The sequence below is a fragment of the Nycticebus coucang genome, chromosome 2 (genome assembly GCF_027406575.1).
Source record: "Nycticebus coucang isolate mNycCou1 chromosome 2, mNycCou1.pri, whole genome shotgun sequence".
NCBI classification, from domain to species: domain Eukaryota; kingdom Metazoa; phylum Chordata; class Mammalia; order Primates; family Lorisidae; genus Nycticebus; species Nycticebus coucang.
The window spans coordinates 184,605,005-184,708,992 of record NC_069781.1 but is presented as its reverse complement, the minus strand read 5'-3'; the positions used below and the strand labels follow the sequence as shown (position 1 = coordinate 184,708,992).

At 50.8% G+C, this 103,988-nt stretch overlaps 4 protein-coding genes across 21 annotated transcripts; all 4 read right to left on the bottom strand.

Annotated features, from left to right (window-relative positions):
• Positions 1–8,233: 8,233 nt before the first annotated feature.
• TUBB3 (tubulin beta 3 class III) lies at positions 8,234–21,079 on the bottom strand. Its single transcript, XM_053556162.1, has 4 exons — positions 20,917–21,079; positions 12,384–12,492; positions 10,280–10,390; positions 8,234–9,621 (listed from the first exon to the last, which is right to left on the bottom strand). The coding sequence occupies exons 1-4, from the start codon at positions 20,971–20,973 to the stop codon at positions 8,546–8,548; spliced, it is 1,353 nt and encodes a 450-aa protein (XP_053412137.1). The 5' UTR covers positions 20,974–21,079; the 3' UTR covers positions 8,234–8,545.
• Positions 21,080–24,168: 3,089 nt separating this feature from the next.
• Positions 24,169–25,122, bottom strand: MC1R (melanocortin 1 receptor). The gene has a single exon (XM_053556174.1). It carries the CDS (start codon positions 25,120–25,122, stop codon positions 24,169–24,171), a length of 954 nt encoding a protein of 317 aa, XP_053412149.1.
• An 8,561-nt stretch (positions 25,123–33,683) lies between these two features.
• On the bottom strand, positions 33,684–68,674 carry TCF25 (transcription factor 25). 3 transcript variants are annotated; one of them, XR_008373287.1, is made up of 20 exons: positions 68,480–68,674; positions 65,155–65,226; positions 56,310–56,471; positions 55,438–55,512; positions 54,294–54,412; positions 53,314–53,379; positions 50,234–50,316; positions 48,790–48,920; positions 47,912–48,011; positions 46,681–46,774; positions 45,629–45,721; positions 45,407–45,512; positions 42,309–42,468; positions 40,549–40,636; positions 39,397–39,555; positions 38,297–38,387; positions 37,343–37,422; positions 34,518–34,648; positions 34,355–34,427; positions 33,963–33,981 (listed from the first exon to the last, which is right to left on the bottom strand). XR_008373287.1 is itself a non-coding variant. In XM_053555931.1 (19 exons), the coding sequence occupies exons 1-19, from the start codon at positions 68,657–68,659 to the stop codon at positions 33,841–33,843; spliced, it is 2,073 nt and encodes a 690-aa protein (XP_053411906.1). In that variant the 5' UTR covers positions 68,660–68,674; the 3' UTR covers positions 33,684–33,840. The 3 variants fall into 3 exon arrangements, 2 of the variants coding, with proteins under 2 accessions (XP_053411906.1, XP_053411916.1); XM_053555931.1 differs by lacking the exon at positions 34,518–34,648 and having other exon boundaries at positions 33,684–33,981; XM_053555941.1 differs by lacking the exons at positions 34,518–34,648; positions 65,155–65,226 and having other exon boundaries at positions 33,684–33,981.
• A 1,908-nt stretch (positions 68,675–70,582) lies between these two features.
• SPIRE2 (spire type actin nucleation factor 2) lies at positions 70,583–103,653 on the bottom strand. Of its 16 annotated transcripts, none has more exons than XM_053555817.1 (16): positions 103,306–103,436; positions 90,107–90,248; positions 89,486–89,526; positions 86,390–86,746; positions 84,137–84,217; positions 83,874–84,038; positions 83,303–83,389; positions 82,979–83,102; positions 82,218–82,387; positions 81,741–81,927; positions 80,078–80,199; positions 77,622–77,756; positions 77,445–77,524; positions 74,173–74,200; positions 72,663–72,775; positions 70,583–71,016 (listed from the first exon to the last, which is right to left on the bottom strand). In XM_053555817.1, exons 2-16 carry the CDS (start codon positions 90,243–90,245, stop codon positions 70,602–70,604), a joined length of 2,244 nt encoding a protein of 747 aa, XP_053411792.1. In that variant the 5' UTR covers positions 90,246–90,248; positions 103,306–103,436; the 3' UTR covers positions 70,583–70,601. The 16 variants fall into 16 exon arrangements, with proteins under 16 accessions (XP_053411792.1, XP_053411825.1, XP_053411775.1 ...); XM_053555850.1 differs by lacking the exon at positions 90,107–90,248 and adding an exon at positions 90,471–90,529 and having other exon boundaries at positions 103,306–103,430; XM_053555800.1 differs by lacking the exon at positions 90,107–90,248 and having other exon boundaries at positions 103,306–103,653.
• Between the last annotated feature and the right edge of the window lie 335 nt (positions 103,654–103,988).

Genomic DNA, 103,988 nt, shown 5'->3' with positions numbered 1-103,988 from the left:
TTGGCTTTCTTCACTGCTTCAAGCCTCAGACAGACCAGTGCCTGAGCACAGGGGATACTCAGTAAATGGACTGAGCAAGCAGAGGCCCCGGGTGAGGCTAGCCCTGAGAAGAGGAAAGTTCCATCCATCCAGCAGCTGACTTCACAAGTGTGTCATTGCCAGTCATAGATCTGAGCCAGTCTTTATGAAAGGATTGAGAACTATCCCTACCTGCAAGGAGAAACCAAGATGACCCATACCCTATGTGTAGTTTAAAGTTGAGATGTGGTCTTTCTCTGCCACCCAGAAGTGCAGTGGTACAGTCACGCTCACTGCAGCTTTAGACCCCTAAGCTCAAGATTTCCTCCTGCTGCACCCTCCCAAGAAGCTGGGGCTATAGTCAGTCATATGCCACTATGCTTAGCTAATTTTTTTTTTTTTTTGAGACAGAGTCTCAAGATGTTGCCCTGAGTAGAGTGCCATAGCATCATAGCTCACAGCAGCCTCCAACTCTTGGGCTCAAAAATCCTCTTGCCTTAGTTTTTCTATTTTTAGTAGAGACAGGGTCTCGCTTTTTGCTCAAGCTGGTCTCTAACTTGTGAGCTCAAGCAATCCACCTGCCTTGGCCTCCAAGAGTGCTAGGATTACAGTCATGAGCCACTGCACCCAGGCTTTTTTTTTTTTTTTGTAGAGACAGAGTCTTGCTATGTTGCCCAGGCAGGTCTCAAACTTCTCACCTCTAGGTGCAGTGGCTCACATCTATAATTCTAGCACTTTGGGAGGTCAAGGTGTGAGGATTGCTTGAGGCCAGGAGTTCAAGTCCAGCCTGGGCAACATATTAAGCCACTGTCTCTATAAAAAATTAGAAATTAACCAGTCATGGTGGTGCACACCTGTAGTCCCAGCTACTTAGGAAGCCAGGACCAGAGGATCACTTAAGCCCAGGAGTCTGAAGTTACAGTGAACATGATGATGCCACTGCACTCTAGTCTGGGCAACAGAGCAAGAACCTGTTTCAAAAGAAAAAAACAAAACATAGCTGGGCGCTGTGGCAGGCGCCTGTAGTCCTAGCTACTTGGGAGACTGAGGTAAGAGAATTGCTTGTGCCCAAGAGTTTGAGGTTGCTGTGAGCTGTGATGCCATGGCACTCTACCAAGGGTGACAGCTTGAGGCTCTGTCTCAAAAAAACTCTGGAAACTTCTCAAGTGATATTCTTGCTTTATTCTTCCCAAATGCTGGGATTCCAGGTGTTAGGCACTGTGCCCAGCCTACTTCTTACTTAAATAGAAGGCATTATGACCTTTTCTCCATTCCTCTGTAGACCATCCAACAACACATTTATTGAGCACTAACTGTATGCCATGCTATAGCCACAGCACCAGAACACAGAGGTGAGAAGACAAACAAGGTCCCAGCATTCAAAGAGCCAGAGACATTGACAATAAATGAAGATGTGAATTAACCAGAGATGTGAGAACACCAAGAAGGAAGTGCACCAGTGGACAAAGTAGTGCCTGAGACCAGGAGAGGAAGGCTGGATGCTTGAGCCAAAACCCAAAGGGCTGGGACAAGGGAACCAGCAGAGAGCTGGGAAAGAGCATCGTAGGGAAACAAGAAGTGTGGGGGCCCAGAGGAACAAAAAGCAGGTCTGTGTGAGTAGAGTTTGGTACTAGGTGAGGAGAGAGGGGAAGACTAGAGATGGAGGGGCTGTGGCCATCTGTAAGCACACTGGCTTTGACTCAGGGTGAGATGGGAACCACTGGAAATTTCTTTCTTAACAGCTTTATTGAGATATAATTGACATACAATAAGCTGCACATTTAAAAGTAGATTTTGACAAATGCAAAAATAGATTTTGACATATACATACACTTGAGAAACGATAACCATAATTAAGGCAGTAAACCCATCCACCTTCCTCAAATGCTTCTTTATGCTTTATTGCAACCTTCCCTCCACTCCATCCATACCACTCTCAGATACCACTGACCTGCTTCCTGTCATCAGGGTTCATCTTCTAGAATTTTACAGAAATGAACAGGGCACAGTGGAGGCTCACACCTGTAATTCCACCAATTTAGGAGGCTAAGGTGGGAGGATTATTTAAGATCAGGAGTTAGAGAACAGCAAGACCCCATCCCCACAAAATTTTTTTTTTTTTTTTTTTTTTTCAGTTTTTGGCCAGGGCTGGGTTTGAAGCCGCCACCTCCGGTATATGGGGCCGGCGCCCCACTCCTTTGAGCCGCAGGCGCTGCCCCCACAAAATATTTTTTTAAAATAGTCAGTTATGGTGGCACATAGGTTGAGGTGGCCAGGAGGTTGAGGTGGGAGGATTGCTTGAGTCCAGACATTCAAGGTCGAAGTGAGCTATGATTGGACCTCTGCACTCCAGCCAGGGTGACAGAGTGAGACTCTGACTCCATGAGAAAGAGAGACAGACAGACAGACAGAGAGGGGGGAGGGGAGAGAAGGAAAGAACAAAGAAAGGAGGGAGGGAGAGAGGGAGGAAGGGGGGAGAGATGAAGGAAGCAGAGAAGGAAATCATGTGCTAGGTAGTACTCCTTTTTTAGTCTAGCTATTCTCACTCAATGTAATTATTTTGAAACACATTCATGTTGTTCCTTGTGTTGCTAAGTAGGGTTCCAAGATATGTATGTGCCACGTTTTGTTTACCCCTTCACCTATTGATTAACATCTAGGCTGTTTTCAGGGTTTGCTGTTATAAATAAAGCAGCCATGAACACTGGTGAACAAATTGTTTTGTGGAGATATGCTTTCATTTCTCCTCAGCAAACATTTAGCAGCAGATGGCTGGGTTATACAGTAACCCAGTATGTATTTAAGTTTGTGGGAACTATCAAAATTTTTCCCATGGTGGTTATGCCATCTCACAGTCCTACTGGCAAAATGTGAGCATTCTGGTGGACCCTCTGTGTCCCGACAACATTTGGTGTGGTCAGTCTTTCTAATGGAGATTTTTTTTTTTTTGAGACAGAGTCTCACTTCGTCACCCTCAGTAGAGTGCCATGGCCTTATAGTTCACAGCAACCTCAAACTCTTGGACTCAAGCGATTCTCTTGCCTTACCCTCCCAAGTAGGTAGGACTATAGGCACCTCCCACAATGCCTGGCTATTTTTAGAGATGGGGTCTCCCTCTTGCTCAGGCTGGTCTTCAATTCCTGAGCTCAAATGATCCACCCACCTTGGCCTAGTAGAGTGTTAGGATTACAGGCATGAGCCAACTACCTCTACTCCTCCTCACACAACCCAGCCTCCAATGTAGATTAAGCTACTGATGTGATAATTAGCCTTAGGCTATTCTAGGTCACCTTTAAGACCCTACTGTAGCTATTGTTAGGCTCATGGGTTAGAGAGTCTTTTACATCCTTTTTTAGTTGGCAGCTAAGTTCTGATTGGCAGATTGGTAGTGGGACAGGAATAGAGTGGGCAGCACCAAGATTGGGCCTGGGGACCTGGCCCTTGTCCTTTTTCCCCAGGAGGGCTGGATTCCTATCTATCTAATATATCTGCTGACTCTTTCCCATCCCCTCACCCATACTAAAAAACAGCTTCTACGGTGAAAGCCACCTCTGAAGTCAAGGGCAGGGCAGCAGGGCAGGCCAGGGCAGGGATGCAAGAAGGGCCTGGACATTTCCCCTTCTGCTTTTGGGGACATGCTGGCCAGTTTCTAGTGTTAGCTCTAAGTATAAACATGGGTCAATCTAGTGTTTTCTTTTCATTAATCTTTGTTTTCTGATTTTTCTGTGATAAAAAAGGGAGGAGAGGATTTCTATGGGCAAGAGTCAGTGACAATTGGGTGAAGGAGACAGAAGGGCTGGTACAAAGAGGCAGGCAGTCCCCCCCACAGGGAAGAAGCTCTCCAGAGGAGCCAAGATGTCCAAGGGGACTTGAAGGTGCAGCTCTTTGAAATTTCACATCCCATCAGCACCGCCTGCACTGAACCTGGGGTAGGGAAGAGAAGGAATGAGGCAGTTGGCCTCAAAGCTAGTTACTAAGAGTACAGGGAGCCAAGGGGGCCGGCTATCTGAGCAGCAGGAGCAGAGACAGAGGTACTCAGGAGGGAAGCCTTACACATGAGCAGGCAGCTGGCGAACGTAAGACTGGCTGGGCCGTGTTCCAGAGTCTTCCCTCAACTCAGCTGAGATTCCACAGTGCAAAAGATGTTGCTCCTCACCAAGGCTGATGGTGGACTCCAAATTCCAGGTCAAACCCAAGCCAGAGCTTCTAGGAGAAGGCAGGAGCCATGTGCTGGGTACAGCCCCAGGGAGTCTCTCAGGTTATCTGTTGCTACCAACAAACCACTTTAAAACATGGTGGCATCTGGCTCGGCGCCTGTGGCTCAAGTGGCTAAGGCGCCAGCCACATACACCTGAGCTGGCAGATTTGAATCCAGCCCGGGCCCGCCAAACAACAATGACGGCTGCAACCAAAAAATAGCCGGGCATTGTGGCGGGCGCCTGTAGTCCCAGCCACTTGGGAGGCGGAGACAGGAGACTCGCTTGAGCCCAGGAGTTGGAGGTTGCTGTGAGCTGTGATGCCATAGCCCTCTACCCAGGGCAACAGCTTGAGGCTCTGTCTCAAAAAAAAAACATGGTGACATCAAATAAGAACCATTGTATTATGTTCATGAATGGCAGTGATAGCTTGTTTTTGCACTATAACATCTGGGGTTTGCACTACAAGCCCTGGGGCTGTCTACACAGTCTTACTCCTGCCTACATTAACTGAGGTGCCGCAGGTTGAACTTGCCTGGAATTCCCAGACTGCCCATGTGGGGCCTCTCCATGTAGCTTGTACTTCTCACAAAGAGGAAGCCTCCTGGCAGCCAAGTAGGAGTTGTGTGACCTTTCATGACTTAACATTGAAAGTCACACATCACTTCCAGGAAGGTTTTTCTTATAAAAGATAAGGCCATTCCAGGTAACCCCAGCACGCTGAGAGGCTGAGGTGGGTGAATTGCTTGAGTTTAGGAGTTAGAGAGTAGCCTGAGCAAAAGAAAGACCTCATCTCTACTAAAAATAGAAAAACCAGGGCGGCGCCGGTGGCTCAGTGAGTAGGGTGCCGGCCCCATATGCCGAGGGTGGTGGGTTCAAACCCAGCCCCGGCCAAACTGCAACAACAAAAAAAATAGCCGGGGGTGGCGCCTGTGGCTCAGTGAGTAAGGCGCCGGCCCCATATGCGGAGGGTGGCGGGTTCGGACCCAGCCCCGGCCAAACTGCAACAGAAAAATAGCCAGGCGTTGTGGCGGGCGCCTGTAGTCCCAGCTGCTCGGGAGGCTGAGAATCGCGTAAGCCCAAGAGTTAGAGTTGCTGTGAGCCGTGTGACGCCACGGCACTCTATCCGAGGGCGGTACAGTGAGACTCTGTCTCTACAAAAAAAAAAAAAAAAAAATAGCCGGGCGTTGTGGTGGGCGCCTGTAGTCCCAGCTGCTCCGGAAGCTGAGGCAAGAGAATCACATAAGCCCAAGAGCTGGAGGTTGCTGTGAGCCGTGTGACGCCACGGCACTCTACCGAGGGCAGTAAAGTGAGACTCTGTCTCTACAAAAAAAAAAAAAAAATAGAAAAACCAGCCAGGTATGGTGACAGGCACCTGTAGTCCCAGCTATTTGGGAGGCTGAAACAAGAGGATCACTTAGCCCAGGAGTTTGAGGTTGCTGTGAGCTATGACACCATAGCACTCCAGGGTGGCAAAGTGAGACTCTGTCTCAAAAAAATAAAAAAATTTAAAAAAGGCTCAGCACTTAGCCGGGCGTTGTGGCGGGCGCCTGTAGTCCCAGCTGCTCGGGAGGCTGAGGCAAGAGAATCGCTTAAGCCCAGGAGTTGGAGGTTGCTGTGAGCTGTGTGAGGCCACGGCACTCTACAGAGGGCCATAAAGTGAGACTCTGTCTCTACCAAAAAAAAAAAAAAAAAAAAAAAAAAAAAAAAGGCTCAGCACCTGTAGCTCAAGTGGCTAAGGTGCCAGCCACATACACCTGAGCTGGTGCGTTTGAATCCAGCTCAGGCCCGCCAAACAACAATAATGGCTGCAACCAAAAAATAGCCAGCGTTGTGGTGGGTGCCTGTAGTCCCAGCTACTTGGGAGGCTGAGGCAGGAGAATCGCTTAAGCCCAGGAGTCGGAGGTTGCTGTGAGCTGTGATGCCATGGCACTCTACCCAGGGGGACAACTTGAGGCTCTGTCTCAAAAAAAAAGGCCATTCTAGGTTCAAGAAGAGAATTAATATCTTGATGGAAGAGTGCAAAGATCACAGCACCAGACAGCCTATGGGATAGAAGTCACTTGATGGCCATCTCTAGAGAAATGCAAACTGTCAGGAACAGCACTTTGAGAATGGTCCTCAGAAGAGCTCCTGGCACTTCAGTTCTGGGAGATTTACAAGAAAGAGGGCAAGTTTCCCTTCAGGCAGGACATCAACCTCAGTCTGCCAGCCATGGTCACCCAGTCTGTGCTGGTGCCTGCTCAGCGCATGGTGTCTCCACCCCCTGGGTTGTCTGTCCTGTTAGAGCTTCTTGGATCATTTGCAGGATGCCTTCATTCCCTTAGAGGGCTGCCTTACCAAAGGTCAGTGGGGATTTGGAGTCTCTGCTAGGGCACTTGGAGTCTCTCCTTGCAGCCCAGCCCCCCCAGTCTTCCTCAGAGGACTGGCTTTTACAGCTCCACCCCAACCACAGTCCTGTCCTCGGAGACTGCCCAGCTTTGTCTGCAGATGCCCTCTTGAGTGCCTCCCCAACACCACCTCTGTACTGTTTGTTCATATAGTTCTTTCTCCACCGCAGTCAGTGACCCCGATTGATGAAAACCACGAGAATAATTCTATTCCGCTTGCCAGATATCTGTTTAAAGACAGGTATACAAGTCAAGTCAAGCCAAACAGATGTGATGAGGCGCTTGCTGGCAGGGTTTAGATTTTCATCCCTGGGAGTCGCAAGATAAGAAGCTCCCCTTTTTGGCCTTTGGTCTAGATGTGATGACCAGAGCAGTGGCAGTGATCTTGGGACAATGGGGCTCATACAGGACAAGCCACTAAGAGGGAAAGAACCTGCATCCTTAGAGAGACTGATAAGCCAACAAATAGATCAACCCTGAACTGCTCCATCTCCAGATTCCTTGTTACAGGACAGACTGTACTTAAAGCCATTTATTCAATAAATACTTATTCAGTATCTACTATGAGTCAGACATCCTTCCAGGTATAAGAGGAACAGCAGGGAACAGCACAGAAACCCCTTCGTGGGGCTGAAGGGGGGCAGTTGGGTTAGAGGCTAGAAGTGGGGACCATGCCTCACACCAAACCCATTCTCACTCTTCCTGACCCTTCTCTCTGACTTGAGGCTGAACTGAATGGAAGTCCCTGCTGGGTCTTCTGTCCCTAACTTCCCATCATGGAGTTCAGCCAATGGGGAACCTCAGCTAGAGAGCAGAGGATGGAGAAAGTAGAATGTTTATTCCCAGCTGGGGTTTGGCAGTGGATCCCTCCTATCAAAAGTCACATCTCTCGGCACCACCTATGGCTCAAAGGAATAGGGTACTGGCCCCATATGCTGGAGGTAGCAGGTTCAAACCCGGCCCTGGCCAAAAACTGCAAATAAATAAATAAATAAAAGCCACATCTCTTGTCCAGATTGTCCCTTCTGCGGCTCCAGCTTTGCCCCTTAATCCTGCCCGCATCCCATACCTGGGACCTTTCCCTACGGAACATGGGGCCCTGTGAGCGCCTGTCTTGCATCTATAGGAAATGACCTCCAGGGGCACACGAGCCCTCATAATGTCCTCATGAGCCTGGCCCTGGGTCTTGCGACCATGGCTCATGGATTCCAACCAGCCCCGTCCCAGAACTCAGGCCCTGAGACCCCCAACATACATTTTTTCCCCCCTGGGGATGCTCAGGGTTCCCTTCCTTACTTCTCCGGGTCAGGTCTCAAGCTTCAGAACTTATGTCAGTTTCTGCCCTGGCGGGGGCTGACTACCCAAACTTTCAGACACCGATTAGCCAGAAGACAGGTTTGGGAAGTGAATCACCCTGACGGAGACCAGTTTCTAAGTCACAGGCTTCGTCCAAGCACATTCCTTCTCCTGAATCCCTACCCCCAAGAGCCCCCTTCAGGCTCCAAGCCTAGGGCTCACATAGCAACCAAGTGAGAGGACAAGTGACCTGCACCCCTGGGCCCCCGTCTGCCCTGACTCACACTCCAGACCCAACTTCCAAAATAAAAAAATCTCCACACCAGACAGGGGTATCTGACAGCAGATTTATTAAGTATCTCCCAAAATATAAACACAAGCCAGTAAAAAACAAAACAGACCATAAGCCATCATGCCTGGAGCCACAATAAGTCAGCGACAAATGGTGGCACACAGCAGAGATGGCCTGTGGTGGGAGATGGAGCCAGGTGGACTCAGGGGTGTGGGTGGCTGTCAGTGGTGAAGGGCAAGGACTTGGGGGCCCTCCAAGAGTGTTGAGCTGGAGGGGAGCAAAGCAGGGAGTGTTGGCAGCAAGATGACACTAGGGACAGAGCACCTGGCCCCACACCCCAGCTGTGAGTGGCTTCACTTGGGACCCTGGGCCTCCGACTCTTCCTCCTCATCTTCATACATCTCGCCCTCCTCCTCAGCGGTGGCGTCCTGGTACTGCTGGTACTCGGACACCAGGTCATTCATGTTGCTCTCGGCCTCGGTGAACTCCATCTCGTCCATGCCCTCGCCTGTGTACCAGTGCAGGAAGGCCTTGCGCCGGAACATGGCAGTGAACTGCTCAGAGATGCGCTTGAACAGCTCCTGGATGGCCGTGCTGTTGCCGATGAAGGTGGAGGACATCTTGAGGCCACGGGGTGGGATGTCACACACGGCCACCTTGACGTTGTTGGGGATCCACTCCACGAAGTAGCTGCTGTTCTTACTCTGAATGGCCAGCATCTGCTCGTCCACCTCCTTCATGGACATGCGTCCACGGAAGACGGTGGCCACCGTCAGGTAGCGGCCGTGGCGCGGGTCGCAGGCAGCCATCATGTTCTTGGCGTCGAACATCTGCTGGGTGAGCTCAGGCACTGTGAGCGCACGGTACTGCTGGCTGCCCCGGGCTGTGAGCGGCGCAAAGCCCGGCATGAAGAAGTGCAGGCGCGGGAAGGGCACCATGTTCACCGCCAGCTTGCGCAGGTCAGCGTTGAGCTGGCCCGGGAAGCGCAGGGAGGTGGTGACCCCGCTCATGGTGGCGGACACCAGGTGGTTGAGGTCCCCGTAGGTGGGCGTGGCCAGCTTGAGCGTGCGGAAGCAGATGTCGTAGAGCGCCTCGTTGTCGATGCAGTAGGTCTCGTCCGTGTTCTCCACCAGCTGGTGGATGGACAGGGTGGCGTTGTAGGGCTCCACCACCGTGTCCGACACCTTGGGCGAGGGCACCACGCTGAAGGTGTTCATGATGCGGTCGGGGTACTCCTCGCGCACCTTGCTGATGAGCAGCGTGCCCATGCCCGAGCCCGTGCCGCCGCCCAGCGAGTGCGTCAGCTGGAAGCCCTGCAGGCAGTCGCAGTTCTCACACTCCTTCCGCACGACGTCCAGGACAGAGTCCACCAGCTCCGCACCCTCCGTGTAGTGCCCTTTGGCCCAATTGTTGCCAGCCCCACTCTGACCTGTGGGGAGAGGAGAGGAGGAGAACAGAGAGGGGCCAAGAGCTCTCCTGACCTCCAGCCCCACCCCTGCTTGGACATCCAAGAAGGCAGTTGTAGAAGCCCAGGGCCACTGCTTTCTCCGCCATTAAGTGGCCCCTGAACCTACCTCACACCTGCCAGCCTTCCCTTGCCCCAGCTGCATGGGGCCCAGTGTTGAGGGCTCTGGACTGGGAGGTGAGACCTGGAGTCCTGCCGTACCCTGCCTGTGTCCTCTGGGGAGATAATCTCTCTGACTGGCTGGGGTAGGTGTGAGTCAGCAACTATCAGGGGAACATTCTGGGGTCTGGAAGGCAGAGGGAGTGTGAGGCCTCTTCCCATTTCTGTGAGAGAATCACAGCATGGCCCTGTCTCATGAATTCCAGAGTCCTCCATAGGCCCCACTTTGCTGAGGATTCTGTGATCTCATTTTGTTACACAACTCATTGTACTTCAAATGCACCAGTGGTCTGTTTCCTGTGCGGAATCCATACTCTGGACCTCCAATGCCCAACTATAAAATGAAGGCTCAGTCACCACCCTGCAAGATCACGGTGAGAAAATGACTTTGTTCTTTGATTCCAGCATTCTGGGCTTGCCTGCCTTGAGGTCTGCCTTCAGAGCTAAAGAAAGGGTAACTTACCAAAGATGAAGTTGTCAGGCCTGAATAGATGCCCAAAGGCCCCAGACCGGACACTATCCATGGTCCCAGGTTCCAGGTCCACCAGAATGGCCCGAGGTACATACTTATGAGCTGAGGGGACAGAGGGCTCAGTGATTAGGGCTCCTCCCTCCTAGATCCCACCATGCCTGCCACACCCCTGCTCTAACCCTAAAAGATCCATCTCTATAGTCAGAGAGGCCTAGAACCAAAGACCTTATAGGGGAAATTAAGTCATTCAAGCCTCTGGTTTGAGACAAGCCTGAGCAAGAGGAAGAGTCTATCTCTACTAAAAAAAAAAAAAAAGAAAGAAAAATTAGCCAGGTGTTATGGCATGGGCCTATAGTCCCAGGTACTCGGGAAGCTGAGGCAAGAGGATTGCTCAAGTTTGAGGTTGTAGTAAGTTAAGATGATGATTCCACTGCAGTATACCAAAGGCAAAAAATCAAGACTTTGTCTAAAAAAAAGAGAGAGAGAGAGGGTTTCACTCTGTCACCCAGGCTGGAGTGCAGTAGCTCAATCACAGGTCACTGCAGCCTGGAACTCCTAGATTCAAGCAACTGTCCTGCCTCAGCCTTCTGAGTAGCTGGGGCTACTGGTACCCCCACACCAGGCTGATTTTTTTTTTTTTTTTTTTTTTTTTGAGACTGAGTTTCACTACGTCGCCCTCAGTAGAGTGCCATGGCAGCACAACTCACAGCAACCTCAGTCTCTTGGGCTTAAGTGATTCCCTCGCCTCAGCCTCCCAAGTAGCTGGGACTATAGGCGCCTGCTAAAAACCCCGGCTATTTTTGTTGTTGTTGCAGTTATTTAGCTGGCCCAGGCTGGGTTTAAACCCACCACCCTCGGGGTATGTTACTACTGTGCTACAGGCCCAGTAGCCACCGGGCTGATTTATTTATTTATTTATTTATTTTTATTTATTTATTTATTTTGAGACAGAGTCTCACTCTGTTGCCCTGGGTAGAGTGCCATGGTATCATAGCTCACAGCAACCTCAGACACTTGGGCTTGAGCAATCCTCTTGCCTCAGCCTCCCAAATAGCTGGGACTACAGGTACCCGCCACAACATTTGGCTAAATTTTCTATTCCTAGTGGAGATGGGATCTCATTCTTGCTTAGGCTGGTCTTGAACTCCTGAGCTCAGGCTCTCCACCTGCCTCGGCCTCTCAGAGTGCTAGGATTACAGGTATAAGCCACTACACTCAGCCAAGTTAATTTTTTTTTTTTGAGATAAAGTCTCACTATGTTGCCCTTGGTACAGGGCCGTGGTATCACAGCTCACAACAACCTCAAACTCTTGGGCCTCCCAAGTAGCTGGACTGCAGGCGCCTGCCACAATGCCAAGCTATTTTTTTATTGTAGTTGTCACTGTTGTTTGGCAGGCCCAGGCTGGATTCGAACCCGCCAGCTCTGGTGTCTGTGGCTGGCACCCTAGTCACTGAGCTACAGACACTGAGCCAGCCAGGTTGATTTTTTAAATTTTGTAGACATGGGGTCTCACTATTGCCCAGTCATCCTCCTATCTCAACCTTCCAAAGTGCTGGTATTACAGACATGAACCACTGTACCTGGCCACTAAATATGTTTGACTCTCACTTTATAGTGACTGTCACATTTCTTTCTTTCTTTCTTTCTTTTTGAGTCAGAGTCTCACTTTGTCACCCTTGGTAGAGTGCCATGTCTTCATAGCTCACAGCAACCTCAAACTCTTGGGCTCAAGTGATTCTCTTGCTTCAGCCTCCCAAGTAGCTGGGGACTACAGGCGCCTGCCACAACACCCAGCTATTTTTAGAGACGAGGTCTCGCTGTAGCTCAGGCTGGTCTCAAACCTGTGAGCTCAAGCAATCCACCCTCCTTGGCCTCCCAGAGTCCTAGGATTACAGGCATGAGCTACCACACCCAGCTAACATTTCTTGTTTTTGTTTTTTTCCCCCCACATTCCTTGTTTTTATTCTGTGAGTCCATAACTGGATATCCAATATCCAGTTATGCCTGCAGCCCTCTTGATCATGCTGTTGGGGGGCACAGAAGCTAGAACCCAGGCAATCCCAGGGTGGAGGGTGGGGCTGGGCAGGTGCTCACAGGAGGCCTCATTGTAGTAGACACTTATCCTCTCCAGCTGCAGGTCTGAGTCCCCCACATAGTTGCCGCTGGGGTCTATTCCATGTTCATCACTGATGACTTCCCAGAACTGCAGAGAGGGAGAGGAGGGGTCAGTGGGGGCTAGATCCTTTCCTTCTTGAACACTTACAGCCCTAGGTATTAAATTACAGCTTTGTCCCCTGGGCCTCCACTAGCCCTGGTGATAGGCTTGAGAAACGATGATATGCTTTGTCATCTGTCAGAAAGTTGTCACAGTGACTATGCACATCCACTGTCTGCTGTCCAGAGCCCCAGCTGGTTCAGGGCTTGTTGATAGACCTCCACTTCTAGACTCAGCTGTGCACTTGCTGGCAAGGAGCCTTGGCCATGTTACTGCTCCATGAAGGGGACTTGGTAACAAACAGCTCAAAGGGTAGGGTGTTTTTTTGTTGTTTGTTTGTTTTTTTGAGGCAGAGTCTCAAGCTGTTGCCCTGGGTAGAATGCTGTGGCCTTATAGCTCACAGCAACCTCAAACTCTTGGCCTCAAGTGATCCTCTTGCCTCAGTTGTTTTTTTTTTTTTCTATTTTTAGTAGAGATGGGGGTCTCACTCCTGCTCAGGCTGGTCTCAAACTGGTGAGCTCAAGCTATCCACCCGCCTCAGCCTCCCAGAGTGCTAGGATTATAGGCATGAGCCACCAAGCCTGGCCTCAAGGGGTAATTTTTTTTTTTTTTCAGACAGACTCTCAAGGTGTTGCCCTGGGTAGACTGCTGTGACATCACAGCTCACGACAACCTCAAACTGTTGGGCTTAAGTGATTCTCTTGCCTCAGCCTCCTAAGTAGCTGGGACTACAAGTGCCCTCCACAACGTCGGCTATTTTTAAAGACAAGGTCTCGCTGTGGCTCAAACTGGTCTTGAACCTGTGAGCTCAGGCAATCCACCTGCCTCGGCCTCAAAGGGTAGTTTTTATTATTCCTTCCTTCCAGATAAGGAAAGAAAAGCACAGATAAGATAGAAAGGAGCTCATTGCGAGTGGTAGAGCAGGGTCCAGAGGCCTAGAGTTCATGACCATATTTCTGGCTACAACATCTGCCCCTCAGTGTCAGAGCAAATAATGTCCACAACAGGTCTGGTAGCATCACAGACATCACTAGCCTTAGCCACAGAAGCCATAGGAACCCTGACAGCCAAACTCATCAAGCATCCCCAGGTGGGTCTACAGAGGGACCAATGGGGTCCCAAGTAGGAAATGTCTTGCCTGAGGTCACCCAAACTTCCATGTGGTACAGGCACTGTCCCAATCCCAGGACTCTTCTCTCCCTACCTGGGCAAGGACTTAAACTGCTCCTCAAACTCTGCTCCCATGACTGCCACAGAGCAGGGGACGGATGTCCTAGGTCCACAGCCCAGCCTCACCCCTTCCCACCTATGTGACCTTGGGCAGGTCATAAGGATTTTCTGTGCTTCAGTGTCCTCATCTGTACAATGGGCCTGATGATAACAGGCCTTTGTGGGAATAAAGTGAGCCAGTCTGTGCAAAGTGTATGAATGGCACATGGCAGATAGAAAGGCACATTCCCAGGATGAAAAAGGAAGACCTGGACAGCGTCAGTGGCTCAGTGAGTAGGGTGCCAACCCCATATACCGAGGGCGGTGGGTTCAAACCTGGCCCCAGCCAAACTGCAAAAAAAAATAGCTGGGCATTCTGGCAGGCGCCTGTAGTCCCAGCTACTTGGGAGGCTAATGCAAGAAAATTGCCTAAATCCAAGAGCTGGAGTTTGCTGTAAGCTGGGATGCCACAATACTCTACCCAGGGTGACAAAGTGAGACTCTGTCTCAAAAAGGAAAAAAAAGAAAAAGGAAGACCTACGAGAAGTCCTCTGCATCCCAGGAACACTACCCAGGCCACATCTTGGAGCTCAGTGTCTATATATGCCAGGCTAGGAAGCCCCAGATCACTTCTTGGGGCTGTCTGGCCTCAGCTTGCCTTCCCCAAGGCTCTTCCTCTACTCAGGGCTGGAATGACTTTCAGATGTGTTAATGGGTATGCAGACCTTGGAAAATAAAGGGCCCCTATTGTGAGTCAAGTCCTGGAAAAAAGATTGCTCCATGAAAAAAGGAGGTTAGAAAATACTTTGCAGGGCAGCACCTGTGGCTTAGTCGGTAGGGCGCTGGCCCCATATACCGAGGGCCGGCCTTCAAACCGGCCCCGGCCAAACTGCAAAAAAAACAAAAAATAGCTGGGCGTTGTGGCGGGCGCCTGTAGTCCCAGCTGCTTGGGAGGCTGAGGCAAGAGAATCGCTTAAGCCCATGAGTTGGAGGTTGCTGTGAGCTGTGTGAGGCCACGGCACTCTACCGAGGGCCATAAAGTGAGACTCTGTCTCTACAAAAAAAAAAAAGAAAAGAAAATACTTTGCAGGTATGGTGATTCACTCCTGTAATCCTAGCACTCTGGTAAGCCAAAGCGGGTGAATTGCTTGAGCTCACGAATTCAAGACCAGACTGAGCAAAAAAGCAAGATCCCCCATCTCTACTAAAAATAGAAAAACTGAGGCCAGAGGATCACTTGAGCCAGAGTTGGAGGTTGCTGTGAGCTATGACACAACAGCACTTTACCCAGGACAACAGCTTGAGACTCTGGCTCAAAAAAAACAAACAACAACAACAACAACAACAAAAAAAAAAAACAGTTTGTACATGTTTATCTGTATCTGCATGTATCTTTTTTTTTTTTTTATAGAGACAGAGTCTCACTTTACTGCCCTTGGTAGAGTGCCCTGGCGTCACACGGCTCACAGCAACCTCCAGCTCTTGGGCTTATGCGATTCTCTTGCCTCAGCCTCCCGAGCAGCTGGGACTACAGCACCCGCTACAACGCCCGGCTATTTTTTTGTTGTTGCAGTTTGGCTGGGGCTGGGTTTGAACTCACCACCCTTGGCATATGGGGCCGGCACCCTACTCACTGAGCCACAGGCGCCGCCCATCTGCATGTATCTTGATGGATACACAGAACACTGCCTGGGTGTGTACCCTAGGCTGGAGGACAGACTTCTGTGTACTGCATGCCCTTTCGTACTGCTAGAATTTTGTCATGCACGTGTTAGTTTTTAAAAAAAGATTACGTAAAAGTAAATTTTTTGGTATCTTTTTTTTCTTTTTGAGACAAAGCCTCAAGCTGTCACCCTGGGTAGAGTGCTGTGGCATCACAGCTCGGAGCAACCTCCAACTCCTGGGCTTCAGCGATTCTCTTGTCTCAGCCTCCCAAGTAGCTGGGACCACAGGCGCCCACCACAACGCCAGGCTATTCTTTTGGTTGCAGCCTTCATTGTTGTTTGGCGGGCCCAGGCTGGATTCGAACCCACCAGCTCAGGTGTATGTGGCTGGTGTCTTAGCCGCTTGAGCCACAGGCACCGAGCCAAAAGTAAATTTTTTAAAAAGCTCAGGAGTATCAACAGGATGCCCGGCCCTGAACAGAGTAATTCTCATAAAATATATAGGTGTCTGCCAGCTCATTGAAAGAGACTGTTTTTTTGTGTTTTTTTTTTTTTGAGACAGAGTCTCACTCTGGGTAGAGTGCTGTGGCATCCTAAGTCACAGCAACCTCAAACTCTTGAGCTTAAGTGATCCTTCTGCCTCAGCCTATACCTGAGACTACAGGTGCCCACCACAATGCTCAGTTAGTTTTTCTATTTTTTTTTTTTTTTTGAGACAGAGCCTCAAGCTATCACCCTGGGTAGAGTGCTGTAGCATCACAGCTCACAGCAACCTCCAACTCTTGGGCTTAAGTGATTCTCTTGCCTCAGCCTCCCAAGTAGCTGGGACTACAGGCACCCACCACAATGCCTGGCTATTTTTTTTTAATTTATTTATTTTTATTGTTAAATCATAGCTGTGTACATTAGTGCAATCAAGGGGTACAATGTGCTGGTTTCATATACAATCTGAAATATTCTCATCAAACTGTTCAACATAGCCTTCATGGCATTTTCTTAGTTACTGTATGTAGGCATTTGTATTCTGCATTTAGTAAGTTTCTCCTGTACCCATTCTAAGATGCACCGTAGGTGTGGCCCCATCCATTACCCTCCCTCCACCATAACCTGGCTAGTTTTTGGTTGTAGTTGTCATTGTTGTTTGGCAGGCCCAGGTTGGACTTGAACCCACCAGTTCTGGTGTATGTGGCTGGCGCCTTAGCTAATTGAGCCACAGGTGCCGAGCTGGAACTGAATTCCAGAGCCTGGGGCCTTGGTCTTCACAGCCTTGGGGCACCCCAAATTTCTGGCTTCAGGGAATCCACAGCCACCAGCCCATGTACAGGAAGACTGAGCCCAGCCAGATATATAGGGGGCAGGAGAGAATGGTTTAGTTGCTGTGCCATAAACACAGCTGTGGGCAGCACTTTACAGAGTGTGAAGCCCAGTCCACCAGGAAGGGATGAACCAGGATGTTTCTGGGCTGCTTCTGGTCAGGTCCTAGGTTTTCTCATCTGCGAGATGAACATGTTCATAATACCCACATCAAGTGGGCAGTGCCTGTGGCTCAGTGAGTAGGGCGCCGGCCCCATATACTGAGAGTGGAGGGTTCAAACCTAGCCCCGGCTAAACTGCAACAAAAATATAGCCGGGTATTGTGGCCGGTGCCTGTAGTCCCAGCTACTCGAGAGGCTGAGGCTAGAGAATCGCCTAAGCCCAAGAGCTGCAGGTTGCTATGAGCTGTGACACCATGACACTCTACCCAGGGCAACAAAGTGAGACTCTGTCTCTAAAAAAATACCCACATCAAGTGACTACACAAGGCTTGACATAATAACATTCAGCAAATGTTGACTTCCTTTTCTTAAAAGATTTTAGACATTGGCTCGGCACCTGTAGCACAGTGGTTATGGTGCCAGTCACATACACCGAGGGTGGCAGGTTTGAACCTGGCCTGAGCCAGCTAAACAATGACAACTGCAACAAAAAATAGCCAGACATTGTGGCAGGTGCCGATAGTCCCAGCTACTTGGGAGGCTGAGGCAAGAGAATCGCTTGAGTCCAAGAGTTTGAGGTTGCTGTGAGGTATGACGCCATGGCACTCTACCAAGGGTAACAAAGTGAGACTCTGTCTCAAAAAAAATAAAAGATTTTAGATGCTATTTAAAGTTTGAAAGCCATATGTACAGATAACTTAAATAAAATGAACCTTGTCCCCACTTGGAGAGAGGACCTAGAGAGGGAGTGGGCCTTATCTGCACTTGGGCCTTATCTGCAGTGTTTCACTTTTCTTTTTTCTTTTCTTTTTCTTTTTTCTTTCTTTCTTTTCTTTTCTTTTTTTTTTTTTTTTTTTTGAGACAGTCTCACTATGTCGCCCCCGGTAGAGTGCCAAGGCATCACAGCTCACAGCAACCTCAAATTCTTGGGCTTAACCAATTCTTTTGCCTCAGCCTCCCAAGTAGCTGAGACTACAGGCGCCTGTCACAAAGCCCAGCTATTTTTTTGTTGCAGTTGTCATTGTTGTTTAGCTGGCCCTGAACGGGCTCGAACCCCCCAGCCTCGGTGTATGTGGCTGGCGCCATAACCACTGTGCTATGAACGTCAAGCCAATGTTTCACTTTTTCTTAGCAAGGAGAATAAATTAATAATTGCTTTTGTAGGTAAAATTAATTTAAAATATCATTTAAAATAACATATAAGTAAAATATAGTATATTATGTGGCACATTTAATAAATAATAAAATATAATTCTGTGAATTGAGTTTTTAGCATCACCACAGAAAAGAAAACTGCCCAATGATGTGCAGCTCCCCAGGTCCAGGGTTTATCCCATGGGTGGGGCGGCGGGAGGGCGCTGTCCGCTGTCTGCGGTGCTGACGCGCGTGCTGACGGGCTCCTCGGAAATCAGCCCAGCTACGAGATCGAGCCGCAGGGACGTTCAAGACCCCCGAGACCCCAAACAACAAACCCCAACCGCCCCCCACCACCACCTACAGCATCACTGTGACCAGGAGGCGGCGCTGGTGGGACCGGGACAGCTCTCACTTGCTGCCAGGGTCGAGCCCGCCCCTCACCCAGGCTCCGCCCAGCAGCTGAGAGGCGGGGGCACCCCGGGAGTCTTGACAGCTGGCGGGGGCGCAGACAAAGGCTCCTTCCAGACGGCTCAGGCTGCCCTGCCCCTCTAGGGGAGAAGAATGGGGCCGGGGCCCACGAAAAGAACCCAGGATGGGGGTCCAGACTCATCGGCTCCCGTTGGGGGGTCGTGAGTGAGTCCCCTGTCACCTTGCCCCTCCCTGTCTGTTATTGCGGACAAGTGACTCAGCTTCCCAGAGCTTCCAGTTTTCTTATCCTTGGCAGGGAGTGGGGAGGTCAGACCCTCCTCACCACACCCTTGTGTTAAAAGCACAGGGCACAGTACACAACTCAACACATGGTGGCGACTGTGATTGCCAGAGGAATATGTTTGCTCCCTGACCATTGTCACCTCCCTCCTCCACCCCACCCTAACCCCTAGCCAGTCCCCTTCCCAGCATAGATGGGCCCTTGTGCTAAGCCAGACACCACCCTGGGGGGGCAAGAACAGGAAAGCAGCCCTTTTGGCCACCCGGTCAGTTTCTGCTGGTGACTGTCAGGGAAAATCTGTCACCTACCCACAGTCTGCAGCACACACTAGCTATGGGAGTGGGAAACAAGAACGGATGAGAAATGTCCTGTCTGTGGTGTGGACGCTGAGCAGGCCAATCCCCTGCACGGGGCTTGGCCCAGTGGGGCTTGGAACTTGATCTCTGGAGGCTTCCAGGGCAGGAAGGCTAGACAAACCACTAAGCTGCACTACACTGGTTACCACAAAGGGAAGCAGTGGGAAAGAGAGACTGTCTTTCATCCCTCAAGAAAATTTACTTCTCTGTTGTTTGCACTGTTAAAAAAAAGAATCAAATATTAATTGTTCAAACAAACATAAGAAAAACAACTCAGAAGAAGTAAAAAGTAATGGGAAGACCTAAGGGCCACTATGCTGAGGAGCAGAACCAATCTCAGCCCAGAACACTGCCCAGCATTCAGGTGGCTGCCTTTGCCCACAGAGCCTCAGGAGGAGTCTGTGGTGTGGACTGGACCTCTAGGCCTGGCCCAGCCACACACGAGGAGGATCACCAGGCAGGCCTGAGGACTGCCTACCTCCCCCTCTCCTTGTGACCCCTGACCCTCCCAGGAGCAGATGGTCAGGGCAGGCCTGGGCCCAGTGACCGCATCATTGAGCCCTCGGCCCCTACCGTCAGACCCAGCAGCTGTCAGACTACCCTGGGGACCCTCACTTGATTTGCAGCCACTATCCCCCACTATCTCCCTCCTCCAGCCCTCTCCTTGGCAGGCACAGCTGTCTCATGGGATGATTAGGAATCTTCCAGCTACTGGGCCTCTCCCCTCCCACCCTTCAGGAGGCACCTCACCCTAGAGCCAAAGTTGCAATTTACAAGTCAGCCACGTGGCCGCCAAACCCAGTAGTAATTAGCTTTTTGTTCCCGCATGGTTTCTATGGCAACAGCCTCCAGCGGAACCCTTTCCCCAGCCCCTTCCCCTCCATGACCTGTCTCCACCCCTGCCTCCTCAAGAGTCCCAGCTCAGCACCATCCTAAGCTGGGTCCCTGGCCGTGGTCCTGACAAAGCCACTCCCCCGCCCCCATGTGGTTTTGAGGGAGACCAGCCCAACCTGAGGTCCAGCGCAACCCCTGCAGGAGACCGGCGGAAGGGCAGACCCGCTCTCAGCCCCACAGTCTGTGTGACCTTGGGCAAGGGACACCATCCCAGGACATGACAGGTCCTCACGAGGTCAGTAGCGATTAGGTCACCTCTGGAGGCTCCCTTCACGGCCACTGCGAATATCTGTGAGGTGGGCTAACAATGGAGGAGCCCTCCACACCCCAGAATTTTTTTCCCAAACCTAGTCTCCAGAATGGTAGGCCCTGGCGGAGGGTGCAGTCCCGAACGAAGGGAATTTGCTCAGGCAGAGCGGTGCTGAGGGAGAGCCCGGTCCTAGACCAAGGTCACCCTGAGACCAGGCCCAACCCCTCCAACAAAGGAACAGGGTGGGGCTAGGAAGCTCAGGGCTGTCAGACCGAGGTTAGGGACAGCAGAGCAGCTCTGGCCTTTAGGGATACATTCTGTTCCTCGAGGAGGGGATTTGGGAAAAGGAAATCGTTGGGGCTTGGAGGATAGCCCCACCCAAACCTACCCACTCCATCCATCTCACCGCCTCAAAGAGGGACACGCCCAAACAGCTCCCCGGAGGCACCTGCAGAGGCACAGGTGTGGATGGACCCGGGTGTTAGCTGCTGCCCTGGGCTGCGCCCGACAGCCCGAGGTCACCTGGGCACGGCCAGAGGAAAGGGAGGACTCTTGCGTCCTGGCAGCGCCGCGCAGGGCTGGGCACGTCCCTTTGTTCCCAGCGTCGGAGTGGCGAGTGCGGCTCCGGTGCAGCCCGGGTGCACGCGCCTCCCTCCCCAGGGCTTGCTGCGGTGGGGACTCGGGACAGGCAGGAGGTGCGGGCGGCGCGCAGCCTCACCTTGGCCCCGATCTGGTTGCCGCACTGGCCGGCCTGGATATGCACGATCTCCCTCATGCTGGGCGCGTCTGCGGGTGGCTGCGGGACCGGAGCAGGTGGGCCGGGCTGGCTGCGGAGGGTCTGCAGCCCCCGCTGCCGGCTCTTATAGCCCCGCGCGCCCGCCGCGCCCCGTGACGTCACCGCAGGCGACCAATGGGAGGCGCCGCCGCAGCGGGCGGCTCCGGCTCGCAGCCTCAGCACCGCGCCCGCCCCCGCCCCCACCCCCCCTCAGCCCACCCGCCGCCCCGAGCTCCGAGGGAGGGACTGGCTCCCTAGGAGCTGCGATGGGGGAACGGTGCCTCCGGGGAGGACAATAGAAGCCCCCTTGGCACCCCGCTCCCGGCTGCCCTCTCGGGATCCGCCCCGGCCGCTCCCCATCCCGCGGCTTTGTGAAGGGGGCCCTTCTTCCCACACGCCTCGAGGGACCCGCTCCCTGTCTGTGGCAGGAAAGCACTTTGAGCTTTGCCAGATCTTTTGAGGTTCGAGAGGCATAAAGTGGCTGGTGCAGACCCTGAACCCGCTGAGAAGAAAGCATCCGGGCAGGGCTCAGAAGGGCTGTGAGCACAGAAGGGTGGGGCGGATTAGACGTCGAGCTCCCAGCGTCTCCATCCTCTGCAGTGGAGGATGCTGCTGCCCCTCCTCCTCCGCGGGGGCTGCCGTGAGGATCCGGACAAACCTCCGCTATGGGGATGCTCTGTGCACCTGGCAGGCAGCCGCTGCTCAACAAATATCGGTGTCAGGAATCGGCTTTAGAACACGCAAGCCAGGCGAGTGACAGACCTGGCTGGGGGTGCTGGGCAGTGGTTTCTGACTCACTCGCTGATGTCCGTGTCCTGTGTATGCATGGAGACTGTGTGTACATAGGGGAGAGGGTCCACTGTCAGAGAAGAGAGGTGGCAGAGAATGAAATGGATGTGCAACAGAGGCCTTATACTAACACACACACTCCACTGCCCTAATCTGCTGGGCTAAGATGTTATAGTGATACCACCGTGTAATGTCCTTCTGAAATTTCAATAACTACAATGCCACAATGTATGCACAAACACAATCAGCATTCATTTCATAAAGTGAGCAGAGAGCAGGCCTGCAACTCCTGTGTCCAGTCTGTGCGGCCAGGCTCTGTACATCTCTCTTCTCTCAAGAGAAGCTCCCCAGTTCAGGGAGTCTAGAAATGGGTCTTTTGTTCTCAAGAGATGCCCCTCCCCCACAATTTGTCATGATGTGGCTTTCTGTGGTTGGTTTCCAGCTGCCTAGGGCCCCTCCCTGTCCTTGTCCAAGGGGTCCTGGATGAGCCTTTAGCTGTGTCTCCTTGAGTAGGCAAGGGAAAAATCTTTTCAGCATCCTGTAGGCCAGCACCACCTCCCTACAGGGAGGGCATCAGGCCAACCAGCTCCTCCCCTATCCCCAGAGGTTTCTGGTGCCAGGCTCCAGGCTGACTCACCGTCTTGTCTCCCAGCAAAGGCTGGCCCTGCCGGGAACCAGTTCCCTGCTCTGAGGCCAGCACTTAATTAAGCCTGTCCTAGGAAGGGGCAAACCCAGCGCTCAGTGCCTGTGGAGGAAACCAAGGTGGGCTCTTCAGCAAGAAGGGAGAGCCTAGGGGTTCCACTATTCCTCAGCACCAGGCAGCATCAATATTCACCACCCAGTATGCCTCCCCTGGACCTGTCCACTCCTGAACCCCTGGGCAGACTCACCACATCCTCAGAGGCTATGCTGCAGATATTCCCAAGCTGAGCACTGACACCCGTACTCCCAGAAGGGCAGTGCTGGGCAGACCCAGTCCTAGCTCCCCCCTTACCATGGACCTCTTTGGGAAACTCAGATGGAAAAGGACGGGCTCCTTCACAGTGTGTCCTGGGTGGAAGGGCTACTGGGGCAGGGCTAAAAAAGGTCACACACGGTCACATGAAGGACTGGGATATGGGATCCTGCCTCAGCTTTAGCTGGGTGGCCTGAATATTGCAGAGCCTTGTCTCCATAGGGTAACTGGGGTGAGGAGGCACTGAAGCTGCTTCTCCTTGATCTGGGTTGTAGTTTGTAACCATAGAGAGAAATCCAAGAATGATTGCGGTGGGGCTGACTGGGTTCTCTGGGTGGTCACCTCATCTGAGTAGGCCAGTCATGGTCTCTGGGACTTCCTACTCTCCCCCAGACCCCTCAGACTTGCCACCTTCTTCTCCCCCATGCCTCCACCCTCAAACTTCAAGCAATTTCTGGAAGGGACCAAGATGGAGGTCATGAGTCTGCATCTGAGCACATTTATTACCAGACTTTCCTGCTCTGAGCTCCCAAGCATTGGTCACTGATTGAGGACAACAGCCTCTACTGCAGATATGGAAGGCATCTGCCAGGGCTGTCTGCTGGGGCTGGATTGGTGCAGGCAGACAGGTCAGACTGCAGCTCACTGGTCACACTGAGCCTTAGACCTGGCTCTAGAAAGGGTCAGCCCCTGCCTCTTGTGGGGCAGGGAGTTACTTCCTCCTGAAATAGCCACTTCATGGTTGTGGCTGAATATTTCTGGTCATAAAGCCATTTCTTCTGAGGCGATCTCAGGAGCAGCACTCCTTCTCAGTGGCCTTGTCGTTCTTCCATCCCAGAGACTTCACCTCCTGGCTGGCGAGTTGGCAGCAAAGATGGGGTGGAGGCCAGGCATGGTGGCTGGTGCCTATAATCCCAGCACATTGGGAGGACTTCTTGGGGCCAGGAGTTTGAGATCAGCAATATAGTAAGACTCCATTTCTACCAAACATTTTAAAAAATCAACCAGCATGGTGGTGCATGCCTGTAAGTCCCCACTACTCAGGTGGTTGAGGCAGGAGGATTGCTTGAGCCTAGGAGTTTGAGGCTGCAGTGGGCTGTGATGATGCCACTGCACTGCAGCCTAGGTGACAGGAGACCCTGTCTCAAAAACAAAAAAAACAAAGAAACAAAGAGCAAACAGTAGTGGTGGGGACTTTTCCAGGAGTGGGGAGAGCATAGGTCCTACCTCTACCATGTGGAGCTTCAGTCTCCACAACCTCCACAGCTCCTCCTCCCCATACCTGCTGTTGAAGTATCCTTCCTGGAGATTCACATTCATCCCTCCCCCTGGTCCCAGGTCTGTGCTTCAACAACTTCACAGGTCATTTAGTTCATCCAGGATCAGGCCACATAATGTCACCACCTCCCTCTGCCCAGCCACTGGTCTGGAGGCCAGAAGCTGACCCCTGCTCACCAGGAGAACAGCAGCACCTCCTTGAGTGTCTTGCGGAGCTCCTGGCTTCGGAAGGCATAGATAAGAGGGTCAACAATGGCATTGCAGATGATGAGGGCCAGGAAGAGTTTGAAGTTCTTGAAGACACAGCTGCAGGTTGGGTGCTGGGGGCAGACAGCGATGAGTGTGAGGTGCAGGAAGAAGGGGCCCCAGCACAGCAGGAAGACTCCCAGCAGGATGGTGAGGGTGGCAGCACCCTTAAGGCCAAAGCCCTGCTGGACCAGGCGCTGCCTCTTGTGGAGCCGGGTGATGCCCTGGACATGCTGGCATGCTTGCGTGAGCATGTGGGCATACAGCACGGCCATGAGGACTAGCATGGCAAGGAAGAAGACCACGAGGCAGAGCAGGACAGCCGTGTGGTCATAGTAGGCAATGAAGAGGGTGCTGGAGAGGATGCTGGCTGCCCAGACAGCTGCAGTGGCCCACTGTGCCCGTGACAGAGTCACAATGCTGTGATATCGCAGCGCATAGAAGATAGAGATGTAGCGATCCATGGCGATGGCGCCCAGAAAGCAGAGGCTGGACACCATGGAGCTGCAGATGAGCACATCGATGATGTTGTCCAGCTGCTGCACCACGGTGGCCTGCGCAGCCAGGGCACCTGCCTCCAGCAGCAGCATGACAGCTGTCTCCAGCACGTTGCTCACGCTCACTAGCAAGTCAGACAGGGCCAGGCAGCAGATGAAGCAGTACATGGGTGAGTGCAGGTTGCGATTCTTGGCAATAGCAGCCACCACCAGCATGTTTTCCACCAAGCTCACCAGCCCCAGGCAGAGGAAGAGTCCATCAGGGACAGACACCTCCAGGCACTGGGGTCCTGACTGGTTGGCAGCCAACCCGAGGCTAGAGGTGGCCATGAGGGTGGAGTTCAGAGAGCCCAGCAGGCTCCTCTGGGACCCCTGTGCAGGCATAGTCCCGTCCAGGGAGCAGAAAGGGGCCGATGAAGGACCCCAAATTCAAACTGGTGACCACCCTCCAGGCATCCTACTCAGCTCATGGTGCCTGCCTCATTCCTTCTGGGCACCCCCAGATCTGCCCTCACACTCACCCTCTCCCTGGCTGGACACTTCCTGGCCAGAACCTTGAGCTCTATGGCATTGGCCTTCTGGGCTCAGAGACTCTCATTCCTGATGCGAACAAACCCAGTCCTCCCCTCCCCTCCCTGCCTCTTCTCTGGAAACTGCTCAGGTTGGGGCATTTCTATACCTCTCACCTCCTCCTGTCTTCTCTGTCACTTGCCTCTAATAGTTCTGCCACCTCCTGCCTCCTTGGGCCAGGGATGGGCTGAGGTCCTGGGAAGAATGGAGCCTTTCTCTGTATCTCTAAAGTCATCCTCAGAGCCCCTCCTCTCAAGGGCAGCCACATGATGGGCGTGTGCCCTGGGTACAAAAGCACCCCAATGCACCCAGTCTGCCGGTAGGTGGCGTGCCCGACACCCAGGGAGGCTATGAGAGCCACCTTCTGGGTTCCTGTGCACAGTTTGGCTGTCTCCCCTTTGCATTCAAAGCCAATGCAGTCTGGCTCAATGTCCCTGGCCTGGTCACCAGTGTCCAGGCACCTCGGACCTGCCCATGCATGCCCATCTTCAAAGCTCCTCTCTTCCAGAACCATCTCCAACATCTTCTTGAAGCTGTCCTTACCCCCGACTCCTCCAATCAGTCACTCCAGTCAGCACCCCCAGCCCCCATCTTCACCCCATATCAGAAGCTTCCTGAGGACAGAGGCACCCTCCACCTCCAGCAACTGAGTGTGCTTTGCTGCAACTGCAAGACACTGGGGGTGTGAAGTTGGGCAAAGGGTGCTAGGGCCCCAATGCCTCCTCTTAGGTATTAATGCCTTAAGGTACCTCTCATGCTGTCTGGTTCCAGCTGCAATGCTGGGTGGGGGATTTGCTCTTGGGAGCTGGCTGGAGGGAGAGTGTTCTGTGGCATCTTCAGGACCCTTCAGTCACCTCTCGCTTTTGCTCATCCCCACTGGAGCACCCGATGCAGCTGCCCCCCCCACAGGGGTGCCCCCATTTCTGCTGTAGAAAGGTTTCAGGCCAGGATCCCCATCAAAGCAGACCTATTGCCTCCAGCCTTGGTGGGCTGACAGCCACAGGGTGAGGACATGGCTCCAGAAGCCCACAGGGATTAGGGGGGGCTGCACCCCCACCTTGGGCACCCCCAGCACCTCCTCACTGAAGACCACACTTATGCTGACAGAAAACTTCTGAAGGAAGTTGGAGGAGAAATGAAAAGTTTGGTCCATTTATAGATGGAGAAAGTGAGGCTCTGAGAAAGACAGGTGGCTTGTCCAGTTGGCCAAGAGTAGGCTTGAGGACAGTGCTAGTGTTTTCAAAGTATCTGTGATATTCATGTTAAAATCTGTTCTTTTGGGCAGCGCCTGTAGCTCAGTGGGTAGGGCACGGGCCACATACACCAAGACTGACGGGTTTGAACCCGGCCTGGGCCAGCTAAACAATTGACAACTGCAACAAAAAATAGCTGGGCATTGTGGAAGGTGCCTGTAGTCCCAGCTACTTGGGAAGAGAATCGCTTAAGCCCAAGAGTTTGAGGTTGCTGTGAGCTGTAATGCCATGGCACTCTACCCAGGGAGACAGCTTGAGATTCTGTCTCAAATAAAAAATCTGTTCTTTCTCTAGCTTACCTGTCCAACTGCCAGACAGCCTCTGACCCTGCAATGCCCACACCATCTCCATGTAAGGACACATTATGGCCACTGATGCAGCAGATATTAATCATGTCTTACATCTACATTTTACAACTTACAGATTTCCCCCCTTGTTTTTATTTTTTTGAGTTAGAGTCTCACTATGTTGCCCTTGGTAGAGTGGCGTCACAGCTCACAGCAACCTCCAACTCTTGGGCTTAAGCGATTCTCTTGCCTCAGTCTCCCAAGTAGCTGAGACTATAGGCTCCCACCACAACGCCCAGCTATTTTTTGTTGCCGTTGTCATTGTTGTTTAGCTGGCCCGGGCCGGGTTCAAAACCACAAGATTCAGTTTATGTGGCTGGCGCCGTAACCACTGTGCTACGGGCACTGAGCCAATTGCCTCAGTTTTTCTATTTTTAGTAGAGATGGGGTCTCACTTTTGCTCAGGCTGGTCTCAAACTCATGAGTTCAAAGCAATCCACCTGTCTTGGCCTCCCAGAATGCTAGGATTACAGGTGTGAGCCACGATGCCCGACCCCCACTTGTCTTGTTTTTATTTTTAAACACTTTTTTATTGAAGCACAACATACATTAGAAGTGCACAAATGATAAATGTACAAATGATCAGATGCCCCAACCTGAACATAGCTGTGAAAAGCAGCACCTAGATCAATGACATATTACCCACACTAGAGCACCTTTGGGCCCCTTTCTAGCTGCCCTAGTAAGCAAATATTCTGGGCTCTAACACCAAAAATCAGTGATTTAAACCGGTGTGCCGTGAAAAATTTTGAAGATCATTAATGAAATAATTTATTTATTTGAGAGAGTCTCACTATGTCACCCTAGGTAGAGTGCCACGTCGTCATAGCTCACAGCAACCTCAGAAAATCCTGGGTTCAAAAGATCCTCCTGCTTCAGCCTCCCGAGTAGCTGGGATTACAGATGTCCACCATGACACCAGACTAGTTTTTTTATTTTTAGCAGAAACAAGGTCTTGCTCTTGCTCAGGCTGCTCTCAAAACTCCTGAGCTCAAGCAATCCACCTGCTTTGGCCTTCCAAAGGGATTACAGGTGTAAGCCACTGTGCCCGGCCCATTGATTAAATTGTTTTTGAAAGAAATTCAAAGCACTGTAAGCTTTTCTTTTTTTTATTAACATAAAGTGTGCTGTGGAAGTTTAACAACAGGTTCAAGTGTACCGTGAGATAAAAAAGATTGAAAACACTGCCATAGATTAATTTTGCCTGTTTTGGAACATCATATAAATGGCATCATGTAGTTGTGATCTTTTCTTGCTGAGATGCAGCCTTGTTGCTACAGGCAAATGAAATCTTCTCACTCTCAAGACTGTGTAGTGTCCACTATGTGGTAGAGCTGCAGACATGTTCACTTGCATCTTCTGGTGGACGCAGGTTGTATTTCTGCTGGACAACACCTAAGTGCAATTGCATGGGCAGAGGTTCATCTTCAGCTTAGCAGACTTGGTAAAACCACAGTCCTGCATGGCTGCTCACTGAGGGAAGTGCCTCTGCCCCAGCCTCCACAGCACCCATATGAGGACCCATCTATGCAAGGCCTCACTCAGTGCAGCTTTTCACCCTCTACAAACTTAGTCTCTCTCACACTCAACTCTTGGTTGAGAACTGCCCAAGAGGAGCACAGGGTCCTCTGGTGTGATCAGGAAGCAGAGCCAAGGCTGGGGAAGGTGGATGCCAACCACGATGTGAGGGGCTGTGTCCCTGCCACAGGGAGCCCAGGAGGCTCACAGGACCCAGCAGCCACAGACCACTTGTTACCTCTGGCCCCAGCTCGCTGTGTTATGGCATTTTGGGGATGTCAGTATTTCTAATTCCATAAATAAGGCCTTTGAGATGGAAACAGTTAAACCCAGCCCTCCCTTTCCTACCCACCCAGCCTGAGACTTCAAAGGGCGTGAGAATTGGGTAGCCTTTGGCAGAAGCAACCACAGCCTTCTTCCTGGCAAGATCCAGCTGCAGGGCATCGGAAGTGGGTGACCTGCTTCAGGACTGCTATCTCGGTTCTCATGGACGTGCCTGTTGGGGGCTTCTTGGGAAGGAGACATCTGAGCTGAGAAAAGTCAACGTTTTGATTCATTATTGTCCTGGAGGAGATAAATTAGCCTTGGGGTTATCTGTGGTTAGATGAAACTGGATAACCCTAAAGCCCATTGTGCTCTACTGCCCTTTTTCTTTTTTTTCGAGACAGAGCCTCAAGCTGTCGCCCTGGGTAGAGTGCCATGGCATCACAGCTCACAGCAACCTCCAACTTCTGGGCTCAAGTGATTCTCCTGCCTCCGCCTCCCAAATAGCTGGGACCACAGGTGCCCACCACAATGCCCGGCTATTTTTTTTGGTAGTAGCCATCATTATCGTTTGGCGGGCCGGGGCTGGATTCGAACCCGCCAGCTCAAGTGTATGTGGCTGGCGTCTTAACTGCTTGAGCCATAGGCACCAAGCCCCTACTCCCTTTTTTTTTTAAGAGACAGGGTCTCACTCTATTGTCCAGGCTGGAGTGCAGTGGCACAAAGACAGCTCACTGCAGCCTCACACTCCTAGGTTCAGCAATGCTCCTGCCTCAGCTTCCTTAGTAGCTGGGACCACAGGCACAGGCCACTATACCAGCTAATCCTGTCTCAATTTTCATCTCTGGTGTCCCTGAAGAAACTGCATGATGTGAAGACACACAGGGGATGACTTGCCTCTTCTGTGTCCAGCACTAAGGGCCTCCAGTACATGTCTAATTCACACAGATCTGTGGGGAAGAGCCTCTCTGTTATCTAGGGAGCTGCTTACTTCTATAGCCAAGGCCACAGTGAGGGTGGTGGGGGTCCTTTCCTGACCAAAGGGGCCCAGCTGGCTCTGCTTCCTTCACAGAGGCCCCCAAAGCCCAGTGAGCAGCCAATAACCCGCCCTTGGGCTCTCATCACTGTAGCCCGAGCACAGCTCTTTGAAAAGACCTGGCCCAGGACACGTCTTGGTTCAAGGGCCATGTTTCCTTTGAACTTGGGAGGCAAGGGCATGGGCGGGGGCAAACTGGCGTTTTTTTGTGTGCCTACCCATAGTGCCTGACCAAAGACTCTGAGATGGAGTATGGCTCGAGGGAAGGATGCACCTGGTTAGCAATCCCACATATCAGCACCCAGGAGGCCCCAGGATTCACCATACATCCTGACACTGGTGGCAGGTTAAGTCTGTAAGACAGTAGTTTAGATGTGAGACACCTGGTTGTCTTCTCTCATTGTCATTAAAAATAGGTTCAGCTGCAAATAATTACATAAACCCAATGGTACTGCTGAAGCACTGATGATTTATGATTTTTCAAGACAGGAGGCCTGGCTCAGCCTCTTTCTGCTGCACTGTCCCTGGAACACTTCATTTTAAAGTTTAACTCTGGGTGCAGGGTGGCTGCTGCAGATCCAAACAATACATCACATTCCTGCTTGGATGAATTTAAGACTGCTAGAGGGAAAAGACATTGCGGATTGTCATTTTCAGAGAACAAACCCTTCTCAGAAGACACCCAGCATACTCCCCCTCTAGTTGGCTGAAGTTCATCAGAGGCCACCCTAGCTGCCTAGCTGTGGAGGGTGGGGACAGGTGGACCTAGGACAGCCTAGGCTTACCCCAATCCTCCTCTCTAGTGCTGGGTACAGATCCCCCACCAAATCCAGTTATCATGGCTAGAAACATGGGCAGGTGAGCCAACTGACAGGTACCCACCTCTGCTCAGGCCTGTCCTTGTCAGAGGCTCCTGCTAACCTACAAATGGCCCCATTGGACAGCTCTGTTGGCTCACTGCTGAAAAGGGAAGCCAGGCCATGGGTCTCGCTGGAGTGCCCAGGGAAGAGCACAGCAGGCTTAGGTTGGGTAGCAGCTCTGACCTCATTGCTCCCCTCCCAGAAACGGCCAGCCGTGCAGGGGCTGCAACTGTCAGGCCCAGACCTGCCATAGACACCTGTGCTCACCTGCCACAGTACTACTGCCTGGTCACCCTGAAGAGGTCACTAATACCCTGGGTTCCTGTTCAGAACATGCTAAGAGCTCCCCCTCTCCAGGAGGTGACTCCGGGACCTCCCCAGCCCACAATGGCAACTACTGAAAGGATAGCTCAGTGAGTAGGGCACCAGCCACATACACCAAGGCTGGCAGGTTCAAGCCCGGCCCAGGACTGTTAAACGACGACAGCTGCAACCAAAAAAAAACGCTGGGCATTGGGGCAGGCGCCTGTAATCCCAGCTACTTGGGAGGCTAAGGCAAGAGAATTGCCTAAGTCCAAGAGTTTGAGGTTGCTGTGGCCTGTGATGCCACAGCACTCTGCCAGGGGTGACATAGTGAGACTCTGTCTCAAAAAAAAAAAAAAAAAAAAAGAAAGAAAAGATAACCTCAAAGATTTCAAAGTCTCAACGAGCTCCAAACTTGGTGATTCCACATGAATGATGAACACCACAAGGGGGTTCCTGAAGTCAGGCCAGTGGACCAGGACTTGGATTGGTGGAGAGCATTTCTCCTCACTGGCCACCTCTAGGCCTAGGGCCCAAACACACAGGCAACCCCTCTTCCCAGCCCATCTCATCTGCTGCCTCCTCTGGGCGGTGGAAATTCATGGGTGAGGGTTCTCCAGGGGTACAGACACCTGGTGTAGCCATAAACAGTGTTCGCAGGGTGAATAGGCTTCTGAACCATGGGCCAGAAGCAACTACTCCTGCACTGTCTGCAAACTGCCCCTCCTGACTGCAGCACTGTGGGACACTGAGACCTTGTGTATACCAGCTCTGTAAGCATCTACCAAGTACACCAGGACCACCTCAGCAGACGAGCCCTCCCCTGGGCTGGGGATCAAGTGCCCCTAATTTCTGCTATGTGCACCCTCAGAGCTGCCAAGGACAACTTTCTTTTTTTTTTTTTTTAGGGCACTGGCCACATACACTGGAGCTGGTGGGTTCAAACCTGGCCCAGGCCTGCCAAACGACACTTTGTTGCCCTCCGTAGTGCTGTGGTGTCATAGCTCACAGCAACCTCCAGCTCTTGGGCTTAGGTGATTCTCTTGCCTCAGCCTCCCAAGTAGCTGGGACTACAGGTGCCTACCACAACAACCGGCTATTTTTTTTGTTGTTGCAGTTTGGCTGGGGCCGGGTTTGAACCCGCCACAGGTGCTGCCGAAGGACTTTATTTTTTTCTTTGAGACAGAGTCTGACTGTTGCCCTGGGAGAGTGTCATGGCATCATCATAGCTCACAGCAACTTCAAACTCCTGGGCTCAAGTAATCCTCTTGCCTTAGCCTCTGAGTAGCTGGGACTACAGGTGCCCACCACGCCTGGCTTGTTCTTGGTTGGGCTGGTCTTAAACTTCTAAGCTCAAGCAATCCACTCACCTGGGCCTTCCAGAGTGCTGGGATCATAGGTGTGAGCCACTACGTCCAGCCCCAGGACAGTTTTCATTCCAAAACTTGCTTAGGCTTCCCCTTCAACTCTGAGCACTGCCCTGAAATTTTCTAATAAAATTATTTGGTCAGGGCGGTGCCTGTGGCTCAGCGGGTAGGGCGCCGGTCCCATATGCCAGAGGTGGCGGGTTCAAACCCAGCCCCAGCCAAAAAAAAAAAAAAAAAAAAAAATTATTTGGTCAGTTTGGACAGACTAAGAAGCCCAAAGCATCAGTCCCCAGCTGTTCCTCAGAACCAATTGTGACATAGGGGTCTGGTTGTGATCTGGGTGTCACTCTGCTCTGGCCTTGCCTCACATTCCACAGCAGTGAGGACCACACAAGGGCTCTGGCACTCATAGGCACTCTGCCCTAGAAACCCTGGGGGATCCCTTCTCTATACCGCAGCTTTTTTTTTTTTTTTTTGAGACAGAGCCTCAAGCTATTGCCCTGGGTAGAGTGCTGTGGCATCACAGCTCACAGCAACCTCCAACTCTCAGGCCCAAGTGATTCTCCTGCCTCAGCCTCCCAAGCAGCTGGGATCACAGGTGCCCACCACAACACCTGGCTATTCTTTGGTTGTAGTTGTCATTGGTTGGCAGGCATGGGTTGGATTCAAACCCTCTAGCTCTGGTGTATATGGCTGGTGCCCCATCCACTTGAGCCACAGGCGTGGAGATTTTTTTTTGTGACATGGAGTCTTATTTTTTTTATTTTTTGGAGACAGAGCCTCAAGCTGTCACCCTGGGTAGAGAGCCGTGCCATCCCAGCTCACACACAGCAACCTCCAACTCCTGGGCTCAAGAGATTATCCTGCCTCCACCTCCCAAGTAGCTGGGACTATAGGCGTTTGCCACAACGCCCGGCTTGTTTTTTTTTTTTTTGGTTGCAGCTGTCATTGCTGTTTGGTGGGCCTGGGCTGGATTCAAACCCATCAGCTGACGTGTTATGTAGCTGGGGCCTTAGCCGCTTGAGCCACAGGCACTGAGCCGAGACAGAGTCTTAGGTCACCCTCAGTAGAGTGCCATGGCATCACAGCATCATAGTTCACAGCAACCTCAAACTCTTGGGCTTAAGTGATTCTCTTGCCTCAGCCTCCTGGGAAGCTGGCAGCCTCCCGAGTAGCTGGGACTACAGGCTCCCGCCACAAATGCCCAGCTATTTTTTTGTTGTTGTTGTAGTTGTCATTGTTGTTTGGCAGGCCCGGGCCAGGTTTGAACCTGCCAGCACCCTAGCCACTGAGCTACAGGTGCCAAGCCCACACTCCAGCTTGTGTCCCAAATTTGGGAGCACATGGTGTGAATCACCAGGGAAAAGACTGAATGTAATGCTTATGTGGAATTCGAGGGCCTGATGCCTGAGAAAGAAGCACTCACGGACGGCATTTCAAAGCCCGCTGTTTATGGGAGAAACACATTTATGGAGAAACACAAGAGCAGGTCAACGACAGTATCTCTACTTTGGGGAACTGGCCAGTTCTGACCAGGGCAGAAATCAGGAACATAATTGCACAGCGTGGGGTGTCTGGGGACGCTCAGTCCCACTCCCCCTCCTCCTCTGCATCCTCCTCCCGTGGTGCTTCCAGGTCGTTGAGATGGAAGTTGGCCATCATGTCCCGCACGGCCAGCATTAGCCTGTTCAGATTCCCAGGCACTCCGTCCTCAGGTCTCTCCCCCTGCAGCAACAGGAGGTGTCTCAGCAGGGGCCACCTGGGCTGGGACATGGGGCCCATGCAGGAGGGTATATTGCCAAGCCTGAGGCAGCCCCCACCCACACTGCGTCCTGAACCCTCCCCAGTTCCTTGTGGAGAAACGAAGCTCTCAGGACCAAAAGACCCATTCAACCCAAGCCAGGCCCAGAGACAGGTCAAGAGGCTGCTGACTCCCGGGCACTGTGTCCCGTCTTGGCTATAACAGTTTCAGACGGGGCTCCCCACCAGCACGTCTCAGCTACTCCTCGCCCCTGTACTGCCTGTACTCCAGATGCTCACTCTGAAAGGAACCTGCCCACACCCACTGAGCAGGGAGAGGCTGTGCGTGCTCGCCTACCTCCATAGCATAATTCGGCAGTAATGATCGGAAGAAGAGAGCAATTGTGTTTCCACGGCTGACAGGACTTAGCCTGAAAGGGAAAGTAAAGCTGAATCGACACTTGGGGTACTAGCCGGCTCACGAGGATACCTATTGGCTGCCTCCACCCTCTCTGACACACCTACTGGGGCAGGAGCAGCCCCAGCAGCAGTTGGGGCAGGTGCTGAACCTGAGCCAGGCCCTGGGTTCCCACGGAGTGGCAGCTCAGGGCCCTGGGCAGGTCTGACCCACTTGGGGAGGGGCTGTGCATACCTGGAGGGGGACGAGGGAAAGACCAGCTCAGACCCTAACAGCAAAGGGAGTCCAAGGCTGGGGGCTGGCCCTTTAGAGCCTGGCCTCCTCAGCCACATGGACAGTGAAGACTGTCAGAACCAATCTGGCCATCTGCCCCTACACAGGTAGCCTGCTTTTTTTATTGTTTTTTTTTTTTTTTGAGACAGAGCCTCAAGCTGTCCCCCTGGGTTAGAGTGCTTTGGCAACACATCTCACAGCAACTTCCAACTCATGGGCTCAAGCGAGTCTTCTGCCTCTACCTCCCAAGTAGCTGGGACCACAGGTACCTGCCACAAAGCCTGGCTATTTTTTTTGGTTGCAGCCATCATTGTTGTTTGGTGAGCCTGGGCTGGATTTGAACCCTCCAGCTCAGGTGTATGTGGCTGGCGCCTTAGCCACTTGAGCCACAGGCGCTGAGCTGGTAGCCTGCTTTTACGACAACTAATTTCAATGTTTCCTTCTGCACTTGAAAATCTGAGAGAGTAGAAACTATGTTTAGGACATGTGTTAAGTGGAAACCCTGATTTTTTTTTTTTTTTGAGATAGAGGCTCACTTTGTTGCCCTCCTACCTTTCTGCTCTATTCTTTTCTTTTTTTGGTTTTTGGCCGGGGCTAGGTTTGAACCTGCCACCTCCGGCATGTGGGACCAGTGCCCTACTTTGTGGCATCATAGCTCACAGCAACCTCCAGCTCTTGGGCTTAGGTGATTCTCTTGCCTCAGCCTCCTAAGTAGCTGGGACTACAGGCACCTGCCACAACGCCCAGCTTTTTTTTGTTGCAGTTTGGCCAGGGCTGGGTTCGAACCTGCCACCCTTAGTATATGGGGCTGGCGCCCTACTCACTGAGCCATAGACACAGCCTTTTTTTTTTTTTTTTTTTTTTGAGACAGAGTTTCACTCTGTCACCTGGGTAAACTGCTGTAGTGTCACAGTTCACAGCAACATCAAACTCTTGGGCTCAAGCGATCCTCCTGCCTCAGCCTTCTAAGTAGCTAGGACCATAGGCGCCCACCATCACACCTGGTTAGTTTTTCTACTTCTTTTACTAGAGACAGGGTCTCATACTTGCTCAGACTGGTCTGAACTGAGCTCAAGAGATCCTTCTGCCTCGGCTTCCAGAGTGCTGGATCACAGGTGTGAGCCACTGTGCCCAGCCAAAGTTGCTACTGATGAAATGTACTATTGTGGCTCTATTGGGCACTGCCCTGACCTTCACTTAAGGGCCTCTAGGCATTGAAAGCCTGTGGTCTGCAGGGAAGTGGGGAGAACAAAACAATTCCTCAATGCTATAACATGTGGCATATTAAGACATGGGTTTTTTGGAACCCATGACATTAACCCACTGACATTAACAAAAAATAATTTTCATATTTATTGGAGAATGTAAATTGGAACTATTTTTCCATGAACATGCAGTCCATTTGCAGTCCGTTTCACAATAGAATTCAGTAGAAAAACAGGACTTCTTTCCACCAAATGAGTCCTACCAAGGTCTGGGAAGCACCTGCTTCCAGTAGAGGGGAGGCCTGTGACTCTCTGGGATCTGCTACTCTGTGGACAAAGGGCCCTGGATAAGGCAAATGTACAACTTTAAAGGGTCCAGTGGGTGGGTATCTCCCTTCTCTGGGAGGCCATGACATTCTCTCTGACTCCTTTTCTCCCTCTTCTCATCTTCCCCTCTCTCCCTCCCAGCTTTCTGCTCTATTCTTTTCTTTTTTTTTTTTTTTGGTTTTTCACCGGGGCTAGGTTTGAACCTGCCACCTCCGGCATGTGGGACCGGTGCCCTACTCCTTGAGCCACAGGCGCCATCCTCTCTGCTCTTTTCTTTTTTCCTATTTTCTCATCTCTTCTCCTACTCTTTCCTTTCTCTAATATTAAATAAACCTGTATTTTTATATCCTAAAAAAATAAAATAAAGGCTTTCAACGACCCGGAATCTGAAAGCCCCCTCCCCACACACTGGCAGCCTGTGGACAGGCTCTGAGGGGCTCCGTATCATCTGGGGCTCCTGGCTTAAGCTTCAGCCTTGTTCAGTTCTCTCGACTGCCACACTTGATCCCTTGCACACGGGCCTCTTCTGCTGGGCACTGGCGACCTTCCCCCCCTCTCTCCTAGCAGGTTCTTGTTGTCTTCATTTTGTATTTGTTCATTTATTCATAACACAGAGTCTCAAGCTGTCACCCTTGGTAGAGTGCTGTGGCATCACAGCTCACAACAACCTCCAACTCTTGGGTTCAAGCGATCCTCTTGCCTCAGTTTTTCTATTTTTAGTAGAGACAGGAATTTACTTTTTGCTCAGGCTGGTCTCAAACTCGTAAGCTCAGGCAATCCACCTGCCTCAGCCTCCCAGAGTGCTAGGATTATAGGCACGAGTCACTGTGCCCAGGCTTCTTTTTGTATTTATTTCCAGAAAATGTGATCGTTTCTTATTTTGCTTCCTACTATATTTCTAGCACCTGCTCACACAACTTGACAGAGTAGTGCTCGTGTATGGGATGGAAAAGCACATCTGTGACCCAAGTCACGCTGTCACTCTCACTCTTCACGACTCAGAACGCTTGTGCCTGACCTCTTAGCTTGTGGGTCCAAAGGAGGCGGCAAGTCCCAGTGAGCCCCAAAGCACTGACCTCAGAGCTGCATAAGCCACAGAGCACAGTGTGGGGTGGAGAGGTACCTCTCTGGTCTGACGTAGGAGTAGATGGTGTCCAGGGGAGGCAGAGGGTCAAACCCCATCACAGACTGCGTGGTAACATCCTTTAGAAGGGACACAAGAATGGAGATGCCGCAAATGCTGCAGGGCCTCTGCCCTCCCAGCAGAGCCCTCCCTGGATTCTCATCTGGACTGGACGCACCTACCAAGAGGCAGCCCCGGGGCTGGACAGAAATGGCTGTGTTTTCTGTACTAAGAACCTTAGGCTGTCCCACCCTTCTTTCCACCAGCATACCCTGGACACTTCCCTGGTCATAGGCTGTGAGGGAAGGAGCGGTGCCCCATGGCTGCTGCTCCTCACACGTGTCAGAAACTTATAGCGGCTGCCAGCTGTGGGGACCTCAATGCGAGCCCACATGGAGCCCTCCACACAGAGTGCTCCATGCTTAGGGTGAAAATTCAGTCTGAGACAAGGCTGGCTGGACCACTCGCAAGGACCAGCAGAGCAGTCCTGTCAAACAACAAGCCCAGGGTCTGACCACTGACTCACTGTTCTTCTCACCCCTTCTATCTTATCCCTTAATGATAGGATAAAGTTTCTTTCTGAGTTTTCAGGTAGCAGCAGCTAGTATCCCACGGCACATCTAGCACATGAGATCTGTGACAGAGCAGGACTGTGCCCCACTATACAGAAGCCCCCACCGCCACATCACAATGTCACAAGACTGTGGGTGCCACAGCTTGCCAAGGCCACAGAATGTGGTGAGGTGACCTCAGGGAAGGCCCAGGAACCAGGCTCAAATTCCGAGCCCATAAGGACCTGCCACGCCACATGGCCAGCACCAAGAAGAAGCCCCAAGCCCTCCACACCCCTGCCACAGCAGAGCTGGGCTGGTAAGGATGCCTAGCCTCTCACGCCTGCTGGGGTGCATGTGACCAGCTCACACAAAGCTCCCATTTTCAGACCCTCTCCCTCACCGGGGGCAGGGCAGCAACAGCTTCCTTGATCTCAGAGAGGATCACATGGCGGTGGATATTTCTGGGCGCGCGTTGGTAGAGCATCTTCCGCCTAAGGCCGGGGAAACATAAGCAAAAGCAAATGAAATGGCAACCACCAGGCAGGACACCAAGGGCCCTGCCCCAGCAGGTTCTGGGGGCAAATCCAGCCCAGTGGCCTGAGACTCAGCCTTTGTGGTCACAAAATGGGAATGATGAGTCACAGCCAATGGCTTGTTGTGCGGACCCACTGAGCTGGTCTGCACAGAAGGACACCAGGGCATGCCACTGTTACTGTGCTCAGGCACAGGGAACCTGCTGCTCACTAGAAACCACTCTAGGAGGGCAGGGCAGGGGACAAAACATGCTCCTTCCCATGAGAAATGTCCACTCCAGAGAGAAGGGCAGATGAGTGGACAGCGTCCCCAAGTGTGGAAGGTACACACTTCCTCCTCCCCAACTTCTCCTTTCAGACTGCCAGGGCACAGTCTCACAGCTGCCTGCCTCCAGGCTGCCACCCAGCACATGGTCCTCACTGGGCCAGGCTGGTTCCAGTCAGTGCTCAGAGCCTTGATGCTGATGACAGCCAGAGTTAGTGAAGGATCAAGAGCACAGGTGAACCACATGGGAGTAGGGAGGAAGGCCCCGATAGACACTTGCCCAGGACCCCCATCTGCTCCCATCTCTGCCAGGAGAGAGAGGGTACCAAAGAGAGACAATGGTGTGCATGAGACTGACCATTACTACAGCAAACGTGGACACACAAAATCATGACCACAACAAAAAAAACCACTGTCACAAGTAACAACACATGTCAATTCTGTAGTTGTGTGGTAATAGCCAACAGTGACCACGCTCCAGGAAGCCTGAGGACAGGACGGGCTATGCACATAGGTGACACGCTCACTCCCTTAACCTTTAACAGGCTTGGTGGCTTGTTGTCCATAGCAATTCAGGCAGGTGCAGCCCCCACTGTGTCTGGAGTCAGAGGCTCCCATGCCTGTAATGAGGGTCTCTGAGGAGAGGGGGTGGCAGGGCTGGTGCCTGCATCTGACACGTCCTCACATACATCTAGGGCTCACCTGCTCTCACAGGCTTCCACAGCAGGGTCTCCGGCATCCACTGCCTGCAGAACCTCGCGGACGTTGTCCTCCAGCCAGCTCATGGTGGTGGGCTCCTTCCAGAGGAAGTGCGACCTCCCAAGGTAGAGACTCACCAGCTGGCTCAGAGCAGGAGGTTGGCTGGGGGAGAGCAGGGCCTATCAGGAGACCCCACACTGGCCAGAGCCCACCCTCAAGGACTACAGAGCCCTACTGATGGGCAGAGGCACCCCTATGCACCTATTGGCTGGGAAGGAGACAGCCTCCTTTGCTGCTACACCTGGGGACACCTGACCTCCAGGAAGGCTCACAGGGTCTGTTCTGCAGACTTCCTATATGTTGTATGTATATATATATTTTTATAATAAACTCCTGCCTCAGCCTCCCAAGTAGCTGGGACTACAGGCAACCACCAAAAACCACCTGGCTAGTTTTTCTATTTCTAGTAAAGACGGAGTCTTGTTCTTGCTCTTGGTCTTGCTCAGGCTCATCTCAAACTCCTGAGCTCAAGGGATCCTCCTGCCTTGACCTCCCAGAGTGCTGGCATCACTGCACCCAGCCTATTTATTTTTTTTAAAGACTGGGTCTTGCCCTGTAACCCAGGGTAGAGTGCCATGGTGCAATCATAGCTCACTGTAGCCTCAAACTAAGGCATGCACCACCATGTAGGGACAGGGTCTTACTATGTTGCACAGGCTGGTCTTACACTCTTGGCCTCAAGGAATCCTGCCCCACCCTCCCAAAGTGCTGAATTATGGGCATGAGCCAATGTACCCGGACTGTTTCCTCTTTTATTTTCAATGAGAAATCTGGAGAAGGCCCTGTGTCACGTGTGCAGTACAGGAGTCTTGATGTGCTAGCGACTGACATCACAGTTGCCCTGTCCTACTCTCATTGGGAAGCAACTTTGTGAACCTTATTTTTAAGCTGGGGGCTGCTCACTGGTCCCAGCAGTGTTTTTCTCCACGAAAGTGAAGGTGCCCACATGGCCGGGGGCTCCAGGGCCTTCCCTGGTTGGAGGAAAGCTCCAGCTCCTCAGGAGCTCTGCGTCCCTGAGGACACTGTCAGCCAGTTTGCCCTCCCAGCAGGCCCTGCCCCAGGGCCTCCTGCATTCTCAGACCCTTTTGTTCTTACCTGATCTCGGCGTTGGGTCCAAAGAAGCAGTGACCAGAGACAGCGGCATCAGGCCGCACGCTGCAGTACTCCAGCAGAGGCATCAGCACTGAGGACGTAGAGGCTCCGTGTGGGCCCTACAGGCACCTTGCCTGGCCACTCCCAGTCCTGGGGCGGGGTCCTTGTCTCAGGACCTTGTCTCAGCTTGGTGTGTGTGAGGTGGGAGTGAGGGTCTGGGGGTGCAGGGGTCCTTGTTTCAAACAAGCATTCTGAGCTGCCATCGCCAGAGACACCAAGGTCCAAGGCTGGTATAACCTCCCATAGGCCTGAAGGAGCTGTGACCTTGGAGGTGGATGTGTGACCTTTAAGGTAGATAGTCCCTCCCAGTATCCACATCTGCCTCCTAGGGAGGGCCACCAAAGACCCTCCAAACATATGTGGGTGGACAATTCAACCATAAAGACCAGGTCCCACGTCAGACCGGTGAAAAGTGGATGCACTGGGGTGTCGCTCCTGGTTGTCCTATCCCCCCAGGGCAGAGCCTGTCTCTGCCCATCTTGTTTATAGTGCTCTGTGGCTGAGGGGCCGTGGCTGCCCTGGACAGCCTGCCTGCTGGGCTGTGCTGCTAAGAGAACGCAGCACTCCAAGTGACCTGGAGGGGATATGCTGCCACGGCCACTCCTACCACCGTGTGAGCAATGATGGTAGCTCTGCTGTATGTAGGCTCCAACAAGCCCTATGTGTGACATGCCTGCTCTTGTGGGACAGAAGACACTGCCAGCTACCTCTGACCTCAACTGAAACCTGACAAGGCTCTGCTGGAGCACAGCCTGCCTATTTTAGGAGAGACCCAACCCTACACTGAGGGCTCCAAGGCAGAAAAGCTGATTCCAGGACTTTCTAACAGAAGACACCTGGCCACTTAAGGGTGCACACCAGTTATGCACAGACAACTCCCCCCACATATACCCAGTGCCCATCAGGATAACTCTGCCTTTTTTTTTTTTCTTTGAGACAGAGTCTCGCTCTGTCCACTTGGATAGAATGCTGTGGTATCATCATAGCTCACTGCACCGTCGACCTCCTGGGCTCAAGTGATCCTCTTGCCTTAGCCTCCCAAGAAGTTGTGACTACATGAAACTGCCACTACACCCAGCTAATTTTTCTATTTTTAGTAGAGATGGGGGCTTGCCCTTGCTCAGGCTGGTCACAAATTTCTGAGCTCAAGGGATGTAACTATCTCGGTTTCTCAGAGTGCTGGGATTAGAGGTGTGAGCCACTGCGCCTGGCTGGGAGCTGTCTTAAAAGAGAGGTTTTACCTATGCTTTTATGGAAAGGCCAACCCCCTTACACTCTGATCAGGCAGCAGCCTTGCCATGCCAATCCTGTGTGTCTAGACAGAGGCACATGGAGGGTAGAGCTCAGGGGCTGCTGAGGATGCTGAACTATAGGGGCCCCTCTGCTTCCCTGTGGGCCTGAGCATGACCCTCTGCTGGATGTGCCCCAGTACCCTGCAGATACTCGCCTGTGCCCACTCCTCCCTTGAAGAGGCCATCTAACACCGCACCTGCCAGCCAACCCTGCCTCCTGGCCCTAGAATGTTTGTCTCTCCTCTGGGCCCCTCAGTCTACCCTAGCTCATAGAGGCTCACTGAGATGGACGAAATGGCTTCCAAAGAGTTTGACATAATTTTAGGGCGTATCAGAGAATGCATCTTTCTATTTGTGTAGGGAAGGCTGGGACCTGGCCTCCACCAAGACAAGCTGCCAGGGGCTGCCTACCTCCAGGGAACATGATGAGAGCCTGTTGGATCAAGAGAGAGGCCTTTTCTCTGGCAGAGCTGAGCTCCTGCTCTGGGAGGTCTGTTTGCTGACTCAGCAGAAAATACGCCAGTGGAACAGAGAAGGCGAAATTTGGGAGCTGAGACAGGTTCCGATGACTCTACAAAGAATGAAGAAATAGACTTTGGGGCCTCAAGGTCATAAAGACAAATACATGAAGTTCATAGATGCTCTGGCACCACGAGCTGAACTCTCCCATGAGCAAATACAAGGTAACTTCAGCTTCCATCTGGGGATTTTCCACATGCAGAAAAGGCAGAAGGATACCAGGAAGGTATGAGGACATCATGGGGGTAGGGGACAAACGAAGCAGCAGGAGGACCCGCAGTTGCCTAGAGCTGTAGTGGCAGTGTTGCGGGAAGCACGGTCTCTGCTCCACTGCTAGGGAATCTGCTCCCATTTCCCAGTATTCTGCCTTTTCCTACTTTTGTACAACTAGACATGTGATTTACTGTATTTTTCCTATTAAAACGAAATCACAGTCTTCATAGAGCTTTGAAACCTTACCCACATTCTGTAGCCCCAGCTTGGTGGCCTCCTTGAGTGAGGGTTCCCTTCAACTGTGCTGTCAGGAGCTGCAGGTATATTTTTCTTTTCTGTTTGTTTTTTTTAACTGTTGCAAGGTTCCTCTTTTATGTGTAAAGTAAGATGACATTACTTGAGTTATACTATAGTAAATTGAAAATGCTAGTTGTAACCATAGGGGGAAAAAATCTCTAAGAAGAAATTATCTGTGTGCTCATGTCCACTGCAGCACTATTCTCAGTGGCCCAGAGGTGCAAGCAATACAAGTGTCCTCCTGCAGAGGAAGAGCAAGAAAAAATGGTGTATCCATATAGCAGAGCCCAGGCATGCCTGAGAACGTGAGGATTCAGTTCTAGATCCCTCAATTTAAAAAATACTTTATTGCAACTTGGTGCCTGTAGCACAGTGGTTACAGTGCCAGCCACGTACACTGAAGTTGGTGGGTTCAAACCCAGCCTGGGCCAGCTAAAACAACAATGACAACTGCAACAAAATACAGCCAGGTATTGTGGCGGGCGCCTGTAGTCTGAGTTACTTGGGAGGCCGAGGCAAAAGAATCACTTGAGCCCAGGATTTTGAGGTTGCTGTGAGCTGTGAGCCACAGCATTCTACTGAGGATCCCAGCTACTTGGGAGGCTGAGGCAAGAGAATTGCTTAAACCCAAGAGTTAGAGGTTGCTGTGAGCTGTGATGCCACAGCACTCTACTGAGGGCAACATAGTGAGACTCTGTCTCAAAAAAAAAAAAGTGATAAAACACAACAACAACAACAACAAAAAAACAGAAAAGGGGGGAAAAGTATAAAATGAGATACAGTCAGGCGCAATGGCTCACAACTGTAACCCCAGCACCCTGGGAGGCCAAGGCCGGTGGATTGCTTGAGCTCAGGAGTTTGAGACCAGCCTGAGCAACAGTGAGGTTCTGTCTCTACTGAAGATAGAAAATCTAGCCAGGTGTTGTGGTGGAAACCTTTAGTCCCAGCTACTCGGGAGGCTGAGGCAGGAGGATCATTTGGGCCCAGGAGTTTGAGGTTGCTGTGAGCTATGATGACACCACACACTCTACCCAGGGCAACAGAGTGAGACTCTGTCTCAAAAAAAAAAAAAAAAAAGTGGTAAGTGATACAGTCCTATGGGTCAAAAGTCTGTCAGGATGTAGCTATGTTTTTTATTCTGGCTTAAGTCAAGTTCTCAGCTGCCTGCATTTTCTTTTTTTTTTTTTTTTTTAAGACAGACTCTCACTCTGTCTCCCTAGGTAGAGTGTTGTGGCATCATAGCTCACAGCAACCTCAAACTCTTGGGTTCAAGTCATCCTCTTGCCTCAGCCTCCTGAGTAGCTGAAGACTATAGCTCTCCACAATGTTCAGGCTAGTTTTTCTATCTTTAGCAGATGGGGACTCACTCTTGCTCAGGCTGCTCTCCAACTCCTGAGCTCAAGGGACCCTCCCACCTCGGCCTCCCAGAGTGCTGGGATCACAGGCATGAGCCACCGTGGCACCCAATCAGCTTCCTGCATTCTTATCTCCAGACAATTGGGTCCCTGTCCAGACGTTTTTCTGTTGTTGGCAAAATTCAGTTCCTTGTGGTTTTAGGACTGAAGTCCCCATTTCTTGTTCTCTGCTAGGGCTACCCTCACATTCTGGCCTGACTCCCTCCGCCTCACGTGAATTTCAACCTTGACTATTCTTCAGGAGTTTCTGTAAACTAGGTCCCTGGAGGAGGTATGGCTTCTTGCCAGCTGGTTATGCTAAGTGCTACACAATTCAAATGATTTACTTCACTTTCTTTACATGTGAACATGTACAGGCACAGAAAGAGTATCAGATGCTGTTGTCCTCTGTAGTCCCGGCCCTGCTTGAGGTCAAGGTCAGAGCCTGTGGCATCCTTTCAGAAAAATGCTCCTGTAGGAACCTGTATTAGTTTAAACTTTCTAGTAGCTGCATTGAAGACAGATCGGGTGAAACTGATTTTAATACATTCCAAAATGTATCAACATAAAGTTATCCCTGAGGCAGCTTACATTCTCTTCTTTGGCTCAGTCCAAACCATGAATACACCTGGACCATGTGTCTGGAACCCAGAACAGGAAGAGGGGCTCTAGGCAGCTGACCTGGCATATGTGACTGGTCATGAATACATGGGCATCTGTCTGGTCAGCACACCTAGGACCCCAGTGTCAGCCCTATGACCTTTCCTGCCTCCTGGCTATATCTAACTGTACTGACCACAGTGAACTCTGTGGTCTTGCTGATTTTTCATTATCACTAGCACACAATTCTGTGTGTGAATGCAAAGAATTCTCAGATGAGGCCACTGTGCCACCCTCTAGGGAGGCTGAACCCTGCTCAGCATAGGCAAAAAGGGAGACACAAAGGCCAGAGAACCTGGGTCTACATGGTCTGCCCCCGACCTTCACTGGTTCATCACAAAACTGTTCCCTGAGAACACAGGATACCAGAGAAAGGTGAGGAGGGACAGCCATCCCTCTGAGTGGCCGTGTGTAACTTGCACCAACCTCCCACTCCTGGAAGAGGCGGATCAGGTACTCGTAGTTCCGGGCCCGCAAGGCCAGGTGGTCCACAAGCAGCAGCATGCAGAGGGGGTCCTCATCTGGCTCGAGGCTTCCGGAGGCACCGCAGTGAGCAGAGAGCAAAGGGGAGCAGAGGAGACGCCGTCACGGTCCGGAGTGGGCAGCACAGATGTCCGTGGATCTGCGGCCACTGCAGCGAGGACTCACCTCAGAATGAGCTTGCAGTACTCCAGCGCTGTGCGTGGGCAGCCTCGCTTCTCCAGGAAGCTCATCTGCTTGTAGAGGGCCAGGTAGAAACTCCTGGATCCAAGAGAGTTCCATGTGGTAAGCATGATGCTGATAGTCACACTGACTGGGCACTGTGCCCAGTACCCTCCCTACCCCATCCTCTGACTCTGGGTTTTGTTGGGATTTCCAGCATGGCCTGATATAGGGAAATGTTTATGAACATTCCCAATGTGTCTCAAGAGAAGGTGTGTGCTCCACTTACAGCGTTACATGCATATCTGTATAGGAAATTGCCAAGTTACAAACTTCCAACTTACATACAACTCGCACTTACAAATGGAGGCAACAAGTAATATAAATTACCTGTTCCAACTTATAAACAAATTCAAATTAAGAACAAACCTACAGAACCTATCTTATTTATAACCTAGGGACTCCCTCTACATTGAAAGTCAAGTTTATTTGAAATCTTTTTTGAGACAGAGTCTCAAGCTGTCGCCATGGGTAGAGTGCTATGGCACCACAGCACTGCAGAGCAGGCTGAGACCAGAGCCCAGGGGAGACAGGAGGGACCAGGGACGGCTGATGCCACAGTGCTGGATGCAGGGACAGAAGCATCTAGAAGAGCTGCACCTGTGATCACTCAACCCAGAGGACAAGTCTCAGGTAGATGCTGAACTGCTCACTGATGTAACAGGATACACCTGCAAAGCACTTCAAAATATTCTGAACTCACCAGGGATAGACTTTCATCCAAATACACAAAAAAATGCAGTTACATACCCCACCAGGGTGGTGGGCCTTGTCAGGCTCATCTTAACACCGACAAATTCAATCACAGGCCAATCCCATCTTTAACCTTTGTGCAAAGCAGAGGCTCGCAAAACCTCAGGGCCTTGTCTACTTACGGATGTCACATGTCACCCACTGCACCAAGGCGTCATTGGTGTGGTCTCACTCACAGGAGGGAGGGAGGTGAGCCCAAGTGGCACAAGCTCCCCCAGTGTTACTCCCAGTGGGGCCCTGCTCACCTGTTCTCAGGTCGGCGATAATCCAGCCGGCACGTTCCACTGGTGAGACTGAACAAGGGGTGGAATGCACACTCCATGCTGTACAGGGCTCTCTCTGTAGACACAGAGACGCAAGAGCAGTGGGATGGGGTTGAGGGGGTCACAGCTGTGTGTAACAACTGCCACCTTTCTCTGATGACTAGCAGCAAGGAAAGGTCTGAAAGGCAGTCACAGACCCACTGGCCTAGACACCAAGATGGCACAAATTACCCTAATGCCCCTTTGAGTTTATTTCAACCACAGAACCTGTAAGCTTGAGACAGAAACAACTTGATCACCACGAGGTATGGATGGCGCCATGTCCTGGAGCATAGGGTACCTACCCACACATGTCATGCAGACACATGTCCACGTAAAACCTACACACACGTTTATGACAGCCAGGAAGCAGAAACAGCCCAGTCCGTGGTGAGGACTGTCACACGGGCACAACCTGCCCCGAGGACACTCCACCAATTGGTGATGACACATGAAATGTGGTCTGTCGGCACAGTGAGCGTCACTCAGCTGCAGAAAGAAGTGCTGGTCTGACACATGCTACTCAGAAACACAGTGCGTGAAGGGGGCCTTGAGAGGCCCAACCATGTGACTGTATCTACAGGCACATATGCAGAGACAGACTGGCGGTGGCTCCAGGGGCTGGGGAGATAGCTAATGGGTCGGGGTTCCTTTCACAGGTATAAAAATAATCTAACATTGACTGTGGTGATGGTGGTACAACTCTGGCATAAACTAAAAACCAAAGGATTGTATACTTTATTTTTATTTTATTTTTTTGAGACAGTCTCTCACTATGTCGCTCTCGGTAGAGTACCATGGGATCATAACTCACAGCAACCTCAAACTCTTGGGCTTAAGTGATTCTTTTGCCTCAGCCTCCTAAGTAGCTGGGACTACAGATGCCCGCCACAACGCCCAGCTATTTTTTTGTTGCAGTTGTTTAGCTGGCCTGGGCCAGATTTGAACCCGCCATACTCGGTGTATGTGGCTAGCGCTATAACCACTGTGCTTACGGGTGCCGAGTCAGGATGCATACTGTAAATGGGTGAGTTTTATGGTGTATGAATTATACCTCAATAAAGCTATTATTTTTAAAGTATCCTGGCAAATTCACCTGTATCCTCTATCACCTTACAAAACAGCATCTATGCCTGTCAGTTTGAGCTGCCCCTAAGGATGGGTTCTGTCTCACCTATGAGGTCTCGGGCCATCTCCTGGTCCTCCTGAAAGCGGCAGGCATCACTGAGCTGCAGCAGCGAATCCACATGATAGGGGCTCGTCTGCAACAGGACCTACCAGAGAGGCAGACAGCCCTGGAGGAAGCTGTAGGCAGAGGCTTCTCTGGGAAAGATACCCAGAAAGGCCTCAGGCCTCCAGGCATACTTTTCATTCTGGCATTACCACAGTAATAGTTATAATACCCCACCTCAAAATACGGCTAGTTACTGGTGCTGAGCTGAACCCCAATTTCACTTAACATGGGCATCCAGACTAGGCCTGCCCAGGTAGCACCCTCTGAGCTCTCCCCACGAGGAACAGAAATAAGCAGCCTCTTTTCCCAAGTCAGAAGATAATAGCACTGTCAAAATTGCCTGCCCTAGGCCTGAGAGCAGGGCACTCTGGTGTCAGGGCAGCCAGAGGGAAAAGATGAGTTCCTTCTGGTCCTCACAGGACATGTGACCACAGATCCCAGAATGGCCTGAGGACAGGCTGGTTGGGTCTCAGGAAGCTTGGGCAGCCTGGCTACCACGCCTAAGAGAGCTCTCCTCTTGGTACAGGCCTCAGTGCATGGAGTGGCAGGGGCTCCCCTAGCTGTGCCCTGACGCTCTGGGCACAGTACACTAAGGAAGGTGTGAGATGTGTTCCAGGCTCTCCCAGAGCCTGGATGAACCTCACATTGCTGGAAGCCTATAAACACGCCTCCTTCTTTGCACTGTCTGCCCACACAGGCTCCCTTCCGTCTGCCTGGACCCTCAAGCACCTCCCCATATCACTGGGGACATGAAACCCAGGGCAGTGCTGGTAACACTGCCTGTCCCTGCTGGGCTACAGGGACCATGGACCACGCACCACAATGTTATTTGGCTCCATGGACTCCACAGCTGCCAGGAACTTATGCTGAGCTTGCTGGTATTCTTCACTGTGCTCAAACGTGAAGAAGGAAAGGCCCTTCTTGGATTCCAGCAGCCGCATGGACAGACCTAGAGGGTGAGAGTGCTCAGGGTACAGCACATAGCACCTTTGCAGGGCACAGCCGCTCCAAGCAGGCACACGCTCTGTGGTGTCCATGATAAGGACTGTCACACAGTCACAACCTGCCTCAAGGACACTCAGGCCAGTTATCCAGACCCTGGCTGGGCCACCCTAAACACAGCTGAAGCACTTTTCCCAGACTACTGGGGAACTGCCTCCCCCACAGAGTGGAGTCCTGCCTGCCTTGCTTTCCTATCAAAACTAGTTTCAACACAGAACTCAGATCCAGCTTGGACCTCAGGGTAGAGTGTGAGACTTGCCAGGACACCAAGCCTTGTCAGCCTGGGGGAAACACCAGGGATGGGGCACACGGAGCCCCCACCCCAGTTGTCAGATGTACTGGGCCAAACACTGCACCCAGGTCTAGTCTAGTCAGGATGACACCCAAAGATGCAGGAGTGGGAGCCTGTGAGGTGGTTGCAGCACCAGGCCCACAGCTGAACACCCTTCTCTCTGCTTCCCAGGTCTGACTTTTGGTGTATGGGGCCAAGTTTCTGTTCATAAACCTGAAAAACTCAGTCTCCCAAGACTTCCATGAAAAAGGTCAGGGGCTCTTGGTCCCCTCAGCCACATTTTCTCAGTCCTACCCAAGCCCCATACACCTTGGACTGTGCAGGTGTTTCTGCTGTCAGGTATGGGATCTATGGGACAAAGACAAAGGCACATGCCTGGGCCCCATTAGGTCCTTGGGGGTCTCCAGCATCTCTGGGGATGAGGATAGGAGTAAAAAGGGCTGTGGCAGCACGGTCATCACTAATATACCCACACAGCTCCCTTCCCGTGTGGATGCCCTTTCCCTGCTCGCTGAGGGCTCCACTGGCCCCCACAGTCCAACCCTGCAGAGAGAAAGCCAGGCAGAGGCTCCCAGATGATCCTCTACACCGGTAGCCAAGCACCCTGATGGGGCCTTCCGTGCCATGGCTTTCCGTACTGCTGCTATTTTTCTTTCTTTCTCTAAATTACGTGTATTTATTAGTTTACAATAATACATAAAATATCGACTTTTAGATGACCACCCATAGGAAAACACCCATAGGAAAAAGGTCAGTAGTAGAAAGGCAGGAATCACGGCACTGAGCCAGGTGGAGGAGACGTGTAGATAGCGCTGGGCACTCTGCGACAGAGCTATGGGTCCGTCCTCCAGCAGAAGCACATGATTAGCACAGGCTTCCTACAAGTGAAGGAGAGGCTGGGCCCAAGCCAGCAGCATGTGCCAGGCTGGCTGCTGCACAGATCCCCTGCAGACTCTGTGTATCCTCACCTGGTTTGCTATACCGGGGCCAGGTGCTCTTAGGGGTCGTGAGCCATGTGCATTTGGGATATACGCGCTGTCTCTGCCGTGGTCTGGGGAGAACAAAACACAGAGCTTTATCTTCTGTGGCATATGGGGACCTGGGCTCAGCTGTCTAATCTCCATAAGAACTGTGGATTCAAAACTGAGCAGGGAAAACAAGTGGGGCAGGGTGGGCAACTCCAGCAGTGCAGTCAGGATAGGATGCAAACAGGTGTCAGCAGTGGAGAGACAGGAGTATTTGCTTACCAAGTAACCAAGAATTAGAAAAAGAAAATTCAACTAGTCCAGCAAAAAGGCAGGAAAAGTAAGAAAGGAAACCAAAATGAAAACCTAAAATAAAGGACAAGAACAAGACCCAGTCTGCTGTTACTCTACAAATGCAGGAGCTAGCCTCCTGGGGGTGATCTGTTGTACCCAAAGGGGTGCCTGCCTGTGGCTGTGGGGAGGGCACAGGCAAACCTTGGCAGGAACGCATTCACCTCTCCTGAGAGCCTATCAGCCCAGCCACAAGGGAAAGGCAGCAACAGCGGGGAAAACTGGAGGAGGACATGAGTGCACAGGGTGCCAGCACCTTCTGACACTCACTGCTTCAGTCAAGAGGGACATCCTAGGGTTGCCCACCTCCCACTCCCAGTTGCTCAGAGCTCTGCTATTCCAGGGCCTCTGTGGTGGATGCCAGGCCCAGTCCTAATCACATAAGAGAATCACATAAGCCCAAGAGCTGGAGATTGCTGTGAGCCGTGTGACGCCACGGCACTCTACCGGGGGCAGTAAAGTGAGACTCTGTCTCTAAAAAAAACAAAAAACAGGATACTTTGTCAGAGACAGAGTCTCACTTTGTCACCCTTGGTAGAGTGCCGTAGCATCATAGCTCACAGCAACCTCTAACTCCTGGGCTTAGGCGATTTTCTTGCCTCAGCCTCCCGAGTAGCTGGGACTACATACGTCTGCCACAATGCCCGGCTATTTTTTCGTTGCAGTTTGGCCGGGGCCGGGTTTGAACCCACCACCCTTGGTATAAGGGGCCAGCGCCCTACTCACTGAGCCACAGGTGCCACCCTAGTGTCCTTGTTTTATTTATTTATTTTTTAATAAATTTTATTTACTTTGTTGCCCTCACAGCAACCTCAAACTCTTGGGCTCAAGCAATTCTCTTGTCTCAACCTCCCAAGTAGCTGGGACTACAGGTGCCTGCCACAATGCCCGGCTATTTTTAGAGATGAGGTCTCCCTCTAGCTCAGACTAGTCTCAAACCTGTGAGCTCAGGCCATCCACTGGCCTTGGCCTCCCAGAGTGCTCAGGTTATAGGTGTGAGCCACCACGCCTGGCCCCTCTCCTTGTTATTTATTTGGAGATTTTGAGATAACTACCAGGAGAGGAGAAACACAAATATAACAAATCTTTGTCTCAGAGGAAAAGATGAGAGTGAGGCGGGGAGTGAGGCAGCAACTGTGGCTTCTCAATGGAAGACTTTTGGTAAGACTTAAATTTTTAAGGAAATCAATATAACAATACCTTAAAAATAACAAATGCAATTATTACCAACAATTTGCTAATAATATAATGAAATGGCAAAGACAGACAAGGGAGATGCCAGCAAATGAAGCCAGGCTGGGAGGAGGTAGAGTGCTCAACACGGGCAGTGAGGACATATAAAGCACAAACGTTTTTCATTAGTATTTTTTAAAAAAGACATAAAAGTCAGAAACCCCTGTGGCCTGAATAACTTAACACAAAAAACGTAAAGTAAAATGTGAAGCAAAAACTGTTAGAGACACAAGACTGTGAACAACAGCACATGAAAAAGTCCTCAACCTTATTCACAATCAAAGAAATAAAGTTAGACTGGGCATGGTGGCTCATTCCTATAATCTGGGAGGCTGAGGTGGGTGGATTGCTTGAGCTCACAAGTTCGAGACCAGCCTGACTAAAAAAAGAAAATAACTAGCTGGGCATTGTGGTGGGCACCTGTAGTCCTAGCTACTCGGTATGCTGAGGCAAGAGGACCACTTAAGCCCATGAGTTTGAGGTTGCTCTGAGCTATGATGACACCACGGCACTCTACCAAGGGTGACAGAGTAGATGCTGTCTCCAAAACAAAAAACAAACAAACAAAAAAGTCAAAACATGAAGTCTGGGGCAGTGCCTGTAGCTCAGTGAGTAGGGCGCCAGCCTCATATATCGAGGGTAGCGGATTCAAACCTGGCCCTGGTCAAACTGCAATAAAAAACAGCCAAGTGTTGTGGCAGGTGCCTGTAGTCTCATATACTCAGGAGGCTGAGGCAAGAGAATCGCCTAAGCCCAAGAGCTGGAGGTTGCTGTGAACTATGATACCACCGTACTCTACCGAGGGCAACACAATGAGACTGTCTAAAAGAAAAAGAAGTCTATGTTTGTCTACAAATTATAACAATTTTTTTCTTTTGTTTTGAGACAGAGTCTCACTTTGTCACCCTGGGTAAAGTGCTGTGGTGTCATTATAGCTCATAGCAACCTCAGACTCCTGGGTTTAAGTGATCCTTTTGCCTCAGCTTCCTGAATAGCTGGGACTACAGGCACCTACCACCATGCACAGCTAGTTTTTCTATTTTTTTTTTTTTTTTGTAGAGACAGGGTCTCACTATACGGCCCTCAGGTAGACTGCCATGACATCACACGGCTCACAGCAACCTCTAACTCTTGGGCTTACAAGATTCTCTTGCCTCAGCCTCCCGAGCAGCTGGGACTACAGGCACCCGCCACAATGCCCGGCTATTTTTTTGTTGCAGTTTGGCCGGGGCTGGGTTTGAACCCGCCACCCTCAGCATACGGGGCTGGCGCCCTACTCACTGAGCCACAGGCGCCGCCCTAGTTTTTCTATTTTTAGTAGAGATGGAGTCTTGCTCTTGCTCAGGCTGGTCTCGAACTCCTGAGCTCAAGGGAACCACCCACCTCGGCCTCCCAGAGTGCTGGGATTACAGGTGTGAGTAACTGCCCCCAGCCTCCTACAAGAATACTACCCTCCCTCAAGAGACTAAAAAGGAATGGAAGCTCTGTGAGGATCTTACCTTTGCTCCCCCAGGACTGCTCGAGCACCAAAATACCTTTTCAGTTCTGTGTCTGGATTCAAGTGTCTAGAGAATTGAAAATTTTAGAAAGGAAAGTGAAATTATGTTTTATGATGATTCTGGAAATTTTAGAAAGCCATATGAGAACCCGGGGGGAGAAGCGTAACTGTGGCCTGGGAGGCAATGCCAGGCCCACTTTCCTGGAAACAACCACCCATCTGTGGCAAGGACTAACCAAGACTGTCCTACAGGGCACCAGAGGGAGGCAGCGGGTTGGTGCCTGGTGAGTTGTGCACTCCAGCACATCTCTACCTGTGGGCTGAGTCAGGGCTGTGCACACACTATGAGACTGTATCAGTGTGTCCCAACTCACTCTAGGTGGCTCTTCTGGGGGAAAAAAAACTGACAACAAAAACTGACAACAATCTCTGAATAGACCAAGAGGTAGATTATCATCCAAGGATGACATGGTACTTTTACACAATTCCAGAAAGAACTTTCTAAGATACAAAAGTAAAGCTAAAAGTCTTCTGAAACATGGATCAATTTTCCTTCCCTTCTTTCTCCTTGTTCCTATTTCCTAAATATTTAATAAAACTCATTTCATTTTTTTACAACTCATGTTACTGGCTGGGCGTGGTGGCTCATGTGCTATAATCCTACCACACTGGAAGCCAAGGCCGATGGACTGCTTGAGCTCATAGGTTCAAGACCAGCCTGAGCAAGAGTGAGATCCCATCTCTACTAAAAATAGAAAAACTGAAGCAAGAAGATTGCTTCAGCCCAAGAGTTAAAGGTTGTTGTGAGCTATAATGCCACAGCACTCTACCCAGGGCAACAGCTGGAGACTCTGTCTCAAAAAACAAAACAAAACAAAAAACTCATGTTACTTTAAATTTTCAAGTAAATTTTCTTGTTCATTTTAAAGTAATTCTTTCCTTCCATGGGTCCCTGTCCTAACAGCCGCAGGGGGCTCATACCTGTGCTGCACGTACAGAACGTGTTTCTTGGTGCTCAGGGGGGCAGGGCCTGGGTGGCTGAGCCCACTGCTGTCCTCAATCCTCTCTAAGATGCGATCAATATCTTCCAGTCCATTTTCCTGAAAGCCCCCAAAAGACCTATTAATCACGCGAACTTTATAACAAAATGATTTAAGAGAAAACTATTAAATACTATTTACTTCCTAAATGAATTTAAATACTATGTACAACATGTATATTTAGAAAAAAAAAAAGAGACGTTTCATAAGCAACAGTTCAGAATAGATAAAAACCACAAAACCAGAAGACTATAGAAATCAGGGTGTCAGGGTCCCACAATTGCTGTCTGTGGGACAGCAAGCTCACTGCAGGGGAGCAGACATGGGAGAAGAGACTCCAGGTGAAGAGCAACAAAGTAAAGCCCTCTATAGGACAAACAAGATCTGGCGGAGACCAAGGGCAATAACGAAAATATTGCTCAACCCACTGTTCCTGTGGGTGGTTTCTATGCTCACAACCCAACGAGCCCATCAGCACTAGCCAGACGCAGACACAGAGCAAGCAGCTCACAGTTTAGAGGAGAGCACCATTTCCTCCATGAGGAGAGCACCATTTCCTCCATGAGGAGAACACCATTTCCGATACATGTCAGGAAATGCGAAGAGTGGGCTCTAACCACCCAGGGAATGAAGGGAACAAAACAAGCAAAATAAGGGAAAGTTTTCCTTGACTAATAGTTGTACTCCTAATGAGAAGTAATCAAAATATCAAATAAAAAAACTTTCACAGTGGCTCCTATAGCTCAAGCAGCTAAGGCATCAGCCACATACACCAGAGCTGGTGGGTTCGAATCCAGCCTGGGCCTGCCAAACAATGACAACTACAACCAAAAAATAGCTGGGCGTTGTAGCGGGCGCCTGTAGTCCCAGCTACTTGGGAGGCTGAGGCAAGAGAATTGCTTAAGTCCAGGAGCTGGAGGTTGCTGTGAGCTGTGATGCTACAGCACCCTACCCAGAGCGATAGCGTGAGGCTCTGTCTCAAAAAAAAAAAAAAAACTTTCACCACCATCTTGAGAAACACAGCCAGAAAGACACAGAGGGAATGAGACAGAGGGAGAAACTGAAGCCAGTTCTGACTCACATACCGAAGTCTCTCCTGTACTGTTTTTCTTATTTTTCTGTTTCTTTTTCTTCTTTCGAAGTTTGCCACTTGCATTAGACTAACAAAAGAGGAACATTTTAATCAATGGAAAGAAAAGTAAAATCTTGAAAATTGAGACCTAAAGAAGCAACCCTGACTCCACCCTCACTAGAGCAGTCCCCACACCTGCACCTGTGACCCTCACCCCTGAACCTATGGTCCCCCTGCTCCTCTGACCCCCACATACCTGCAACTGCACCTGTGAACCCCCACCCCTGCACCTGTGGTCCCCCGATCCTATGACCCCTAACCTCTGCACTGTGGTCCCCCTGTCCCATGACCCCCCACCTGCACCTGTAGTCCCCCTGTTCCTACGACCCCCCACCCCTGCACCTGTGACCCCTCCCCACCTACACCTGTGGTATCCCTGTTCCTGAGACCCCCCTCACCTGCACCTGTGACCCCCACCCTTGCACATGCACCCGCGGTCCCCCTGCACCCGTGACCACATGACGACCTGCACACTCCTTCAAGCGTGCTTACTTAGGTAGCACCCAGACCCACTGCCTACCCGAGCCAAGTCTCGGAAGTGCAGTATGGAAGAAAACAGCAGACAGGCTGACACGCTCCAGGAGTGGGCATGGATCTCATGAACATGCGAGGCAGGTTTGGGACTGAGTGTGTAGCATCTGTGATGCCACTGCTTAAGATTTCATGAAAATCTCTTCAGGGTTCCCAAGGGAATTTTTTGGCAATCAGGCAATTAACAAAATTGAATTCAGAAAACAATATCTCCAAGAAAATGATATGAGTATGTATGACTGGGAGTCCTGGGGCCTCCCAGCTGCTGCCCCTCCTCATTACTCTCAGCCCTACCTGCTCTGCAGATATGGCCATGGCTGTATCTCCATCCATCTTGGTTTCTGTGTGTCCACATGGAGCCCGCTCTCTGATCCCTGGTGCCACAGTATCTGTGTGTGCACAGTCAGGCCTCTCCCCGTTCACCACAGGGTCATCTTCGAGATCCTCAATGTCTATCTGGAAGCATGTTGGACAGAAGGACATCACTCGCTCAGCAGAGCTGCAGTGTCAGTGGGGATGGTAACAGAGAGAGCCCCATGCTGGGAGGGGGCACCCAAGAACCCACCTACACACCACTATTTTTAATAGTAAAAATAATAACTCTGGGCCAGGCATGGTGGCTCATGTTTATAATCTTTAACACTCTAGGAGGCCAAGGCAGGCGGATTTCCTGAGCTCACGGGTTTGAGACTAGCCTGAGCAAGAGTGAGACCCTGCCTCTAAAAATAGCTGGACACTGTGGTAGGTGCCTCTAGTCCAAACTATTGGGGAGGCTGAGGCAAGAGAACTGCTTGAGCTCAGGAGTTTGAGGTTGCTGTGAGATATGACGCCCCGGCACTCTACCCAGGGTGACAAAGTGAGACTTTGAAAAAAAAAAAATAACTCTGAGCTGAGTTCAATGGCTCATGCCTATAATCCCAGTGACTTGAGAGGCTGAGGCAGAAGGATCACTTGAGGCTAACAGTTTGACACTAGCTTGGGTAACACAGTGAGACCCCGTGTCAAAAAAATTTAGCTAAAAATAGCACTCTGGGAGGCTGAGGTGGGCAGACGGTTTGAGCTCGGGAGTCCAAGACCAGCCTAAGCCAGAGCAAGACCCCATCTCTAAAAAAATAGCCAGGTGTTGTGGTGGGCTCCTGTAGTCCCAGCTACTCGGGAGGCTGAGGCAAGAGAATCACTTGAGCCCAGGAGTTTGAAGTTGCTGTGAGCTATGATGCCTTCGCACTCTACGCAAGGTGACAAAATGAGACTCTGTCTCAAAAAAAAAAAAAAATTAGCTAAATAATAATAATTTGCAGAATAGAACCTTATATACGCATAATTCACACAATAGAATCTTTTTCTTTCCTTTTTTTTTTTTGCAGTTTTTGGCCGGGGCTGGGTTTGAACACTCCACCTCCGGCATATGGGGCCGGTGCCCTACTCCTTTGAGCCACAGGCACTGCCCCCAAACCCAATAAACACACAACAGAATCTTAAATGAACCATAGCTACATAAAGAATGAATGAATTTCAGGGCACAATTCTCAATGGAAGGTAGTCCCAGAGAACCGACACAATAAACTCTCCAGTTCTCTTTCTGGAGAGGAGAGCAGAAGGGGTTGTGAGTTACCAGAAAGAAACATTCTGGCCCTTTAGCTAGAGTCCCAGCTACTTGGGAGGCTGAGGCAGGAGAATCGCTTGAGCCCAAGAGTTGGAGGTTGCTGTGAGCTATGATCCCACAACACCCTACAGAGGACAATAAAGTGAGACTCTGTCTCAAAAAAAAAAAAAAAGTCCAGGCTTGGTGGTCACACCTGTAATCCTAGCACTCTGGGAGGTCAAGGCCAGTAGATGGCCCTGAGCTTATAGGTTTGAGACCAGCCTGAGCAAGAGCGAGACCCCACCTGTAAAAATAGCTGAGTGTTTTGGTGGGTGCCCATAGTCCCAGCTACTCAGGAGGCTGAAGCAAGAGAATCATTTGAGCCCAAGAGTTTGAGGTTGCTGTGAGCTATGATGCCACAGCACTCTACCGAGGGTAACAAAGTGAAACTCTGTCTCAAAAAAAAAAATAAAAATAACAATAAAAAATAAATAAAATAATAAAGTAAATAAAACTGGGGCCACACCATACTTGGTGACTTTTCAGTGATGTGAATGTATGGCAAATGTCATTTGCATTGTTCCTCCTGGGCCCTACTGCCTCAGTCAGTAAAATATCAAAGAAAAGAAAGCACAAAAAAGCAGGTTTTGGGCTCAGTGCCTATAGCACAGTGGTTACGGCACCAGCCACATACACCAAGGCTGGTGGGTTCAAACCCAGCCCTGGCCAGCTAAACAACAATGACAACTGCAACAAAAAATAGCTGGGCGTTGTGGCGGGAGCCTGTAGTCCCAGCTACTTGGGAGGCTGAGGCAAGAGAATTGCTTAAGCCCAAGAGTTTGAGGTTGCTGTGAGCTGTGATGCCACAGCTCTCTACCGAGGGCAACATAATCACTCTGTCTCAAAAAAAAAAGAAAAGCAGCTTTTGTATTCTTTGATTTTGCTTTCTTCAGCAATAGAGATTCCCACATGACAAGGATAAAATTAGGGAGTATATTAAGCCAGTCTGCCCATTCTCGTACCTCAGCCTCACAAGTAGCTGTGATTACAGGTGTATGCCGCACTGCAACCAGCTTACATTTATTGCCATGCTAAGCTCCTAAGAAGAAATCTTATTTTGTGAGTCCCTTCTGGAAACTTGAGGTGTTTTCAGAAATTCAACTTTATAAAAATCTCTATGTGGGAAGTTCTGACTGTGCATCCTCACAGAGCACCTGTTACACCCTCAGTTTTGTTTCCTTAGTGAAGATTTCTGCTGATGGCATGTGACGCACTGCTATTCACACTGCAAGCACCAGCACCAAAACACAGGATCACCTTTAGAGAAATCTTACTACCTATCCAAAAGCTGTCCCTCTCATCAATTTTAGGGTCTCAAATAGGGAACATCTCAAGAAGACATTGTCTACCACATCTGGTGCTTGCCAATATTCCATAGGACAAGGCTTGACAGACACTTCACTGAATACTGGGCAGTGAAGGAAAACTGAGTTTTATCCTTTTTTAGGGGAAGTGGGAACCTGATTTTTTAAAAAACTGGGATACAAGCTGGGTATGATGGCTCACACCTATAATCCTACACTCTGGGAGGCCAAGGTAGGTAGATTGCCTGAGCTCAGGAGTTTGAGACCAGCCTGAGGAAGAGCAAGACCTCATCTCTAGGGCAGCACCTCTAGCTCAGTGGGTAGGGCACCAGCCCCATACACTGAAGGTGGTGGGTTCCAAACCGGCCCTGGCCAAACTGTAACAAAAAAAAAAGAAAAAAAGAAAAAGACCTCATCTCTAAAAATAGCTGGGCGTGGTAGTGGGCGCCTGTAGTCCCAGCTACCCAGGAGGCTGAGGCAAGAGGATCGCTTGAGCCCAAGTGTTTGAAGTTGCTGTGAGCTGTGAGGCCACAGCACTCTACCAATGGCGACAAAGTGAAACTCTCAAACAAACAAACAAAACAACTAGGGTATAACGTATCATGAAGAGAATATACAGTATGAATTCTGGCAATTTCATACATGGACAAGGTTTGACAATTAAGTTTGCAAACTTGCCACCATGTGCTTATGTTGGCAGCACCGTACATTAGCTCAATAAGTTTCAGGCTCAGTAGATAACCATTTCACAGCTGTGCTAGCATCAACCTGTGGTGGTCTTGCTGAGTGGTATTCATTACTGCTGTTGTGTGTTTTGTGTGCCATCATGAGAATGCTAGAGCTTAAATTAAAGCAATGAACAAACATTTGTAAATTTCTTGTTAACTTGACCAGAGTGACCAGGGACATGTTAGTCCAAATTTATGATAATGCCATGAAGAAAACAGCAGTGTAGAAATGGATTAAATGTCCTTCTGAGGGGAGACAAAGTCTCACTGAAGAAGAGAGATCAGGGTGGCCAATAATAAGCAGATCGGAGAAAAAGTTGTGCATTGAAATCATCAGCTGATCATGAGAAGCATAACAGACCAAGTACACAAGGACAGAGAAAGTTAAGAAAATTTTAGCTGAAAATCTTGGCCAACAACTCATGGCTCTTGCATCACAACAATGCAGGAGCTAACACAGCACTAACGGTGAGGAGTATTTAGCCAGGAAACAAATAACTGTATTAAAACACCTACCCTTCTCATCTGATTTGACCCCCAATGACTTTTTCTTTACCTAAAGATAAAGGAAGTATTGAAAGGAAGACATTCTGATGACTTTGAAGGCATCAAGGGTAATACGACCACAGCTCTGATGGCCACTCCAGAAAAAGTTCCAAAATTGTTTCAAGGTGGACTAGGTGCTGGTGTGAGTACACAGTTCCTGAGGGGAAAACTTTGAAGGTGATCGTAGTGATGTTCAGCAGTGAGGTAGGTAGCACTTTTTCTAGGATGAGTTTGCCAACTTAATTGTCAGACCTCCATATAACCCATAGTCTTATCAAGATATAACATTCCTATCACCCCAGAAATAAACCTTTGTACCAACCACAACTAATACCCCTATAAGCCCCTACGAGCTTTTCACTGTAAACTTAACTCTGCCTGTTCTAGACCGCCAATTGGACAGAGTCTGTGCTGCTGTGCCCTTCCTTGTCTGTGCTGGCTTCACATACTCATGTTTCTGAGGGCATCAGTCGTTAGCCCCTCGTATTACTTAGTATTACTTTGTATGGATACCACAACTAGTTTGTCCATTCACCTGTTGAAGTCATTTGTTTCCCCTTTGAGGTTATAATGAATAAAGATGCTGTGAATATCTGCATGCAAGTATTTTTTGGTAAATATCTATAAGTGTAATTATTGGGTTATAAAGTACAAGACTAATACACGTTGGTAGACCTAATCCCAAAGTGGTTGCATAATTTCGCACTCCTAGAATTCTGATTACTAAACATTTTAACCAGGATTTGACAGAGTGGGCATTTCCTTCTTTTTATTTTATTTATTTTTTTATTTGTGAGACAGAGTTTCGCTCTGTCACCTGACTAGAGTGCAGTGCCATCATCATAGCTCACTGCAACCTCAAACTCCTGGACCAAACTGATCCTCCTGCCTCAGCCTCCTCAGTAGCTGGGACTATAGATGCCTGCTATAGCACTTGGCTAGTTTTTCTATTTTTAGTAGAGAAGGGGTCTTGCTCTTGCTCAGGCTGGTCTTGAACTCCTGAGCCCAAGTGGTCTTCCTGCCTCAGCCTCCCAGAGTGCTGGGAGTACAAGCATGAGCCATCGTACCCGGCTTCAGTTTCCTTTTAAAAATGCCAACTCCCTTCCCCTCAAGAAACACAATCTGGGGTGGCGCCTGTGGCTCAAGGAGTAGGGCACCGGCCCCATGTGCCAGAGGGGGAAGGTTCAAACCCAGCCACGGCCAAAAACTGAAAAAAAAAAAAAAAAAAAAAAGAAACACAATCTGGGGCTCAGCACCTATGGCTCAAGCAGCTAAGGCGCCAGCCACATACACCAGAGCTGGTGGGTTCAAATCCAGCCAGGGCCTGCCAAACGACAACAAAAAAAAGTGGCTAATTGTTGTGGCGGGTGCCTGTAGTCCCAGCTACTTGGGAAGCTGAGGCCAGAGAATCGCTTAAGTCCAGGAGTTGGAGGTTGCTGTGAGCTGTGATACCACAGCACTCTACCCAGGGCAACAGCTTGAGGCTCTGTCTCAAAAAAAAAAAGAAAGAAAGAAACACAATTTGGCTTCTAGCAGAATCTGTGTCTCTCAAATTGAAATCTTCAGATCCCAATAAATGTTTTTTCTTACTGACTGCAGTACGGTATTTTAGCTTCTTTTTGGTTGACACATGCATGGATCTATTCCTGAATGTGCCGTCTGTTGTGTTGTCCATATATATTTTTGCTAATGGCACACTATTTTGATTATTGCAGCTTTACAGTGAGTCTAGATGTAAGATGGAGCAGCTCTTCAACTTTATCACTCTTTTTAGAGATAGTTTCAGCTATTACAGTCAGCCTATCAGTAAAGCCTGCATAATCTGTAGGCTAAGGCACCTGATGCACACATCAGCTTGGAGAGAACTGTCATCATAATAAGTCTTCTGATCCTTAAGCATGGACTATCTCTCTGCTTATTTAAATATTGTTTAATTTCTTTGAGCAATGTTTTAAACTCTCAGTACAGACATCTTACGCTTCTTTCACAAAATTTATCCCTAGTTATTACGTTTTAATGTTACTGTAAAATGAAATTTTTTTTACATTTATTTATTTTATTTTTATTGTTTTTGCAGTTTTTGGCCGAGGCTTGGTTTGAACCCGCCACCTCTGGCATAGGGGTTGGTGCCCTATTCCTTTGAGCGACAGGTATCACCCTGTAAAATGAAATTTTTAGAGTTTTTTTTTTTTTTTGGAGATAGAGTCTTACTATGTCGCCCTCAGTTGCTCACAGCAACCTCAAACTCACAGGCTTATGTGATTCTCTTGCCTCAGCCTACCAAGTAACTGGGACTATAGGTGCCCACCACAATGCCCGGCTGTTTTTTTTGTTGTTGTTACAGTAGTCATTGTTGCTTTAGCTGGCCTGGGACAGGTTCAAACCCACCAGCCTTGGTGTATGTGGCTGGTGCCGTGACCACTGTGCTATGGGCGCTGAGCCTAGAGTTCATTTTTCAACTGTCCATTATCCTCAAACTTTTGAACTCAAATTCCCAGCCTTAAGGACGGAGATTTTTATATATTGACCTTGTCCTTGTATCTTCCAACCTGTTAAAAGCACTGATTAGTGGTTTTTATTTTCCTTGTATGTAAGATTTTCCATGTATTTGATCACTACATTTCTATCTCTTGGTTTCAAGGCAGCTGCCTGTCTCCTAAAATGTCAGGGTTCCAGGCAACTGCTTGTGTCCTCAGTTCTTAGAGCTCTATTGGTTGAAAAATGACTAGCCACCTCAAAGTAAGGCAAGCATGAAACAAAGTTTATTGAGGAAGAGAAAGATAGTCTACAGCAGCGATTCTCAACCTGTGGGTCACGACCCACAGGAACTATATTAGAGGGCTGTGGCATCAGGAAGGTTGAGAACCACTGGTCTACAGAGTAAGAAAGCTTACAAAGCAGGGTATGTTCACCACAGACAGCGAACGGGCCACCATTGCCAGGGCAAGTAGGTAAAGAGACCAAGGTTATGGCTGGTGATTCTCTTCTTTTATACCTCCTGGGTCAGAGGTCACCTAGGAACCAGAGTCTTACTGTGCACGTGGACCTCCCATGAGCCTCTCTGCCAGTCCACTGAGGGATATGGACCAAAATATACATTTAAGCTATGGACGTGATAATTAGTCTTAAGGCTAATTATTGTTCTAGGTCATCTTCAAGACCCAACAGTACCTGCTGTGAGGCCACAGAGACTTCCACACCCTTTTGCAGTGGGTAGCTAAGTTCTGACTGGTAGGTTGGTAGGGTAGTCCCTCTTCCCTAGGTGTGAGCAATCACTAAGGACAAAATTAAGGTGGGCAGAAAAAAAAAAATTAAGGTGGGCAGGCCCCCAAGATGGGCCTCCCCAAAACCATGTCCTTCTTCCCAGGTAGAGCTATTCCTAACATATCTATGTCAGCAGAAAATTTTAGAGTGGCCATCTTTGCCCCTGACGTCACCACAAAGCGCTGAGTTTTCCATAATTTATGTATGAACATTAGCTTCGGTTTTTCACAGATACCTTTCCTCAAGTTGGGAAGATTCCTTTCTATTCCTAGTTCCCTGATTTTTTAAAAATTATGACTGGGCACTGAATTCCATCAAATGCATCTGTATCTATTGGGATAATCATATGGTTTTCCTGGAATTCTATAAATTAGGTGAATTTTCATTTAAATGACAGGATCTCAGCTGGACATGGAGGCTCAGACCTGTAATCCTAATACTCTGGGAAGCTGAGGAGGGTGGATTGCTTGAGCCCAAGAGTTTGAGGTTGCTGTCAGCTGTGACACCATAGCACTCTACCCAGAGTGACATAGCATAGTGAGACTCTGTCTCAAAAAAAAAATCCAAAAAAAAAAAAAAATAGAAAATAATAATAATAATAAATGACAGGGTATCCCTCTGTCACTAGACTGGAGTAATCTGCTCACAGCAGTCTCAAACTCTTGGTATCAAGTGATCCTCCTGCCTCAGCCTCCTATGCAGCAATAACTACAGATGCATGCATGGCTAATTTAAGAAAATTTTTTGGAGAGACAGGATCTCTCTCTGTTGCCTAGACTGGTCTTGAACTCCTTACCTCAAGTGATCCTTCCACTTCAGCTTTCCAAAGCACTGGGGTTACAGGTGGAAGCCACCACACCCAGTCCCTGCTATACTATTCTTATGATTAGTAATTGCATGGTATATTTACCTCTTGCAAACAATATATAGTTGGACCTTACTTGTTATCCAAACACACTCTACCTTTAAATTGCAAAGTCAAAAACAAAAAAAATTGCTAGGTCACTCGATTTACACACAATGTGTACTGACTCAGTGGGTTTGCATTTACCACCCTGCTGTTACCTTTCACCCATCTGTTCCTTGTTATCTCATCCCCCTTTTCCTGCTTTCTTCTGGATAACTTTTTCATATTCCATTTTATCTCTTCTACTGGTCTGTTTTATAGTTTTAATAACTGCTCTAGGGTTGACAGCAAGTTATCTTTTTCTTTTTTTTTTTTTTTTTTTTAAATTTGGCCGGGGCTGGGTGTGAACCTGCCACCTCCGGCATATGGGACCGGCGCCCTACCCGCTGAGCCACAGGCACCACCCCTTTTTCTTTTTTTTGAGACCGAGTCTCATTATGTTGCTCTCGGTAGAGTGCCGAGATGTCACAGCTCACAGTAACCTCAAACTCTTGGGCTCAAGTGATTTTCTTGCCTCAGCCTCCCAAGTAGCTGGGACTACAGGCGCCCACCACAACACCCGGCTTTTTTTGTTGTTGTTGCAATTGTCACTGTTGTTTTAGCAGGCCTGGGCCACGTTCAAACCTGCCAGTCCTGGTGTGTGTGGCCAGCGCCCTAACCACTGAGATACAGGCATTGAACCTATAGCAAGATTTTTAATTAGCACAGTGTTCACTGGAACATAACTTCACACACATGAGAAACTCACAGAAGTGTGTCTTCGCTTCTTCTCCCTCCTTAGGGCTATAGTCATGTGGTTCACTTCCGTACATTTTAAAGCCTACAACACATGATTATTTTTGCTTTAACAATCAATTATTCTTTAAAGAAATTAAAATCTTTTAATTTTAGGAAACACATTTTATATTAATCCTAATTCTACTTCTCCATTATCTTCCTATAAATTCATCTTTGAATCTGGCATAATTTTCCTTCACACTTAAGAATTTCCTTTAACACTTCTTTTAGGGTAGGTCTTCTGGCAATTAGTTTTCTAGGTTTTTCCATATGAAAATGCCTATTTCATGTACATTAAAAATATTTTCATGAAAAGAGAATTCAGGTTAATTATTTTTTGGCATGCTCAATGGCTCACACCTGTAATCCTAGCACTTTGGGAGGCCAAGGCAGGAGGATTGCTTGAGACTGGGAATTTGAGACCAGTGTGGGCAACACAAGACATCATTTCTCTGGGAGGCCAAGGCAGGTGGATAGCCTGAGCTCATGAGTTTGAGACCAGCCTGAACGAAAAGCGAGACCCTGCCTCTACTAAAAATAAAAAAAATTGAGGCAGAAGGCTTGCTTGAGCCCAGGAGTTGGAGGTTGCTGTGAGCTATGATGCCATGGCACTCTACCCAGGGTGACTGCTTGAGACTCTGTCTCAAAAAAAAAAAGATACCATTTTTACAAAAAAATAGAAAAATTAACAGGTGGTGGGTGCCTATAGTTCTAGTTATTTGGGAGGCTGAGGCAGGAGGATCACTTAAGCCCAGCATCTGGAGGCTGCTGTGAGCTATGATGATGCTACTACACTCCAGCCAGGAGAGCAAGACTTTTGTCTCAAACAAAAAAATTGTCTTTTAAAAAATATATATATTTTTAGAGACAGTCTCTCACTTTATCACCCTCGGTAGAGTGCCATGGCATCACAGCTCACAGCAACCTCCAGCTCTTGGGCTTAGGTGAGTCTCTTCTCTCAGCATTCCAAGTAGCTGGGACCACAGGCGCACACCACAACGCCTGGCTAGTTTCTGTTGCAGTTCGGATGGGGTCGGGTTTCAACCCGCCACCCTCAATACACGGGGCCTGAGCCCTATTCACTGAGCCACAAGCGCCGCCCCTGTCTTTTAATATTTTAAAGATGTTCCACTGGGGCGGCACCTATGGCTCAAAGGAGTAGGGCGCAGACCCCATATGCCAGAGGTGGCAGGTTCAAACCCAGTCCCAGCCAAAAACTGCAAAAAAAAAAAAGATGTTCCACTGCTCTGGCTTGCTTTATATTTTTAAAAAAGTAAGTGATTATTATCATTATTCCCTGTAGATAATGTGGGTTTTTCTCTAGCTGCCTCTTTGTCTGATTTTTGTTGCTGTATCAGAATGCCTGAGACCAGGTAATTTATAAAGAAAAAGAGTTTTAATAAGGTGTTGTTGCTCATGCTTATAATCCTAGAACTCTGGGAGGCTGAGGTGGGTGGATTGCTTCACCTCACAGGTTTGAGACCAGCCTGAACAAGAGCAAGACCTTGTCTCAAAATAACTGGGCATTGTGGCAGGTGCCTGTAGTCCCAGCTATTTGGGAGGCTGAGACAAGAGGATCGTTTGAGTTCAAGGGCCTGAGGTTGCTGTGATCTATGATGCCATAGCACTCTACCTAGGGCAACAAAGTGGGACTGTTTCACAAAAAAAAAAAATGAAGAAGAAGAGAAAAGAGAAAAAAAGAAAAGATAAGTAAAGAGGCCTATTTAGTTTATGGTTTTGCAGGTTGAGAAATTCAAATCAGAATGCACGTCTGACAAGGGCTTCATGTTGCTTTGCCAAGTGAAGGCAAGTGGGAAGAGAAAGGGAGTGTGTTAAGAGACCAAATAGAGCAGCCTTGCTTTAAAACCACCTGCTCTCCAGGACAAGCGCAGTGGCTCATACCTGTAATCCCAGCACTCTGAAAGGCTGAGAGAGAGGATTAAGCTCAGGAGTTCAAACCCAGCCTGAGCAAGAGTAAGACCTTACTCTATTAAAAATAAGAAAAATTAGCCAAGCATTGTGATAGGCGCTGTAGTCCCAGCTACTGGGGGGGAGGAGGATCACCTGAGTTCAAGAGTTTGAGTCTTAAAAAAAAAAGAAAAAAGAACAATGAAAAAGGAACTTTAGGCCTGGCATGGTGGCTGTAATCCTAGCACTCTGGAATGCCGAGGCAGGTAGACTGCTTGAGCTCAAGACAAGACCAGCCTGAGCAGGAGGGAGACCCCTGTCTCCACTAAAAATGAAAAACTGAGGCAAGAGGATTGCTTTAGCCCAAGAGTTGGAGGTTGCTGTGAGTTATGGCCATGGCATTCTACAAGGGCAACAAAGTGAGACGCTGTCTCAAAAAAATAAATAACAAAGAAAAAGAGACTTTAGTACCACCACCTCTTCCAAAGATTTCAGTGAGACTATCTCTCTTCCTAAGTGGAAAGGTCACTAATACAAACCAAACTCCCAAGTTGTCTTAGGACAATTCTTGCACTCTCCGCTGACTCAGTATAGGCCCCTTTGCTTGCAAACTTTATATAAATTGGTGGCAATTGCAAGATCAAGAGAGCTTATAAAGAAAAGCTGCTTTCTCCACAAATAGCCCACTGCTACTCATTGGTAACAATGGGCTATCAGGTGCCAGGCAGGCTTTGCTAGAGACACAAAGTGGGCAAGGCACACATGTTATCTGCCCACAGGGTGGCCAGAGAAGCCAGAAGCCGGTAATTCACACACAGGTAAAGTTACAGAGTAAGCACAGCGATAGAGAGAAAATGTCACAGGAACCGGGTGGGCAAATCTAATTTACTGTGTTACTCTCTTGTACCATACACCTGCTGCAGGGGATGCAGCCAGGAGCAAGATGCCATGTCCTGGGTTAGGCAGGGGTATTGTGAGAATTAAATCAAAATATGGGCTGAGGCCCTGTAGCCCCGCCCACTGCCAGAGCCCATACCTCAAATAACCCCGCCCACTGCTGGGCCCTGCCCCTTGAAGTCAAGTCCCGTCCTCCCCACCGCGACACAGGCCTTATTAGGCCCCGCTCTACATGACGTCATGACTCCGGCCCGCCCCAACCTTTATTTAGCCCCACCCATCCTGCGGTCCTCGTCTCGGACGCATAGCCCCGCCCATCCCACTGCAGGCAGCTCCACGTCGCACTGCCCCATCCCTGACATCACGGCCCCGCCTACCCCGCCCGAATTCAGACTCAACTCGACGCTCGCTCCGCCCTCATGACGTCACGTCCCACCCGCGCAGACCCGTCTCACACCCAGCCCCCCACCCGCGGCCGCGGAGTTTCTCACCAGCTCGAACCGGTTGTTAACTTGGACGCCCTCCTTTCCTGTGCAGCCACCAGGCCCGCGTTTTGGCCCTTCTTCTTCCGTGTCATCGTCATCACGGAGGTCAAAATGCAGGGCGCCAGGCCCGAGGGGCTCCTGGCCGCGCTGTTCCCCCCTCAGCCTCCGAAGGGCCCGGCGCGACATAGGACCCAACGGCCGCTGACGCCTGAAGAAAGGGAGAAGAGCAGAAAAAGCGAGCGGCTGGCGCGCCTGCGCACTTACGGCGCGCTGGCGCGAGGCTGCGTATCGCACCTGCGCGCTGTGGCTCTCCAGCACTTCCTCTCCTCACCCGCAGCTTCAGGGAAGGTTTGGGCGGGTCCGGTCGAGTTCTCGTGAGAGTTGGGCGCCTCCGTGCGGTGAGACCGCGCCAGCACCTGGGTGTGGGGATGCGCGGGGTCTCGCGAGGTGTGGGACAGAAGGCGGGCTTGGGCGGTGCGGGGGTCGTGAGCCCAGAACGAATGCGGCCTTGGAGAGGCCCTGTCCTTCCTAGTGCGTGCCAGCAGGAACGCCGGGGCAGGTATAGGAGGCTACGCTCCGGCGTGGAGCACCTGTGGAGAAGCGGAGCAGGACTCCGAGGGCCCGGGCCTGTGCGGAGAGGCTGCGGTATCTCGCTCAGGCTGCTTCTGCGGCAGCCAAGGATAATGAAGTAAGCGCGCCAAGCCGGGGGGCCTCTTGCTCCCCCGGACAGAAGAAGCTGAATCTCAGGACCGGGCCCTGGGTGTTCGCTCTTCGTTGTCAGCTGCAGCGGGAACCCAGCCTGTCCCGGTGCGGGGTCAGCGAAGCCCTCCACCCGGGCTGGGCACCGGCGTCTTGGGGGGGATTTTCACAGTAAAGGCGTAGGGCCTCGGCCCAGAGATTCTGAGAGGTCTAGCATGGGTGGTTTTTAGAATTCTAAAGAGGCAGCCAGGACTGGGAACTGGCAGGGGTCCGAGGGCAAGGTCCGGGTGAACCGGCAGTAGGTAGGGGTCCGTCCTCGCCATGACAGCAGAGAGAGGGCAGCCCTGAGTCTGCTCCACGCCGCCGGGAGCCAGGCCCAGTGCTCAGTTCTTACCTCATCTTGCCTTTTTGCAGGGGGAGAAACTGGGACTCAGAATAAGGAACTGATCCAGAGAGAAACTGGTTTGCATTGGGGCATTGAGTCCTGAGTCTGAGGAAGAGGCTGCAAGGACAGAAGGTGTGTTTGGGCCAGGGCCCACCCGCCTTCCCAGAGCCCAGTGTTGTTCACTTGGATTAGGAGTTGAGATGCACATACTTTCTGGTCAGCTGTCCTGCTTCCCAGTGGCTGGCACATGGCTGCTGCCTCAAAGCCCTCCACCTGCCTGGGCTGTGCTCCCAGTCCAGAGGACAAGCAGAGGACCCTGAAGCTCAGGACCAGCCCAGTTGTTTTCATGTCACCCTTGATCAAGTGGTGTGACCAGTCTGTGCAGGCCTTTTGCCCTGTTTGCAGGTCAGGTGGAAGCTTGGGGCTCTCAGCTTGGAAGCACCTCCACAAAACAGGTTGTATACGGGTGAGAATGCAGCATCAGCTCAACTTGGTGTCTTCGCTGGACAGGAACTTTAAATGGGAGTTTCTCCCTGTACTGTTGAAGGCCTGTTCCTCAGCAAGGGAAGTTTAGAATAAGTGACCTCTACTTGTCAGGTCTGAAGTTGATGAAGGTGAGGCAGTGCTTCCTTCAGTGGGCTGATTGCATGGCTGCCTGTACCTGGGGTTGGGGAGAGGGGGATCCAGCAACTCTAAAAGCAGCACAGGGAAGGAGGGCAGCAAAGAGGTGGAAATGCAGCAGCTCTCCCCTGACTGTGCCATGACTTGAAGAGCAGCTCTGCCTGGGCTGGGCAGCCGTGAGGCACAGTCCCTCTGTGCTCAGGTCCCCTGGTGCCAGGATATGCTCATTCTTTGTTTTCACTTCTAAGAGTTCCATGTGGATTAGAATCCAGTCTCCCTATGATTGGGAATGTGAGCATCAAGGGTAGACTCAGTAAGGACAGTAGCACTGACCCACAAGACCCTCTGCCCACAAATTAGCTTCCTTATTGCTGGCTGTGTGACCAGGGGCAGTACCTGACCCGCTGTGTGCCCATTTTATTTTTAAACAAATAAAAATAGAGACAGGGAGAGTGATGTGCTCAAACAAGTGCTGGGAGTTGGCTGGGTTTTTTTCTTTTCTTTTTTTGGCTGGGCCAAGTTTGAACTTGCCACCTCTGGTATATGGGGCTGGCGCCCTACTCCTTGAGCCACAGACGCTGTTTTTATTGACTGCTCTAGTTTTGTGTATAGTTTTCCTGGATCCCAGCTGATAATTCTCTCCTGTAGGTCTGTCTGCCATAAGTCCTGCCCCTTCGAGTCCTCCTGTGGCTTATGGCAGGCATTGGAGCCTGGAGTGAAAAGGCCTCGATTAGGTGCCATCATGTTCCTGGTGTGCTGTGCATCCTTGGTGCAGTTCTTCACCTTTCCAAGCCTCAGTTTCCTCATCTGTGAGGCAGGATAATGATAGAGCCTACCTCTAGGTGCACACAAGCAGCAGAGTGGTAAGCACAGCCTTCCTAGAGCTGCTGAGATGGTACCTCCAGCCTCTGTGAACCCCGAGTGAATCACCTCCCTGGAGAACAGGAGTAGGGATCTGGGAAACAAGACCAAAGGTCTCCCAGGCCAGCAAGTGTGGCCTGAGCTATTGTTTCACATGCAACCTGATTAAGATGGCCAGGACTGTGAATTTGGCAAAGAGCTGACCAGGGCTTCATTGCCAGGAGTGGGCCTGGGTGCCCTTGTCCCCCAGAGCCCAGCTTCAGCCTTGGGAGAACATGCCCCTGCTATAGCTGGGTGAGTCCTCAGTGCACATTCAGAAGACTATGACACCACCTTTATTAGAGCAAAAGTGGACAGGAGTACAGATTTACAGAGCTGTTTGTCCTGTATGGGACCACCACCACCACTGGGGACCTCTGAGATGCCAATGCAAGAAAAAGTGGAGCCCAGAGCTGCAGGGTGGCTTGTGATGGAGGCACAGGGTCTTCCTGGGGCCTCTGTGGCCCAGGTCACCACCAAGGGAGGGTAGTCAGGCAGGGAGCATGGTCCACCTGGGAACAAAGTGCCGTCCCCACTGAGACATATACCTGGGTAGGGGAAGCTTCTATGTACGTTCCTACAATGGAGGAAAGAACTGGAACACGGGAGGGGGACCTATGCCGGGAGCCCCAGGATCTAGAGCCCTTTGTTCTCCCTCTGTGAGAAAGCCCATTCCCATTCCCTTCCTTCTCCTCCCTATACTCCCACACCCCTGAAATACTGAGAAGAAACAGCTTCCCCCAAGGAGGGTCCTGCAGAGAACCCAAGCCCAAATGAACTCTGGGGCCAAGGAACAATTTGTATAAATATATAGGCTGTGCGTATTATATAAATGTATCTATATATGTATATATATACATGCACAGCTTAGGAGTGAGTGGCCGCTGTACCCCAGCATCTCAGCCTTAGGTGGCATCCCTCTTCCTCTGTTCTGAGGCACCCTGTGGGTTTCTCTAAAAAGCACAGCTGGCCACCTGTGCCTTCACTTGAAATCAAGAGTCCTAGTGTTAGGGATATAGAGGGACTGGGTCTGACGGCCACGTTGTGGTGTGGTGTTGAGGACATCCACGCTTTTGCGGCTGGAGCACACCACATCAGCCACAAAGCTGGTGCAGTCGCTGCAGACATCTTTGAGGACAGAGCCGTGGGTATAAATATGGGGGAACTCCTCCTCCACGCTTCGCCACTGTGGCCCCTGCAGGGATCTGGGATGGAGTGGAGGACCAATGTGGGAAACCTAGCCAGGGTGCCAGATCTCCCTTGTACTCCCACCCAAATCCACCCTTTCCTCCATGCCAGCCAGCCCTATGCCTCCTGTGTTGTCAGGCACCCTGTGGGTTTCTCTTAAAAAGTAGAGCTGGCAGAACTCATCCCAGCAGACTCTGCCTTGACTACTCACATCCAATCTCCATCTCACACCACTGAGTCCCTCCAAAATTATTTCATCTCAAAATAGCTACCTTGGATTCCCTTTTCCTTGGAGGTGTCCCAGCAAACAGACAAAGCCAGATCCCTGCAACCCAGCTTCCAAGTCATGGTTAATGCCCGACCACAGCAACATTGGCAACAAGGCAAAGAACTCACTGAAAGGCGTCTTTTCTTGGGGTTGGTGTGGTTTTGGCAGATGTCCCCTGAGGACTCTCAAAGCCCAATGTGTAGACAGGGATGTGTGCGAACTTCTTAGCAGGCATTTTCATCTGCAGCACAGAGGGAGGTGTGTTCAGGCACCCCAGGGGACAGTTTAGGACACAGTGCTGGGAGCACCCTCTCCCTGGGGACCAAATGGCAGCCAGAGCTGTCCGTGCTCTGCCATGCCTCCTGTCTGCCATTGTCTGAAGACTTGGTGTGTATCTCCTTGGTAGTTACACACACCCTATTGATTTTCTGCTCATCTAGACAGGAACTTACTCGGGGGCAGGAGCTTTGCCTTTTTATATCACAGGATCTACCACCATTTCCTGCACACAAAATTTAACATTGAGCTGGGTGTGGTGGCTCATGCCTGTAACCCAGCACCTTGGGAGGTCAAAGCAAAGGCAGGAGGATCGCTTGAGACCAGGAGTTCAAGACCAGCCTGAGCAACATGGTGAGACCCTATCTCTAATAAAAATTAAAATTAGCTGGGTGCGGTAAAGCATGTGTCTATAATCTCAGCCAGTAGTGCTGGCTGAGACAGGAAGATTGCTTGAGCCCAGGCATTTGAGATTGCTGTGAGCTATGACGCTACCACTGTAGCCTAGACCAGACACCAGAGCAAGATCCTGTCTCAAAAATAAGGGTGGCGCCTGTGGCTCAAGGAGTAGGGCGCCGGTCCCATATGCCAGAGGTGGCGGGTTCAAACCCAGCCCCGGCCAAAAACCACAAAAAAAATAAATAAATAAATAAAATAAAAATTAAAAAAATTGATGAGGCGGAAGTTTCTGTGTTGCCAAGTATTAGGGTATAAAGTAAGAGTTTTAAAATGGTAGGGCTGTGCCTGTGGCTCAATGAGTAGGGTGCCAGCCCCATATACTGAGGGTGGCAGGTTCGAACACAGCCCCGGCCAAACTGCAACAAAAAAAAAATAGCTGGGTGTTGTGGAGGCCCCAGCTACTTGGGAGGCTGAGGCAAGAGGATTGCCTAAGCCCAAGAGTTGGAGGTTGCTATGAGCTATGACACCACAGCACTCTACTGAGGGTGACAAAATGTAAAAGTCCCTCTCAGATTCTGAGCTAAGGCATTACAAGGTAATATACTTGTAAATGTTCTTACCCATTTACCTCTGTGCACACCCACACATGATCGTAGAGCTGAACTGCAATAAAACACTCAAGAGAATGACTTAAGCCCAGGAGTTTGAGATTGCTGTGAGCTGTGACACCACGGCAGTCTACCAAGGGCAACATAGTGAGACTGTGTCTCAAAAAAAAAAAAAAAAAAGACCACCTACAAGGGTTTTTAGAAACTGCACACAGTCTTGGAAAATGTAGGAATGGATTCTGGCTGGAAGAAGGGGATGGATGAGGTTCCTGGTGAGGATAGGATCACCCAATATAAAACAGCAGATCCCCTGTCCTACCTCAGCCAAACCCCAAAGATCCCAAATGATCCTCACCTTTATGCTACAGGACGTGCAGACGGCTCTGGAAGGGAATGGAGGGGAGGTAGTGTCAGCAGGGAAGAGGCGCACAAAGCAGCAACTGCAGGCCAGCCTCCGTGTCCCACCCCCAGTGACCCCACTGACTCCATCCTGGCTCAAACCATCCTTGCCTTCTGCTTGATCCCTGGGTATTTCAGTACTGTACTTTCATTTTACTCTAAAACCTTGCTTTTCTCCCATCCAAGTACTAACCAGGCCCAACCCTGCTTAGCTTCTGAGATCAGACGAGATCGGGCACATTCAGGATGGTATGGCCGTAGACAACCTTGCTTTTCTTTGTATTTAGCTGTCTACCCAAAACACTTGCAGCCTCAGTGCTCTCTCTGGTCCAGCTTTCTCATACCCCACACTGCTGTGTACCCAGCACTTCTCACTGTAGGAGAGCCGTCTTCAGCCAGAAGCGCCTCAACTCATATGCTCAGTTTTTTTGTTTGTTTTTTTCTTTTTTTGGATTTTTGGCTGGGGCTAGGTTTGAACCCGCCACCTCTGGCATATGGGACCGGCGCCCTACTCCTTGAGCCACAGGTGCCGCCCCATATGCTCAGTTTTAAGCAGTGATTTTTTTTTTTTTTTTGAGACACAGTCTCACTATGTCACCCTAGGTAGAGTGCTGTAGCATCACAGCTCACAGCAACCTCAAACTCTTGGGCTTAAGTGATTCTCTTGCCTCAGCTTCCCAAGTAGCTGGGACTACGGGCGCTCACCACAACGCCCAGCTAAGCAATGATTAATAGTTTTTTATTCTCATACCTGGTTTCAAAAGTAAGTACCTTCTTGTAATAATTCAAACATTAGAATTACAATTTAGACAGCCCATCCTCAGAGTTAGCCCCTGCTAGTAATAAAGTTTCTATCTTCCAGAATTTTCTAAACATACTTTCAAATAAAGGTACTTTGTATACTGTTTTGTAAGACTATGTCAGGGGGGGCGCCGGCCCCATATGCCGAGGGTGGCGGGTTCAAACCCGGCCCCGGCCAAGCTGCAACAAAAAAATAGCCAGGCGTTGTGGCGGGCGCCTGTGGTCCCAGCTACTTGGGAGGCTGAGGCAGGAGAATCGCCTGGGCCTAGGAGTTGGAGGTTGCTGTGAGCTGTGTGAGGCCACGGCACTCTACCAAGGGCAATAAAGTGAGACTCTGTCTCTACAAAAAAAAAAAAAGAATATGTCAGGGGCTCTTCTCCACATTAGTACAAGTTGTTCAAACGTTCTAAAACAAGGGACTGTATTCTTCTGGATGGATATTTTACAATTCTGTATCAATAAACCTGAGTTTATTTCTTTTGTTTCAGAGAACATAACTGGTATGACTTGAATCCTTTTCAATTAACTTGAGACTTGTTTTGTGACCCAGAATATGGTCTATTTTGGTAAATGTTCCACGTGCACTTCAGAGCGTGTATTCTGCTGTTGTGTGGTGCCCATGAATGCTAGTCAGACCCACTCAGACCCCAGTAGTTGTGGTGGTCACATACATCTTCTGTACCCTTTCTTTTTTGTTTTTGAGGCAGTCTCACTATGTTGTCCTCAGTAGAGTACCGTGGCGTCACAGCTCACAGCAACCTCAAACTCTTGGGCTCAAGCTATCCTCTTGCCTCAGCCTCCCAAGTAGCTAGAACTACAGACACCTGCCACAACACCTGGCTATTTTTAGAGGCGAGCTCTTGCTGTAGCTCAGGCTGGTCTCAAACCTGTGAGGTAAGGCAATCCACCAACCTCAGCCTCCCAAGTGCTAGGATTACAGGTGTGAGCCACCGCACCCAGCTCTGTACCCTTAACTTTTAACTTGCTGTCTATTATTTTATCAAGTATTGAGAGAAAAGTATTGAAATATAATTGCAGATTTAACTATTTTTCCTTATAGTTCTGTAACTCTGCCATTTTTGCTTGAGGTATTTTATCTCTGCTACTAACTACCTTAGCTCTGGTAATATTTTTTGCTCTGAAATCACCTTTGTATGATATGGATGTATCAACTCTGGCTTTCTTTGGACCAATGTCAGTGTAGCATATCTCTCTTCATCCCTCTCCTGGCCCATTTGTGCCTTTATATTTAAAGCATGTCTTGTGGTTGGCAGATAGCCGAATCTTGCATTTTTAAAATTCAGTCTGGAAAACTGTCTTTTAATTGAGTTGTTCAGATAGTTTACAGTGAATGTGATGAATGATAGGGTTGTGTTCAAGTCTGTCATCTGGCTACTTGTTTTATTTTTGACCCATTTATTCTTTGTCCCCTCTCTTTTCTACTGTCTTTTGGATTGAGTATTTTTTATGATTTTATCTTACTTCCTTTGTTGGTTTATCAGCTGTAACTCTTCTTTACCCCCCAGTAGATACGGAGTACAAGTGGTTTTTTGATACATGGGTGAATTGGATGGTGGTGAAGTCGAGGTTCAAGTGTAGCCTCTTGTTTTATTTAGTAGCTGCTTCAGGGCTTTAACTTACCACAGTCTACCTCCAAGTAATATCACACCTCTGCATGTACAGTATAGGAACCTTCAGTAGTAATGTCCTCCCTCCCCTCCCCCTGGCCTTAATGCTGTTGTTATAGCATACTTGCTTATACAGATGTTACAGACTCCATGACACATTGTCATTCATTTTTTCTTGTTTTTTTTGTAGAGACAGAGTCTCACTTTATGGCCCTCGGTAGAGTGCCGTGGCCTCATACAGCTCACAGCAACCTCCAACTCCTGGGCTTAAGCGACTCTCTTGCCTCAGCCTCCCGAGTAGCTGGGACTACAGGCACCCGCCACAACGCCCGGCTATTTTTTGATTGCAGTTTGGCCGGGGCCGGGTTTGAACCCGCCACCCTCGGTATATGGGGCCAGCGCCCTACCAACTGAGCCACAGGCACCGCCCTCTTGTTTTGTTTTTTGCATCCCTAGTCATCTTTGACTGGATGCAAGACATATTATATTGCTGAATACTGTGTACTTCTTAAATTCCTGCTCTTGAGCTTTATTCAGGGAAGCAGTTAAGAGAGTTGGGAGTAGTTTGGTCCCTTCAGATCTTGCTTCTGTGATGACAGTAGGGCCTGAAGCAAGCTCAGCAACTTATTCCATACCAGTGGGATAAGCCCTTGCTAAGCTGCACTGACCTTGAGGACTTAACACACATGGTACACACTAGAACATGCTGTAATCACGAGAATTCAGTCAGCAGCAGCTAAGGGGCTTCCTACCTCCTCCCCCTTGTGGGTTCACAGCCAAGCATTTGCAGAATACTCACCTTTTGCAAAAGAGACAAGTAGGTGGCCACGAGAACAGTGGGAACCTGGCCCGGCAGCAGCAGCAAATCTGTGGGAAGGCCTGGTTAGAGCCCAGAGTCATCTAGAATTCACTGGGGTCTGGCCTTGTCCTTGCCCCCTCAGGCCTCCTGAGCAAACCAGGGCCCAACCCACCTCACCTTCCCCTTCTTCAGACCACTGAAGAGCTCCTTGTTCTGAAGAAATTTCTCCATCTCAGCCTTCACCAGCACACGGCGCACGTCCATTACCTCCTCCACGGTCAGGGCTAGGCTCTCCACAGGATGGCTGAACTCCTGGGGGCAGGGCCAAGGGGTTGTACCCACTGGGCCTCAGGGATAAGACCTTCCAAGCAGGATTCTCTCCACAATATTTCTCCTTCCCTAAGGACCTTTCTTCTTCCTGGTCTCTGTCCAAACAAGCCTGGCCCAATCCCTAAAACAGGCATGTCTCAGCCTGCCACCCAGTCCTGGAAGACGCACATGAGCCCAGCTCTGTGATGAGGCCCTGCCACCCTCACAGCACATTACCCTGCTCCCCTTAGCACCCCATGCTTGTCCAAGGTGCCCCCAGCTGCAGACACACCACAGCTGACCCAAGCCAGCCACAGCATCTCATGTCCACACTGCCCCCAGTAGCCCCACAACCCTTCGACATGCTGCCTCTCTGTGTACTTGGTGCAGCTGTGTCCTGACCACCTGCTCTGGGGCTGCTTGATGTCGAGTTGACCTGTTTTTGCCCCCTGGAGTTTAGCCTAGCACTTGACGCTTGACCATCCCAAGCTGCAGTTTTCTCTTTTGCAAAATGGGTCTCTACTTCAGCTCCACTGAGATGACACATGGAAAGCCCTGACACAGGGACTCACACTCAGATCTCAAACATCAGATGTCACCACAGATGCAGGTGGGAGCACAGCCTGTGAGGACGAATCTGTTTCAGAGTCACCATGCTGATCCTGTTTTGGATACAGGCTACTTCCTGGCACTTGGGGGATCTCTGGCCCTGCACTCTGCACTCTGACCTGAGGCACCAGGGATCCTGGCTTCTGTCTTCAGCTGCTGGATAGTGTGGTTTGTGTTTGAACAGTCCCCTCCATACCTCACACCTGTTGCCTTGTGCTATGGCCAGGAGAGTTCATGCTGGGTGACACAGATCAGCAGCTGCTCCTCAGATGAGGCTGAGCTCGGGCTGGACTGAAGGGGACTGGGTCCTCTGATGTGTGACAGTGGAAGCTTCCAGATACCACTTATGATATCTTGGAGCTGACAAGTCATTTATGTGACTTGTGGTCATTTAAAACCAGGTCCTCTTAGTCCTGAGTAAGAAGAGGACCAGACTCCCCTCTGTCCTAGAGAACAGACTGGATTTGTTGAGTCCCTCAATGGGGAAAGTGTGCCACTCCTGAGGCTCAGTTATAAGATGCACTGGGACTTCCACCCTGCACCCTCCTGAACCACGTGCCCTGGGAGGTGCCAGTGCTGTGCTGTGAGGACTCAACAAGTCCAACAAAGAGGCCACATAGGTGAGGGCACCTGGGCAACAAATTCACCAGCCCCAGTCAAGCCTTCAGCTGAGAATGCAGGTTCTGCTGCCATCATGATGGCATCCTCACAGATCCCGAGCCACAGCCACCCAGTGCAGATGCCTCTGGGTCCCTGCCCCAGGAACTTGAGGTAGTGTTGTTATAAGATCCAAATTGTGAGATAGGGCAGTGCCTGTGGCTCAGTGAGTAGGGCGCCGGCCCCATATAACGAGGGTGGCGGGTTTGAACCTAGCCCCGGCCAAACTGCAACAAAAAAATAGCCAGGCATTGTGGCAGGCACCTGTAGTCCCATCTACTCAGAGGCTGAGGCAAGAGAATCGCCTAAGCCCAAGAACTGGAGGTTGCTGTGAGCTGTGATGTCACTGCACTCTACCAAGGGCGATAAAGTGAGACTCTGTCTCTAAAAAATAAATAAAAAGAAAAAAACAAATTGTGAGATAAATTCTTATGCAGCAATAGGGAACTGACCCCCGACTGACAGGGACAAGTGTTAACCTTTGGGTTGGAGAATATTAATAGTGCCTTACTTTTATATAGCACTTGTTCTCATCTGAGCCTCTCAATGGGTGATTGCAACCACACTATCAACATCACACACCTGCAGGATGCACTGTAAGGATGTAGTCCTGTGATCTTTCATTTGATAAAATCATACACCAAAACTTGGGGCAGCTCTCCACCGTCAAAGGTCAGACAAAATTCATAGCTAATCGAACTCAGGTCCCAGGCCACGTAGCAGCAGAGTCACAACCAGAGTCAGTCTTGACACAGTAAAACTGTCCTTAAGGCAGAGGGTGTGCAGATTTGCCACCTGCCTTAACCCCACAGGGACCACACCAACCAACCTCAACTGTCTGTCCCTGGCTTTGGGGGCCACAGTGCTGATGTGCCCAGCAGGTGGCAGCGAAGACCCAGCTCCCAGACGGGCACAGCCTCTTGCCAAACACAGGGTCAAGCCACACCCACCAGACGGAGGCCCCTTACTCCTGGACCCCAGGCTGATGTCTCAACCAGTGAAGGGAAGGGGGACACACAAGAGGCCCCTGGCCACCCAAATGGCAACGCTTCTCTCACCAGCCACAGGTGTTTGGTTTCTGGGACCACAGAGGTTTCTGCTCTGTCCTCCATAGAGCCCAGGTTGCTGAGTGGAGGGCAGCTTGGACCAGGCCCGGACTGGACACTCCCAGGACAAGAACCTGGAGGCAGAGCAGAGGCCCCGTCAGTAATACCTGGCAGTTCAGGTGGGGTAAGTCCACGTGGAGGGGACAGAGAGATGGGTAGAAGACACACTACCCTCATCAGAACCTTTGCCAGGGCCATCAGACCCCTGAAGGGTCACTGCATCTGAAGTGCACAGATGTGCTGAAATTGGGAGTCCAGTGGTGCCAGCAGCAGCCAGGGCCCCCCAGCCTGCCGCACATGCTGCCACTGGAGACCAGGGCCAGCTGGGTGGGGGAGCATAACGTTTGGGGATAAGATAAGGTTTGGAGTTGGCCTGACCTGGCCCTTTTAACAACGGTATGTGAGTCTTAAGTACCAAATTGGGTCATCCTGTGTGTGGCCAGCAAGCTACAGGGCTGCTCCAGGTGACCTGATTGGCAGGACGCCTGGCCATGCCTGGTGGGATAAGGTTGGTAGGGTGACCAGGACTCCATGTCCCAAAAGTGCTCTGCAGAGATTAGTCCTTACAAAGGCAGGACTAGCTCTATGTGGCCAGGGAAACTTGTTCTTGCTTAAACTGGTGAGGAAAGAACACGTCCCTAATGCTGAACCAGGTCCCCGGTGCTGAGTGGCACCAGCCCACTCGTGCTTCTGGTGGACACACATTTCCATGCACAGAGAAAAGGACAAGAAAGCTTGATTGTCAGCTAGTGAGTCCCTTTCTATCTCTTAATATGTTAAGTTATCTCTAAGTATTAGAATCATGGAAAAGTTTTAAAAGTTTTCCCCAAAATGTATTACAATGAAGCTAGGTGCCTGTCGCTCAAACGGCTAAGGCGCCAGCCACATACACCTGAGCTGGCAGGTTAGAATCCAGTCCAGGCCCGCCAAACAACAATGACAGCTGCAACCAAAAAAAAAAAAAAGCCGGGCATTGTGGCGGGCACCTGTAGTCCCAGCTACTTGGGAGGTGGAGGCAGGAGAATCGCTTGAGCCCAGGACTTGGAGGTTACTATGAGCTGTGATGCCATGGCACTCTACCCAGGGCAACAGCTTGAGGCTCTGTCTCAAAAAAAAAAAAAATGTATTACAATGAATATGGGTTACTTATTTAATAAGAAGGCTTTCCATGGGCACAGTGGCTCATGCCTGCAGTTCCAGCAGCTCAGGGAGCCAAGAGAGGAGAGTCACTTAAGGCCAGAGTTCAAGACCACCCTGGGCAAGACTCCATCTCTACAATTTTTTTTTTCATTAGCCAGGCATGGTGGTGTGTGCTGGCACACACATGTAGTTCCAGTAAGTTGGGGGGCTGAGGTAGGAGGATGACTCGCGCCCAGGAGTTCCAGGCAGCAGTGAGCTATGATGATACCACTGCACTCCAGACTGGGTTACAGAAGACCCTGACTCTAAAAAAATTAAGTTTTCAGAAAAAAGGTGGATTCATGTCTATGGTGGTAAGCAAAGATCATCAGTACCTCTTGCAGGTATGAGCTCCCCAACCCCCTGGGGCTGCCTGCTGAGGAAGACTCCGGCCATGGAGCCGAGGGAGAAAGGCGTTGAGAGAGGAAATACTTGCTTTGGTCTTGGGTGCTCGGCCTCCATGCATGCACACTGTCTGCTCGGAGCTGTGGCTCTGTCTCTCTTAGGGGCTGGGTGGCTGGCTGCAGACCAGAGGCCACCTCACTCCAAAGCTGGGCCAGGTCATGCTCTGAGAAAGAGCGATCTCGCTTCAGTGTTACCTCTCCACACGGAGACTCTTCTTCCTGGGGACACACCAGACCTGCCTTGCCCACTTGGCCCATTGCAGGACGGAGGCACAGGACCTGGGGGTGCTGCTGAGTCCATGGAGGCCACGAGGCCTCAATTCACTGCCCAGCCCTGCTGTATTCTATGCAGTTTGTAGCAAGCATCTAAAGAGTGACATCCTCCCCTGAGGCTTTCCAGAAAGCTCTGACAAGGCATACTGTCAGACAGAGATTGAGCCCACAGAGACAGCACCACCACACGGCCACATCTGCTGCTGTCCCCACCCACCTTCTCCCAGGGCTCTGACCTCGGATGTGTTCATTTCTTCCATCTCGGCCAAGGTGGGCGCCTTGAGCAGCACCCGTGCCCGTGGGCGCTGGGTGCCGCTTCCAGCGTCTGGGACAGACAGGTTGATGCAGGAGGTGGACCTGGCATCTCCAGAGCAAGCATCAAGTATGCAGGGCAGGGAGCCAAACCCTAGGGAGGACAGGCCAGCAGGTGGGGGACAGTGAAGTGACCAGGGAGGAGCTCATGTGCACCTCTGCCTACTTCCCCCACTGTACAGAGGGGAAACTGAGGGCTGCTCAGCCACTTGATACATGAGAAATGCCAGCCTCGGGAGCCCCTGGCCTCACACATTCATGGCACAAGTACGAGTGGAGTTTGCTGTCTCAGATAAACAGGCTTTCAGTACTGAAACCTGTGCAGGGTGTTGCAAAGGAGGGTTAGGTCTCAGACATTTGAATAAATGCCTACTTTTCCCCCCACCTAAAAACAATGCTTTTATTTTTGTTCGGACTGTTGAAATTTGTCAAACTATTGTAAAATGTGTGGCATGGCAAATCCGAGTCCCAGCCTACGTGGAGGGCACAGATCACGTTATTTTTCATACTTTTTACTGAAGCTGCACAAGGCCACCAGACCTCAAGTCTACATCTCAAAGATAAAAATGTCCTATGTCTCCCAAACATGAAGGTGTTGTCAGGCACAGCCTGACCAAGGGAAGTGGGGGAACCCAGGCCAGGGCCACGGGAAGTCCCTCTCCTCCCCTCCCACTGCCAGGCTCACCGCGAACAGCCCAGCCCTCGCCGCCCACTGGCCGCAGCCTCCGCTGCTGCCTAATTTCCTCTAGGATCTTCTCATGCAGGGTCCTCTGCTTCTGCGGTAATGGGCGAAGTTGTCTCTCTGAGACCTGCAGGGGGTGGCCCATCCTAGAGTCAGGGGACCAGCCAGGCCCACAGGAGGGATGCCACCCAGGGGCTGTGTGCACTGTGCCCAGGAGCAGGTACAGGGCTGCCCAGGATGGAGGGGCCAAGCTAGCCACACTAAGAGCCGGTGGGCCAGCCACAGGACAGTCCAGGCCCTAGCTGGCCTTCAAGGAGACACAGGTACCTGCTTCAGTGGAGGTCGAGAGCGGATGAAGTCCAGGATGAGCTCATGTGCATCCTTCTTCACCCTAGGGGGGATGTCCCCATCCACCTGCCAGTGAGGACAGTAGGCAGCCCACACTGAGGATGGGGCTCTCTGCTGGAGCCTGTGTGGCCTGAAGGGGTTTGTCCAGCCTGGACACAGCCTGGCCCTCCCCGTCCTCTGCCCAAGGACCCAACTGCCTCCCAGACACTCCAAGCCACTCTCTGGGTGGCTGCAGCATCTGGCTTGGCACTCACTAACCCCGCTGTGAGCTTCCTGCTGCTTGGGTTCATCTGGAAACAGTCCAGTGGACCTATCTCAGGTTGTCATAAGAATGATACCAGTATGTGGGAAAGGAACATGCTACCTCGGCTACTGGGGTCTCTTCTCAGGGAGCCATCCCTGGTCCTCTGGAACCTTCCACATCCTCTTTCCCTGCCTTGTTACACTGTCCCCAACATGACCTGGCCTTCATGTCCCGTAGCCCAGTACCTAGCACAAAGCATAGGGGCCCTGGGGCTGTGGGAGAGGAGGGAGGCTGCTCCGCACTCACCATGACCTTGCGCAGCTTATAGTTCCGGGCCCGGATGTCCTGCATCAGCATCTCGAAGGGTGTGAGCTGGAACTCAGTGGGAAGAGGGTTGAACTCGTGCTCCTGCACCTTCCTGAGCTTCACCCCATGGCGGAGTTCTCGCATGAGCTGGACCCACAGCCGGGCCTGGGTCCCGAGGAGAACACGCTCTCAGGCCCAGGCAGGGCCCCCACAGCCCTCCATACCCTCGGCAGCTGTCTGCTCCATCAGCAGCCGAGCCTTACCCAGTCCGTGTGGCCCAGCTTGTCGAGCTCTGCCTGGGACTTCTCCACCTGGGGCTCATCCTCCCGGAGCTTCTGCAGCATCTGGGACCACATGCTCTGGTCAGTCCAGAGAAGGCAGGAGAGGGGCAGACATGGGCCTGACCCTCTGGCTCTGCCCACCAGGAGACACCTCCTCAACACAGGGGCTGCCACTCAACCAGCTAAAACAGGGGCCAGTGAGCACATTGACCCAAGCTTTAGGGCTCAAGTCCCTGAGAAAGTCATATTGTCAGCTTTGGAACCACAAAGGGCACTCAGCATCCTGTCCGCTCTCTTGGGTGAAGACAGGTGAGGATAGGTTAGAGCCCAATCCAGGTGCTCCAGGAAGGCTCCATGACCTCCGCAGGTGGCAGACACAGGTGTGGAAGCTCCACCCCTGCTCTCCTACTAAGCTTAGCTGCAGCCTTCCTCAGGCAGGCCACGCATGGACACGCCCTCTTGGTGGACCCATACATGATCCTTGCAAGGGTTTACATTTAGATACTTCTCTGGTCAGTATCTAACTGGGACCTGGCCCAGTGTGACACACAGTAGGTCCTCAAACATGGTGTGGATGAATGACAGCAGATGGAGGAGTTGTTAGTTGGCAAGTCTGGGGACACAGTCGTGGGTGTGTACTTTGTGATGGGAAAGGCCCAGGAAGACTGTCAGGAGCTGACAATGTTGTATACTGGGAGTCTAGAAAGATGTTAGATCTTAGTGGCAGCCTCCCACTCTCATAAACTCCGGATGTTGGACAACACCTGCCCTCCAGCACAGCTTCCCAAACCAGGACAGAACCTTTTCTCTGGCTTTTGCCCCAAGCCACCTGCCAGACTATTTGGGAGTGCTCTAGAAATGGCTGCAATTTTCTGAGCAGCACAGGGGTGTCCTCAGGTGTAGCCCTAAGCAAAGGACTGGGGCAGCTCTCCCATCCTCCTTGAAATATCTTTAGGCTGTTTCTGTCTAACCACCACCAAGAATTAGCCTACACCCACAGAGAGGACTTTCTCTTACTCACTCCCACCACCAATCCCCCAAACTGCTCTTTGGTCAATTTCTTAATATACAGCTATTTGCTCCTGCAAAAGAAAGTTTCCACTTGTATAGGGAAGAAACTGATCTCGGCAACAGAACACAGACTGAGTTCAGGGAGAGAAAGGAAAAAGTACCCAGACTGCCTGCTGATCACGGGTACTGAGAACAACTCTGAGTGACCAAAGCAGGAGGGAGAGAGGGGTGGGCCCGGAACACTGGTATAGGCAGGGGATCTGCTAGATCCTGGCATGTGACTGGGCTGCAGATGAGGCTGAAGTGGTGTGGGCTGCGTCCCATCAGACAGAACCATCCTGAGGGCTGCTCAGGCTTAGAGGGCCAGGGAAGCTGGCTAGGAACCCTTCTCGGTTAAAGAAAAAGAGCCACAGCACCCACCATCAACATGCCAGAGTGGGATCAGGAACCAGCATCAGTTAACATCAAAAACACCTTCTGCACCTAAGCAAGAAAGTGAAGTAAATCTTCCAGGTCCCCCAAGGCCCCTCTTTTCTCATCTGTGAGATGCTGATGGGAGGCAGGCTCTGCACAGAGAACCTCCAGGGAGAGGCTGAGCCCAGGGAAGGGACAGCTAGTGCCCAACTAGGGCTATGAGGAGGCAGGACAGCCCTGGGAGGGCGTCAGAGCCCAGCACTGCCCTTGCTTTGGGCTCCAGGCAAGGGGCTCAGCCTTAGAGGCCACATTTGCTCCCCTGTAACATGGCTGATATCCTCAGATAGGTGGCAGGCAACAGGGTCAGGAGCATTACAGTCACAGCAAAGGGTTTTCTCACTGAACTGCATCCCCCAAAGCTCCAAGCACACAGGTGAATGCATGGTTCCTTAGTGAAGATGTGGCTTTTCAGAAGGATAGGGGTCTTGTCTGTCTTGGTGTAGAAGTGTGGGTCAGGGGTGATGCCTGGGGGAGGCCTCACTCCCAGCCCCTCCTGGTAAAGAGCTGTGTGAGAGCTAAGTTAGAGTGTGCAAAGCTTGTAGGACAGGGCCTGCAGAGTGCAGACTGGAGTGCACACTGTCCTCCAGAGTGGCAAAGGATGGACATACAGACATCTGGTCATGCCCAACCCCATGCCCCACACTCTGCACACCCACACATGCAGGGAAGCACCTCTTTGGCTCCCGCCCTCCTCTAGGCCTGGCCCTTCCACCTTCGCCCCTGTAAGCCCTGCCCCCAGCTGGCCCTCACCTCCTTGGCCTCCCGGACCCTGGCAAGGAAGGCCCGAAGCTCCAGCGTCTCCACGAAGAGTGCACGGCACACCGCCTGGTAGTGGGCCTGTGCACCCCGAGGGTCAGTCAGGCGCGCTGCGCACAGCCGCATGGCCTGGGTGAAGGTGCGTACAGCACGGGGGCTGCTCTCAGTCTCCTCCTCCTCCTCAGGGCCCCCATAGCCCTCGTCTGCCACTCCACAGCCACTGTCATCATGGTCGCTGTTGGCCATGAGGTCAATGAGACGCTCCAGCTGCGGGCTGAGCTCACGTTCCTCACTCTCGTCCAGCCCCCAGTCCAGTGCCCGGTAGATAGCAAAGCCCAGCGATTGCACCATCTGCAGGACAGGGGGGCGGGCAGTCACAGGGGCCCGGCAACCAGAGAAGGACAGAAGCTAGTCTGAGTGACAGGCCAGGAAGGAGATGGTGCCTCCCAGCATGACTCATACCTGGGGCAGGACATAGCCAGCTGCCCTTCCAGGGGTACAAACCTGGTACAACCCAGGCTGGGCCTGAGTAACAGGATGTTCCCAGAGGGCCATAGCCACTTTGGAAAAGAGTCTGGCAAACTCTTAAAATCAAGCATACACCTGCCACATGACACAGCGCCTCCTCTCCTGGATATTTAGCCACAAGAAATAAGAGACACATTCATGCAAGCCTTGTGCATGCTCAGAACACCCAAAGCTGGGATAGTTCAAATGCTCCTCAGCTGCTGGATGGTGGCAAATGTGGACATCCTTGCAGTGCACTATTACTGACCTTTAAAAAAGAATAAACCTCACTAAATGCCAGCTTTGCTAGTACCACGTCCATGGAAGTGTTAACTCAGCTGAGCTTCTGAGCGGGTATCTCTTCCATAAAATTTCCTGTGCCCCAAGTCACTGGAAACTCTCTGGAAGGTTAAGAATGCTTGCTTTCTTGTAAGAAAAATCCCCAGCAGACCAGGCATGGTAGCTCACACCTATAATCCCAGCAGTCTGGGAGGCCAAGGCAGGTGGCTCACTTGAGCTCAGGAGTTCAAGACCAGGCTGAGCAAGAGTAAGACCCCATCTCAAAAAAAAAAAAAAAAAAAAAAAAAAAAAATATATATATATATATATATGGGCAGCGCCTGTGGCTCAGTGAGTAGGCTGCCGGTCCCATATGCCGAGGGTGGTGGTTTGGACCCAGCCCCGGCCAAACTGCAACAGAAAAATAGCCGGGCATTGTGGCGGGCGCTTGTAGTCCCAGCTGTTCCGGAGGCTGAGGCAAGAGAATCGCGTAAGCCCAAGAGTTAGAGGTTGCTGTGAGCCGTGTGATGCCACGGCACTCTACCCGAGGGTGGTACAGTGAGACTCTGTCTCTACAAAAAAAAAAAAAAAAAAAAAAAAAATATATATATATATATATATATAGCCACTCATTGTGGTGGGTGTCTGTAGTACCAGCTAATTGGGAGGTTGAGGCAAGAGGATCACTTGAGCCCAAGAGTTTGAGGTTGCTGTGAGCTAGGACACCATGGCATTCTACCCAGGGTGACAAAGAAAAAAGAAAAAGAAGGCTTGGCACCTGTGGCTCAAGCGGCTAAGGCGCCAGCCACATACACCTGAGCTGGCGGGTTCGAATCCAGGCCAGGCCCGCCAAACAAAAATGATGGCTGCAACCAAAAAATAGCCAGGCGTTGTGGTGGGCGCCTGTAGTCCCAGCTACTTGGGAGGCGGAGGCAGGAGAATCACTTGAGCCCAGGAGTTGGAGGTTGCTGTGAGCTGTGACACCACAGCACTCTACCCAGGGTGACATAGTGAGACTCTGTCAAAAAAAAAAAAAAAAAGGAAGGAAAGAAGGAAAGAAAAAAAAGGGAAGAAGGAAGGAAGACAGGGAGGGAGGGAGGGAGGGAGGAAAGAAAATCCCAGAGAGCAAGCCAGTCTCAGGAACCCACCCCCACCCCATCCTGCCCACCCAGCAGGTACAGATCAAGCCTGGACCTGACACCTGCCTGTGACTAGGGTCTATGCAGGCTTCCATGAAACTGAGCCGTGAGAATCAAGATTTGCTTGTTCTTATTCACAATCAGGTGAATTCATGGATAAGAGCAACAGTCCATATAAAGATCTTAGTAAATATTTTAAAGATGAGTAACAAGTCTCTTTGGAAAGTCTTCAGTGTGGGAGGTACATAGAGTTTGGATTGTTTTGTTGTTTTAAACCCTCAACAGCAGACTGCACACCCTCTTTTTTTTGGGCACACACCTGCCATTGGTATGCCACTATGTTTAACGTATAAATAGGTATCTTGATGGAACTTTTTTCTAAAAAGGCAGTAGAATGATGAATTATGAAATTCATCATATTACCTTAGGACAGGTGGGGAAGAAGTGGGGGCTCTGGAAGATGCCCTATGGTGAAGAGAAAGTTTGGAGGTGGGGTTATCTGGACATTGGGTCATTAAGTTCAGTTTCCTCCCCTACCCCAAGCTCTGTGTCCTGGGGAAGAACCCTGCGGACATCACTTCCGGCCAGTTCTGGGGACACAGTGGGCAAGCATCACTGCCCCTTTCTCCTCCACTGCTCAGAATGGGAATGGCTCCCACAGAGGGTCATGAGGTCCTCAACGCTTGGAGGGCTCCACATCCCGTCTGCCTTCTGTCAAGTTTCTTCATCAAGCCCTTCAATTAAGCCCTTTGGGTGCTTCATCTGTGCTGTGCCTCACTAAAACAATTATATAACTCTATATGCTTTATAATTTACATTGTACTATATAGGTAAGTTGTTTTTTTTGTTGTTGTAGAGACAGGGTCCCACCCTATGCCCCTGAGCAGAGTGCAGTGGGCGTGGTAGCTCACCGCAACCTCAGACTCGGGCTGCGGGCATCCCGCTGCCTCAGCCTCAGAAGCCACGGCGTCCAGCTGGATTTTTCCATTTTTTTCATGAGTCGGGGTCTCACTGTTGCTCAGGCGAGTCTTGAACTCCTGAGCTCAAGCAATTCTCCCTCCTCAGCCTCCCACAGTGTTGGGATTACAGGCGTGAGCCACTGTGCCCGGCTATAGGTAAGTTTTAATATTTATCAATTAATCTTTGAAATTGTTTTAAAAAATACCTGGGCTTCTGAGCTGGCTGGTGGCACCATCATTGTCAGCTCTGCAAGAGAAGAGAGTGAGTCAAAACATGCTGTGGTGTCACCAGGACCCCAATGGACAGAGCTGTCCACTCACCTACCCCCTCAGCACATCCCCAAAGTCTCCACTGGAACACCAGAAGGCTTACAACAGGCCAAGCCACTTGCTCATTCAGACAGACACCTACAAGACCCAGCACCAGCCAGCTCTGGGCAAGATGCCAGGGTAGGGGACTGGTGGTCAGCTGGGAAGACAGACACCGGTGCCCACACTGCAGCCACACTGCAGTGACCACTCAGCGAAAGAGCTAGTGCTGAACAGCAGCCACCAGGGCCCATGGAGTCTGCCCTGGGCACCAGGAATTCAGGGCTGGAGATATGCATGCAAGGAGGCAGTGGCCAGGGAAGTCACTTCTTCAAGGAAGAGCCTGTGCCCCAAGGTAAGGTACTCCAATTGCCTAGAACTGAGGTCGTGTACTCCCAAATCACAGCAGAGTCAGATGAGAAACCCCAGCTCAGTGGAAGATTCTGCCCCCAAGCTCCTGGCAGTTGAATTGCATGAGTCAGCATCTGAGCCCAAACTGCTTAATTTGGGGGTCTCACCCAGACTATTAGCGCCTCTCAGAAAATGGCCCCAAGTTGAACTGCAGGTGGAAGCTGGACTCTTGTATATTTTATTCAGTAAACACGGTGCTGGGCGACACCAGGCAGGGCGGCAGCCTTTCACACCTGCTAACCACATGACCTGCACACAATTGGAGGACAGATGAGGAAATGGAGGCTCAGAAGGGTGAACTCATTTGCTCCAAGGAGTCACAGCTGGTAAGCAGTGACAGGAGTCAGGCCAGGCCAGGGAACCTCAGAATCTGTGCTGCCGGCTACCTCCCAAACCCCTTACTGGGGCTGCCCAAGATTTCACACTGGGCAAGTTGCAAGAAATCCATGCACTCCCATAGCTTTCCCTGACCTGAGCGTCCAGGCACACAGCTGTGTTAGGGTGTGAACATCAGCTTCCTTCAAGTGTTTCTGAAATGAGGTGATATTGGAAAAAAAAAAAAAAAAAACCCATGAAATTGTCTGCCAAGTGAACCTGCTAACTCCACAAATATTTTCAAAATGTCATCAAAACCAGGAAGATTGCTAAAGATAAAGGGAGTCTATTCTGGGCTGATCCATTACAATAATGGAAAACAACCCCTTCCCCAGCATCAGTAGAGTGGAGAGAAAGTACGCAGGAGGTAGCACTGGGGGGATTTGTGTCCCTGGGACTGGGAGGTCCCTGTCCCATGCTGGGTGTACAATAACATTTTGTGGCTGTGACTGGATCCAGGCAATGGGAAAATGGAAGAAATCAGATGCAGAAAACAGAGCATCCTGGAAGACACAGGTGCCCTGAGTCACTCTGGTATTCAGGAAGGGCTATGGGGTGGCTGACCAGCCCTGCTGGCGTCTTCACAGGTGCTGTCAAAGTCCTCAAAAAAAATTCTTTCCAGGGGAGCTCAGGTAAGGCAGTGAGAATTGAGGGCATTTCATCAGGCCCCCTTTTTTTTTTTTTTTAAGTTGTTTTCTTCTTTTTTCCTTTTTGTTTCTTTTTTTTGAGACAGACTTTATGTCACCCTTGGTAGAGTGCTGTGGTGTAACCTCACAGCAACCTCAAACTCTTGGGCTTAAGCAATTCTCTTGCCTCAGACTCCCAAGTTAAGTGGGACTACAGGCGCCTGCCACAATGCCTGGCTATATTTTGTTGCAGTTGTCATTGTTGTTTAGCTGGCCCACGCTGGGTTCGAACCTGCCAGCCTTGGTGTATGTGGCTGGCGCCATAACCACTGTGTTATGGGCAACAAGCTTTTTTTTTTAGACAGAGTCTTATACTCTAACCCAGGCTGGAGTGCAGTGACAGCATTAAGGCTCATAGCAACCTTAAACTTTTAGACTAGGCTCGGTGCCTGTGGCTCAAGCGGCTAAGGCGCCAGCCACATACACCTGAGCTGGCAGGTTCGAATCCAGCCCCGGCCCGCCGAAATGACGGCTGCAACCAAAAAATAGCCAGGCGTTGTGGCGGGCGCCTGTAGTCCCAGCTACTTGGGAGGCAGAGGCAGGAGAATCGCTTAAGCCCAAGAGTTGGAGGTTGCTGTGAGTTGTGAAGCCATAGCACTGTACCCAGGGCGATAGCTTGAGGCTCTGTCTCAAAAAAATAAATAAACTTTTAGACTCAAGCGATCCTCCTGCTTCAACCTATCAAGTGACTGGAATTACAGGCACCCACCACCACATGCAGATAGTTTTTCTATTTTTATTTATTTATTTTTGAGATAGAATCTCACTTTGTCATCCCCAGTAGAGTGCCATGGTCTCATAGCTCACACCAACCTCAAACTCCTGGGCTCAAGTAATTCTCTTGCCTCAGCCTCCCAAGTAGCTGGGACTACAGGTACCTGCCACAAAGCCCAGCTATTTTTAGAGACAGGGTCTTGCTCTGGCTCAGGCTGGTCTTGAACCTGTGAACTCAGGCAATCCACCAGTCTCAACCTCCCAGAGTGCTGGATTATAGGCATGAGCCACCGAGCCTGGCCTACTTTTTCTATTTTTAGTAGCAATGGGGGTCTCCCTCTTGCTCAGGCTCGTCTTAAATTCCTGAGCTCAAGGTATCCTCCTGCATTGGCCTCCCAGAGTGCTGGGATTATAGGTGCAAACCACTGTGCCCAGCCCCATCAGGTTTATTAATGCCACACGGAGTCAGGAAGTGGAACTGGGGTGTCCAGTTCCCATCAGCATCATCCCCTATCTCTGCTAAAGGCAAAGATTGTACTTGATGCTTCCTTCTCCCTGCAGGGAAGTTGGCCTCACCAAGAGAAAAGGAAAGCCTCTCTATTTTCTTTTGTATAAAATAACAAATGAGGGGCGGCGCCTGTGGCTCAGTGAGTAGAGCACCAGCCCCATATAACCGAGGGTGGTGGGTTCAAACCCAGCCCTGGACAAACTGCAACCAAAAAATAGCCGGGCGTTGTGGCGGGCGGCTATAGTCCCAGCTGCTTGGGAGGCTGAGGCAAGAGAATCACATAAGCCCAAGAGCTGGAGGTTGCTGTGAGCCGGGTGACGCCACAGCACTCTCCCGAGGGCAGTAAAGTGAGGCTGTCTCTACAAAATAAATAATAAATAAATAAATAGGGGTGGCGCCTGTGGCTCAGTTGGTAGGGCGCCGGCCCCATATACTGAGGGTGGCAGGTTTAGACCCGGCCCCGGCTGAACTGCAACCGAAAAATAGCTGGGCGTTGTGGCGGGCGCCTGTAGTCCCAGCTACTTGGGAGGCTGAGGCAAGAGAATCACTTAAGCCCAGGAGTTGGAGGTTGCTGTGAGCTGTGTGATGCCATGGCACTCTACCGAGGGCCATAAAATGAGACTCTGTCTCTACAAAAAAAAGAAAAATAAATAAATAAATAATAAAATAACAAATGAGTTACAAAGAAGCTCAGAGACTTCTTTGAAACAATACTGTGTCCTACCCTGTTTCCCCGAAAATAAGACATCCTCCGAAAATAAGACCTACTTACAGGAATGATAAGACGTCCCCTGAAAATAAGACCTAGCGCATCTTTGGGAGCACACCTTAAAATAAGACACTGTCGGGGAAACGGGGTAGTAATAAAAGATGATGGATCTCATTTGGAGGAGAGACATCTCTGGGGCTTTTGCAGCCCAGAAAGCAAGTGCGTACACCAGCAGGTCCCCTGCAGATGCAGCATCCATCTGCCTGGGGCACAGCCCAGCCTGGAAAGCAAGTCAGTGGATCAGATAAGGTCATATTCTGACTGGCCTGTGATCATTTGGTTTTGAGTGTCTCACCCCTGTCCTCACTTTCTCACCTGCAGGATAGAGATGACCTGCCCAATCAAATCATGGTGTTACCCTAAAGAGCAAGTGAGGTGACATGCAGAGACACTGCCTGAGGGACACGTGCCCATGGGCAGTGGATGGCACTGGGGTTGCCAGGGCCTCCTGCTAGGCTCAGCCCACCAGTGTCCTGCTCTTGATTCTCTTAGGTTTGGGGTCAGGAGCAGAGAACAGCCATGGAGGGACTGGTACTGTGTGCATGGTAGGGGTTACAGAGCTGCTTCCACCCTCAGAGGAAGGAGACCGTGGGCATTTGGGGAAGGCCACACCATCTGGCTGCACCAGACTCCCCACAGGACTGATGGCAAGAGAACTAAAACACCAAGCATGAGTGACGCCCCAAGAGGCTTCCTGCCTTCCCACCTCTCAGGCCAGGCACAGTGGCTCGCGCCTGTAATCCCAGCACTCTGGGAGGACAAGGTGGGTGGATTTCTGGAGCTCACAAGTTCAAGACCAGTCTGAGCAAAAGCAAGACCCCATCTCTACTAAAAATAGAAAAACTTGGTGGTGCCCGTAGCTCTGTGGGTAGGGCACTGGCCACATACACTGAGGCTGGCAAGTTCGAACCCAGCCCGGGTCAGCTAAAACAACAATGACAACTGCAACAACAACAACAACAAAAAATAGCTGAGTGTTATAGTGGGTACCTGTAGTCCAAGCTGCTTGGGAGGCTGAGGCAAGAGAATTGCTTAAGCCCAAGAGTTTGAGGTTGCTGTGAGCTGTGACGCCATGGCACTCTACCCAGGGCGACAGCTTGAGACTCTGTCGCAAAAAAATAAATAAATAAATAAATATAGAAAAACTGAGGCAAGTAGATCGCTTGAGCCCAAGAGTTCGAGGTTGCTGTGAGCTATGACGTCACAGAACTCTGCCCAGGGTGACAGAATGAAACTCGGTCTCAAAAAAAAAAAAAAAACACAAGAAAATAAGCTGGTGAAAGCAAGCAGACCAAAGTGCAGAGTGGGAACGCCTCCCTGGAACCAGGAAACCTGTGCTTGTTTAGCACAGCGACCTTTGTGGGTGAGAGGGATCTGTATGTGTGTGGTGTGGTGTGTGAGTGTGAGAGTTTTGAGACTCTGTCTCAAAAACTCAGAGTCTCACCCCCAGTCATTGCTCTGTGAACTCACATGCTTCACACAGTGTTCCTCCCTGCAGCAAGAACGGGGCCTACAAGCCCCAACCCCTGCGGAGACCCCGGCCAGGGAGAGGCACTTGCTTGGTTATCTTCTGCATTTCACAAAGGTCTCGTGGTGGGGAGGTGTCCAACAACCATGCCCCTGCCTAGAGACCCCCATTGCCCAACAACCATGCCCCTGCCTAGAGATCCCCACAGCAGAAAAGCAGCACACGAGAGGTGACACTATTAATTAGAATCTTAGCTACTGAGGTGCCACCATCCCGTTCAGTCCTCACTATTGCCCCCAGAAGGCATGAGGCACTGACCCAAGGTCACCTAGACTCAAGCCCAGGCTGGTTGGACTGTGACTAAGACCAGACCATGACTTAGACTAACCCTTGAATCATCTGAAGATGGGGCACAGCACCACCAGAGACTTGTTAGAGATGCAGACTCTCGGGTTCCCCTGCTCTGCCAGGTTCAGAGGTTCTTGGGTGGGACTCAGATCTGTGTCCAATAAGCTCATCTGTGAAACCTGACCCTTCTCAAATGTGAGAGCAACTATCAATAAATCCCAGAACTTGCAGGATGATGTGGCATCCAGCAGCTCCGGAAACACAGATTCCTGGACTCTACAAAGAGCTACTGACCTAGAATCTAGGTGGGGGGATTTTTCTTTCTTTTTTTTTTTGAGACAGAGTCTCACTTTGTCACCCTTGGTAGAGTGCTGTGGCGTCACAGCTCACAACAACCTCAAAAACTCTTGGGCTCAAGCAATTCTCTTGCCTCAGCCTTCCGAGTAGCTGGGACTACAGGCACTCACACAACTCCCAGCTTTTTTTTTTTTTTTAGAGATGAGGCCTCTCTCTAGTTCAGGCTGGTCTCCAACTCATGAGCTCAGGCTCAGGCAATCCACCAGCCTTGGCCTCCCAGAGTGCTAGGATTACAGGAATGAGCCATTGCACCCGGCCCAAGGCAGGGGGATTTTTTCTTTTTTTTTTGAAACCGAGTCTCACTATGTCACCCTCAGTAGAGTGCTGTAGCATCACAGCTCAGAGCAACCTCCAGCTCTCGGGCTTAGCTGATTCCCTTGCCTCAGTCTCCCGAGTAGCTGGGACTATAGACGCCCACCATAACACCCGGCTATCTACTAAACTTTTTAAAAATTAGCCAGATGTTGCCTGAGCTCATGAGTTCGAGACCAGTCTGAGCAAAAGTAAGACCTTGCCTCTAAAAAATACCCAAGTGTTGTGGCAGGCGCCTGTAGTCCCAGCTACTCGGGAGGCTGAGGCAAAAGGATGACTTGAACACCAGAGTTTGAGGTTGCTGTGAGCTATGACTCCAAGCACTCTACCCAGGGCCACAAAATGAGACTCTGTCTAAAAAAAAAATAGCCAGGTGTGGTGATGTGCACACCTGTAGTCCTAGCTATTGCTACTAAGTAGGCTGAGGCAGGAGGATCATTTGAGCCCAGGAGTTGAAGGCTGCAGTGAGCTGTGATCACACCATTGCACTCCAACCTGAGTGACAAGGTGAGACCCCGATCGCTAAGAAAAGTGAAAAAAAATAAAAAAAGAAACAAGTGGAGAGAGATGGATGAAGCATGAAAAGCAGAGGGTGAGATCAGGAGTGGATGGTATCAATTCCCTGTGACTTCTCCACTCTGTGGTTGGCAGAATAAGCGCCCCAAAGCTGTCTGCATTCCAACCCCCCAAGCCTGTGAGTTACACGGGAAGGGAACTTAAGGCAGGGAGTAAGGGTGGTCGTAGCTGACCTCAAGGTCTGTTTTGGCCTCTTCAGCTGTATGGGAATGAATCTGTGTTGTTTGGAGCTGGCAGGTTTATGGTGATTTGCTGCTGCAGCTACTAGGAATCCATGTTCCTTTTAAACTGTCCCACCCTTTCCTCCTGCTCCCCAATACCTGGGACAGATACACAGGAATGAAGGATTTTTTTGGAATGAGGAGAGAGAAGTGAGGCAGTGCTGGGTACTTTGTCCAGTTGTCTGGACTCCCCCACAGAAGCTGAGCCTGATTATGGGGTGCCATTTCCAAGCAGCCTTCCCCCAAACCAGGCCTCAGCCTTCACTGGAGGCCCAATTCTCTCTAAGAGTTGGAGCTGGAAGCCAGCGTCCTCCTGTACTGATACTGGTATATTTGCTGAATGGGCTGTGGGAACCAACGCCCCGCCCCCCATCCCTGGCACTGAATTTAAAAGAAACAGGTGATTCTGTCCTATCTGGGGCAGAGAAACTATTCTTCATGGATACCAGGATGGTGGTAGGTGGGCACAGGAGGGCTCAGAGGTGGCTGAGTCATGGGGCTATATCACTCCCATGAACCAAACTTCAAGAGCAGCACAGGGACCCCAAGGACCCCTTGAGATTCAAAGCCTTTTCCTAAAAGCACAGACTGGCCACCTGGGTCCAACAGTCACATGCAGCTGACTTATTGAAGTCATTTGGGATAACCAAACCCGGGTACTGGCAGTTCCACAGGTATCTCCAAAGGAAAAGCATGTTGTTGAAGGATTATCTTCCTGTGAGGTAACCCTTGCTCAGGGTGAGAAGAAATAGGGAATGCTATCTACAGACACACCCAGCTCACACAGATACACCCAACTCACACCTGTACCACACACACAGCGGCCGCCACGCCTCAACCAGCACTCTTGGGCCTGGCTTCTGTTTCCCAAATGGGAATGCTCACAGATAGAGGACACTTCATGTCATGCACCTGAAAGCAGCCCCTGGGCCCTGGTAGGAAGAGCTCCCTCCTACACTGGTGGGCTGCAACCCACGGTCTTGGTAACGGCTCACGAACACACCCTTTGGCTGATCCATCCTGAGCTGTTTCCAGTCAGCACCTCACTGCCTTCCTGGAAGCCAGGTCCAAGATTGTACAGACAACACCACCACCTCTGAGGGAGGTGCCATCATCACTGTCATTTCATAGAGAATGAAGTACGAAGAGGAGAAAGTAACTTCTCAAGCCCAGCAGGCAGTGGGAAGGAGAGCTGAGCCCAGCTGTGGCCACACTCCATGCTCCCTGCGTCACTGGGGGTGGCTCTGGCTAGTTGCTTCCCTCACCTGTAAAATGGGGATCATAATAATGCCTTTTTCACTGGAGGCAATAAGAGAACAGACCCAGCTCTGCTTAGCACCTGCCCTGCAGACACCAGGGCTTCACCTGGATGGTACAACAAACTGCCTGCCTGTCACAAGGTGGCTTCATCTCCACACCCTGTCTTGATTAGGTGACCCTCATAAGACACCACAAAGCAAAAACCCTGGAGCTCCAAGGACAGCCTGCCATGGTGAGGGCAGGTGAGAATGACTGTGACAGCCCTTCCACCTCTGGTGAAGCTGCAGACAAAAGCCACAGGGGAAAGACCTGGTTGAAAGAATATGTTTCAACCAGAAATATTCTCTCTTCTGGAAGCAGAATTTTATCTTTCCAATAAGCTCTTGCTTCTCCCAGCATGACTAGGGAGGGCCACCATCTCTGGAGAACACTTAATACCCACCTGCACAGAGTGCTTTTTTTTTTTTTGCAGTTTTTTTGGCCCAGGCTAGGTTTGAATCCACCACCTCTGGTATATGGGGGTGGTGCCCTACTCCTTTGAACCACAGGCGCCGCCCAGAGCTGGGGTTTTTTGAGACAGTGTCTCACTCTGTCACCCTGGGTAGAGTACCATGGTGTCATGGTGTCATAGCTCACAGCAAACTTAAACTCTTAATCCTCTTGCCTCAGCCTCCTGAGTAGCTGGGACTACAAGCGCCCACCACAAAGCCCAGCTACTTTTTTTGTTTGTTTGTTTGTTTGTTTTAAGCCCAGCTATTTTTTTAGAGACGAGGTCTTGCTTTTGCTCAGGCTGGTCTCGAACTTGGGAGTTCAAGCAATCCACCTGCTTTGGTCTTCCAGAATGCTAAGACTATAGGCATAAGCCACTGTGCCTGGCCCAGAGAAATGTTTTAAAGACACAGGCAAGCTAAACACAGTCCTCAGCCACAAAGAAGGCCATGAACTCAAGCCCCAGAGCACAGAAAAACAGTCTGCTGGAGTCCTTGGAGCAGCTGGACTAATGGTGGCTTCACAAAGCCCCAGTGTCCAGTGGTGGTCCCCACTTCAGCCCCTGGGAAGTTCATGCTGGGGCAAAAACACACCGAGTGTTTATGCACAAGACAGATGGACCCTTCACACACTTGTGTAGAGCTAGAAACAATGCAGGTCAGGCCTGCTTTCCGGGCCCCAGCAAAGCTGTACTACAGAGGTGGAAAGGTGCTTCCCAGCCCTGTGGAGCTCATGACACAGATGCTATGGTCTAGTGCTGGAGAGACCACTTTGGATAGTTTTTGTGTTGAGGACTCAGGCTGCCACACAAGCAGAGCTGGGAGGCCTTGAGTCCACACAGTGGGGAGATGGGTGGTCAGAGCTGCTGGGCATGATGCCAGGTCACAGGGTGCCTTGGGGCAGGTGGCCTCAGAACCACAGACAGAAGAGGAAGGGGCAGGGTCATCTGGCAGAGACTTCTAGGCCTGAACTGCCATGCCCAGATAATTTTTCTATTTTTAGTAGAAAAGGGTTCTCACATTGGCTCAGGCTAGTCTCGAACTCCTGAGCTCAAGAGACCCTCCCACCTTGGCCTCCCACAGTGAGCCACTATGCCCTGCCCATTTTCCCATTTTCAAAAAAGGCTCCCAGGCTCGGCACCTGTCGCTCAGCAGCTAGGGTGCCAGCCACATACACCGGAGCTGGCGGGTTGAAACCCAGCCCGGGCCTGCCAAACAACAATGACAGCTACAACCAAAAAATAGCCAGGCATTGTGGCGGACGCCTGTAGTCCCAGCCATTTGGGAGGTTGAGTCAAGAGAATACCTTAAGCCCAAGAGTTTGAGGTTGTTGTGAGCTGTGACACCACAGCACTCTACTCAGGGCAACATAGTGAGACTCTATCTCAAAAACAAACAAAAAAAAAAGCTCCCAGGCCAGGCACGGTGGCTCATTCCCACAGTCCCAGCAGCACTTTGGGATACTGAGGCTTGGGGTTGTTTGAGGCCAGGATTTCAAGACCAGCAAGACTCCTTCTCTCTCTCTCCTTTTTTTTTTCTTTCTTTTTCTTTTTTTTTTTTTTGAGACAGTAGTCTCACTGTCACCCCAGGAATTTGAGGTTATTATGAGCTATGATGACACCATTGTACTTCAGCCCAGGTGACAGAGACCCTGTTTCAAAAAAAATAAAAAGGAAGGCCAGGCCCTGTAGCTCACACCTGTAATCCTAAGCACTCCGGGAGGCCGAGGCAGGTGGTTTGCTTGAGCTAAGACGTTCAAGACCAGCCTGAGCAAGAGTAAGACCTCATCTCTAAAAATAGCCGAGCATTGTGGCATGTCCCTACAGGTCCCAGCTACTTGAGAGGCTGAGGCAAGATCGATTGAGCCCCATAGTTCGAGGTTGCTGTGAGCTATAGTACCTCAGCACACTACTCAGAATAACAAAGTAAGACTGTCTCAAAAAAATAAAAAAATAAAAAGGCTTCTAAGCAGTATGGCAGTTATTAAGTCCTCAGAGTAAAGATTAGGAAATGTATTCTAGTCATTTTTTCCTAACCTTACCTTGGAAATGAGAAGTATTACTACTTGCAAGCTAAGATAAGAGGTTAGGTACTTAAGGCCTAATGCAATAGGTTAAGAAATTCAACTGGCATAAAAAACTGAGACTAAGGGCGGCGCCTGTGGCTCAGTGAGTAGGGCGCCGGCCCCATATGCCGAGGGTGGCAGGTTCAAACCCAGCCCCGGCCAAACTGCAACAAAAAAAAAAAAATAGCTGGGCGTTGTGGCGGGCGCCTGTAGTCCCAGTTGCTTGGGAGGCTGAGGCAAGAGAATCGTGTAAGCCCAAGAGTTAGAGGTTGCTGTGAGCTGTGTGACGCCACGGCACTCTACCCAAGGGCAGTACAGTGAAACTCTGTCTCTACAAAAAAAAAAAAAAAAACTGAGACTAACAAGCTAAAGTGAAATGTGGACATTTTCCTGATTGCTATTTACAGTAAGAAATAAACATGAATTCTCTTAGTGAATTTACTAAATCACTCAAGACCCACGCAAAGGCTGAGTTAACCCCCTGTGGGGAGAAAGTTGGTCTAAAGTTTTAGCTAATTCACAAAAGCTCAACAAGGACAGAAGAGAAAGTCCATGTTAATCTTTCTTAATCCCTAAAGAGGCAGTAAATTGTAAACCTCCTTTGCCTTTTTTTTTTTTTTTGTAGAGACAGAGTCTCACTGTACCGCCCTCGGGTAGAGTGCAGCGGCGTCACAAGGCTCACAGCAACCTCTAACTCTTGGGCTTACGCGATTCTCTTGCCTCAGCCTCCCAAGCAGCTGGGACTACAGGCACCCGCCATAACGCCCGGCTATTTTTTGTTGCAGTTTGGCCAGGGCTGGGTTTGAACCTGCCACCCTCGGCATATGGGGCCAGCGCCCTACTCACTGAGCCACAGGCGCCGCCCTCCTTTGCCTTTTTGAGATATGTTTATGAACAGAAACCAAAGGTCGTGTCCCATAGAAAATGAAACTGTACCTCCCCTAAGGGTCAACACAGACCTTTAACACTGGGCCCACCTGAGCTTTTGAGTCCCAGCCAGGGATTGCTGACAGGTCTGTAATGACCAGGAAAGAGGGGCCATTCAACCTTGGGGAACCAAAATACTGCCAACTGCTTATAGCCCTCTTCAGAAAGTGCCAACGGGAAACATGCTTGTCTTGTGTACAGTTCACGGAGAAGCCAGGAGTCCTGGATTTGAACCCGCCAGCTCTGGTGCATGTGGCTAGCTCCTTAGCTGCTTGAGCTACAGGCGCCAAGCCAGAGTCCTAGCTTTTTTTTTTTTTTTTTTTTGTAGAGACAGAGTCTCACTTTACCACCTTCGGTAGAGTGCCATGACGTCACAGGACTCACAGCAACCTCTAGCTCTTGGGCTTCCACGATTCTCCTGCCTCAGCCTCCTGAGCAGCTGGGACTATAGACGCCCGCCACAATGCCCGGCTATTTTTTGGTTGCAGTTCCGCCAGGGCTGGGTTTGAACCCACTACCCTCGGTATATGGGGCCGGCGCCACAGGCGCCACCCCAGAGTCCTAGCTTTTAACCAGCTGCTATGATTGGTGGCAAACCACTTACCACTGTGCCTCAGTTTCCCTATCATTAAAATCAGAGGGTCAAACCGAGTAGGCTCTACACCATCTCATGTTGTTCTACAGTGCCAGAAGCCAGAGCCTGGGTTGTCATATTACTGATCTCCATAATCAATAATCATAATCATTCAATATTATAATCATCTTTGGGGTGAGGCTCAGGGATGGCTCTATAAACAGTTCAGGAGAAAAAAAAAAAAAAAAGGGCGGCGCCTGTGGCTCAGTTGGTAGGGTGCCAGCCCCATATACCGAGGGTGGCGGGTTCAAACCCGGCCCCGGCTAAACTGCAACCGAAGAATAGCTGGGCGTTGTGGCGGGCGCCTGTAGTCCCAGCTACTCGGGAGGCTGAGGCAAGAGAATCGCTTAAGCCCAGGAGTTGGAGGTTGCTGTGAGCTGTGTAATGCCATGGCACTCTACTGAGGGCCATAAAGTGAGACTCTGTCTCTACAAAAAAAAAAAAAAAAAAAGTTCAGGAGAAAAGCTGTGGCCATGCAGACTTCCAGGCCCCTCTGGTGGCTTGAGGCCATTGTGCACCTGTCCTCTCTGCCCAGCCTCTGAGAGGCACCATACCTCAGGGTGGTGGGCACAAGCACTGAATCCAAATTTTGCCATTTTCTGAGTAAGCCTCAGTTTACCTGAGCTGAAAATGATGCCGCGCATGCCCCTCTGGTTTCACCTGTCAAGTATATTAGTGCTTTTTGTGCAAAACACAGCAAAAGGCAGGGGTGGGTGGGGGGAGGTGGGAGTAGGTGCAGGAGAGGAAGGGCCTAGTGGAGAGACACAGCTATGGCCCTGGGTGGGGCCGGTAGGTCCTCACAAAAGCCTGCCTGAGGGTTTCTGCAAACCACAGCTCTCAAGGCTGGAGAGGGTCCAGCCTTCCTGCAGGAAACAACACAGCCTGCCTTTGTGCTGCCCAACAGAGTATCAGCTTTTGGGGTAAGAAGAAACAACTTTTTTTTTTTTTTTAAGAAAGAAAGTAAATAGTCACTTAATATTTACCCTTCTGAATGGACTTCGAACATCTTTTAAGGGCTTAATTATTGGTTGCCGTTGACTGCTAAGAGCAGAAACTCTGAGCAGACTGTCCCCCAAATTTTACACACTCTACTTGCTCTGTCAACTAAAACCAGGAAACTGGTGTCAGTTCAGCCGACTCTGAGTAAATTGCGGATCGGAGAAGGGGCTCTAAAAGAAGCTTCTGTCTCTTCTCCCCCTGAGGTATCTGGTCCTACAGCGGCAGGACCGTGACCTCTGCAAGAGGAGCGCCAAGACTGGACCTCACAAATCCCCGGATAGCACTGTCCGGGGGCTGCAGACCGCTCACTAGCGGGGCTGGCTCCGCACCGGCCGAGCCCAGCCGAACCAGAGCAGGAGAGGCCGAGCCGGCGGTCCTGCCCACCCCAGCCTGGCGACCCGAGGCCCTCCCGGAGGACGGCCCACCGGCTGCAGGCAGCGCACAGCGGCTCCAGGGGCAGTGGGGAGGGGGGAGAGAATCCCCGAGCACCTGGGAGCGCTAGGACGTCCGGGGCCGCAAACTCGAGGAAAGGGAGATGTTAGGGGGCCTTCGAATCCAGGGGTCCCCGCCCCGCCCGCCACGCCCCGGCCCCACCTCACCCGCCGGCTCCAGCCGCGCGCTGACCGAGCCGTCCCCGCGCAGGAGGATGTCCGCCGTGTCCCGGATGCGCCGCCGGCCCCGCGCGCCCCGCAGCCCCCGGCAGCCCTGGAAGCACACGGCCCACGCCTGCTCCTCGTTTATGGGCTGCTCGTAAGCCTTCAGCACCTCCTCCAGGGACAGCTCCCACGGCTCCGGCCGCCCCGCCGCCCCCCCCACGCCGCCCGCTCCGCTCGCCCGGGCCATACTGGCCGGTCACCGCCGCCCGCGCGCCCAGCCGGTACCCATCGCGGCCGCGCGGGGCGACGCACCGGCCGAGCGCGGGGGCGGGGCGGGCGCTTCGTCATCGGGCGGCCCCGCCCTGCGCGAGCCGGCAGGTGAGGGGGGGCAGAGCGGGGAGGGGCCGGAGGGGGAGGGGAGAGTGGGCGGGTCCGGAGGGGGAGGGGAGTTGGGCGGGGCAGGAGGGGAGGGGCACTGCGGGGTGAGAGGGGGAGGGAGGGGGCGGGGCCGGAGGGTTGAGCGGAGACAGACCGGAAGGGCGTACCTGCGGGGGACGCGTAGGGCGATGCGGGGACACACCCGGCATTCCTGGGGGAATCCAGGCAGCCGCGCCGACGCCCACTCTCACGGGCCTATTTCGGACGACACCTCCCGGTGACACACTGCAGGGACTGTGCGGGCCTCG

Bases quoted from the DNA above. Each gene is read 5' to 3' on its own strand.
- SPIRE2 (XM_053555800.1), bottom strand. From the start codon at position 103,549: ATGGCCCGGGCGAGCGGAGCGGGCGGCGTGGGGGGGGCGGCGGGGCGG. The intron at 89,527-103,305 runs GTGAGGTGGGGC...CTTCTCTTGCAG, and splicing joins CGCGCGGCTGGAGCCGGCGG to AGCTGACAATGATGGTGCCA. The intron at 84,218-86,389 runs GTGAGGGCCAGC...ATGTGGTCCCAG, and splicing joins GGGTCCGGGAGGCCAAGGAG to ATGCTGCAGAAGCTCCGGGA.
- MC1R (XM_053556174.1), bottom strand. From the start codon at position 25,122: ATGCCTGCACAGGGGTCCCAGAGGAGCCTGCTGGGCTCTCTGAACTCC.
- TCF25 (XM_053555931.1), bottom strand. From the start codon at position 68,659: ATGTCGCGCCGGGCCCTTCGGAGGCTGAGGGGGGAACAGCGCGGCCAG. The intron at 65,227-68,479 runs GTGAGAAACTCC...CATGTGTTGTAG, and splicing joins TTAACAACCGGTTCGAGCTG to GCTTTAAAATGTACGGAAGT. The intron at 45,513-45,628 runs GTGAGTCCTCGC...TGCCTCCGGAAG, and splicing joins TACTGCAAGCTCATTCTGAG to CCTCGAGCCAGATGAGGACC.
- TUBB3 (XM_053556162.1), bottom strand. From the start codon at position 20,973: ATGAGGGAGATCGTGCATATCCAGGCCGGCCAGTGCGGCAACCAGATC. The intron at 10,391-12,383 runs GTGAGCACCTGC...CTGTCCCCTCAG, and splicing joins CTACTACAATGAGGCCTCCT to CTCATAAGTATGTACCTCGG. The intron at 9,622-10,279 runs GTAAGTTACCCT...CTCTCCCCACAG, and splicing joins GCCTGACAACTTCATCTTTG to GTCAGAGTGGGGCTGGCAAC.